This window comes from Lolium rigidum, chromosome 7 (genome assembly GCF_022539505.1).
Source record: "Lolium rigidum isolate FL_2022 chromosome 7, APGP_CSIRO_Lrig_0.1, whole genome shotgun sequence".
NCBI lineage: Eukaryota > Viridiplantae > Streptophyta > Magnoliopsida > Poales > Poaceae > Lolium > Lolium rigidum.
The window spans coordinates 105990524-106134702 of NC_061514.1; the positions used below are offsets into that span (position 1 = coordinate 105990524).

At 44.9% G+C, this 144179-nt stretch overlaps 4 protein-coding genes and 1 long non-coding RNA gene across 6 annotated transcripts; 2 read left to right on the forward strand and 3 right to left on the reverse strand.

The window, feature by feature from the left end:
- Nucleotides 1-58655: 58655 nt before the first annotated feature.
- On the reverse strand, nucleotides 58656-61857 carry LOC124679276. The gene is made up of 7 exons (XR_006994899.1): nucleotides 61198-61857; nucleotides 60977-61020; nucleotides 60833-60894; nucleotides 60490-60724; nucleotides 59367-59449; nucleotides 58987-59106; nucleotides 58656-58691 (listed from the first exon to the last, which is right to left on the reverse strand). It is a non-coding gene; the product is annotated as an uncharacterized LOC124679276 (long non-coding RNA).
- Nucleotides 61858-65521: 3664 nt separating this feature from the next.
- Nucleotides 65522-68097, reverse strand: LOC124674753 (uncharacterized protein ycf20-like). Its single transcript, XM_047210806.1, has 2 exons — nucleotides 68033-68097; nucleotides 65522-66185 (listed from the first exon to the last, which is right to left on the reverse strand). The coding sequence occupies exon 2, from the start codon at nucleotides 66165-66167 to the stop codon at nucleotides 65700-65702; it is 468 nt and encodes a 155-aa protein (XP_047066762.1). The 5' UTR covers nucleotides 66168-66185; nucleotides 68033-68097; the 3' UTR covers nucleotides 65522-65699.
- A 436-nt stretch (nucleotides 68098-68533) lies between these two features.
- LOC124676654 (pentatricopeptide repeat-containing protein At1g06710, mitochondrial-like) lies at nucleotides 68534-73881 on the forward strand. 2 transcript variants are annotated; one of them, XM_047212695.1, is made up of 5 exons: nucleotides 68534-71392; nucleotides 71799-72095; nucleotides 72300-72458; nucleotides 73300-73387; nucleotides 73732-73881. In XM_047212695.1, exons 1-2 carry the CDS (start codon nucleotides 68534-68536, stop codon nucleotides 71838-71840), a joined length of 2901 nt encoding a protein of 966 aa, XP_047068651.1. In that variant the 3' UTR covers nucleotides 71841-72095; nucleotides 72300-72458; nucleotides 73300-73387; nucleotides 73732-73881. The 2 variants fall into 2 exon arrangements, with proteins under 2 accessions (XP_047068651.1, XP_047068650.1); XM_047212694.1 differs by lacking the exons at nucleotides 73300-73387; nucleotides 73732-73881 and having other exon boundaries at nucleotides 72300-72694.
- Nucleotides 73882-81376: 7495 nt separating this feature from the next.
- LOC124674604 (protein FLOWERING LOCUS T-like) lies at nucleotides 81377-83801 on the forward strand. The gene is made up of 5 exons (XM_047210645.1): nucleotides 81377-81681; nucleotides 81727-81927; nucleotides 82861-82922; nucleotides 83035-83075; nucleotides 83345-83801. Exons 2-5 carry the CDS (start codon nucleotides 81739-81741, stop codon nucleotides 83572-83574), a joined length of 522 nt encoding a protein of 173 aa, XP_047066601.1. The 5' UTR covers nucleotides 81377-81681; nucleotides 81727-81738; the 3' UTR covers nucleotides 83575-83801.
- Nucleotides 83802-112789: 28988 nt separating this feature from the next.
- LOC124678917 (sister chromatid cohesion 1 protein 2-like) lies at nucleotides 112790-118477 on the reverse strand. Its single transcript, XM_047214772.1, has 15 exons — nucleotides 118351-118477; nucleotides 116582-116966; nucleotides 116457-116497; nucleotides 116333-116379; nucleotides 115764-115822; nucleotides 115556-115684; nucleotides 115326-115460; nucleotides 115028-115233; nucleotides 114756-114942; nucleotides 114335-114471; nucleotides 113933-114249; nucleotides 113813-113843; nucleotides 113685-113709; nucleotides 113466-113601; nucleotides 112790-113039 (listed from the first exon to the last, which is right to left on the reverse strand). The coding sequence occupies exons 1-15, from the start codon at nucleotides 118475-118477 to the stop codon at nucleotides 112932-112934; spliced, it is 2070 nt and encodes a 689-aa protein (XP_047070728.1). The 3' UTR covers nucleotides 112790-112931.
- Between the last annotated feature and the right edge of the window lie 25702 nt (nucleotides 118478-144179).

Below are 144179 nucleotides of genomic sequence, written 5' to 3' on the forward strand. Positions count from 1 at the left end.
GTCGTGCGTGCCGGCGAAGCCAAGCGGCGACTGCCTCACGCTCCTGCTCCCGCCGGCTTCATGGTCATGCGTGCCTCCTCCATGCACATTGCCTCTTCCTCCACCTCCGTTTCCTCCTCCGGCTCATCCAGCACCCTCTATTTCTCCCTCTGGTAGATCGAAGCCGGCCATGGTGGTGTTGCTACAAGGAGAGGAGGGATCCGCGAACTATATAGGTGCAACATGCAGAGGACGGCCATGGTGTTTAGCTAGAGGAGGAAGGAGGCGATCCGTGGACAACAAAACTGCCCAATGCATGCGCTATTTTCCTGGCGATGGATTGGCGAGTAACCGTCCTCGTGGATTGCCTTCCTTTCAACCGTGCGATGCAAAGGAAGGAGGAAAAGGAGATCAGCTAGCCTATTTAAGTGGAGAGATTAGTGTTGCAATTAATAGAATCCAAACCGACCCCAACGTTAGCTCCTTGTTTCCAACGCATCGTCTTGGTATTACCGATTCTGCTCTCCGGACCTCTAATCCCGAACAGAGGGAGTACTTGACAGAATACTGGAGTACTTAAATATTGCAGGTCAAACTGCTATGTCTAAATGAATGGCGGCATGGCTTATAGAAGGGATGTCACACGATGAGAGAGCTGACGAAAACCCGATCAATTTATAAGAGCATCTCCACCGTGCCCCCCAAGTAGGCACCGGCAGGAGCGCCGGCACTGCCATATGGGGGCCACCGGCAATGCATCTTCTATTTAGGGATGTTGTTCCACATCGACGCTCCCGATACGGCGGCCCCAAAAAAAATTCTTTTCTTTTTACAATATTTTGAAACAACATATCAATCACATAAATTATTCATACTATATTTTTATTATTCATAAAATCACACAAATAGAAATTAATTATCCGTACAATATTTTAATTATTCGTACAATCACACAAATAGAAATTAAATAATCCGTACAATAATTCAAATTAAATCATGCATTGTTGGTGGCTGCTCTCCTCGCCCATAAATGCGCAGCCAGATCCGCCTGAAGTTGAGCATGCACACCTGCATCTCAGATTTCCTAATGCATGTGAAGAAAAGCGCCAAGTTCTTGGAGTAAATGCTCTACCTCAGCAAGAGGCCTTGATAATCAAATGGTTGATCATCATTCACTGGTTCGTCGCTCTCGCTCTCAATGATCATGTTGTGCATGATCACACATACGTTCATCACCTCCCACATCTGAGACTCACATCAAGTGAGAGCAGGGTACCTGACAATGGCAAAACGCCGCTGAAGCACCCCAAAAGCACGCTCAACATCCTTGCGAGCTGCTTCCTGGCATACTGCAAAATAAGTGTCTATCTCCGAAGCTAGAGACTGGATTGTCTTCACAATCTAGCATACGTTGGGTAGATACCATCAGCTAGATAGTACCCCTTGTTGTATGCGTGACCGTTTACCTTAAAGTTCACAGCAGGAGCTTATCCCTCAGCTAGCCTGGAAAACATTGGAGAGCGTTGTGGCACGTTGATATGATTGTTTGTTCTACCATGCCCAAAAAAAGCATGCCAAATCCAGAGGTCATGGTCTGCCACCGCCTCGAGAATAACACTGCACTCACCAGCATGCCCCTTGTAGATCCCTTGCCAAGAAAAAGGGCAATTCTTCCAGCCCCAGTGCATGCAGTCAATGCTTTCGAGCATCCCATGAAACCCTCGTGCTGCATTTTGTTCCAGGATCCGAGTTGTATCATCTGCCCTTGGTGCTCTCAAATAGTCTTTACCAAACACTGCTATGACAGCTTGGCAAAACCTGTAGAGAGTCTGTGAACATGTCGACTCCGCCATCCGCAGATAGTTATTGGCTGTATCTAGAGGAACTCTGTATGCAAGACAGCGCATTGCAGCAGAGGTAAGCCCCACAAACATGTACAATCTTGCTTGATCATGAAATAGTCATCGTACTTCCTAACGCCATAGACAATCTTCATGAACAGATCCTTGTTCATCCTAAACCGGCGCCGAAATTCCTTCTGCGAATTAGTCGCGTCGTCGGCGAAGTAGTCAGCCTCAAGAGGCACTGCGTTGGCTTGACGATGCCGGTTGATGTTCCTCCTCTTGCCTGGCTTTGATGCGCCGCGTCGAGGCACGCCGAACAAAGGCTGGCAAACGCGGAGCAAGCTCGTCAGAATCAGTTGTTGTTGTTGCCGCCGGACAGCCTCAGCATTCTGCTCCTCCGTGAACAGCTGCACCATCATCTCGTCGTCGTTGTCCATCGCGGAAATCCGACGAACACATTGCGGGCCTGGCGGTTGTGCGGCGGTTCCTGGACAGGCTGCGGTGTCTATTGCAAGCGTGGCACGACGACGACGGTGGCGATGGCGATCCAGAGGTGTGGGAGTCGGCTCGGGCATGGGTGGGAGATGGGGAAAGCGGTGCATCTGGCTGCCTGGCGGAGCCCACTCGTGAAAACTGACGTCCGTGAGGCGCCGGCGCGCCGGATTCACGCCCTTTGCGAAGGGACCGCCACGTGGTTGCCGACGCTTCTATTGGGCTCGAAAAGTAGCCGGCGCTTTTTGGGGCGCGCCGGTGTGAGGCTATTTTGGCCGCCGGCCCCCAAAATGCTATCGGGGCCGCTATGGGGCGCCCCGGTGGAGATTCTCTAAGGCCTTTCACAATGGGTGTTTCTTAGCGCAATATCCTATGCATTTTGCTTATGTGGCATATACTGAATGAGGAAAGAGAGTGGTGTTAAGATACACTGCTTGCATGCAACCATAGGTAACAAGTGTTAGTAGCCCAATTACATGCATGATGAGCCTAAAATCATTAATTTTAGATACAACACTAAAACTAGTCATAGCAGGGAGTAACATTAACATACGCATGTTACTACTCTATGTTAGTATCTCCATATATAGTGGTTAGTAGCATAGATGTAGTAACATAAAATGCTATATTTATTAGGTTGTAGATTGAGCTTGCGTTGAAACGTGTGATGTGATGGTAACATAGCTAGTTATCACTATCCTCTCTTTCCTCAATTAATAACATGCCATGTCAGCAAAATGCTTAGTTGGCATTGATGTTGTTGATGTTACTACCTATGTTACTTTCCACTATGAGTAGTCTAATTGCAAGTAACTTCACTAGTAACTAAGTGTCCAACTCAACATATTTCTTATGTGGCAATGAGTTAATGAGGAGAGAAAATAATTGGGTACTAACATATAGCTAGTTACTATAACATCACACATCCCAAGATACAATGAGTGTACAAACTAATTAATTCATATATCTATGAGTACTACTTTGACGTTACTAACTACTATAAAGGTGGTAACATAGATTAACAACATGTGCATGTTACTACTCTGTGTTACTCCCTACTATGACTAGAGACAATACACTGGAGTACTCTTAAGTTTTAATTGCTTCTATGAAAACGTGCCAAGAACCTCCCCACTATGACTAGAGACAATACATTGGAGTACTCTTAAGTTTTAATTGCTTGTGAAAACGTGCCAAGAACCTCTCAATTGTGAATGGCCTGACACAGTATAATGTTATCTCGACATGACACTGGCCTCTGTCTCGATCACATACCTGTCTACCTGGGTACATTAGGCAGATGAGAATACCTGAGCTGACGTCACGGCGTGGATCATCACACCCTCAGGGCTTGTTCGGCTGGGGTGTTTTGGTGAGTATTGTCTCGCGTGTATCGGGTGAAAATACTACACTACGCAGAGGTTGGCAGTGTTTAGACGTGTATTTGGTGGAAATAACTGACGTTTTGGTTCACCGCCAGCGATTCGACACTTCCCAGCAAACAGCTCAGCACGTGCGTACCCTTGAGAGCTGGCAGTCTGACACAGACCAGCTAGCTATGCATGCATGCTCTCCTTGTGCAGACCGCCGGCGGTAGCAAAATGAAGTACGCCACGGCGCGTGAGCAAGAGACAAAACGCGAGTACCCCCTCGCGTCTCTAATTCCCTCCGGCCCGACGAGTTTTTAGGGGATTACCATGCTAATTCCGTTTCATCCCGGCCTGCCGAACAGTGTTTGGAGAATTTCTAGGTGTATTATTGGATTGGCCCGGTGAAATACACTCCAAACCCAGCGGAAACGCGAGTACCGAACAAGGCCTCAGGGGAGAATTCTTACCGGAACACTGTGTGCACGAAAACTAGTGTGTTGCCGTGGAGGCCGAGCTAGTATCCCACGGTCCTAATTTACAAGCCTTGTACGTGTTTCTAGATTGTCAATGTGTTAAATATAATATTAGTTATACAATAGAAAAATTATATCGTTAGAAGCACTACATTTGAACTTTCTAATGATATATGTCTTATATCTTATATTACTAAGGTTAAATTTAGGATCTAGAGATACGCGCAAGCTCTGTGAATCGGGACGGAGGGAGTAACATGTTTTGTTTTCATTTGCACTTTTTTCATTGGCTTATTGTTGTTTTCTCTAATTCCATGTGTTGCATCGATCCCATGATAGTAGAAGCTAGTTTTTTTCTTATGTAACTGTCGTTTCCTATTCGACGGTGCTCTAGAGGAGGGATCCTCATGGAGGAGAGAAGAAGTAGGCGCCATAGGGCGGAGAGTCCTCGGGACGGTGGTACGCGATTTACCCAACTTCGGAACACCTGCACGATGGCAATGCCTACTGCTGCTTGTCTGGAATTATCTGGGCGCTTTCGCGTTGTTACAATGAGTTGTGGTTGTGCCTCTAGGGCTCCCGGGATCCGGCTTATAAAGGCGCACGGATCTAGGGTTTACATGGAGAGTCCTAGCCGGAATACAAGTTGCCTAACTACGGAACAATGTCTTGCCGTGTACGTCAAGGATCCGCCTTCCATCTGTGTCGTGCAGGATCCGGATACTTCATGGGCCTTCACGGATCCGGCCTCCTTCGTAGGTCGGTTGGGATCCGGCTTCCTGCTCCTGGGCTGGACTTCATCCTTCAGGATCTACAGCAACTGGGCCGCCCGATGGGCCACATGCCACATCACCAACTATGGGCCACCCGGGCTCGCCGGATCTAGGCACTGCCGTTGATATACCCATAAAGTATACCCACAACAGTAGCCCCCGAAGTTCCCCGAGATTCATCATTCTTCCGTCTTCATTCAGCTCGGATCCGAAGAGAATCTTGAAGAGCTTCCAAAACTTCCTTGTTTCCGACGTCATCTTCTCGGAAATCTCTTGATCTTCAGCAACGGCAACGTAGCAGATTTTCCACTTTTCCCGCGCACAACTTCTTTTTTTCCCGCGCTAAATTTTCGGAGATGCGAATCTTTAGCCGGAAATTTCGGGAGTGCACAGTTAAGTTACCTCCACGTCGTTTCACCGCTTTTAACCTAAGACACGTGTCATGCATTCAACGGCGCGACCGTTCAGTTTCCGCCGTCGGATCCGAAACACGAATCTCCGCGCGAGGTCTATAAATACCCCCACGCGCGGTAACTTCCCATTCTTTCACCGTCTCACCCTCTTCTTCTTCCTCCTCGCGCCGCGCCGCCCACCAGATCTCGACTCCGGCGAGCTCTCCCGCAGAAAGCTTCGCTCGCCGCCGTTCCAAGCCTCCTTTCGCACCAAGATCGTCACGGTTGAACGGGAAATCTTCCCCGCCGCCGATTCGTGGTCAAGTGGTGGAGTTCGCTTCAAGTCCGGCGACCTTCACTTCACCGGAGCTCCGTAGGACCACCGCGTCATTAACGGTACGTGCGCCGGCCTTGTAGAAGAAAGACTTAGTGTAGATCCTATTACTCAATTTAGTTTCGCATGGGTGCAGCCGGAAGCATGTCGCATGGTTCACCAAACTGTACTGGTAGTTCTCCGAATAGCCCGGAACCCAGCACATTAGAACCAATCTGCCCGGAACCCATTGCATACTTGCCACCATATGTTTCCGACATCAGGCTAGCTCAACCATTCTCTGCCTCTTCCAGCACTACACTAGGCCGGATCCCTACTCCCAAAGAAATTCAAGAAGAACTCGAGGGACAAGCCAGGATGGCGGCCAAGGTACAGGAGGCGGAAGCGAACAAGGCTTCCAAGGCAAAGATCCGGGAGGGCGAAAAGGGTCAGTGGTGGCCTTGTGAAATCAAGGACTCGGAGTTGAGAGATCTCCAAAGTGAAGGCATGATTTCTCCGCAATGGAGTTTCATGTACGAATCCGACGTCCCCAAACCAGACGCGGACGAAAGAGTCCTGACAAAGGCCTGGGTTGAGCGCGGATTATCGCTCCCCTGCTCGGAGTTTTTCCTCTCTATCCTCAGCACTTATGGGCTTCAACCCCATAATATCTACCCGAACTCCTACCTCCTCCTCTCGAACTTTGTCACACTCTGTGAAGAACATCTCGGAATCCGCCCGGATGTCAAATTTTGGCAGTTTTTCTTCCAGGTGAAGAAAGAGACCAAGGATAAGCATATGGTGAACTGCAGCAGCATGACCTTCATGCTCCGTCCTAGCCGCATGTATCCGCCGCACGACTCCCACGAATCCGTCCGGTACAGGAATGCCGGATGGTTCTATGTGAAGAACGTCGCTGTTCCGGGTGTCCATGAAGGGCTGCCCAAATTCGTCAACAAGCCTCCAGAAGAACTCGCCAGCTGGAGTTTCGTCCCCACACTCGCTCAGACTCCGATACTGGAGAAGGCTGCGTGGAGAATCTCTTGGTTAGTCCACGACGGGCTAACCGGAACTCAGCTCACTCTTAGCTGGTTCTCTCGGCGGATCCAGCCTCTGCGGTATAGCGCACGCTTAATCTGCGCATACTCTGGGGCGGATGACCCTCTCCGAGTGACGCGCCACGATCTCCCTGCTGATTCTCTCAAGAGGAGAATCAAAACACTTGTGAAGATAGGCCGGGGCCAACCGGTCCCGGAACTGATAAAAGACATCAACACGAATGACCAATGTCCTCCGGTAAGCACTTGTAACTTTGCTATTCTTCAACTTCTCATATTTTTTGAAGTGTTCTAAGGTATTAACTTGTCAAGGTATTAACTTGTCAAGGTATTAACTTGTCAATGCCTACAGATTGTAGACTAGGGTTTCGTTAGATGTAGAGGGCAAGTAGATCTCGAAGGTTTCAGCCGAAAAGTACTCGACGATGTAAAAACTAAGGTTTGAGAGATAATGATTCGATCCTTTCTTCGTCCCTCGACTCTCCCTTATATAGGAGGTGGAGCCGAGGGATTCGTGATACACAAGTTACATAGTCCGGGTAGGTTTCTAACTCCTCCCGCAAGATTACAAATAATGCTTCCTATTACAACTCTAGTTTTCCTTAACAATGTCTTGGGCTTCCGGATCTTCTTATTCTTCGGGTAGTGGGCCTTCAATAAACCCCGGGTACCATCGTTGGCAGGCCCATTGGGGATGCCTATGTCAGTAGCCCCCGAGATTTTGCTTGAATCGTAGAGTCAGGGAAAATCTCCACTGTTTATTTTTACTTGACAGTTGAAAAACCTCTCTATATTTCTTCTCATATGTTTCTATATTGCGCAGGGATAATGGTAGTTGGGGCTAGTTCATCTGACGGATCAGGTACTAGTTAACTGCTCTAGTGGCAATCCGCAAAAACCTACTTCAAAATCACGTCCCTGGACATGATCTCGGGATACTGGTGTAAACTTCGACGAGTGCCGCTTAAGGTCTTACCATTGCAGTCGAGTCCCCAGTTATATTTATCGGGTACCTAACGCGTCCGTTAGGATTTTTCTTCGTATCTGTTGATACGGATAAAAATAGCATACCGACGTCAGAGACGGCGCCACGCCGCACAGAACGGATCTGGGGTCTTACCTTCGCAAATTTTTGCGGCATTCAGAAATTAATCGCAACTTTGGTGTTCTGAGAATATATTGTCGAGTGCTTATTCGGCTGTTGGAATGGCACATTTTATTGAGTCAAAGATGACTTATATTTTTTTCCGATGGGAGTATATGCAGAGTTATTTATAACTCGAAATATACTTTCTGACCCTTCTATCTTTCTTCTTTGCACAATTTCATCGGGCACGCGAACAGCGTTCCCGATGGGAGTAGCCCCCGAGGCTACAGCCAAGGACTTGTGCTTGGTTGTAGGCTCCATGCCGCTATATTTTCTTTCTCTCTCGAAGTTTTACAATTTCTCGGGTGCGCGAACAGCGCTCCCGATGGGAGTAGCCCCCGAGGCTATGAACAAATATTTGTATTTGATCATAGGCTCATGCCATTACTATTTTGACTTTCTTGATCTTTTCATTTTTTCAAAGTAGCCCCCGAGCATTTGATCAAAAACTTGTATTTGATCAAAAGCTCTCCGATATTTTTTCATGTCGCCTTTTTATGCCGCTGTTGAGTCGAATTATTCTCTCTGACAAGGTGACGTTATTGCTGACGATAACCACGATTGCGGATCCGAAAATGGCGAGAAGTTTTCTCCCACTGCCTTGCGGGCCCAAATTATCTATTATCTTGACACGTCGTGTAGGTGGGGGACACACGTTCTCCACTTTTCCTGGCGCACGTACCGTAACTTCTCCAGTGTCAAAATACTTTTTTACCCTTGTGTCCACGTGGTTATCATCTGTCAAACATTTTTTCCATCCAACGGTCCGCCGCTTCGTCGCACCTCTATATAAGATCTCCTTCTTCCTCCTCGAGCACTTCCGCTCGCGCCGCTCTCCTGCTCTTCTTCACAAAACCTTCTCTTGCGCCCCACAGCTTCCTACGCCCATCCTCTTCAAGCTGCATTCCTGCGCCATTGTTGATGCCACCGCGTCGGTTGATCAAGCGCGGCACGCCTGAGTCATCAATGGCTACCGCAGATCTGGGAAGCGCGGAATGGGAAAGGTCCAAGATTTCCTCTCAGGACATCAATCTGTTGAAGAAGCTGGGAATTAGCAAGAAGCCCAAAGCGCTTTGCTTCCCTAGTGAAGAAAGCTACCCAACCCCTCCAATGGGGTACCGGGTGAGTTTTGTAGACCATCTCATCCGCGGTCTTTCCGCCCCCATTCATCCTTTCCTCCGTGGATTGCTTTTTGTTTACGGTCTTCAACTTCACCACCTCACGCCGAACTCTATCCTCCATATTTCCATTTTCATCACCCTCTGTGAAGCCTTCCTTGGCGTCTCGCCCTATTGGGCGCTATGGAAGCGCATTTTCTTTTGTCGCCGCAATGGCTCTCCCAATGTCGCCTATAATATAGGCGGCGTTGTTATTTCTGTTCGCCCCACAGTCGATTACTTCGACGTCAAACTCCCTGACTCAGTTCAAGGGTGGCGCAAGAAGTGGTTGTATATTCAGGAGGAGAACCATGGATGTGCTGAAGACAACATCCCTCCGTTCGATGGTGCCGAGAAAATCCTTCGTCGCCGTTCTTGGGATGCGAGAGGCTACCGAAGAAGAAAAAGCTTCGACGAGAGGCCTTGATGACTCGCATCCATGAGTTGCAAAATACTCGCGGCGAAGAATTGTCGGGTATCCAAATCACGGCGTATTTTCTTAGAATCGAGTGCGGCCTCTTCGGGCTCGCAAAAATCCTCTCCGGAAGTATGCTGGCGACGAGGACGCAGATCGGTTGTCGGTGGATTTGGAGGTCAAGGATTTAGAAAAACTTGTCCGAAAAATCTCCTCTCTCAGCAAAAAAGATTCTGTCCCTTCTTCTTGTCGTGTAAAACCATACAGCGCCACCAATGCGCTTCCTAAGGTAAACTTTGTCGATTGATTTGTTATTGTCTTGCTATCTTTTTGTAACTCCTTTGTTGACATCTTCCCTTGTTTTTATATAGAATCATCCAAATCTTGTCTCACTTCCTCCCCTTCCTGAGGGTGGAGAAGTCGAGGAAAGGGCCGTTGTCACCGACGACAACCAAGATGCCCCCTCTTTTGCGAATGAACCCGCAGATTCTCGAAAATCTGCGGGATCTATTGAAAAGGAGGCTGCCTCTGAAGGCACTGCATCGGCACAATCTCCTCCTCCTGCTGTTTCTCCAAAGAACAAAAGGAAAAGGAATGATGTCGAAGATTCCGGTACCTCCAAACCCGAAGAAGCTGTTCCTTCACCTCAGAAGGCAGCTTATGATCCATACCTTGAGAGCCTCATCAGTTCGTAAGTTCCCTCTCTTTCTTTTTTTTTTAATTTATTTTTGTACTCGAAGATTTTTGTCTATCTTGCTTTTTATGCTACCAACATTTTTTCGTAGTGATGATGAGGAAGAAGTACCAGCTGCTGATGTGACTGCTCGAACGAGTACGTCACATACTCTAGTTGTTTCGGAGCCACCATTTGAAGGAGAGGAATCTTCGCCTCCTCAACAAAACGTCGGCGCTTCTACTCCTCCTTCAAGCCCCCTTGTCCCTTCACCAAAAAGGGCAAGGACTGAAACAATCCCGGAGCCTACTCTCCAATTGAATAGCTCCTCTAACCCTCTTTTGGATGATGTAAGTCCTTAAATTTTTTTTATCACTGTCTATGTTTCCTCTGTTTACTTCTGTGTGCCGTTATATTTTTCTCATACCGACATTTTTCCTTTGTCCTTCTTTAACAGCCTATGATCAAAGAGCTTATTCGTATCGGTGCCCAATTCATTGGGTACCGTGAATATGCCAATAAGACTGAAGGTAATGCCTTACTGCTTCTTTTTTGCCGCTGCTCTCTTACTCCTTTGTTGTCGATGTTTTTGACTAGATTTATCTTTCTTGGCAGAAAAACTGGCGGCGGTCAACGAGCGTGCCAATACACTTGCTCAAAAATTAGAGCGAAGTGAAGAGGCTCGTAAGAAGGCCGAATCAGATGCTGTTCAAGCTAGAGCAGAGGCTGACAAGGCCAAGACTGATGCTGCTGGTGTCGAAGATCTTAGGAAAAGACTTCACGATGCCGAGACTTCGCTCAGTGAACATATAGCTGCACAATCTGCTCGCGAGGAGGCGGTCCTTAAACGCATAAGGACGCAAAATCGTCGCTTTGTCAGTAAGTATCTGAACCACTTCATATCCATTGGACTTTCCTTCTTTTGCTCGTTTTTTGATCATTAATTTTTTACCTTGACAGATAGAACATCTCAAGAATTTGAACTTGAAGACCCCGATAATGATCCTCTTCTTGACGCCGTTTCGTTCCTCGAGTTTCATGGGACAGAAGCACGCGAGGGCATTGATCAAGCTAAAACAGGGTTGTCGCGACTCTTCCCCTACTTCTTCCCCAAGAAAGAGGAACCCGCAACTTTCCTTGCTCTGGCTAAGTGCTTTAATCCGCCAGAAGATCTTGGGCTGAAGATGCGTCAGGAAAATATGAAGGTCGCTGTTGAAAACACTGTTGCCTTGGTTGCTGATAGCCAGCAAACTATCGACTGGGCGAAAGTAGGCGACACGGAGCAGATAGAACAACAAAAATGGCGATCGTTGATCAAGGCAGCAAAGCCCAACACGAAGAAAATCCTGTCCTATCTCGGGATCAAGCCATCTTCGACTCCTAGCTCATCAAAGCCGGAGGTCTAGTTGAATGCCCCTTTGCTTTTTTCCTTTTTTAGCTTATTTCCTTCTTTTGGCACTGTTGCCATGGTGTTCTTGGCGATGACTGCTTTAGTAGGTCTCTAGAGGTCCTTCTTTTGTAATAGACATGTATATATTATGGGAATGAACGGAAATCTATCTTTGCTCAATGATTGATGTCAAAATATCTCTCTTTTTCCAGTTAATTTTTGACAACTATACGTCAACTCCTAGTCCTTCCGAGGTTTTTCCTTCGCCTCCTTCGAAGAAAACCCCTGGCGCTGTTAATTTTGTCGACAATTCTGCAAGTAAGACTTCGGCAGAAGATTTGAAAGAACTTCAACAACAACTCCAGTCCATGAAGAAGCAATCACTTATGCTTATGGAACAGTCTCGGAAATCCTCCGAGAAGGAAAAAGTAACACTCCAACAAGCTCAAGATGCTGTAATCGAGAAGGATGCCGCCATTGCTGAAGCTGCTGCAGCTACGTCTCGAGAGAATTTCATGCTTCAACTGCTAACAGATGCTAGCCTGGATATGGCAGGTGTGCTTCGGTAGCTTTGTCCCACTTTATCTTTCTTTTTTCCTTGTCTTCTTGTTGCTCGCTAATTTTGTCAAAATAGGTCCCTTTTTGAATGCTGCTACGGAAGATGAACGTGTTGAAGCTCGTTCCAATGCTCTTCTGAGGCTTGCACGTGATCATGGTTCAAATTTTTGGGGCACGCCTGAACGGACTCGTCAAATCGTTAGATTTCAAGATCGTGCGCTGCAGGTCCGCGATTTTCTCGACTTTTGTACGAGGACCTTGTCTTTAGTTTACGGGACCATGTTTCCACGTAATAAGATGCCAGAGACGCTTCCCGCTCTGATGGAACAGTTTCGAGATGCTCCTCGAATCCATGGATTTGTGCGAGCCCAATTAGCTGCTGGCGCAAGGTTTGCCATGATCATGATAAAAATCTGTTACCCGAAATTAGATATGAGTCAAATTGTTCCGAAGTGTTTGGCGAAGATGGCGAGGAGGAAAAGGAGCTTCGGCAAATATGATGACGTTGTGACTCCTGTTGCCGAAGATATGATGGATGAACTTCTTCGACTAGACGCTGAATTCTTCGTGAAAGGCAGTTATGCGGAACATAGCACTCGCGCTATAAATAATGAACGGCTGACGATAGATAATATATTGGTAGCTCTTGAAGTTGTGTTGCTCCAAGGATTGTATCTTGTGTGCAGGAAACATAATCTATTTTGTAAAGTTACTATATTTCTGTTTTTTGATGCCAAGCCCCCGGGCATTGTGATGGCGATATTTTTCTCTTTTTGCGATGCGAGGTTGTTCCAAGGCAAGATAAATTATATTTGTACACTATTTTTGCGGGTGCGAACCCTGATCTTTTTCTGTTGATTGCTATTTTGCGACGTATTTTTATTTGGCGAGGTACTTTATACCAAAGCGAGATATATATATTGTATCTTACGGGTAAGAGCCCCGAGCACTGTCGAAAAGATATATAATTCCACTATCTTTATTATATTGCAGCACCGCGAGCCCGCCTCATTAAAAACCTTTCCCGGCCCCACTCGGTGCCCCGAAAAAGGAAAAGAGTGCGTCTGAAAACTCGCGGGCGTTTCAGTACATTGTATGTTTATAGAGGAGACTATATTTTGGCATCTAGGCGTAGAAACGCCTGAGCTGTGCCACGTTCCAAGGATTTGGCTCAGCAATCCCTGTCTTCTTGTCCTTGAGTCTGTATGCTCCTCCTTCGATTACCTCTGTGATGATGTAAGGTCCAAGCCATGGTGACTCGAGTTTTTCATGACTTTTTTGATTTAGTCGCAAAACCAAATCGCCAACTTGGAAGGACCTCGGTCGCATTCGTCGACTATGGTAGTTTTTCAGGTCCTGTTGATATTTGGCAACTCGTGACAGGACTTCAGCTCGAGCTTCATCAAGTGCATCGACATCATCTTCTAAAGCTTTTCTCGAAGTTTCTTCATCGTATTCTGTAACTCTTGGAGCATCATGTTCTATTTCTATCGGCAATACGCTCGACTCCATGGACCAGGAAAAACGGCGTCTCCTGCGTCGCCGTGTTTGGTGTTGTTCGAATACTCCACAGCACACTTGGCAACTCCTCTGGCCAAGTATGTCGAGCTTTTTCCAATGGTCCCAACAAGCGCTTCTTGATACCATTGCAGATAATGCCATTGGCTTTCTCGACTTGACCATTGGTCTGTGGATGTGCGACAGACGCAAAACTCAGTTTGATGCCTACTTCTGCACAATATGCTTTGAACTCCTTGGAGGTAAAGTTACTGCCGTTGTCTGTGACGATGCTGTGAGGTACTCCAAATCGAAAGACGATGCTTTTCACAAACTTGATTGCCGACGCGCCGTCCGGTGAATTTATCGGCTTTGCTTCTATCCATTTAGTAAATTTGTCGACAGCAACGAGCATATACTCATATCCACCTGGCGAAGCTTTGTGTAGTTTTCCCACCATATCGAGACCCCATTGAGCAAAGGGCCAAGATAATGGGATTGGCATCAATTCTGCTGCCGGAGAATGAGGTTTGGCTGCGAATCTTTGACACGCGTCGCAAGTTCGCACTATTTCCTTCGCGTCCTCAATTGCTGTTAACCAATAAAATCCCGCTCACGAAGACTTTGGCCGCGATAGCGCGGCTGCTTGCGTGGTGCCCGCATATTCCTTCGTGTACATCTTTCAGGATGATCCGTCCTTCTTCGGGTGTGACACATCTCTGTAGCACGCCCGAGATACTTCGCTTATACAACTCCCCTTTTACCACAGTAAAAGCTTTAGATCGCCTAATTATTCGCCTTGCTTCAACTGGATCGTCGGGTATTGTTTTCCTTAGGATGTATGATATGTATGCCTGCATCCATGGAATTTGCACCATCATGACTAGCTCATGTTCCTCTTCTTCTTCTTCCAGTGATTTTTTGGTGACGTCCGAAGGTTTCTCTTCCTTCTCCTTCTTCTTTGTTTTCATTGGCTTTGTTGATCTCTCGCTTATTTCTTCCCAAAATACGCCTGGAGGGATCGCGAGATATTGTGACCCGATGTTTGCAAGGACATCGGCTTCATCATTACTCAATCTGCTGATGTGTTTTACCTCGCATCCATCAAACAGTTTTTCTAGCTCATTATACATCTCCTTGTATGCTATCATGCTCTCATTGACTGCTTCACATTGGTTCATAACTTGCTGTGCTACCAACTGTGAGTCGCCGAAAATTTTCAGTCGGGTTGCACCGCAAGCCTTTGCCATCTTCATCCCATGTATGAGAGCTTCATATTCTGCTTCATTGTTAGATGCGTTTGGGAACGTCATCCGCAAGACATACTTCAACTTGTCGCCTTCAGGTGATACCAATATCACGCCTGCTCCAGCGCCTTCTAACCTTTTAGACCCGTCAAAGTTCATAGTCCAGGTTCTCGATAAGTCTGGAGGCCCCGTGTTTTGTAGCTCCATCCATTCTGCGATGAAATCCGGTAAGACCTGCGATTTTATTGCCTTTCTTTTTTCATACGTGATGTCCCGAGGGGAAAGTTCTATTCCCCAAAGGGAGACACGACCCGTAGCTTCTGGATTATTCAATATATTTGACAGAGGAGCTTCATTGACCACTATTATCGGGTGTGCCGAAAAATAGTGTCGCAATTTTCTTGCTGTCGTAAATACTCCATATGCCAGTTTCTGGTACTGAGGGTACCGCTGTTTTGAAGGTGACAGTACTTCACTGATGAAATATATTGGCCTCTGAACTCCATGGAGCTTTCCTTCTTCCTCTCTCTCGACTACCAAAACCGTGCTGACCACTTGGGGTGTGGCTGCAATGTATAGTAGGAGAGGTTCTTTCTCTTTAGGCGCTACCAAAATTGGTGGTGTCGAAATTGTGCGCTTGAGGTTCTCGAAGGCCCTATCTGCTTCCTCGTTCCATTGAAATTTCTCCCCTTGTTTGATCAATGCGTAGAACGGCAGCGCCTTTTCTCCTAGCCTGGCGACGAATCTGCTCAAAGCTGCGACTCGCCCCGTCAGCTGTTGTATTTCTTTCAACTTTGTTGGCTTCCTCATAGTTACGATGGCCTGTATTTTTCGGGATTAGCTTCGATCCCTCTTGCTGATACTAAGAACCCAAGAAGTTCTCCCGCAGGAACGCCAAAGGAGCACTTTGTCGGGTTCAACTTGAGGCAAAACTTGTCAAGGTTGTCGAAGGTTTCCTTCAAATCTTCGATCAGTGTGGACCCTTTCTTTGATGTTATCACGACATCGTCGATGTAGACTTGTACATTTTTCCCAATCTGTGTTGCAAGGCACTTCTGCATCATCCGCTGATATGTTGCTCCCGCGTTTTTCAAACCAAAGGGCATTGTTTTGTAACAAAACACGCCGTAAGGTGTTATGAACGCTGTTTTGGCCTCATCATCTTCTTTTAGTCTGATCTGGTTATAACCAGAGTAGGCATCCAAGAAGGAAAGACGTTCACATCCTGCCGTGGAGTCGATGATTTGATCGATCCTTGGGAGGGGAAAGTGATCCTTAGGACAATGTTTATTGAGACACGTAAAGTCGACGCACATGCGAAGGACTTTCGTGTGTTTCTTCGGCACCATCATCTGGGTTAGCTACCCATGTGGCTTCGTAGATATCTCTTTGATAAAACCAGCATCCTTAAGTCGATCTATTTCCGATAGCATAGCTTTGCGGTTTGGTTCCGAAAAACGCCGCAAGGGTTGTTTGATTGGTCTCGCGAGAGGATCCAAGTTGAGGTGGTGCTCGGCAAGTTCCCTCGGGTACTCCTGGCATGTCAGCTGGACACCATGCGAAGATTTTCCAGTGCTCACGGAGGAACTTGACGAGCGCGCTTTCCTATGCGAGGTCCATATTTGTTGCAATGGACGTCGTTTTCTTTGGGTCCGTCGGGTGGATTTGCACTTCTTTTGAGTCCTTCGCTGTGTTAAAGGTTGGTTCCACGAGCGGCCTCCCGTGTCCGGCAAAACATCATAATCAGTTTGCCTTGGCGCCATATATTCTGCTTGCATCCCGAAGGTTTCCGACGGTTGATGAAAATCTCTCGTCGCATTTGTCGCCTAACGCAAAGCTTCCTTTGACCGTGATTGGTCCTTTGGGTCCGGGCAACCTCCACAATAAATACGTATAATGAGGTACCGCCATAAACCTAGCATACGCTGGTCGTCCCAACAAAGCATGATATTGCGACGGGAAATCCACAACTTCAAACTCCAATTTCTCTATCCTGTAATTTTCTCGGGTCCCAAACTGAACGTCGAGATTAATCTTGCCCAGCGGATAACTTGGTTTCTCTGGCGTGATCCCGTGAAAACGTGTGTCAGTTGGTGCTAGATTTGCTAGGGATATGTTCATCTTCCTTAGTGTATCTGCGTACATAAGGTTTAGGCTGCTGCCGCCATCTATGAAAACTCTCGACACGTCGAAGCCAGCAATTACTGCGGGTAAAATAAGTGCGGATTGCCCAGGTCGAGGAACCTGCTGCGGGTGGTCCGCAATTGTGAAGCCGATATCCTGTCCCGACCAATTTAGGTAGTCGACTGTTGGTGGAGGCATCTTTTCTGCCATGAATACTTGCCGCGAAATTACTTCTGCGCCTCGTTAGATGGCCCGGCTTTCGAATCATCAAGGCTGCGCCATTAGAATTAGGATCAACATACGGAGGTGGTTGTGGTGCCGCCGCTATTCTTAGCTGGTGCCGATTCTCGTCTGTAATCGCGGGAGGAGGTGGGAGATGTATCTCGCTCCTTGGTCCCTGGTGATTTCTATTCATTGCTTGGGTATTTGCAATTCCTGCGGCTCGCAACATTGCCTGAAAGTTGCGGCGGTCTTTTTGGAGATGTCCTGACTGTCTCTTTCCGTTGCTATCGAGAAAAAATGCATCTGACACGGTCCGTTCATCATCTCCTCGGGGGACACATAGGGTCTTTGAAACCTTGGTCCACTATTTTGCCTGTGACCGCGAGAATCACCTCTATTGTCGCCTTGTTGTTCATTACTTCTTTGGTAGTCATCTCGACTATTTCCTCCAGGATTTCCTCGAAGGCCAGCCGATATGTGGCCGGGAGCGTCGTTGTTGTAGAACTGGCGGGAAAATCGCCTTCTATTTTGAAAATTTCGACCGCGGTCCTCTTCTGGCGACCTGTGTCGCTTGTTATATATTGCGTCTTCTCCATCTGCCCACTTGTTGGCTATCTCCATCAGTGCTGATATTGTCTTGGGGTTGGTTCTCCCTAAGTCTTCGACGAAATCTCCCCGTCGGATTCCTGCCACGAATGCGTCTATTGCTCTCTCGTCAGATATATCTTCTGCCGAGTTTTTAATAATGTTCCACCTATGTATATATTTTCTCATCGACTCGTCGTGTTTCTGTCGGCACGCCCTCAACTCTTCCAATGATGCAGGTTTCTTGCAGGTGGATCGGAAGTTTCTCACGAAAATATCTTCAAAACTATCCCAGCTGTCGATGGAACCTGGGGGAAGTTTCTTTATCCAAGATCTCGCGGCACCACTCAGGTGGACTTGGATACTTTGCATGGCTGTTGCTCTGGTTCCTCCTACCAGCTTCACCATCTCGAGATAATCAACGAGCCAATCCTCGGGATCCTGCAAACCGTCGAATTTTTTAAATTCTCGGGTAACTTAAACCCTTTTGGTACTCGAGTTTTTCGGACTCGTCTCGTAAAGCACGGAAGCCCGCACAGATCTTCATCGGCAACTTCGGTGAATGCCGATGTTCTCTTCTTTCTTGCCGCGCTCTGTCTACCCTTGTTTGAGCCGCCGTATCTCTTGCCCCACTTGTTCTTGGTGGATCTTGCACTGCAGCAGTAGGTCGTGGACTATTTTGCCTTGTAGTTCCTTCGGGAGGTGTAGTTGTGAATGCTGTTCCCATGACTCCAACTCCAGCCATTGCCATATTGAACAATGCTTCTCTCGGGTCTCCGGGGGGTGGTCTGGACGCGAGGATGTAAGTTTGCGTTGCCATGTATCCTGCTTACGGCGTTTTCGGGATGATATTTCCCCTTGTATCAATCGACATGAAAGACATGTCGAGATTTTGAATTATGTTGCCTTTCTGCGCTTCGGTATATTTTGCAGCCGAGATATTGCCCTCCTCCGAGCTTCTCTGTGACTATCTCCCGAAGTTCCTGATTGTCGACTGAGCTCTGCTCGACGCCTGCTTGACGCGGATGCTGCCTCTTTTCTTCTATTCAAGGATGATGTTTCTTTTTCCAACTCCCTACTCACACGAGCAAGTCTATATTGATAGGCTTGTAATTCCTCAGCAGTAGCGGTGGTGGTCATTGGTTCTGAACCATCCATGGCTCTTGCAGCCCTATCCCACGCTGCTTGCGGGAGTTGGACTCTTTCGCGAGGTGAGGTCTCGACATATTTGGTGCCTAAGCTTCTTCTGAGATCAGCGGGATCGACGTATGGGTTTCCCAAATCATCGAAAGCCTCTGACGTCTCTGGTTCTGCTCGGCTTGCCTCTTCAATTGCATACACTTGATGATATTTTGAGTATTGATTTTTGCCGGGATTGGTGACACCATCGTAAAGATTGGTGAAGACCTTTCTGATGGCAGCAGATTTGTCGATGAAGCTGTCGACGCTGTCGAAGTCGCTGCTTATAAAGGAGTCCGCAGTCGACCCGAAGGATGTGTCGCTGAAGATCTTGACGAACTTTTCGCTTGCCTTGGTATCGATGAAACGTGGCGACGAAAACTCTTCATTACTTGTCGAAAAGTCAGAATCGATCGCTGAAAATTTCGCCGAGATCGGAACTTTGAGACGATAAGATCCTTCCTTGTTGACGCTGAATCGGAATTCTCCGAACTTCATAACGATGGGCTCCTCCAGATACGCACATGCATCCAAACGGGAGGGCGGGTGAGGAATAAAATCGATTAGATCAGTTTTTTCCTGTTTACCTCGATCCATCGCATTGCTTACTACCGACGAAGTCGAGGATTCTGGACGTGCCATCGAGATCAGCTCCTTGCAACCTCTAGATCCCACAGACGGCGCCAATTGACAAGGTATTAACTTGTCAATGCCTACAGATTGTAGACTAGGGTTTCGTTAGATGTAGAGGGCAAGTAGATCTCGAAGGTTTCAGCCGAAAAGTACTCGACGATGTAAAAACTAAGGTTTGAGAGATAATGATTCGATCCTTTCTTCGTCCCTCGACTCCCCCTTATATAGGAGGTGGAGCCGAGGGATTCGTGATACACAAGTTACATAGTCCGGGTAGGTTTCTAACTCCTCCCGCAAGATTACAAATAATGCTTCCTATTACAACTCTAATTTTCCTTAACAATGTCTTGGGCTTCCGGATCTTCTTATTCTTCGGGTAGTGGGCCTTCAATAAACCCCGGGTACCATCGTTGGCAGGCCCATTGGGGATGCCTATGTCATCCCCGTCAGCGGCGAAGCGGCGGAGGAGGATCCGGAGGACGACGAGGAGGAAGAGGAGCAAGCGCCTCGAAAGGCCGCCCCTCGCCCTACCAAGCGTTCCCGCGCCAAAGCTTCCGGCTCCGAAGCCGGAGCTAGCGGCGAGGCCTCCGCCAAGAACCCCAGAATCACGAAGCCATCTCCGCTGAACTCCAAGAAAGCGGAGCGTGAGCGTATCAAACTGCTGGCGACAACAGGGAAACGATCGCGCCCCAACATTCCTGGCGCCACGTAAGTTTCCGAGCACAGCGCGTCTTTTGTTTTTGGTAAAACTTGTTACTTATCTATTTCCCTTGCCTGTTTGTAGGAATCCGAGTACCACCACCGCGCGGACCAACGTCCAAGAGCCCATCACCAAGTACATGAAGAAGTCTCCAGCTGTTGGTCCCGCAACACCAGCTCCGCCAAGTGCCTCCCATGCCACTCCCCAGCCATCTCCTCCTCAATCTGAGTGATCTCCCCCTCGTGCTACCGAAACTCCACCGGAAATAATTCCGGTTAGCAGCGGGAAGGTGGGCGGAGAAAGCTCCGGAGGCAAAGGTCCTGCTCCTGACGAGGCTGAAGTTCAAGGCCGAGAGGAGGCGGAAGTCAACTCCTCGGGGAAAGCAGAAGTTGCGGCGAGTGATATCTTCGTTTTTCCAAAGAACTTTGGAGATCCGGCTGATCTTACCTCCACCCCCAAGGCCTACGCGACCAAATTCTTTAACAAGCTCACCGAGGTGGAGAAGTGGGATCTCGAACAAGATCTGCTCAACGCCATGATGAGCAATGCCTGGGGAAAGCCTGATGCCGTGTCTTCAGAAATTCAGGACTTTAAGAAAGGAGTTGGCCAGTTCCTCGACAAGCTCCTCTGCAAGCAGAAGGTACTCCCCAGTAGCCCCCAAGTATATAGGCGGAAACTAGTCAATAGTTAGCACCTAAATACTTAGAAGAAATCTCGAACTGAAGAGAATTTTTTGTAAAAAATGTCGTAGTAGCCCCCAAGCATTATGGCGGAAATGTTTCCGGCAACAATGCTTCAGAAAGACTTACTTGTAGAATATCCGTAATTTACTCCTGCTCTGTTTGTACTTTCAGGAATAGCAGGCTCTACATTACGAGCTTCACAAGAACATTGCCCTGCAGCGCCGCGTTATCTTAAGCTAGGTGGAGAAAATTCAGCTATTCAGGCAGGCGAACGTGGATCTAAAGAAGCAACTGTCAGACGCCCAAGGTTGGTTTCCAACTTAGTTTCGAATAATTTATGATCTGGATTCCAAACTGATTTTGATTTATCTTTGATAGGTGCATCCTCTTCCCTTGCCGCCGCTTCCTCCGAGATTGAGACTCTGCGCTCCTCCCAGAAAGATCTAGAGGTGAAGCTCGCAGAGGCGGAGAAAAAGCTGGCGGAAAAGAGCTCAGAACTCATCCGAAAAGAGGGTGAGTTCGAGTTAAAAAGAAAAACTGATAAAGAAACCATCCAGAGGCAGCAGAAAGAGCTTGGCGGACTCCGGAGTTACATGGAGACTGCGGAGAAGCACTGGGACTTGCTCAACTCAGACGTCATGGGTATGTCTCCGAAATTCCTATAGTAATGTATGTGCTAATCTCAATCTGTTATGCTTATCGGAAATTGTCTTCCTCAGAGCCTCTTGGATATAATGAGAAACGTCGGAACCAGTTCCCTCGGGATGATCTGCTTCAGCTTGCCGGCAATGACTGCAAGGATCTCATCTCCGCCTCCCGGAAGATTTGCCATAACTTATCCATCAAAAAGAGCCGAACTTGCGAGGTTCGAAAGCTTATTCAGAGAATGCACATTCTTCCGGAGCTGGTGGTAGATCTGCAGGCGTCGTCAGCTCGAGGTGCTGCCGCCATGTCCTTCGCTATGTGCCTAGCACATAACCCGGATCTTGATATCGACAGGGTGACTTCCGGTGTTCCTCCGAACGCGGATGTTAACGCGCTACTTGACGCAGTCGGTGGCTACGACACCCGTATCGCCCGGAGAATCTGTCACGATGAATTTTACGACAAGGTGGTTCTTCCTGCCGACGAACCTCTTGAAGCAGAGCTCCATAAGAAACGCGAGGTGGAAGCCCGACCTGCTCAATCCGGAAGCCAGTACACCTGGACAAGCTCCAAGGACAAAGATGGCGCAGCATCTCCGGCTGAAGATGATGAAGAGAGTGATGATGATGTTTCCTCTCCAGCCAAAGGTGAAGAAGAAGATGATCCAAAAGTTGATGACAAGGGCGAGGCTTCTCCGGCTAAGGAGAAGTGAAAAAATTATTCCTGCGGGAAGAAAAACAATGCATCATTTTGGCCCCATCGAGGGTTTGTAATATAACTTTAAATTCTTAAGTAGCTAGGAATGAAACACTTATGCATGGGCGGAAAAAACTTATCCTGCTATCCGTTAAAGTTATTTGCATGTTTCGTTTGTTGAAAGCAAGTGATGGTTTTCATGTTTTCCGGCTTGCTCACTTGACCTTCTACGAGCCACAAGACCTTTAGCCGGAAACACTTGCCAATGGTGACGAAGCCCAATGGCAATCCGTCAATAACCGCGGAAACAAGCCCCCAGCCGAGGTGCCGGAAATCGCTACCAGGAATCCGTGAGTTCGCAACAGAAAATATTTCCACTAGAAAACTTAAGCTTACGTCCTAAAGGACAATTTTTTTAAAATTACAACTTTCATACACGCCTAGGCGGAAATATCCAGCTCTGCGGTTTTAGTCGGAAAACATACACGATCTAAAAATGAACAAGTAAAGGAGGTAAAAGACTCAAAGAGTGAACCATATGCTTTATTTCATTGATCATGTATAACTATTACAGAGTATGTAATTCAAAAAATTTGCTAAGTGTGGAAAGGACGTAGCTGTGCAATGTTCCAGGGTCATTCTGTTTCGTCGTATATGTCATCCGGATCCTCTCGCTTGCGTTTCCGGTACCAATTAGCAGGTCTATCCTTTAGCTCCCGGAAATCGACAAGGTAGTACGATCCGTTATGAAGCACTTTGCTAACGACAAAGGGTCCTTCCCATGGAGATTGCAACTTATGATCTTTCACCTGGCGAAGGCGGAGGACCAAGTCTCCGGCATGAATGAGCGATTCCGAACTCGACGGTTGTGATAGCGTCGGAGTTTCTGCTGGTAGATGGTGGAACGTTGGTGATGGCGTGTACAACACACGTCCGTTGGGAACCCCAAGAGGAAGGTGTGATGCAGACAGTAGCAAGTTTTCCCTCAGAAAGAAACCAAGGTTTATCGAACCAGGAGGAGCCAAGAAGCACGTTGAAGGTTGATGGCGGCGGGATGTAGTGCGGCGCAACACCAGGGATTCCGGCGCCAACGTGGAACCCGCACAACACAACCAAAGTACTTTGCCCCAACAAAACAGTGAGGTTGTCAATCTCACCGGCTTGCTGTAACAAAGGATTAGATGTATAGTGTGGATGATGATTGTTTGCGTAAAACAAGTAAAGCAAGTATTGCAAGAGATTGTATTCGATGTAAAAGAATGGACCGGGGTCCACAGCTCACTAGAGGTGTCTCTCCCATAAGATAAATAGCATGTTGGGTGAACAAATTACAGTCGGGCAATTGACAAATAGAGAGGGCATGACAATGCACATACATGATACGATGAGTATTGTGAGATTTAATTGGGCATTACGACAAAGTACATAGACCGCTATCCAAGCATGCATCTATGCCTAAAAAGTCCACCTTCAGTGTTATCATCCGAACCCCTTCCGGTATTAAGTTGCAAACAACGTACAATTGCATTAAGTATGGTGCGTAATGTAATCAATAACTACATCCTCGGACATAGCATCAATGTTTTATCCCTAGTGGCAACAACACATCCACAACCTTAGAACTTTCCGTCACTCGTCCCGGATTTAATGGAGGCATGAACCCACTATCGAGCATAAATACTCCCTCTTGGAGTTAAGAATAAAAACTTGGCCAGAGCATCTACTAATAACGGAGAGCATGCAAGATCATAAACAACACATAGGTAATAGATTGATAATCAACATAACATAGTATTCTCTATCCATCGGATCCCGACAAACACAACATATAGAATTACAGATAGATGATCTTGATCATGTTAGGCAGCTCACAAGATCCGACAATGAAGCACATGAGGAGAAGACGACCATCTAGCTACCGCTATGGACCCATAGTCCAGGGGTGAACTACTCACTCATCACTCCGGAGGCGACCATGGCGGTGAAGAGTCCTCCGGGAGATGTTTCCCCTCTCCGGCAGGTGCCGGAGGCGATCTCCGTAATCCCCCGAGATGGGATTGGCGGCGGCGGCGTCTCGCAAGGTTTTCCGTATCGTGGCTCTCGGTATCGGGGGTTTCGCGACGAAGGCTTTAAGTAGGCGGAAGGGCAACGCGGGGGCCACACGAGGGCCCCACACACCAGGGCCGCGCGGCCAAGACCCGGGCCGCGCCGCCCGTTGTGGCAGCGCCTCGTGGCCCCACTTCCTTTCCCCTCGGTCTTCCGGAAGCTTCGTGCAAAAATAGGACCCCGGGCGTTGATTTCGTCCAATTCCGAGAATATTTCCTTTGTAGGATTTCCGAAACCAAAAACAGCAGAAAACAAGAATCGGCTCTTCGGCATCTCGTTAATAGGTTAGTGCCGGAAAATGCATAAATACGACATATAATGTGTATAAAACATGTAGATATCATCAATAATGTGGCATGGAAATTATCGATATGTCGGAGACGTATCAGCATCCCCAAGCTTAGTTCCTGCTCGTCCCGAGCAGGTAAACGATAACAAATATAATTTCCGGAGTGACATGCCATCATAACCTTGATCATACTATTGTAAGCATATGTAATGAATGCAGTGATCAAAACAATGGTAATGACATGAGTAAACAAATGAATCATAAAGCAAAGACTTTTCATGAATAGTACTTCAAGACAAGCATCAATAAGTCTTGCATAAGAGTTAACTCATAAAGCAATAAATCAAAGTAAAGGTATTGAAGCAACACAAAGGAAGATTAAGTTTCAGCGGTTGCTTTCAACTTGTAACATGTATATCTCATGGATAATTGTCAATATAGAGTAATATAACAAGTGCAATATGCAAGTATGTAGGAATCAATGCACAGTTCACACAAGTGTTTGCTTCTTGAGGTGGAGAGAAATAGGTGAACTGACTCAACATAAAAGTAAAAGAAAGGTCCTTCAAATAGGAAAGCATCGATTGCTATATTTTTGCTAGAGCTTTTATTTTGAAAACATGAAACAATTTTGTCAACGGTAGTAATAAAGCATATGTATCATGTAAATTATATCTTACAAGTTGCAAGACTCATGCATAGTGTACTAATAGTGCCCGCACCTTGTCCTAATTAGCTTGGGTTAACACTGATCATCATTGCATAACATATGTTTCAACCAAGTGTCACAAAGGGGTACCAATATTCCGCCTGTACAAGGGTCTAAGGAGAAAGTTCGCATTGGATTTCTCGCTTTTGATCATTCTTCAACTTAGACACCCATACCGGGACAACATAGACAACAGATAATGGACTCCTCTTTTAATGCTTAAGCATTCAACAACAGTTAATATTCTCATAAGAGATTGAGGTTTTATGTCCAAACTGAAACTTCCACCATGATTCATGGCTTTAGTTAGCGGCCCAATGTTCTTCTCTAACGAGTATGCATACTCAAACCATTTGATTGTGAAAACCGCCCTTACTTCGTACAAGACGAACATGCATAGCAACTCACATGATATTCAACAAAGAGTAGTTGATGGCGTCCCCAGCAACATGGTTATCGCACAACAAGCAACTTAATAAGAGATAAAGTGCATAAGTACATATTCAATACCACAATAGTTTTTAAGGCTATTTTGTCCCATGAGCTATATATTGCAAAGGCGAATGATGGAAATTTAAAGGTAGCACTCAAGCAATTTACTTTGGAATGGCGGAGAAATACCATGTAGTAGGTAGGTGTGGTGGACACAAATGGCATAGTGGTTGGCTCAAGGATTTTGGATGCATGAGAAGTATTCCCTCTCGATACAAGGTTTAGGCTAGCAAGGTTGTTTGAAACAAACACAAGGATGAACCGGTGCAGCAAAACTTACATAAAAGACATATTGTAAACATTATAAGACTCTACACCGTCTTCCTTGTTGTTCAAAACTCAATACTAGAAATTATCTAGACTTTAGAGAGACCAAATATGCAAACCAAATTTAGCAAGCTCTAGGTGTTTCTTCATTAATGGGTGCAAAGTATATGATGCAAGAGCTTAAACATGAGCACAACAATTGCCAAGTATCAAATTATTCAAGACATTTTAGAATTACTACATGTAGCATTTCCCGATTCCAACCATATAACAATTTAACGAAGAAGATTCAACCTTTGCCATGAATACTATGAGTAAAGCCTAAGGACATATTTGTCCATATGCAACAGCGGAGCGTGTCTCTCTCCCACACAATGAATGCTAGGATCCATTTTATTCAAACAAAAACAAAAACAAAAACAAACAGACGCTCCAAGCAAAGCACATAAGATGTGACTCGAATAAAAATATAGTTTCAGGGGATGAACCCGATAATGTTGTCGATGAAGAAGGGGATGCCTTGGGCATCCCCAAGCTTAGACGCTTGAGTCTTCTTAAAATATGCAGGGGTGAACCACCGGGGCATCCCCAAGCTTAGAGCTTTCACTCTCCTTGATCATATTGCATCATTTCCCTCTCTTGATCCTTGAAAACTTCCTCCACACCAAACTCAAAACAACTCATTAGAGGGTTAGTGCACAATAAAAATTTACATGTTCAGAGGTGACATGATCATTCTTAAGACTTCTGGACATTGCACAAAGCTACTGGACATTAATGGATCAAAGAAATTCATCCATCATAGCAAAAGAGGCAATGCGAAATAAAAGGCAGAATCTGTCAAAACAGAACAGTTCGTAAAGACGAATTTTATAGTGGCACCAGACTTGCTCAAATGAAAATGCCCAAATTGAATGAAAGTTGCGTACATATCTGAGGATCACTCACGTAAATTGGCATAATTTTCTGAGTTACCTACAGAGAATTAGACCCAGATTCGTGACAGCAAAGAAATCTGTTTCTGCGCAGTAATCCAAATCTAGTATGAACCTTACTATCAACGACTTTACTTGGCACAACAATGCACAAAACTAAGATAAGGAGAGGTTGCTACTGTAGTAAACAACTTCCAAGACTCAAATATAAAATAAAGGTACTGTAGTAAAAACATGGGTTGTCTCCCATAAGCGCTTTTCTTAACGCCTTTCGCCTAGGCGCGAAAGTGTAAATCAAGTGTTATCAAGAGATGAAGCATCGACATCATAATTTGTTCTAATAATAGAATCAAAAGGTAACTTCATTCTCTTTCTAGGGAAGTGTTCCATACCTTTCTTGAGAGGAAATTGATATTTAATATTACCTTCCTTCATATCAATGATCGCTCCAACAGTTCGAAGAAAAGGTCTTCCCAATATAATGGGACAAGATGCATTGCATTCAATATCCAAGACAACAAAATCAACGGGGACAACGTTATTGTTAACCATAATACGAACATTATCAACTCTCCCCAAAGGTTTCTTTTTAGCATTATCAGCGAGATTAACATCCAAATAACAATTTTTCAATGGTGGCAAGTCAAGCATATCATAGACTTTCTTAGGCATAACGGAAATACTTGCACCAAGATCACATAGAGCATTACAATCAAAGTCATTGACCTTCATCTTAATGATGGGCTCCCAACCATCTTCTAACTTTCTAGGAATAGAGGTTTCAAGTTTTAGTTTCTCTTCTCTAGCTTTTATGAGAGCATTTGTAATATGTTTTGTAAAGGCCAAATTTATAGCACTAGCATTGGGACTCTTGCAAGTTTTTGTAAGAACTTTATAACTTCAGAGATGTGGCAATCATCAAAATCCAAACCATTATAATCTACAGCAATGGGATCATCATCCCCAATGTTGGAAAAAATTTCAGCAGTTTTATCACGAGCAGTTTCAAGCAGTTTTAGCAGCTTCCGGCAGCTTTGCGAGGCTTTGCATTAGAAGTGGAAACATTGCCAATACCAATTATTTTACCATTATTAGTAGGAGGTGCAGCAACATGTGGAGCATTAGCATTGCTAGTGGTGGTAATAGTCCAAACTTTAGCTACATTATTCTCTTTAGCTAGTTTTTCATTTTCTTCTCTTTCCCACCTAGCATGCAATTCGGCCATCAATCTTATATTCTCATTAATTCTAACTTGGATGGTATTTGCTGTAGTAACAATTTTATTTTCAATATCCTCAGGTTTAGCGGCCATTTTATTAATTAAAGAAGATTGTGACGCAGACATGTATGAGATTCGGTTTTCAGCATTTGCAAGTTTAGTTTGCAACCCGTAAATCTCCATATTCAGATTTTCAAGTTGATTTCCTATATTCTTCAACAAGGTAGATTGTTCATTCATAGTTTTAGTAAACAATTTATTTTGCTCATATTGTGATTGCATAAAGCTCTTGGTGGATCTTTCAATTTCTAACATCTTTTCCTCATTAGGTGAAACATATCTACCATAAGAGTTACCATTAGCAGGATATGGCCTATAGTTATTACTAGAATTGTTCTGATAAGCATTGTTGTTGAAATTATTATTTTTAATGAAGTTTACATCAACATGTTCTTCTTGGGCAACCAATGAAGCTAATGGAACATTATTAGGATCAACATTAGTCCTATCATTCACAAGCATAGACATAATAGCATCAATCTTATCACTCAAGGAAGAGGTTTCTTTGACGAAATTTACCTTCTTACCTTGTGGAGCTCTTTCCGTGTGCCATTCGGAGTAATTGATCATCATATTATCAAGGAGCTTTGTTGCTTCACCAAGAGTGATGGACATAAAGGTACCTCCAGCAGACTGAATCCAATAGGTTCCGCGAAGAGAAATTCAGTCCCGCATAAAAGGTTTGGATGATCATCCAAGTAGTCGACTCCATGGGTTGGGCAATTTTTAACCAAAGATTTCATTCTTTCCCATGCTTGTGCAACATGCTCATTATCCAATTGTTTAAAATTCATTATGCTACTCCTCAAAGATATAATTTTAGCAGGGGGATAATATATACCAATAAAAGCATCCTTGCATTTAGTCCATGAATCAATACTATTCTTAGGCGAGAGATAGCAACCAATCTTTAGCTCTTGCTCTTAATGAGAAAGGAAACAATTTTAATTTTATAATGTCACCATCTACATCTTTATACTTTTGCATTTCACACAATTCAACAAAATTATTGAGATGGGCAGCAGCATCATCGTAACTAACACTGGAAAATTGCTCTCGCATGACAAGATTCAATAAAGCAGGTTTAATTTCAAAGAATTCTGCCGTAGTAGCAGGTGGAGCAATAGGTGTGCATAAGAAATCATTATTATTTGTGGTTGTGAAGTCACACAACTTAGTATTTTCAGGGGTAGCCATTTTAGCAGTAGTAAATAAAGCAAACTAAATAAAGTAAATGCAAGTAACTAAATTTTTTTGTGTTTTCGATATAGAGTGCAAGATAGTAAAGAAAGTAAAACTAGCAACTAATTTTTGTGTGTTTTGTTTAAGTGCAGCAAACAAAATAGTAAATAAAGTAAAGCAAGACAAAAACAAAGTAAAGAGATTGGATTGTGGAGACTCCCCTTGCAGCGTGTCTTGATCTCCCCGGCAACGGCGCCAGAAAAAATGCTGCTGGCGTGCAGTTGACGTGGGAGATAGAAATCTTTATCTTTTCTTCAGGTCCCCGGCAACGGCGCCAGAAAAAATGCTTGATGGCGTGTACAGCACACGTCCGTTGGGAACCCCAAGAGGAAGGTGTGATGCAGACAGTAGCAAGTTTTCCCTCAGAAAGAAACCAAGGTTTATCGAACCAGGAGGAGCCAAGAAGCACGTTGAAGGTTGATGGCGGCGGGATGTAGTGCGGCGCAACACCGGGGATTCCGGCGCCAACGTGGAACCCGCACAACACAACCAAAGTACTTTGCCCCAACGAAACAGAGTGAGGTTGTCAATCTCACCGGCTTGCTGTAACAAAGGATTAGATGTATAGTGTGGATGATGATTGTTTGCAGAAAACAGTAAAGCAAGTATTGCGATAGATTGTATTCGATGTAAAAGAATGGACCGGGGTCCACAGCTCACTAGAGGTGTCTCTCCCATAAGATAAATAGCATGTTGGGTGAACAAATTACAGTCGGGCAATTGACAAATAGAGAGGGCATGACAATGCACATACATGATACGATGAGTATTGTGAGATTTAATTGGGCATTACGACAAATTACATAGACCGCTATCCAAGCATGCATCTATGCCTAAAAAGTCCACCTTCGAGTTATCATCCGAACCCCTTCCGGTATTAAGTTGCAAACAACGGACAATTGCATTAAGTATGGTGCGTAATGTAATCAATAACTACATCCTCGGACATAGCATCAATGTTTTATCCCTAGTGGCAACAAGACATCCACAACCTTAGAACTTTCCGTCACTCGTCCCGCATTTAATGGAGGCATGAACCCACTATCGAGCATAAATACTCCCTCTTGGAGTTAAGAGTAAAAACTTGGCCGAGCCTCTACTAATAACGGAGAGCATGCAAGATCATAAACAACACATAGGTAATAGATTGATAATCAACATAACATAGTATTCTCTATCCATCGGATCCCGACAAACACAACATATAGAATTACGGATAGATGATCTTGATCATGTTAGGCAGCTCACAAGATCCGACAATGAAGCACATGAGGAGAAGACGACCATCTAGCTACTGCTATGGACCCATAGTCCAGGGGTGAACTACTCACTCATCACTCCGGAGGCGACCATGGCGGTGAAGAGTCCTCCGGGAGATGATTCCCCTCTCCGGCAGGGTGCCGGAGGTGATCTCCGGAATCCCCCGAGATGGGATTGGCGGCGGCGGCGTCTCGCAAGGTTTTCCGTATCGTGGCTCTCGCATGCGGGGGTTTCGCGACGAAGGCTTTAAGTAGGCGGAAGGGCAACGCGGGGGCCACACGAGGGCCCCACACACCAGGGCCGCGCGGCCAAGACCCGAGCCGCGCCGCCCTGTTGTGGCGGCGCCTCGTGGCCCCACTTCCTTTCCCCTCGGTCTTCCGGAAGCTTCGTGCAAAAATAGGACCCCGGGCGTTGATTTCGTCCAATTCCGAGAATATTTCCTTTGTAGGATTTCTGAAACCAAAAACAGCAGAAAACAGAATCGGCTCTTCGACATCTCGTTAATAGGTTAGTGCCGGAAAATGCATAAATACGACATATAATGTGTATAAAACATGTAGATATCATCAATAATGTGGCATGGAACATAAGAAATTATCGATACGTCGGAGACGTATCAGTTGGTCAGCTAGATTCCGAGCTTCTTCGATCAGGTCCACAAATAGCTGTTTGGCCTCGTCAGCAGTTTCTTCATTGTAGATGGAGACTCGCGGTGAATCATGGATGATGTCGGAGGGGAGTACGGCTTTGGATCCGTATACCAAGAAGAACGGAGTAAATCCGATTGACCTGTTAGGGGTAATTCGTAAACTCCACAGAACAGAGTCTAACTCATCCGCCCAAGCTCCAGCTGCGCGTCGCAGTGGTTCTTCAAGGCGTGGTTTTATCCCGGATAGTATCAGGCCGTTGGCTCTCTCGACCTGACCGTTGGATTGTGGATGAGCCATAGATGCGAGGTCAAGACGGATCCCTACGTCATTGCAGTAATCCTTTAATTCTCCTTGTGCGAAGTTCGTGCCATTGTCTATGATTATGCTGTGTGGGATGCCGAATCTCGTCACGAGGCTGCAAACAAATTTTAGTGTCGTAGCACCATCGGCTTTTCTCACTGGCTTTGCCTCGATCCATTTGCTGAACTTGTCATCAGCGACCAGGAGGTACTCAAAACCGCCAGGAGATGATTTCTTTAACTTTCCAACCATATCGAGCCCCCAGACCGCGAACGGCCAGGTGATAGGGATGGTCTTCAGCTCTTGGGCTGGAGCATTTGGTTGAGTAGCGTAGTACTGACAACCTCGACAAGTTTTTACCAGTTTATCAGCGTCTTCTTTAGCTGTGAGCCAGTAAAATCCAAGCCGAAAAGCTTTTGCAACGAGGGACCTGGGGGCGGCATGATGCCCGCAATCCCCTGCATGGATCTCCCTGAGGATTTCAATGCCATCTTGATTGGAGACGCATTTGAGATATACCCCAGTTGCGCTTCATTTGTAGAGTTGTCCATCGACTATTGTGTAGGATCTTGCTCGTCTTATGATCTGTCGTGCGAGGACCTCGTCCTCCGGCAACTTTCGATCAATGAGGTAATCCAGGAACGACTGTGTCCAGGCCGGAATGATAACCATCACTTCTCTAGCCGGGGATACTGCCATGTCCGGATTTTCCGGGTTAGCGCCCTTTAACGAGGGTATCCGTAAGTGCTTCAGGAAAATGCCAGGCGGAATTGGTTTCCTGCCGGATCCGAGCTTGGATAGCATGTCTGCCGCTGTGTTATCGTCTCGCCTGACGTACTTGACTTCGTATCCGAGGAAGCATTTGGCGATCTCGTCAACTTCGTCTCTGTAAGCCGCCATAACGGAGTTCCTGGCGTTCCAGGTTCCGGCTACTTGTTGTGCCACCAGGTCGGAATCTCCACAGCATATGATGTGCTTGATCCCAATTTCCTTAGCAATGCGCATACCGTGTAGTAGAGCCTCGTATTCCGCCATGTTATTTGTAGCTTCGAAGTGAATCTGCAGAACGTACTGTATTTCTTCTCCGGTAGGGGACTTCAGGGTGACTCCGGATCCTGAGCCATGATGCTGCTTGGATCCATCGAAGTGCATGACCCATGTTTCTGGTTCCGGCTCTAGATTTGCATCCAGAGCTTCTGTCCAATCTGCGACGAAATCTGCCAAGATCTGGGATTTGATCGCAGTCCTAGCTTTGTAATTGATGTCGAAGGCGGATAATTCAATGCCCCATTTTGATGTGCGTCCTGTTGCATCAGCGTTGTTAAGAATCGTTGACAGCGGAGCTTTGCTCACGATTGTTACTGGATGCTCTTGGAAGTAGTGCCTCAGCTTCCTGCAACCTAGGAACACGCCGTAGGCTAGCTTCTGAAAGTGAGGATATCTTTGTTTGGATTCCGTCAGTACCTCGCTAATGTAATAGACTGGCCTTTGGACTCCATACTCGTGACCTTCTTCCTTTCGTTCCACCACGATGACGAGACTGATGACTCTGTTGGTAGCTGATGGCGCGTGAAGCACACGTCCGTTGGGAACCCCAAGAGGAAGGTGTGATGCGTACAGCAGCAAGTTTCCCTCAGTAAGAAACCAAGGTTATCGAACCAGTAGGAGAAGAAGGCCACGTGAAGGTTGTTGGTGAAGGAGTGTAGTGCGGCGCAACACCAGGGATTCCGGCGCCAACGTGGAACCTGCACAACACAATCACAATACTTTGCCCCAACATAACAGTGAGGTTGTCAATCTCACCGGCTTGCTGAAAACAAAGGATTAAACGTATGGTGTGGAGAATGATTTTTGTTTGCGATGAACAACAAAGAACAGAGATTGTAGTAGATTGTATTTCAGATGCAAAAGAATGGACCGGGGTCCACAGTTCACTAGTGGTGTCTCTCCAATAAGATAAATAGCATGTTGGGTGAAAAATTACAGTTGGGCAATTGACAAATAGAGATGCACATACATATATCATGATGACTACTATGAGATTTAATTAGGGCATTACGACAAATAACATAGACCGCTATCCAGCATGCATCTATGCCTAAAAAGTCCACCTTCGGGTTAGCATCCGCACCCCTTCCAGTATTAAGTTGCAAACAAAAGACAATTGCATTAAGTACTGCACGTAATGTAATCAACACAAATATCCTTAGACAAAGCATCGATGTTTTATCCCTAGTGGCAACAGCACATCCACAACCTTAGAACTTTCTGTCACTGTCCCAGATTCAATGGAGGCATGAACCCACTATCGAGCATAAATACTCTCTCTTGGAGTTACAAGTATCAACTTGGCCAGAGCCTCTACTAGCAACGGAGAGCATGCAAGAACATAAACAACACATATATGATAGATTGATAATCAACTTGACATAGTATTCAATATTCATCGGATCCCAACAAACGCAACATGTAGCATTACAAATAGACGATCTTGATCATGATAGGCAGCTCACAAGATCTAAACATGATAGCACAAGAGGAGAAGACAACCATCTAGCTACTGCTATGGACCCATAGTCCAAGGATGAACTACTCACGCATCAGTCCGGAGGCGGGCATGGTGATGTAGAGCCCTCCGGTGATGATTCCCATCTCCGGCAGGGTGCCGGAGGCGATCTCCTGAATCCCCCGAGATGGGATTGGCGGCGGCGGCGTCTCTGGAACTTTTCTCGTATCGTGGCTCTCTGTGATAGGGTTTTCGCGACGGAGAGAATATATAGGCGAAGGGGCAGAGTCGGGAGGCGCCCGAGGGGCCCACCCCATAGGGCAGCGCACCCAAGGGTGGGGCCGCGCCCCCCTAGGGTGTGGCTGCCTTGTCGCCCCTCTTCGTCTCCTCTTCGGACTTCTGGAAGGCTCCGTGCAAAATAAGACCGTGGGCTTTTGTTTCGTCCAATTCCGAGAATATTTCCTGTGTAGGATTTCTGAAACCAAAAAACAGCAGAAAACGGGAACTGGCGCTTCGGCATCTTGTTAATAGGTTAGTGCCGGAAAATGCATAAAAATGATATAAAGTGTATATAAAACATGTGAGTATTGTCATAAAACTAGCATGGAACATAAGAAATTATAGATACGTTTAAGACGTATCAAGCATCCCCAAGCTTAGTTCCTACTCGCCCTCGAGTAGGTAAACGATAACAAGGATAATTTCTGAAGTGACATGCTACTATCATAATCCCTATCAATACTACTGTAAAGCATATAAAGTGAATGAAGTGATTCAAAGCAATAGTAAAGATAATGACTAAACAACTGAATCATATAGCAAAGACTTTTGATGAATAGTACTTTCAAGACAAGCATCAATAAGTCTTGCATAAGAGTTAACTCATCAAGCAATAGATTCTTAATAGAAGGTTTTGAAGCAACACAAAGGATGATTAAATTTCAGCAATTGCTTTCAACTTGTAACATGTATATCTCATGGATAATTGTCAACATAAAGCAATATAACAAGTGCAATAAGTAAACATGTAAGAATCAATGTACACAATTGATACAAGTGTTTGCTTCTAAGATAGAAAGAAGTAGGTAAACTGACTCAACATAAACTAAAAGAAAGGCCCTTCGCAGAGGGAAGCATGGATTACTCATGTGCTAGAGCTTTTTATTTTGAAAACATGGAAACAATTTTGTCAACGGTAGTAATAATTCATATGTGTTATGCATAAAACCTCTTATAAGTTGCAAGCCTCATGCATCGAATACCAATAGTGCTCGCACCTTGTCCTAATTAGCTCGGATTTCCATGGATTATCATTGCATTACATATGTTTCAACCAAGTGTCACAAAGGGGTACCTCTATGCCGCCTGTACAAAGGTCCAAGGAGATAGATCGCATTTGATTTCTCAGTTTTGATAGATCTCAACTTGAGGACATCCATACCGGGACAACATAGAAAACGAGATAATGGACTCCTCTTTAATGCTTAAGCATTCAACAACAGATAATATTCTCATAAGAGATTGAGGATTAATGTCCAACTGAAACTTCCACCATGATACATGGCTTTGGTTGGCGGCCCAATGTTCTTCTCTAACAATATGCATACTCAAACCATTTAATCATGATAAATCACCCTTACTTCAGACAAGACGAACATGCATAGCAACTCACATGATATTCAACAAAGGTGTAAAAAGTTGATGGCGTCCCCAGAAACATGGTTACCGCTCAACAAGCAACTTATAAGAAATAAGATACATAAGCAACATATTCAATACCACAATAGTTTTTAAGCTATTTTCCCATGAGCTATGTATTCTAAAGACAAGGAATGAAATTTTAAAGGTAGCACACAAGCAATTTACTTTGGAATGGCAGAAAAATACCACATCGAGGTAGTTATGGTGGACACAACTGGCATGAGTTTTGGCTCAAGGTTTTTGGATGCACGAGAAGCATTTCCTCTCAGTACAAGGCTTTGGCTAGCAAGGTTGTTTGAAGCAAACACAAGTATGAACCGGTACAACAAAACTTACATAAGAACATATTGCAAGCATTATAAGACTCTACACTCGTCACCTTGTTGCTCAAACACTTTTACCGGAAAATATCTAGACCATAGAGAGATCAATCATGCAATCCAAATTTCAACAAGCTCTACAAGTAGTTCTCCACTAATAGGTTTAAACTACATGATGCAAGAGCTTAAACATGATCTATGAGAGCTCAAAACAATTGCCAAGTATCAAATTATTCAAGACCATATACCATTTACGACATGAAGCATTTTCTGTTTCCAACCAAATAGCAATCAACGAAGCGGTTTTCAACTCCGCCATGAACATTAAAGATAGAGCTAAGAACACCAGTGTTCATATGAAAAGGCGGAGCGTGTCTTTCTCCAATACAAGGAATGCTAGGATCCGATTTTATTCAAATAAAAACAAAAACAAAAACAAACAGACGCTCCAAGTAAAGAACATAAGATGTGACGGAATAAAAATATAGTTTCACTAGAGGTGACCTGATAAGTTGTCGATGAAGAAGGGGATGCCTTGGGCATCCCCAAGCTTAGATGCTTGAGTCTTCTTGAAATATGCAGGGATGAACCACGGGGGCATCCCCAAGCTTAGACTTTTCAATCTTCTTGATCATAGTATATCATCCTCCTCTCTTGACCCTTGAAAACTTCCTCCACACCAAACTCAAAACAAACTCATTAGAGGGTTAGTGCATAATCAAAAATTCATATGTTCAGAGGGGACACAATCATTCTTAACACTTCTGTACATTACCCAAAGCTACTGAAAGTTAATGGAACAAATAAATCCACTCAATACAGTTAAAGAGACAATGTGAAATAAAAGGCAGAATCTGTCAAAACAGAACAGTACGTAAAGACGAATTTTTTAGAAGCACTTAACAGGCTCAGATGAAAAAGCTCAAATTGAATGAAAGTTGCGTACATATCTTAGGATCGCGCATGAAATTTTTCAGCATTTTACGAGTTTCCTACAGAGAGATCTACTCAAATTCGTGACAGGTAAAAATCTGTTTCTGCGCAGGAATCCAAATCTAGTATCAACTTTACTATCAAAGACTTTACTTGGCACAACAATATGATAAGGAGAGGTTGCTACAATAGTAACAACTTCCAAGACACAACAAAACAGTAGTAAAATAAAAACAGCATGGGTTATCTCCCAAGAAGTGCTTTCTTTATAGCCATTAAGATGGGCTCAGTAATTTTAATGATGCTCTCGCAAGAAATAAGAGTTGAAGCAAAAGAGAGCATCAAAAGCAAATAAGAAACACTTTTAAGTCTAACCCACTTCCTATGAAAAGGAATCTTGTAAGGGAACAAGTACTGAAAGCACAAAGCAACAAGCATAGAAAGGCAACACAAGCGCAACTTCAAGATTCTCAACATAAAGAGGGGAAACTTAATATTATTAAGATGCATATAACCATGTTTCCCTCTCTCAAAATAACTTTCAGTAGCATCATTGGTGAAATCCACAATATAAATATCACATGAAACCTTCTTATCATGAGCTACATGCATAAAATTATTACTCTCCACATAAGCATAGTCATTATTATTAATTGTAGTGGGAGCAAATTCAATAAAATACCTATATTATTATTCTCATCACCATAATCATCATATATAGGAGGTAAAGTATCATCAAAGTAAATTTTCTCCTCCATGCTTGGGGGACTAAAAATATCATGCTCATCAAAACCAGCTTCCCCAAGCTTAGAATTTTTCATAGCATTAGCAACAATGGTGTTTGATGTCTACGCACGCTTCTATTCATGTAGACAGTGTTGGGCCTCCAAGAGCAGAGGTTTGTACAACAACAACAAGTTTCCCTTAAGTGAATCACCCAAGGTTTATCGAACTCAGGGAGGTAGAGGTCAAGGATATCCCTCTCAAGCAACCCTGCAATTAAGATACAAGAAGTCTCTTGTGTCCCCAACACACCTAATACACTTGTCAGATGTATAGGTGCACTAGTTCGGCGAAGAGATATTAAAACGCGGGTGGTATAGATGGTGGTAAACGGTAATTGCGATCCGAAGTAAATATTGCAGGAAGTAAAGATGCAGTAAAACAGTAAATAAGCGATGTTTGCAGTATTTGGAAACAAGGCCTGGGGATCCTACTTTCACTAGTGGCCACTCTCAACATTGCAATCATAATTGAATATAAATATAAGCACTTCATCATAGTACTCTCCTGTTGGATAAAGAACTCAAATTCATTGGGCAAGTGTGCAAAAGCACACCTCAAAGGCATATTCCCAAGTACTAATAAACACCCCACACTGTCACCGTGAGCATTCATAGGAGGTACTAACACACCACAATTCATAAGGGAGTTACACACGGCGCACACACTCGTCACCATTACACCGAGGTCACGAGTAACTCCAAAGTTCACATAATAAAACACTTGAATAGCATATGACATCTAGATTGCAAAGCCTACGATCACATAGATGAACAAATAAGTGCTACTCTCAAACACTCTCTTGTTGGATAACAAACACCATTCATTGTGTAGGGCTACAAGAGCTCCCTCAAGCCGGAGTAAACAAGCTCCACAACATCCGGAGTTCATATTTAAAGTAACCTCTAGAGTGCATAATAGACAAGAGTAACATCTACATATTCATAAAGATCACACCATGGGAGAGAGAGATGAACCACATAGCTACCGGTAGAGCCCTCGTCCTCGGGGAGAACTACTCCCTCCTCATCATGGGAGACGAGCAACGGCGATGAAGTTGGCGGTGGTGTCGATGGAGATGACTCCGGGGGCAATTCCCCGTCCCGGCGGCGTGCCGGAACAGAGACTTCTGTCCCCCGAAACGGAGTTTCGCGATGGCGGCGGCGCCCTTGGAGTCTTTCTGGAGTCTGATAGATTGATGTAGGGTTTTCGCGTCACGAGGAATATATAGGCGAAAGGGCGGCGGCGGAGGGGTCCCGAGGGGCCCACACCCTAGGGGGGCGCGCCCCCCCTCTTGGCCGCACCGCCAGGTGGTGTGGGGCCCCCTGGCCCTTATCCGTCTCTCCTTCGGTGTTCTGGGTCCGTCTCGGTAAAATAGGAGGTTCGGCTTTTGTTTCGTCCAATTCTGAGAATATTGCCCGAACAGCTTTTCTGGAACCAAAAACAGCAGAAAACAGGAACTGGCACTTCGGCATCTTGTTAATAGTTAGTCCCGATGCATAAAAACATTATAAAGTGTGAGCAAAACATGTAGGTATTGTCATAAAACTAGCATGGAATATCAGAAATTATAGATACGTTGGAGACGTATTAGTGTTCAAAGCATTCATACTAATAACATTGCCATTAGCATGCATATAAAGTTCCATAGGTTTTTTAATTTTCTCTTCAAACACCTCATGTCCTAATTCAATATAAAGTTCATAAAGATCTCTAATTTTTTTGTTGTTTTCCATTAAGCCTAACTAGTGAAGTCACTCAACTTAGTGTTCTCAGGAGTACTCATTTTAACAATAATAAAAATAAACTAAGTAAAACCGAATTAAATAAAGTAAAACAAGTAACTATTTTTTTTGTGTTTTTGATATAAAGAAAGCAAACAAAACAGAAAATAAAATAAAGTAAAGCAAGTAACTAATTTTTTGTGTGTTTTTGATATAAGAAGCAAACAAGACAGAAAAATAAAATAAAATAAAGCAAGACAATAAACAAAGTAAAGAGATTGGATGTGAGAGACTCCCCTTGCAGCGTGTCTTGATCTCTCCGGCAACGGCGCCAGAAAAATGCTTGATGGCGCGTGAAGAACACGTCCGTTGGGAACCCCAAGAGGAAGGTGTGATGCGTACAGCAGCAAGTTTCCCTCAGTAAGAAACCAAGGTTATCGAACCAGTAGGAGATGAAGGCCACGTGAAGGTTGTTGGTGAAGGAGTGTAGTGCGGCGCAACACCAGAGATTCCGGCGCCAACGTGGAACCTGCACAACACAATCACAATACTTTGCCCCAACTTAACAGTGAGGTTGTCAATCTCACCGGCTTGCTGAAAACAAAGGATTAAACGTATGGTGTGGAGAATGATGTTTGTTTGCGATGAACAACAAAGAACAGAGATTGCAGTAGATTGTATTTCAGATGTAAAAGAATGGACCGGGGTCCACAGTTCACTAGTGTTGTCTCTCCAATAAGATAAATATCATGTTGGGTGAACAAATTACAGTTGGACAATTGACAAATAGAGATGCACATACATATATCATGATGACTACTATGAGATTTAATTAGGGCATTACGACAAATAACATAGACCGCTATCCAGCATGCATCTATGCCTAAAATGTCCACCTTCGAGTTAGCATCCGCACCCCTTCCAGTATTAAGTTGCAAACAACATACAATTGCATTAAGTACTGCGCGTAATGTAATCAACACAAATATCCTTAGACAAAGCATCGATGTTTTATCCCTAGTGGCAACAACACATCCACAACCTTAGAACTTTCTGTCACTGTCCCAGATTCAATGGAGGCATGAACCCACTATCGAGCATAAATACTCCCTCTTGGAGTTACAAGTATCAACTTGGCCAGAGCCTCTACTAGCAACGGAGAGCATGCAAGAACATAAACAACACATACATGATAGATTGATTATCAACTACTAACAACGGAGAGCATGCAAGAACATAAACAACACATACATGATAGATTGATTATCAACTTGACATAGTATTCAATATTCATCGGATCCCAACAAACGCAACATGTAGCATTACAAATAGACGATCTTGATCATAATAGGCAGCTCACAAGATCTAAACATGATAGCACAAGAGGAGAAGACAACCATCTAGCTACTGCTATGGACCCATAGTCCAAGGATGAACTACTCACGCATCAGTCCGGAGGCGGGCATGGCGATGTAGAGCCCTCCGGTGATGATTCCCCCCTCCGGCAGGGTGCCGGAGGCGATCTCCTGAATCCCCCGAGATGGGATTGGCGGCGGCGGCGTCTCTGGAACTTTTCTCGTATCGTGGCTCTCGGTGATAGGGTTTTCGCGACGGAGAGAATATATAGGCGAAGGGGCAGAGTCGGGAGGCGCCCGAGGGGCCCACCCCATAGGGCGGCGCGCCCAAGGGTGGGGCCGCGCCCCCCTAGGGTGTGGCTGCCTCGTCGCCCCTCTTCGTCTCCTCTTCGGACTTCTGGAAGGCTCCGCGCAAAATAAGACCGTGGGCTTTTGTTTCGTCCAATTCTGAGAATATTTACTGTGTAGGATTTCTGAAACCAAAAACAGCAGAAAACGAGAAGCTGGCGCTTCGGCATCTTGTTAATAGGTTAGTGCCGGAAAATGCATAAAAATGATATAAAGTGTATATAAAACATGTGAGTATTGTCATAAAACTAGCATGGAACATAAGAAATTATAGATACGTTTGAGACGTATCAGTAGCTGCCAGGTAAAGGAGCATGGGCTCTGACTCTTCTGGAGCTGCTAGGATAGGTGGGGAGGTGAGTATTTCCTTCAACCCTTGAAGTGTTGCGTATGCTGCGTCGTCCCAAACAAATTTGTCTGTTTTCTTCAGCAGCTTGTACAAAGGTAGCGCCTTCTCGCCAAGACGGCTAACAAACCTACTGATTGCTGCAACACAACCAGTTAGTCGTTGCACATCTTTGAGACAAGTTGGCCTTTTGATGCACAGGATTGCCTTGATTTTCTCCGGGTTAACTTCAATGCCCCTGTGAGAGACGATGAAGCCAAGGAGTTTTCCGGATGGAACGCCAAAGACGCACTTCAGCGGATTCAACATCATCTTGTACCGTCGGAGATTCTCGAAGGTTTCTGTGAGGTCGCTGATCAAGTCGGATCCTTTCCGGGTCATGACCGCGATGTCGTCGACGTAAGCGTGTACGTTCCGGCCAATTTGGTCCTTCAGGCACTCATACGTCCCAAACATATCTATAATTTCTTATGTTCCATGCTACTTTTATGATGATACTCACATGTTTTATACACATTATATGTCACTATTATGCATTTTCCGGCACTAACCTATTGACGAGATGCCGAAGAGCCGATTGTCTGTTTTACGCTGTTTTTGGTTTCAGAAATCCTAGTAAGGAAATATTCTCGGAATTGGACGAAATCAACGCCCAGGGTCCTATTTTTCCACGAAGCTTCCAGAAGTCCGAAGAGGAAATGAAGTGGGGCCACGAGGCGACGCCACACTAGGGCGGCGCGGCCCAGGACCTGGCCGCGCCGGCCTGTTGTGTGGGCCCCTCGTGACGCCCCTTGACTTGCCCTTCCGCCTACATATAGTCTTCGTCGCGAAACCCCCAGTACCGAGAGCCACGATACGGAAAACCTTCCAGAGACGCAGCCGCCGCCAATCCCATCTCGGGGGATTCAGGAGATCGCCTCCGGCACCCTGCCGGAGAGGGGAATCATCTCCCGGAGGTCTCTTCATCGCCATGATCGCCTCCGGATCGATGTGTGAGTAGTCCACCCCTCGGACTATGGGTCCATAGCAGTAGCTAGATGGTTGTCTTCTCCTCATTGTGCTATCATGTTAGATCTTGTGAGCTGCCTATCATGATCAAGATCATCTATTTGTAATGCTACATGTTGTGTTTGTTGGGATCCGATGAATATTGAATACTATGTCAAGTTGATTATCAATCTATCATATATGTTATTTATGTTCTTGCATGCTCTCCGTTGCTAGTAGAGGCTCGGCCAAGTTGATACTTGTGACTCCAAGAGGGAGTATTTATGCTCGATAGTGGGTTCATGCCTCCATTAAATCTGGGACGATTGACGTAAAGTTCTAAGGTTGTGGATGTGCTGTTGCTACTAGGGATAAAACATCGATGCTTTGTCTAAGGATATTTGTGTTGATTACATTACGCACCATACTTAGTGCAATTGTCACGTTGCTTGCAACTTAATGCTTGGAAGGGTTTGGATGATAACCTCGAAAGTGGACTTTTTAGGCATAGATGCGAAGTCGGATAGCGGTCTATGTACTTTGTCGTAATGCCCCGATTAAATCTCATAGTACTCATCATGATATATGTATGTGCATTGTTATGCCTTCTTTATTTGTCAATTGCCCAACCGTAATTTGTTCACCCAACATCTGTTTATCTTATGGGAGAGACACCACTAGTGAACTGTGGACCCCGGTCCTATTCTTTACATCCGAAATACAATCTATCGCAATTGTTCTTTACTCGTTCTTCGCAAACAAACATCATCATCCACACTATACATCTAATCCTTTATTTACGAGCAAGTCGGTGAGATTGACAACCTCAACCGTTACGTTGGGGCAAAGTACTCGTGATTGTGTTGTGCAGGTTCCACGTTGGCGCCGGAATCCCTGGTGTTGCGCCGCACTACACTCCGCCACCAACAACCTTCAACGTGCTTCTTGGCTCCTACTGGTTCGATAACCTTGGTTTCTTACTAAGGGAAAACTTAATGCTGTGCACATCACACCTTCCTCTTGGGGTTCCCAACGGACGTGTGTCTCACGCGCATCAGGCACCGCTGCATCGTACGTTGGTAGGTGGCACCTACATTTTTCAAACCAAAGGGCATGGTGACATAGCAGTAAGTGCCGAACGGAGTGATGAACGAGGTCGCCTTTTGGTCGGACTTCTTCATCCGGATCTGGTGATACCTGGAATATGCGTCAAGAAAACACAGAAGTTCCGCCCCTGCCGTCGAATCAATGACTTGGTCAATGCGCGGCAAGGGGAACGGATCCTTCGGACAATGTTTATTCAAGCCGGAGTAATCGATGCACATTCTTAGTATTTCAGAATTCTTTTTGGGTACAAGGACGGGGTTTGTGGCCCAATCAGTATGGATAACTTCTACTACAAAACCTGCCTCTAGTAACTTTGCTAGTTCCATTCCTATGGCGCGGCGCTTCTTATCTCCAAAGCGTCGCATAGCTTGCTTCACCGGTTTAGCTCCCGGATTTATGTTGAGGTAGTGCTCGGCGAGTTCCCTAGGTACTCCGGACATGTCAGAAGGTTGCCATGCGAAGATATCCATGTTAGCGCGGAGGAACTCGACGAGCGCGTCTTCCTATTTAGGGTCCATGTTGGCTCCGACCGAGACCTGCTTAGTGGAATCTCCTTCCTTGAAGTCGATTTTCTTGGTCTCTATCGCGGCCTTGAACGAGGTTTTCTGTTTGGAGATCTGCTTCTTCGTGGTGTGCATCTCTTGCGGATCCACCGCAGCTCTGTAGCCTTGCAGCTCCTCTCCAGATATCACAGACTCTACGAAGGCTGCTTCGCCTAACTCGCACTCGTGAGCCTTCTTGTAGTCTCCGGATACGGTAATCATACCTTTGGGACCCAGAATTTTGAGCTTGTTGTAGATGTAGCACGCTCTCGCGTGAAACTTGTGGTAGGTGGGCCTGCCGAAGATGACATGATAGGAGCTCTTGAAGGGCACGACCTCAAACGTGATCATCTCTTCGCGAAAATTATTGGTATCACCGAAGGCCACGGGAAGTCCGATGCTGCCAAGGGAATTTGCCTTTTTACCCGGAACCACACCATGGAATTCAGTGGTGCTGTGTTTGAGCTGCTCCTTGGTAAGGTTCATCCGCTCTAGAGTCTCTAGGTACATGATGTTCAAGCTGGCTCCGCCGTCCATGAGGCACTTGGAGAAGTCATAGCCGTCGATGCGGGGACTTACAACCAAGGCATAGCACTCTTTCGGAATGACAGTAGGATGATCCTGCCTATCAAACGTACACGGAGTTTCCGACCACCTGACATACTGCGGCACAGCAGGGACTCTGGCGTTCAGGATCCGGAGAGCTGATTTGCTTGCACGGACTGTTGGGGTTCCAAGGAAGGTGTGGTACACGCCCGCACTCTTTTTGATGAAGGGGTTGGGTTTAGCTGCGGATCCTTCCTTGGGATCCGGCGAAGCATCATCCTCATCCATTGCCTCGGAACTGTCTTCCTCCTTGTCCTTGTTCTTGCCCTTGCCTCCTTTGCCGCGTGGGCGGTGCTTCCGGGCTCGCTTGTATCCTTCTTCCGGGTCAGATTTGAGGTCATTGACCCACTTGCAGTTGCGGTTGGTGTGAGTGGACTTCCCTGTAGCCGGATCCAGATGGGCCAGGCAAGGCATGTCTCTGTACTCTTCGTAAGTTTGGGGAGCGCGGGTTCCGGTAGCGGTGACCTCATCACCACGTTGCTGGCCCCTGCCTTCTCCGCCTCCACGGCCGCGGCCTCTTTCGCCTCCTTGACCTCCGCGTTGGAAAGCCATGGCGATCAGGTCGGATCCGCCACTTCTTTGGTCGTCGGGGGGATTTTCTGCTTGGTGCCGCTGCTGTTACCGTTATCACGGTTCTTCTTTTGCTGATGTAGGGGAATTGCTCTAGCTGCGAGATCTCCGCCTGCGTCGTCATCGGCGGCAGTATGATCGCTGGCGATGGTGATCATGTCATCCAAAGTCAATTTGTTTGCATTGACCAAGCAAGTGAGCTTGTGCCGCAGCAGTCCTCCTCTCTGCAATCCACCTATAAAGGCGTGCATAGCTGTGCGATTGTCAACATTCTCACACTCGTTCCTGGTCTACAACCATCGGGTGAGGAAGCTCCTTGATGTTTCACCCTTTTTCTGGATACATGCCTGCAGGTCGCTTGTCGTGGCAGGTCTCTTGTAGGTGCCCCTGAAGTGTTTCTCGAAGGCGTTCTTCAGGTCGAACTAGCAAAAGATGGAGTTCTTCTCGAGGTCACTGAGCCAGATCCGGGCTGGACCTACAAGGTACAGCTGGAGCATGCGGCAGGCGATGTTAGGGGTTCCTCCGGCGAAGGTTGCTGCATTATAGTAATCCTCGATCCAGGTATCCAGCCTTTCGGTGCCATCATAATGCTTCAGGTTTCCGGGTAGCTTGAGGTTCATCCTTGGCTTTGGTTCCTCTCGAATCATCCTGCCAAAGCACTTTGGGCCGATGTAGTCAGTTTTGTACTCGTTGAGGCGTTCCCGGGCATCGCGTGGGCCCCCGCCAGGGGTTCTTGAGCGAGAGCGAGATCTCCGGCCTCCGCCTCCACCTCCACCCCCTCCACTTGGTGGTGGCGAGGGAGACCTGCGAGGGGGCCTATAAGACTTCTTGCTTCCGCCCTCGGATTCCCGGCGTTCTTCCCGCGGCTCGCTCCGGCTTCGGTGGCTACCTTCACCTTGATGATAGTCGCCTCCGTCGTTCCGGCTTCGGCAGGGCTCCGGCCCGCGTTCTTCGTTCTGACTCCTCCTGGGCTCAGGTTCACGATCATTGTTCCGGCTCGTTCTGGGCTCAGGCTCACGATCGTTGTTCTGGCTTCGGCCGGGTTCCGGATGAGGATATTGATTCCACCAGCCCCATGAGGCCTAGTGTTTCCGATTGGACTACAACGGCGAGGGGGTGGAGGACGCGGGTACCCGTTAGGCGGAGGTGACGGGTTCCGGTACTTGTCCCTACCAGCGTACATCGCATCCTTTCCCTTCTTCGGATTTGACGGAGGCGTCTTTGACGGTATGGGGATCGGATTTGGGTGTTCTCTGGTTTTCCTTCTGGGCTCCGTTGATCCGGTGCGCGATTCGTCATCGTGATTACGATTGTCGTGGGCGTCCTTCTGCGCGGTAGACATACAATGATCCGGGTTGGATTCCAGCCTGCGCGAAGTATCTGCCATGCTCTGCTGCTTCATTGCTGAGGCAACGAGCGTACGGACGTAGTCGATATCAATCTCTTCGTCCTTCTTTTTCAAGATCTCCGCAGCCTTTTTCATGTTATCCTTTGGAGTTGCGAATGGCTGTTGCTCGGTGGGAGTTGCAAAGGTGATCTTGCGGGGAGGTATAGCTTCTCGCCTGATTTTATCGGCCTCCTGTTGAAGCTCGGTGACCTTGTCCTCCCAGTGCTTCTGGAGCTGCTTGACTTTTTCCAGTGATTCTTCAACCTCGCGTTCTCGCTTGAGAAAATTATCCACAAAATGCGCGGCTTCTTTCCTCTCATCCAGCATTGCTGCTGCGGTGGTGGCGAAATTTTTGGCTGTTTCCAGCATCTCCTGCCTCTTGGCTTCTAGAGCTTCCGGATCTGCTGCGTCATCAGGTGTTATAGGCTTGTTGAGGATTTTCGAGTGTGCGATTGCATCCATGCCTGCCTGCTCGACCAGTTCTTCTGGGGACAGGACTTCCTTACGCGGTCTTTCCCGCGATAGCGGAGATCCTGCGTTGGACGGCTGTGGGTCGGACTGAGAATTCGCATCTTCCTCTTCCTGGTGATCCAGCGCTGCTAAGGTTGCGAGAACCTGCTTAGGAGGAGCAGATTCCGCCTCAGCTGCCTCTTCATCCTCCAACTCCTTAGTGAGGCGGTTGTATTCTTCCGTGTCCATGTTGGAGGCGTCGTCGGAGATCAGGCTGAGGTTGCCCAGGATTGACTCCTCTGCTTCTCCGGCATCCTCTGGCTGTTCCGGGGCGTCGCTGTCTCCGACAACTTCTTGTTGCTCCGGAGCGTCGCCGGCTCCGGCTGCCTCGTCCTGCATGGGTCCAACTTCTTCCTAAGGAAGAGCGGTTCCAGCGGTATGCGCGAGGAAGTGCACGAAGTGGCACCTTTGCTTCTCTAACACCTGGGAGACCCAGGCGGATCTGCGTTGGTCTTCCACCTTTATTTCCTGCTCGGGGGCGGATTGGGTGGGCTTTGATTTTTCCAGATCTAAGGCGGAATCTTCCTCAGGAAGTTCCTGCGTCTCAGATCGGATCTTCGCGACTGCGTCCTGCTCAACGGTGGTCGCGTCAGCGTTACTTACCAGTGCGTTCCCATCGGAATCGACGGTCTCGCCGATGAAGAGGTGTATCCCGCCGATCGGGATGATGGAGATCTTGACGGGGTTTGTCTTAGCCGGAATCCAGCACTCATCCTCAGGGACGATCGGAAAATTCCCGGCGTACTTGACGCGCCCCATGGCGATGGTATCGCCGATGCCTCCGAAGGTAGAACCCTCCCGGTTCCGGCCTCCAGATGCCGCTGGCCCCATGGTGGGCGCCAACTGTCGTTGCCTATTCGACGGTGCTCCAGAGGAGGGATCCTCATGGAGGAGAGAAGAAGTAGGGGCCATAGGGCGGAGAGTCCTCGGGACGGTGGTACGTGATTTACCCAGCTTCGGAACACCTGCACGATGGCAAAGCCTACTGCTACCTGTCTGGAATTATCTGGGCGCTTTCGCGTTGTTACAATAAGTTGTGGTTGTGCCTCTAGGGCTCCCGGGATCCGGCTTATAAAGGCACACGGATCTAGGGTTTACATGGAGAGTCCTAGCCAGAATACAAGTTGCCTAACTACGGTACAATGTCTTGCCGTGTACGTCAAGGATCCGCCTTCCATCTGTGTCGTGCAGGATCCGGATACTTCATGGCCTTTCACGGATCCGGCCTCCTTCGTAGGTCGGTTGGGATCCGGCTTCATGCTCCTGGGCTGGACTTCATCCTTCAGGATCTACAACAACTGGGCCGCCCGATGGGCCACATGCCACATCACCAACTATGGGCCACCCGGGCTCGCCGGATCTAGGCACTGTCGTTGATATACCCATAAAGTATACCCACAACAGTAACCATATATTATATTACACAATGAGAATACATATATGGTCACCACACAAGACAAATATACAAGTCCAACACTTTACACAAGGAAACTCACAAGATGTAAAATTACAATTCCACCCTTCCTGCACCATCTAGACGCTCGAGCGGCGCCCACCAGTCTTGTGCCGCGGAGCTTGAGTTTGAGTTTGTTGTTTTCCGGTTTACCTTGGATATGTTTGTGTTGTGGCTTCAAGGGACCTTTTTATTTCTCTTTCAGACTTGATCTCGTTCGATGTATGGTTGTGGTTACTTTATTTATAAAGAAGGGTGAGGAAAACATGTGCCTTGCCAAAATGTCGCCCATCGTCGTCCACCCCCACCATGGTACGGCCGGAAAAAGAGGCGAACATGCGGCACACCTAGATATACGAGAGAAAATATGCTTTTCGAGCCCATGAACCGGGTCGTCATAAGAGATTAGCCCTAGACATCGCCGCACGCTGCAGTCTAAGAAGAGGAAAACCGGCACATGTCCTCGTCCTCCCGCCCAATTGCAAGACGCGCACAATGCCCCCTCCCACACACACACCCGAGAGCGCCGAACGACTACCAGAAGATACGAATCCCACCGTATCTAGAGAACGGCGAGACGACCATGCCACGTATCTCCCAGCGCCACCGAATGGGCGACGTCGATATGGAGGAGAACCAAAGGCAAATTATTTCCATGCGACGTAGTCTCCTCCACATAAGCAACACCCCAAGAAAGCATTTGGCCAAATCTAACTAATGGACAGTGCCAACACTCAGGGGTCCCCGCCCGCTGCTGTCACCGGGGCGACCGATGGAGGAGGCAGGGACCAACGGTTGGTCGATGTGTACGGCACCACACCATGGCGTGCATGATCGTGCCGTGCAGTGGCATATCCGTTGTGTTGTGCATTGTGCGTGCAATGGCTTCTTGTGGACCAAGCGATGATGGGTGACTGGTGGGTGCCAATGTATAAGGCACCACATCCTCATACGTTCCAATCGAGCTCGCATACACCTCCACCATGTCCACGGGCGATTATTCGCCGTCGTATTTGGAGATGTGAAGGGGAATGTGTACTTGTGCAAGGAATCTGCAAAAGCCCCATGGGTGGCCAATCTTTTCTGATTCATGCTCGCGTGTATTATGGGTACACACTCGGTGACACTAGTAGAAAACATGTCTTTTGTCCAGCACCCTTGAGAGCTATGTCCGCGAATCTTTTTGATATTTTGTTTCAGTACCATGCTTGATTATTAGTTTGATTGAACTATTTTTTTGTAAAGTGTTTGAAGCAGGAACCCGGGAATAACTTATGTGGATACTACGTATGTGAGTTCATTCGCGAAATGACCTGTCACAGGGACCTGGACGAGGCTATACAAGCCATTCCTGTACGTGAACAATATTTCACAATTAATCTTATTTTATTACCATGAATTGTATTAAGTTCCATTCATATATATTGATCTCCTTTTTTAATTTAGATGGAACGCATGCGGGACTCTCTCCTAACGGAGGATCGCATACGAGCAATTCAAGAGAAACTTGCGGGATTCTTTTTTAGCGAGGTCATAGCTCGAACTGGAGAATACCATCGGGAGTTCTTATTTGATCGACGTTAGGCATATATGAGATAGATATAGTAAAGAGGTTCGACTTTATATTGTAAACATGCATTACGTGTACTGTATTTCATGACGATGTCTATATGTTTATGACGATGTTTGTGGTTTCTTGAATGATGTATGCATTGCAGAATTGAATGAATAACATAAAACCCCGAAACTCTGCTGCGGCAGAGAAACGGCCAGTTTCTCTGCCACGCTGATCCACCCTAAACCTCTGCCGCGGCAGAGAAACGACCATTTTCTCTGCCGTGGCAGAGACCCTCTAATCCCGGTTCGTCTCACGAACCGAGACCAAAGGTCCTCCACCATGAGCCCCCTGGGCGTGGGTTGAGTCTTTAGTCCCGACTGTTTAGACCCGGTTGAAAAACCGGCACTGAAGGCCCTTATGGATCGGGACTGAAGGCTGTTTTCTACTAGTGTGGTTCTATTTACATTTTAGCACACATAGCAAATGAATCCTGCAATAACGCAAAAGACGAACCTTCTGATTTCTGAATACCGACTTTTTCATACATACACAATACTGTAGTTTAGACAGATTTATTGATAGAAGTTGGACAAAGAATGTTATAATATAGCAAACAGAGCTTGGCTCTGGTGGTTAGGTCCCTTGTGGTGGAACCAGCCCACCCAGGTTCAAGTCCTAGACTTGACATGGGTGTTTGCATTTACCTGGATTTATTCCAGGATTTAACCGGCGCTATGCTTTCGGTGGTAGGTGACGTGCTCCGTCAACAGCGAGGCGCCAGTGGTGACTTTGTCAACCTCAAGATATGCCGGCTCAGTCCCTCGGAGGTGCTCATAGGGGTAGGGTGTGCGTGCGTGCGTTCATAGGGGTGTTTGTACGTGCGTGTTTGTGAGCGTCTGCGTTGTACTGTGTTCTCAAAAAAAAAAAGAATGTTATAATATTAGGCAATTTTTGAATGAGTTTAATTTCCGATAATAACAACACGTATGCACTAGCAGATTTAATCATATACATAAAAACTAAGCACATCTGACATATCTGAATATGCCAATATGGAATATGTAGTAGTGCAAGGAAAGAGAAGTGACTCGTATATATCGTGGGAAGGTCGATCCTCATCGTAGCTTTGTTGTTGAGGTTGACCATGGTCGCCAAATCTGAAGAGGTCAGAGAGGAAGAAATAACCCAATGATTAAGAACTCGGGCATAGTCGAGGTCGTCGAATTCGAAGAGGCTAACGAGGAAGAAATAAGCCGGCCATGAAGAACTCGGACATAGTCGATGCCACCGGATCCAAAGAGGCCAGTGAGGAAGAACTAAGCAGGCGATGATAAACTCGGACATAGTCGAGGTCGTCGAATCCGAAGAGATCGGTGAGGAAGAAGTAAGCTGGCGCTAAAAACTCGTACATAGTCTAGGTCGCCGAATCCGAAGAGGTCAGTGAGGAAGAAGTAAGCCGGCGATATAAACTCGAACATTGTCTTGGTCGCTGAATCCAAAGTTTTCAGTGAGGAAGAAGTAAGCCAATCAAACCATCACGCGAGACACGCGTTGAACGTGCATTGAACGTGCACACGAATGCTGGCACGTACCAGCCTGGGAGTTGAATTCTAATGTATTGTGGATGTGAGTGTTCTCTTAACCATATATCCATAAACTGATCGAAGTTAACACAAACATCTCCCTGTTGAGGGGAACGCCATATTCCACCGAAAAAAATATTTCTTATTTATGAGACATCAAACCTATGGTTTAAATTACAGTGTATTGTGGGTGTCACTATTCTTCTAACCATATATCCAGAGGTTGGTTCTTAAGCACCTTCCCGAGCAAGCCAAAAATCTTTCCTTTGTAAAAGATAATATAGAAAAAAAAAACTGCTTACGAACAAAGCAAAACAAAGTCTCCTGCTTCTGCTTTGACGGCGACTCGTCAAGGTCCGGTGCTGCCACTACAGTCTACCACCTCGTCCTTTTGTACCAATCACCGTACGAATCGAAATCTACCAACTCCAGTCCAAACTAATCCTGTGTCGACCGAGCGAGCATATTTGGGTTTGTCCCTTCACTCCCGGCTCCCATACGCGAACGCGATAGATACGTCGGTCTCGCTGAGGACGAGCGATGACACGAGACCGTTGTGCAATGTCAGTGATATCAGCCGCACCGTCCAATAAGGACATCTCCAGCGTCGCGCCGTAAATCAGTGTCCGTGGCAACGGTGGACGCGAGAAAAACTTTTTTTGTCCGTGTGTCCGTTTGCGATTGGGGATGCCTCTAGCGGCCTAATGCATTTCCGCGTCAGCATGAATTATGAAGTTTGAAAACAACAAAATAAAGAGTTTCAACGAAGTTATAGTTATTACATCCAAATTTTAAAAAGTCTACATGAAAATAAGATGGTATCCCTCTAGGCATGGTCTTCATGGCCAACCAATGCCCACTGATGCTCAATCAGATCCATCTGCAGTCGTTTGCACACGTTCTCGTCAGTGACTTCTACATTCATATGCAGATAGTTCTCTCAAGATAAATCGCCAGGGAGTGGCGCAACCAGCTCACCTTGGAATTCCCAGTGGTTCTCATTGTGGCCATCAGGACGCTCGTTCTCAACGATCATGTTGTGCATGATCACGCAGCATGTCATCACCTCATGCATGGTCTTCAACGGCCATGTTCTTGCCGGGTGACGAACAATTGCCCACCGAGCTTGGAGCATACCAAATCCGCGCTCCACATCTTTCCTGCAAGCCTCTTGCATCTTGGCAAACTTCCTCGTCTTCTCGGAGTTTGGATTACAGACAATCTTCACCAGTGTGGCCCAGTCAGGGTAGATGCCATCAACAAGATAATATGGCTTGTCATATTCATTTCCATTGACCTCATAGCTCACCCGGGGAGCTTTGCCTTGCATGAGCCTGTTAAAAACCGGTGATCGATGCAACACATTAATGTCATTGTTGAAACCGGCCATGCCAAAGAATGAATGCCAAATCCATAGAGTTTGAGATATGACAACTTCAAGAATAACAGTCCGTCCCTCCGCATGCCCGTTGTACTGGCCTACGCCATCCAAATGGACAGTTTTTCCACTCCCAGTGCATGCAATCTATGCTGCCAATCATTTCTGGAAATCCTCTAGACTCGTTGATAGACAAGAGCCGCCTTGTATCCTCAACAGTTGGCTCCCTACAGTAATGTTGTCCGAATATGGCAATCACGGCTCGACAAAACCTGTACATGGCCTCAAGGCAGGTGCTCTCACCCATTCGAAGATACTCATCGAATATATCAACAGTCATTCCATATAAGAGCATGCGAATACAGTTGGCTCGTTGATAGACAAGAGCCGCCTTGTATCCTCAACAGTTGGCTCCCTACAGTAATGTTGTCCGAATATGGCAATCACGGCTCGACAAAACCTGTACATGGCCTCAAGGCAGGTGCTCTCACCCATTCGAAGATACTCATCGAATATATCAACAGTCATTCCATATAAGAGCATGCGAATAGCCGCGGAGCATTTTTGGTAGGAGGTGAAGCCTGGCGCACATGTTGCATCGGGCCTGCATTGGAAGCAGGGGTCGTAGTGTCTGACGCCCCGGAGAATGACCATAAACAACTCCCTTGACATCCTGTATCGCCACCGGAACATTTTTTCCTTGAACACCGGATCGGTGAGGTGGAAGTAGTCCTTGTGGAGCCGGAGCTGCCCTTCCATTCTATTGCGCGACAGGTTTTTTGAGCGGCCCTTGATAGAGCCCCGGTGCATCGGTACCTCATTTGAAGCGAACTCGTGGATCATGGAGGCCGTAGAGTTGCCAATGTCTTCGTCGACTGATCGGACTCCTCGTCGGAAGAGGAGTCAACGACCTCCGCACGGAACTTCTCCAGCATCTGCCACATGTCGATCTGCGTGGGTACGAACTGCGAATCAATGGCCGCGCACAATAGCGCCGAAAACAGGAGAAGAAACCTACCGGCGCAATTGACCGAACAGGTCGTGTGCGACGCGGAAGGGCGCCGCAACCGGCAACGTTTGGCCTCAAAACAGCCGGCAGGTACGCGCCGGAGCCAATCCCGAGTACGATCATGCTCTCCCGCACGGCGAGAACCGAGCCGGACGGCGAGTACTGCGGCGCTACGGCGGGACGGCGGCGGGTGGAGTTTGGGTGGTGGCGTCGCACTAGGGCAGCAAAGAAGGGAAAAAGAAGCAAATCGAAGCGGTCGATTTCGCTGTCCCTGACTTGCGGGACCGGGTAGGAAAAGGAGGATGCTCGCCGCGACCGCAGAGCGCAGCGGAGACGTAAACCTGGCGCATACTAGGGCCAAGTTTGAGTCGCCGCGGACGGCCCGATCACTTTGCGTCGACCCGCTGGAGGAGGACCCATACGCATTTTCGGTCACGGCGGACGCAACGATCGCTCAGCGTCCGTTTGCGTCTTCCCATTGGAGATGCCCTAAGACGGGTGACGCTGTGACACGAGTGTGCAGGCGACAAACTAAGCTTAATAATTTGTTTACCCCCAAAGCAAAAGCTGAGCGGCGCCGGCGGTGTGCTCCAGGCGCGCGGCGCCTTTTGTACCGCGCCGGATAGGTCGTTCCCTTTGGCTCTACCTAGCCGCTCGGTCAGGTCGACCGCCGTCTTGATTTGCGAGCTCTTTGGTGAACCGTTGCTCTCTAGCTGGTACGTAGATTAGGACGAACACCGTGGGTAGCTACTGCACCCTGCATGTTATGCTACCGGCGGAAAGTGATGCTAGAATGCGTATTGTAAGTTGTAGAGGGAGTACGTGTAATTGTGTAAATGTGTTCGGAATTTGAATTTGTTCAGCTGAACGAACAGCCACACACGGTAACGTCAATTTTGTTGCCGATGACCGTCCAAAACCCTCACCGTCATTATGCTCACCGTACGTGTATATGTCGATGGCCACATGCTGTGTGCCGATGGAGCAGTTGTCGATATGGCTATATGGCGAGGGGCGGCTCCGTCGACATATTGCTCTTGTGCCCCTTCCCGGCTATTTCTCAAATGCTTCATTTTTTGGCATGCCAATCACATGCACACACCACACCCCGCCCCGCCCACTACAAGTAGTAGGAAACGCCCCGTTGCATTTTCTCTCGGCATGCTTAAACCGTTCAGCAACCGAAAGACGGCTAAGACTAATGAAGCACCAGCACTTAACCTGGCGCCGTCAAAGTAATATTACCACGTAGACGTAGTAGTGCTACTAGTACGATACGAACCTTCCCCTCCGCAGCCTCATCTTGCGAAGCAAGTTGTTCCCGCTGTTGCAGTTGCTTGGTGACCAAGGCCATGCATCATGCATGAGGATTCATCTCGGGAGTCAAACTATACTCCTAGATCTCGCCAAGCGTACGTACGTACGATTAGCTTCGTTCCAGCATTATGTGGAAAATATTCGACAGGAGTACTACTAGGAGAACAGGTTAAACTATGCGTAACTAAATAGAGGCACAGCGCTTCTAGAAGGAATGACAGACGATCAGAGAGCTGACCAAAAATCCATCAATTGTAATCTAATGTTATCTCGACATGAAATCTCCGAGCAGTCCAGCGCAGCAGATGATGCCTGACGACAGACCTGCGCGTGCGTATGGCAAATGAAAAAATAGTAATAAACTCGAGCTGGCGACGTCACGGCGTGCATCATCTCCCTCGGTTGAGAATTCTGACAGGAACATTGTATGCGTAGCAACCTGGTAAATGGAGGCTGAGCTAGCTGGTTTCGTTTTCATTTGCATGTCTTTCATGGGGGACTTGGTGCACATTGACAATACTGCTCCGTCCAATTTTAGCTTTTTAAAAATTTCAAAGCCTCACTCATTTATGTTTTCAAAAATTGCGGCATTAAATATGTAGATAGATATGTTCATGAGAAGTGTATGAAAAAAGTTCCGGAAAAAATACTTTAAAATTTTGGAAAATACGAAAAACCAAATTTCTGATAAAAGGATATACTACAGTAATACTATTTTACTTCCATTTGCTGTCAGAAATTTGTCTTTTTTATATTGTTTAAAATACAGAGTATTTATAACGGGACTTCTTTGCATACATCCCACCTGTATATGTCTATCTATATATTTAATGCCATAATTTTGTGAGACTTAGAAACGTGAGATTTTAATTTTTAAAAAATCTAAAAGTGAGGAGAGCATTGGTGCCCATATGTCAAAGACACTTTCCAATTTTTGATTCATTTATATTGTTGTTTACTGAACTGCTCTTTTTTGTAGTTGGATTAATTATTAGTGGATGTTCCGTTGGATGACATCATTAACAACTTTTTTATGCTTTTTTTAACTGAGAATGGAGACAAACTGAAGTATTGCCTTGCCAGGCACTAAAATACTATGGTATTGATATACCACCTCTGTTTCAAGAAATAATGTGCCCTCGTTTTACGTATTTTTTGTTTCACTAAGAATTACTTTAAATAGATAAAGATTGTGTGTATGAAATTAGTATCATTAAAAAGTGTTTTTCAATATGAATCCAACAATACTAATAACATAAAATATAATCAAGATTTTATTGCTCAATTTTTATGGTCAAAATTCACCTTGAAAAACGCGTAGGCCTTATTCTTTAAAACGGAGGTAGTACTTCAGTTCTTAAAAACTTTATTGCCAAACTAGGGCTAACCTTTTTTTTATCACTTCTGTATTGGTGGAAATGGAGTGGCCTTCCATTGCTTTTCTCCCTTCTGATATCGGCTCTGGGTCTCGGGGGACACTGTCATTTTACTTGTCAAACTCAGATCATGGAGTTGAGTTCGTAATTGCGGTGACACGCATAGAATGCATCAAGGACCTGAATTAACCGCTCACCTCACCTCACACATGATTTGAGCAGGCTGCTCCGGCAAGAATAACCGTTGGGATCTAGAGTTAGGAGGTGCTCATAGAGGTAGAGTATGCGTGCGTATATAGGGGTGAGTGTGTCCACGTATGTGTTAGCGTTTTTAAATGTACTGTCTTTTGCAACAAAAAAAAGTCTAGAGGTGCAACAAACCTTGTCAGCCACATATGGATCATTTGATGTGATGTGACTCTGACTGGCTGACGCCGATCCAGTTAATTTGTTGGCAGGCAGAGAGGCGCAAGCTCAAATCAACGTCACAACGATGCACACCGATTAACCAAATCTTGTCCCCCAGAAAAGAGCGGGAAATCCGGGCGTGTCATTTCCACCGGGATCGTCTCATTTCAACTCGACAGAATCATTTCGGACGTGTTCCTTCTTTCACGCATTTTTTTGTGGCAAAGCTTTCCTTCACACTCGGAAAAGAATAGCACTCGTTCAGTTACCTTACCTGACAGTGGACGGGAGCTGGATCAAATGGATCGTGGAACTGTGGTGGGCTTTGGGCGCGCGCGCGAGCGAGGTTACTGTTGTGCGTGGGCTGGCGGCCCGGTCACCTGTGTGACAGACATGATGACGATAGGGCGGCACTCAAGGCTTTCTTCAGAGAATGTGTGCTTTTTTTTTCACCAGGATATCATAGGTTGTCTACTAATCTGGCACCCCGCATCCGCATCACTGCATCAGTATAACAGACTAGATTTAGATGTGCGCCTTGGCGCACGACCCCGTGGATTTCACATCTTGTATAACAACAGTAAAAATCAGGTGGAAAAATGATAATATATGTAAATTTGATACCCAGTTGAAAGTCATTATCTTGTGAAGTAAAAAATATAAGAAAACGTGGAGTGCAAAAGAACAGACACATGAATAAGGCATGGCGTTCCAGAACGAAGTACAGATGAGGACCACCATAGTGTGCATCCAGGCCAATTAGCTAACAACGTGAAGATAAAATAGAAAGTAAGCAATAGACACAGCAGAACAAAAACACAATAGAAGATAGAGGAAACGAACTGACACTTGAGTATCACAACGAAATCCCTAGACAACGACAACTCAATTTATCATAGGTCGATGGCAACACACCGCTGAGCGTCGACCTAAAAAAGAGAACCAGAATGATTAGAACAACAAAAAGGGGAGGGGGATGAAACATATAAGGAAACAGAAAAAAAAACTAAGTAATACCTCACTTACCAGAAGCAAGGTGCTGATCCATCAATTTCCGCGTCCGACGATATTTGGTAGCCTTTTCGGCAGGAACAAAAGGAGTAGAGATCTCTGCAAAGCAAACAGTGCAAGCACATATGAGATAACCATTAAAAAGATATAAAAATAGATAGGAGGACACGGTCCTCTGAAATGGACTGAAGCTGTAATCCTAGTTTGCCATTGATTTTTCTAAGGATTCGATATAATAGTTTCCGGTGTAATTTATTTGTGTGAAATAATCATACTTTATTAGTTGTGGCTGGAAGAATTGTATCTTAGGTGTTAATTGATCTGGCAATCTGCTATGTATCAAAAGCTGGCAGCCAAATGGTATTATAGTGGTGATGGGACAGCTCCTCTCAACCTTCAGCCTGCAGGCATCAGCAGCAATTTGACTCAGCCACTACATAGTCCAATTTGTAGAAGCGCCTGTTCATTTGTAAGGGAGCAAGCATCACATGTACTGATAGCTCCATGGTTGGACCTGTGATTGGGGATTAATTCAGCCACGGTAGCCTCTCAACTATATATTATACTACAAAATTTAAAATAAAATGAAAGGTTGTTTGAAGCTTCAGTAAGAAATATGTCACGTGATCACAGTGGCACATAATTTCAGTCTACTACTCACATGGAAAAGACTAAACAAACTTGATTGCACATGTAAGGATAGATCATGTGATGCCTAATTTAGATGGTAACTATCTCTTGGACATAACCATGGAAGGACCATCAACTGATTACCTTTTCGATAATAGCAGATGTGCATGCCATACCTCAGAAGCTTGAATCGTAGAAATTCTGCAGCTGCAAATTGAATCCTACACCTAAGGAGAACATCAGGTAGCATATTTCAGTTTCTTTACTACCTGATTACATCATAGTTATCTTTCCATGCTTAAAATTTAATAAAGATGGTGCACTATTTAATTATATAAAATCTGGTAGGATCTCTCCTTAAAAAATAAGAATGTTTCCTTGGCATCATCAAATACTCGTAGCGCTAAAAAAGAATTGTTTCATATTAAGTTTCTCAAAAATGCAGAGATATCCATGCAAAATCTTCTGTATGACCTGATAAATGGTTGCCGTACCAAGCTTATTTTTATACGATGTTAGGGGTTGTTGGTGATACAAAAAAAATATCAAAAACAGTGAACTTCTCAAAAGCACGGTTCTCTTGTCAAAGCTATAAAAAAACTATTTTTCAAGAATGCACTTCAAAAACGATATACAACACGCCACATGAAGAATGTGAAGCTTCCTTTTCACAATAAGGGAATGGGTACAGTATTAAGGGAATATACAAGGACATCATAAAAAAGATGCCCCCGCCACAAAAAAAGATGGTCTCGTTTTCAGACTATACTTGAACCAGCTTAGAGATATAAGTACCCAGCATAGAGTTGTATAACGTTCCCAGGTGGCACAACATTAGTGGAATATGTAGAAGTAAAAAAATGTGTATTGGCAATAATGTAGGCTTAATAAATGGCACACCTTGGCCCAAGGTCCTTGAATTTGACTGAAAAGACCAGATAGAAAAAACAACTGGAAATCATTCGCCAGAAGCTACAAAATGTAGATGGATGATATCTGAAAAGGGAAACATGTATTCTTGTACTGCATGAAAGATATTTATTTTTCCCAGAGATATCTATCTGGGGTACATTGAAGTTCAAATGAAAGTGAACCTGTAGGTTTCTGGTAACATGTAATTAGACATTGCATAGCTAATGGGATTGCCTTAAAGAAGTAGTCAAGATGAAAGTAATTCCATCTATTCGAAGGAGTTGGTTGGAGTAAATGTTTTAATTGAATGAAGCAGTAGTGCACTACAACTAAAGGGATAGCTACTTCACCATACCTTAGGAAATTCTATATCGGTGTTGCTATGATTGTTGTCTCTGCCGGTAGCATCACCAACATAGAAATATCTGAAAAAGCATGGCAAGTCTCATAGGAGGAGCCTGTACTATAATCAAATCAAGGGCGAAAAGGTGAGGTATGAGTTCTTCCACCAACATGCTGAACTGACCTAAACCTTTAAGAGGCACGGTGAAATAACCTCAGCCTTCCACGTGTGTAGATCTCCAAGCTAGCTGTGAACAGAGTAAAAGATTTCTACTTATATTCATCAATTCAAAAGGAAAACTTATACAATAGGAAGCTCATGGAGGGCTGATATGTTCTCTAGAAAAAAGTATTACCGTATGCCTAGTCCAGAAAGAAAAATATAGCACGCTTGTAGCTTAATGTGTTTCTACATGCCCTACATTGAAGAAGAATTAGCAATCCATCTTAATTGGCAGAAAGGGTTTCACTTCTGATGATCCGCAACCGTTGGCCCTTACCACACCGCTCCGCATACTTCCTGATTTATGTCTTCTCGTGGGCACTGCAAGGAAACAAAATTAGAGTGCAAAGTTTGAAATAATCACGGCCCGTAGCCCAAATAGCCCCAGGCAATTTCAACAAAACGAAATGTTGCTGACCCCATATGCAAAGCAATGACAGAAAGAGAGGATAATAAATATAAAAGGAGAAGCAAAGAAATTTAAAGAAGCTCGCCTACGTCATTACGATCTGCACTGCTATGTGCCATCCTCCATTGGCTAGTAGAGAATAAGCGGAGGAGGCCAGCAAGTTGCAGAACTGAGGCACGCTCCATGCAAATTAGCATCTGCATCAACCAGAAGGTCTCACACTCATATAGTGAAGGGAAAAAATACTATCGGGAACTACCAGGTAGGAAAAATCAAATATACACACTGATTCAGCTTCCAATCTATCACATCTCAAACGTTCATTTGGAGCTAAATTCAGAGAAAAACTAATATACAGAGTAATTTAATGCAAGACATAATCACAAAACAGCTGGATTAGCTACCGTGCAAAGTGCGCTAATCTCAGATAATACTGCATATACTTTCAGAGGATAAAAACATAGCACATGAAGCTGCAGCATAACCTTCTTGGCACAAAAAAACCCCGACTCTGGTACCTCTTCAATTGCTGACAGTTACATTTGCTTGTATAGACAAATTCTCAACCACCTCAAAAGACAATGGGTGTTAGGAGCTAAATTCAGAGAAAAACTAATATAGAGTAATTCAATGCAAGACAGAATCATAAAACAGCTGGATTAGCTACCAATTTAGATATTATATGATATACATTCAGAAAACCAATCCTGTCTTATCTCTACACTGAAGTAGTGCAATGTGCGCTCACCTCTGATAATACTGCATATACTGCGATATATGATGAATTATTATGTTATGAAAAAGGCTTATTTAGTTTTATAAAAGGCTTATTTTTGTGGAGCGGAGGTAGTATCTCTGCGATATATGATGAATTATTATGTTATGAAAAAGAGCAGAATTAAGGCTATTTCCTTATATGGTTATATCCCAACACAGGAAATCAATCTAAGATTTGGGATGTAACACCCAGAAAGATATAAGTACCTTTTGCACATAGAAATTACAATGCCAAGTAACGTTATGGTGCATGGTAATCATGTACTATGAAAACCTAGACCCAATGAGAAAATAGACAGTACTCTATTCCCTCATACCAAAGTGCTTACACAAAGTAGAAGAATACATTAACCTGGGAGCATGCTTTTGTACATAATGCTCAAAAGCTATTCTTAACGTGAAAATAGGATATCATAGTTCACTACTCTCAAAAGTGAAACATGGCAGGACCGGGTGCACTGAAAAAGAGAGATGCAGATTTCAGATTTTGAACAACAGATAAATTTATTATTTTGGATACCAGAAAAAAACTGCAGAATAATAAAAACAAAGTAATATATGATGATGATTTTTCTCTTTTCATAACCTATTAATTCATCAATCGCATACAAATACTAACTAATTGAGCAAGTGTTCTTAGACCAGCAAAGGATAATTTTGCATCCTTTGATTACTTCATTAAGTATGGAGCAGAAACCATGTATGGACGTATCTATAGCCTTCAGTTACCAATATACTGTACTTTCAACAGATGTGCAAAATAAAAAAAGCCCCAAAAAGAAGAAAACAAATCATGTTTGCATGTGCACTTTTAAATAAATATTCAGTGACGTAGTATCTAAATAGCTGCAGTTTCATGGAAATACAAAAAATACAGAATAATTTTAAAAAGCAGGCAAATCATATGAAAAACCAATCATAAGAAAGATCGCATCTGCTCCTAGCTGAATTATATCAGATCACTTCACTATTGCCTAAAAAAAGCTTCCAGAATTACTTCCTAACTCCGTGAAATAGGTACAAATGATGCTCAGATTCTTCTTTCACATGTTGGTCATGGTAAATGTAATGCATACGGATGGTTAATAAAATTACTCGTGTATTCATGTGGGCTTCTGTGAAAATAAAAAAAGACATATAGAGAAAATGTATGATCAGATGAAATAGATAGCATTCGGTGTCATGGGATGCAGAAACAATGAGAAGTAGAACAAAGAACAAAGCAGCTAGCTGAGCGACCTCCTCCTTGAGAGATATTCATGACGATGGCAAGGGGCGTGTGCTTCCCCTGGCAATGGCGATGATGCGAGAAACTATATTGTCTATGTTTTCAAAAAGAAATGCATTTGTTCAAAGAACCTATTTGAATGTAGTCAAACATAAACATAAGAGTCAACCAGACAACCTACATATAAATAAGGCAGAAACAAGGGAAAAAAGAATCTCATGGGAGAATATACATGAACTCGCATCTAAATATTATGGTCACACTAATGCAGGCTGATCCCTTTGCCTACTGAAGGTAGCATCGATCATGATGTTCAATCTTCAATGCTGAAAACAACAAAGCATGGGAGATATAGCTGGAAGAGTAGTTTTCTGTGAACAAACAAAAAAATCTCCAACTTACACCATGGTTAATTTCAAAAAGGTCCAACCATTACCAGTTTGAACATCAAAATATGGACCCATTCTTCTATTAAACTCAATCATCCTTTAGAATACACCTGCACCAAAAACAGAGGGTGAAATCAAATAGACAACCAAAAAGCAGGAATGCAATATAATTGAAGCAGATATAATTGTGCCTAATAGGACTGATGACATGCATAATTTGGAGGCTCTGTGAATCATGGCACTCAATATCTAATTAAGTTAATACGAACAAAGGCTTACCACAACATACATTTTTTTCCATGGAAATGAGACCAAAATAAGCGATTCAAGCACATAATATCTGCATAACCGCTCCATCTCTAATGCATGAACTGCCAGTGCTGCAGCCATCTTCACAGAGCAGTTTTGCCCTTGGGCATTTACTCAAACACCTTTCGTGCACACCTCCAACATCAAAATAGGTGAGTAAATAAGGAGATGTTGATGGAAGGGGATTTGAAGGCAAGCTAAGAATGGCGATGCACCTGGGGATTGTGCGAGGACGGCGACGAAATCCTCCCCGGCACGCTACTTGGACACCCTGTACAGCGAATCCATGGCAGCCTCTGCCATGTTCGTCATCTTCCTCGCGTGGTCCTCCAGGTCGAGCTTCACCTCCACAGCCATGGCGTCGAGCTCCACCTCCTCAGCCATGGAGCCCTCCCTTCATCTCTCGCTGGCTTCGCTGCTCCATCCAAGAAGGTGACCAGCAAATGGGGTGGTGGAGAAGGGACGGGATCTGATGGGATTTGGGAGAGGGGGCGTGGGGATTAGGTGAGAGGAGCAGCGACGGCACGGAACGCGGCGGAGGACGGTGGATCTGCAGCGGAGCGACGAGGCAGAGGAGATGAAGATGAGAGGACGCGAGGACGAAGTGGAAGAGATGAGGAGAAAGTGAGGACCATGGCCTCTCTGAGGCGACGGCGCGCGTGGGTAGGAGCAGGCGGCCGAGGGGCCTTGCCGACACCGCGCTGTAGCGAGCGCGTACGGCGTCGCCTCCCATCCGCCACGCGCGTACGGCGGTGGAGGAGAAGGACGAAATGAGGATGCGAAATGGCAAAAATGCCCCTGACGGACAAGCAAAACCACAAACTCAGCCACCGCGCGTTACTGTTTGGCTGTACACCCACAGAATCTCACGTACACTCGGTCGCTGACGTTTGGGGCCCGCGGAAAGTAGGCCCACAAATCAGTGGCTGGGCGGGTGTACCACACACGGTGAAAAGGGAGGCTTCGCCTGCTGGTTGTCTCACCCTCTAGTCGTGCTTGACCCAACCAACACTTACCCCATGCGAATGACGAGTGGGCCCGGACAAACATGGGTCCCGAGCGCAGCTGCAGGCGGGTAGACCATGGCCGTTGCATGGCTTGATCAAGGGAGTGCTGCTGTCCAGAATGGATGGCCAAGATCCCCTGTCTAAGAGCTGTTGGCAAGATCCAATGGCTCAGAATCGAGGATCGCTGTGAAGCCCCCTATGGGGGCATCGTTTATACCTTTAGATACGCTGTGCAGAACTTTGGTGGGCCCAGGTCCGAATGATACTTCTTCACAGTTTTGCAACATATCCACGGTTACAAGTTAGAACTTGCACCTTCAGAGTTGCTACCAGAGCAATCTACAGCTCACATAAACTAATGCTAGTATGCAACATTTCAGTACTTTGAAATATCTCTGGCAAATACGGTATGCATCTTGGAACAGTAGACCATAGCTCAAGCAGCAACCCGCTGCATGTAGGTCAAAACAGCATGCCATCCAGTTGGCACTTTTGTACAAGAAATTTGTCTGGATATCAACAGGAAGGTGCAGCCTGCCTGCTGAATGGGCTAATTACAATACCAGCAAAACAAACTCTACTCTAGATTAAATAGCTAGAAATGCTACAGCCTGCCGGCAGAATGGGCTGGAATAATTTCAAAGCAAGCTCTACTTGAGATTAGATAGCCAGAAGTATAGCTTATTTGCTGCATGCTAGAAATCAAATCTGCAGAACACGTTCTATACCAGATATGGGCCAATCTTCACACATTAATACAAGACTAAGGAACAAAGGTATAGATCCTCCTAGCACATCAATTGTTCTTGAGTTCTCTCAGTATCTTTGACCACTTGCTGTGACAGGATAGCACATGAAGCACCAGCAGGAGGTAATACAGCTCAGCTTGCAAGCTTGAAGGCATCGATGAAGAGGCCATATGTGAAACCCATCTTGAAATTGTTGAGGAGCGCGACAGGGAAGGTAACCTTAGGCCGGCTGTAGTAGAACTTGGTCACATACTCGGTCAGGAGGACGCACACAACTGCTGCTATAACATCGTTCACAGCCAAAGCACCAAATGACAGTGAAATTGTCTGCGCGACATAAAAGCCACCCAAGATCGAGATGCCGCCAAAAAGAGCTCTCCTAGACCCGGTTTTGAAATAGTTTCTTGAAAGCTCAGGGATGATCCGGATTATGTCAATAAGTCTTCTGCGGCCATCGTTTCCCTGCAGGGCACGGACCTTGAGAAACTTGTAAGAGGATTTCCGTGTGAAGTTCCTGTAGCTCGGTGAGAGTATCCTTGTCCCCGCATATAACCCGAAGTTGGGAGGACCAATGGCAATAGAACTTGACGCACACGCCATAAGAAACACTGTTACCTCCTGAAGATGAATTTCATTACAAACAAACATGCAATTAGGAATGCTGTTGTTGCTTCGATGACAAAATTTTGCAGGAAACAAATGAATAACTGCTGTGAGGAAGCTTTGTGAAAATGTTACTTTCTCGGAGGAGCAGGACACTTTATCCTGGCTACTAACGGAATCTGGACAATTTTCTACGAAGTCCTTTTATCTTGATTTACAAAGCTTTGGCACTGTCCCACACAAATTCTTGTGGAAAACTAAAATTCCTATGAGGATAAAAACTTTCATATGGTTGGTGCTTAAGAAAAGCATCCTGACAAAAGATGTAGTTACTCATAGGGTGGGTAAATGTGACCTGAAATGTTTATTCCGTGGTAAGAATGAATCTATCAACCATTTGTTGTTCCAATGTCCGTTAGCACGGTACATGTGGAGTGTGGTCAGTTGTAGACTGAGCGTGAGCTGTCAGTTTAGGAATGTTGAGGAATGTTTGTTTGTATGGCTTAAACAATTTTCTGGGAGGAAAAAAATGATGATGCTAGTTGGCGTTGCGGCTGTTATGTGGAGTATTTGGAAAGCCAGAAATCTGGCCTGCTTCCAGCAAACTTGGCCAAGCAACCCATCTGTGGTTCTCTTCCGAGCTTGCTACTGGATTGACTTTTGGAGTAACTTGCAGGTGAAGGAGGGCGTAAGGGCGCAAAGCTACTGGAGCAGGTCGCTGCTGAGGTGTTCAAGGACAGGAGGAGATGGACACCTTGGGTTCCAAGGTTGGAGAACTGAGATATGGTGATAACAACAAAGTTGGAAAGAAAATTAGGGAGAGCTGCTGAAAATTTCCTGGAGAGGTTATCTGGGCAAACAAGATGCTTTGCTGTTTCCTTCAGTGTTTCAACATGTTTTGGAATGTATGGAGAGAGTCCCCTAGGGGGCAGTAGTAGTAGTTTTCACTTCTTCTCTGCCTTTGTTGGATTTTCCTCCTATACCGGCCATTCTAGTTGGCTCAAAAACCTGGTTCCCTGAGATGATGTCTGTGTAAGGTGGAAAACTTTGTAGATGTTGATTTCTTTATTGGAAATCGGGGGAAACCCTTCTTTAAAAAAAAAAAGAATAACTGCAGAAAAGAAGCGAGACCGAGCAGGGTAGGAAGATACCAAGAGAAGGTGAAGGCAAGTAACAGAAGAAACAAAGAACAAGGAATGATAGTGTCACCTACAGGTTATGAAACCGAAGACGCTGATAAAAGAAAAGTACAGAGATCTTAAGCCGTCTCTTACAAGTCTGATATTTCAGACGTACGTTATGCCCTTGAAGACGATACTTGGTACAGCACCGAAAAATTAAGCTATTCCAGCAGCTGAAGATGCTATCGCTAGGAGTTACTAGCTTGATGACAATTGTAGTACAAATAAAAGGGGATCACTTGCAGTGGTTCACACTTCACTGCTGTCAAGCAAAAAATATATTTTTTGGAGATAAACCGCCAAGCATGTTAACATGGATAGTCCTTGGAAAACAGAGGTATGCTACATTGCTACGGTTGGAGTCATGCCACAGTGGCACAATCACTTCAGATGCGACTAATCTCTAGCTGTTCAGCAATGTTGCTCCAGAAACTAAACCTAAAGTACAGTACGCAGACAGAAAGCAATCCGATTTTGGTTCAATAGCATGACATATCGACCAAATCCAGCAATCCACACAATCCCCAATTCGCAGATCTGTCTAGAGGAACTATCACGCACCTGTGTGGCTTCCTAATGAGAGAACAATGAACTTGCAAACACCGAAACCCTTCCTAACACTAGGGTTACCAAATAACAAGGAAAACCATGAAATCTGTCAGGGATGAAGCTCAAACTCACCCGCGCGGCTCCAAATGGCAGCGACGACGCTGCAGGCGAATTGCGTCGAACAGATGGCGCGCGAGCACCAGGTTCTCAGCAAATCGTGCGTCCGAGGACTGGTGGGTTGATGATTCGCTCCCCAGATTGCAATTACGGAGACGTAGCGCTGGATTAGCCCAGGAACGAGAGAGGGCAGGAGGAAATACAGAGGGGGAGACGGCGAGAAGAGCGAGGCTGGACAGAGATCAGATGAGGGAGCTGTGGACTGTGGTGGACTTTCTCCATCAGTGTGACTAGGGCCCCACCGTCAGAGCCCAGAGCTACTAGCTTACAGAGCCATTTTACCGAAATAACCTCCTACACTAGGGTTTATCCCCTACCTCCGCCACCCCCAAAACCTCCATGGCCGGAGCGCCACCAATCCCCACCACCGCCGCCGCCGCCGCCCGCCGACTCTGCCTCCATTTCCACATCCCAACCTCCGTCCCTCCTCACGCCCACCCCTGCTCCCGCTGACCCATGATCACCCGCCGTGCGGCGGCGGTAGCCCTACGCACCTCCCTGCGCCGCGCCTGCTCCTCCCACGCCGCCAACTCCGACGACCCCCTCTTTGGCCTCTTCGACGCCTCCGCGCCGCACCCCGAGCCCCGCCTCCTCCCCAAAGATTTCGCCTTTATCAAGCACCCCGCCCCTGCGCTCCCCGCCGCCGCCCTCCCGCCCCCGGAGGCCGTCCTGATCTCCAAGGCGGTCCGAGCCTACGGCGCCGACTTCGACGGCAAGGCGGAGCGGTTCCTGCGCCGGTACCGCGAGTTCCTGACCGATTCCCTCGTGGTCGCGGTGCTCCGGGCGGTGCGCTCCCCGGACCTCTGCGTCAGGTTCTTCCTCTGGGCGGAGCGGCAGGTCGGGTACAGCCACACCGGCGCCTGCTACGACGCGCTCGCCGAGGTTCTGGGCTTCGAGGACCGTGCCCGGACCGCCGAGAGGCTGCTGAGGGAGATTGGGGAGGATGACCGCGAGGTGCTCGGCAGATTGCTCAATGTGCTGGTGCGGCGGTGCTGCCGCCGCGGCCTGTGGGGCGAGGCGCTGGAGGAGCTCGGGAGGCTCAAGGACTTCGGGCACAGGCCGTCGGCGGTGACCTACAATGCGCTGGTGCAGGTGCTCGCGAGCGCGGGGCAGGTGGAGATGGGGTTCCGGGTGCACAAGGAGATGTCGGCGTCGGGGTTCTGCATGGACAGGTCCACGGTCGGATGCTTTGCCGAGGCGCTGTGCAAGGATGGGCGCTGGACCGATGCGCTTGACATGGTAGAGAGGGAGGATTTCAAGCTCGACACGGTGCTGTGCACCCAGATGATCAGTGGGCTGATGGAGGCCTCCCTCTTCAACGAGGCCATGTCGTTTCTTCATAGGATGAGGTGCAACTCGTGTATACCGAATGCGATAACGTATAGGACGCTGCTCTCGGGATTTCTGAAAAAGAAGGAGCTTGGCTGGTGCAAGAGGATCATCAACATGATGATGGCAGAGGGCTGCAGTCCGAATCCTGCGTTTTTCAATTCACTTGTGCATAGCTATTGCAGTGCCGAGGATTATGCATATGCATATAAGCTGCTTAATAGGATGAAAACTTGTGGTTGTCCTCCTGGTTACGTTGTATACAATATATTTATTGGAAGTATTTGTGGCCGAGAACAATTGCCAAAGCCCGAGTTGTTGGATTTGGCGGAGAAAGTTTACGAGGAGATGCTGGTTGCTGGTTGCGTTCTTAATAAGGTTAACACTGCCAATTTTGTTCGGTGCCTTTGTGGTGTTGGCAAATTTGACAAGGCATTTCAGATCATGAAGGAGATGATGAGGAAAGGTTTTGTTCCTGATGCAAGCACGTACTATAAGGTCATCACTTTTCTGTGCCAGGCTAACAAGGTAGACAAGGCGCTCCTTTTGTTTGAAGAGATGAAGAGGGCAGGTGTTAATCCAGATGTGTACACGTACACAATTTTGATTGATGGTTTTTGTAAGGCTGGTCTCATTGAACAAGCCCGGAGCTGGTTTGATGAAATGACAAGTGCAGGCTGCTCACCAACTGTAGTAACATATACTGCATTGCTTCATGCTTATCTGAAATCTAAGCAGCTCTTGCAGGCTAATGACATTTTCCATAGAATGGTTGATGATGCCTGTTATCCAAATGCTGTTACATACAGTGCACTAATTGATGGCCTCTGTAAGGCGGGCGAGGTCCAAAAGGCTTGTGAAATCTACGCCAAGTTAATAGGAGCTTCTGACAATGTAGAAACTGATTTCTACTTTGAAAACAAGGGCGGAGACACTATTTCTCCAAATGTTATCACATATGGTGCACTCGTAGATGGTTTGTGCAAGGCTCAAAAGGTGGCTGATGCTCATGAGTTGCTAGATTCTATGCTATCAGCTGGCTGTGAGCCCAATCAGATTGTTTATGATGCTCTGATTGATGGTTTTTGCAAAGTTGGAAAAATCGATAATGCTCAGGAGGTATTTCTGAGAATGACTAAGTGTGGTTACTTGCCTAGTGTGCATACGTACACGTCCTTGATTGACCGGATGTTCAAGGATGGAAGACTGGACCTCGCAATGAAAGTTCTGTCTCAAATGCTGAAGGATTCCTGTAGTCCTAACGTTGTTACTTACACAGCTATGGTTGATGGGCTCTGTAAAATAGGTGAAACAGAAAAGGCCCTAAACCTGCTGTCATTGATGGAAAAGAAGGGCTGCAGTCCAAATGTTGTAACTTACACTGCGCTAATAGACGGACTCGGGAAAGCTGGTAAAGTTGATGCAAGTCTCAAGCTTTTTACGCAAATGAAGACAAAAGGGTGTGCTCCCAATTATGTTACATACAGAGTACTGATAAACCATTGTTGTGCTGTTGGTCTTTTGGATGATGCCCATTTGCTGCTCGATGAGATGAAACAGACTCACTGGCCAAAGTATTTGCAAGGATACTGCAGCGCAGTTCAGGGTTTCAGCAAGAAGTTTCTCGCTTCTCTTGGTTTGCTGGAGGAGATGGAATCACATGACACAGCACCGATAGCTCATGTTTATGGCATGATCATTGATAGTTTTTCCAAGGCTGGTAGACTAGAGACAGCCTTGGAGTTGCACAAAGAGATGATGGAAGTCTCATCACCTCTAAATATGACCAGCAAGGGCATGTACACCTCATTAATCCAGGCACTTTGTTTATCATCTCAAGTTGAAGAAGCAATTGCATTACATATTGAAATGACAAGGAGAGGTACTATGCCAGATTTAAGTCTGTTTGTTTGCCTCATAAAGGGACTAATTGAAGTGGATAAGTGGAATGAAGCCCTTCAGTTGTGTTATGGCATATGCCAAGAGGTCAGTCCACTTCTCACTTATACTGTTCAAACACATACCTTTATCATCTTCCTATATTCTGCTATAGATGAACCGTTGTCTGCCCCGTAATATCCGTCACCAATAACTCTCCGTTTAGATATATCTTGGAAAGCGTAGCTTGAATGGCGCATACCTGAGCACAATTATACTGCTAGTTTCTGTTCACCCTCAAATTGTATATTCAAACAGAAGAGCGCATGTAATATGCCGTAAACGGCCTCTACATCTTGTTTCATATTGCATCTCCCACTTTGAAATGGGGACTAGCTTCTTTCCAGTTTCCTGTTGTTAGATACTGAAGTTATTTTCAGGATATCCAATGCTAAGTATCCTGCATTCTTTAGGTAATTTAATTTCTGACTACTAATATTGTGTATTGGACCAGGGTGTGAAGTGGCAGGGCAACAAATCATTTGATGGAGGGTAGAGCTGTGCTGCCTTACTGCCTATAACTCCCAATTCTCCCCTAATGAGTCATCTCTACATCTCATAGCCTGAAACAAAAATGGGCAACTCATGAATGATTGAAGAAAAAGAGTACCGAGGACATGGAGTAGCACTGCAAAGAGATCAGCTTGATTCATCAACTACATGTTGGTATGCATGTTATATGGATGCTGAAGGATATGATGATGGTGCTCGAAAACATTCAGTACATTGCATGCAGTCAAATTGCACTCACGTAAGCAGAACCCTTTTTTTAAGAGTTATTTGTCAGTACTGGCAGCTAATTTAGGTTGTTGCTTAGCTTCTCATATACTGCAATATCAAAATCCGGCCCATTTCCATTCGTTAATTTATTATGGAAAGATCTCATTGTTATTTATATTGCCACTGACCAAAATAATATTTGACACTTCTATCTCTTTTTTTTTGCATAATTTAGGGCTGGCTGGTTCGTTCAGATGAACAAAGGAATATCACTGGTTATCAAGATTAGTCTTTGTATATAAGATGGTGACTGTTACAGAAAAGTCTTGCCAGTGGTGAAGATACTTGAAAGTTTCATAATCCTTTATTCACCAATTCGAGTGATGTACATATGGTAGAATACAAATTGCTTTGATATGATTTACTTTTTAGTACTCTTCGCTCCTTCATATTCTGCTCTACTGGTAGAGTAACAAAGATGTTCTGTGATCAGAACAACATACTCTAATATCCTTCAACCTTTTGTTCCTGATCAATATTTATTGTGTATTGCTCTGATATGGTTTAACTGTAAATATACACGGGCTTCTATCATTGTCGAAATTTTCAATTTTTTGACATAAAAAATCTCTGGCATCTGTTTTTGCTCTGGCATTTTGTAACATTTCCGTCATCATTTATCTCAGCATGTACCATCTCATTTTTTTTTCATGCAACCGGATGTGCTGATAGCCTGATACCTCTGCTCCAACAATCTCCTCTTGTTATTTTACTCTGGGAACTTTGCATACTTTGAACTAGGTTGTTCCAGCCTGTTGAAGGTCTTGCAGCTAGATATGCAGATGTATTCTGAGGAAGCATCATCGTTTTCATGGCTCAAATCATGCGAAGCTACATAGTTTCTGCTGGATTTACAAGTTAAACGTGAAGTACTTCTGTGTTCATTATTTACTCAAGTGATATCTTGTATGTTTATACATACATATGTATATGTGTGTCTCTAGATGCAGCTGAAATGTATGAATGTTAGTGTTCTTCACTTGTCTGGCTTCTATTGAATATTGGATCAAATGAACTTTGTGGTTCATATTTATTTATAGTCCATCTTTGCATCTATGGCCCGTCTTTTGAATATAAGTTTAGAGAAAAACATATGATGTGTTGCTACAGCGCTACTTGGGAAAATAATACCTTGCTTCTGCAAAACTTCTAACATTTATGCTTTAAATTTGCAGGGGAGACTGGGAACATACCAAAAAGTTACATGGCTCTTCGTTGTATTGAGTAGTCAGGGTGCCACTTTTGAGATTGTATAGGGAATCGGTAAATCACATGAATATTTTCTGCATTTCCTATTGTTTCTCTTGGTAGTTGCATCATTTAAGTGTTAAGTCTGCATGTAAGTTCCAGTAAGCATCATATCATTTTCCATGCGAAAAGAGAATCTATGCTCATGTCATGGCACTGAATAGAAATGAAAATTTTAAAAGAAGCAATTATTTGCCATGGAATATGCTGTGTGATGCCCGCAGAGCAGTACTCTAACAAGTTATTTCCGTGGTGGACAATTTTGCGGAAAGTAAAGAGACGAATTGTAGCGAGTGGGTATTACATCACATATTCACATATTTAGATGTTATTATTAACTTATGAAGGTTCTGAAGCAGACCAATGTTCATGACCATTATACTAAGGGTGATCCGTGATTATCTTGGAGTGGGGCGTGATTGTGATGCACTCCATAAACTAAGGTCCCAGATTATCAGGCAGTTCATGCAAAATCGCCAGTACATTGCTCCAGATGAGATGATACATTGGGACACACCATATATGTTTGCTGTTCCTGGGGTAGTGTTGACTATCTGTTCTCTCTGAACTTAGCCTCAGCTCTGAATGACACTGGGATCTCGAAGTGATGGCCACTACTATCAGGCAGTTAGTGAAGAATCATGAACACATTGCTGGGAACTTTGGCAACTGAGTTTATGCTATTATTCCTTTAATCTCGAGCAATAGGCTGGACCGGTCAAAAGTGTAGCGAACAACTAGGGGAATTTTTAGCCCCCATTACACAAGAATGTCGGCATTCTCTGAGCATTGACATGTGACCATGATCTTTGACAGAATGCTGCAATATAGTTGCGCCTTTTAACTGTCACTTTAGTCAGAAAAAAGAAGATTTACTGAAGAAAAATGCTTCAAAGGTAAATACTTTTTCAGAACTAGATCATATCATCTGTGTCTGGAAAAACAAGGTTTTATGCATATATTGCACAGTATGTTATTGCAGCTTGTAGTTGCAGCATCTAATTTAGTAACTTTTGCGTAAGTTTCACCAACCAATTAGTGCATTTTTTTTTACCAATTTGTTTTTTTTTATGCGCGGGGGGGGGAGATTAAAGGAGCAGACCAATTTGGTTGTTTTGCTGATTCAGTCACAAATCCAGATACATCATTTGCTAAATGTACCAGCCACTAAATGATTTGAGCGGAATAAATAACAGTCAACTATGGCCGAATGCATCCAACAACTTGTAAAATTCTGAAAAGTACACTACATAGATCTTAAAGCTCCACTGTTAGAAATATTCTTCTAGAACATCTCCAGAATGTGTGCCTTTGAAAACTAGTGCGCATAATGGATCCATATGCAGATCATAGTGCTGGGAGGTAAGTGGATAACATTCACTCTAGGCTTGTTGCTATTTCATGGATACAAAATGAACAAGACTGTTAAGAATCTCATTTTCGTCAAAGTTCATGCAATCATCTCATAAAGAATTCATGCAACAGTTTCAAAATCAACAACCATACAATGCATTGTCTTGAGGCCATTGAAGGCCTGTTATCTGGAGTGGTCCAGACTGTTAAGAATCTCATTTTCGTCAAAGTTCATGCAATCATCTCATAAAGAATCCCAGGGCAATGCATTGTCTTGGGGCCAGATCTTGAGCGGTGATAACAAATCCTAGGGCAATGTTCAAATGGTGAAGCCTTTGTCCTGTTGTTGCAGGTGGATTTCTGGTGCCACATTTAAAACCTGAGCTCAAGTTTGTGCAACATATCTGGCCAAAGATGATGACAACTAGAAGCTCGTTTGCTCTCTGTTTGTATCTGATTGTTCTGTATTGTCCTTCTTAACTGGTTCTATCATATATGATTTTGTATAAAAAAGAAGAGAGATCGGAGGCATGGGTGGAGAAGCAGAGTGACAGAACGATTAGCTCCTCCAGAACAAGAAGACAGAAGAATTGGCAACGCGACAGCACCCGAGAAGCATTGCCCGCCACCCGCTGCACCCTGAGGATTTGGTTCCAAAGCGGCTAGATCTGAAGTTGAAGCACTGAGATGAGCGAGAACTGATCCAAAGCAGGCAGGTTGACCAATAGCTCAGTCCTGCCACCCAAGTATTTGGGTGCCTGCCTTTTCTAAGCCATGAAAGATCAATAGTTCCACTCAGCTTCGTCGCCCCTCGTCGTCCCGGAGCTGGGCTGAGGTCGTGTCCCAGTCACCGTTGTGTGCAGCGGTGCCGCCAAGTCCCTCTCCTAGGTGTTGCGGGGAGTTCAAGGTCGACGCCAGTTTGGACTCCCTATTTCAGTCACAGGTTGCGTTGATGCGCTTGGAGCTCCTTCAGCTGGTTGACATCCGCATCGAGGAGGTGGTCCGTCCCCTTCGTGAGGAGGTGGCAACGCTTAAGCGGTTGTTGGCACACGATGGTGTTGCTATGGAGCCGACGGATGCGGATGCTTTGGTTCCTCCTGTTTCCGCTGAGCAGAAGTCGTCTGTTGTTGAGGATGAGCATCTCTACGGTTGTTTCTCACCTCGTGGTTGTTTCTCTCCTTGTGTTGGTGCGAGCTCGACGGTCACGGCTCCGACGGATGTTGACGCTGCAGTCTTGTTTGATGGTGTGCTTTCGCCTCCTCCCGTCGAGGAAGTGAGGCCCGGCTCGGATGTGGCTTCTCCACCGTGTCGGGCACTTGCCTCCGAGAAGTGTGGTGATGTTGATGCCTGCAGTCTCTTCCTCGGCTGAGTCCGACAGACAGGTGGCTCATATTGATGATATGGTTGCTAAGTCGGGGTTGTTGCCAATGGTGCCCGGAGCTATCGTTGCCAGAGAGGTTTCCGAGTTTCTCGCCACCTTGACCGTTGCCTTCCATGGATCCGCAGTTGGTTGACGGGTGCCTCCCATTGCCATGGCATGTCTTCTTCGACGCGGTGTTGGAGTGTCGTGTTGAGTGTTTGTTGGGGTCGCATTGTGGTCTATGTGGGTGTGTTGTTTGTGCGGGCTTGGCCTGGTTGTTGTAGGTTTTTGCCCGGTTTTCTTCTAAAAACCGTGCACCATCTTCTTAATTAATGGATGAGGCAAAGCTTTTGCCTCCGTTTCAAAAAAAAAAAAAAAAATCAATAGTTCCACGAGAGTGCACATGGCGCCTCTGTCATCTTCACCGGTGCTGCCTTGCTTTGCCTGTGTTTTTGTGTGTAATATTTGCCACTGCTTCCCTCGCACTGAAATCTTGGTTATGCGCCCACGGTATGTGTGTTCTGCTCCAGTGTCGATGCTTCCCTTGCACTGAAATCTTGGTTATTCGCCCACGGTATATGTGTTTTGCTCCAGTGTCGAAGCAATGGTGCCATTGCCATGGAGATGTCCTTGCGTAGGAGAAAGTCCTCCTGAGCCTACGCAAGGACTCCACTGATCGAACTTACAGGCTTCTCCGTGTCGGCGCTGGGGTGCAAACTCTCCACTTGCATCTCCTCAGCTTCCCTCCAGCGATGAGATCAATTGAGGAAACACGTGAAGGTCATGGTTATGATAGGGAAATATGCAGTGATTTTTTTCATAGAAATAGCAACACCCCATGTCACTTTCAGAATGATTTTGGACGAATTTGCACCAAATTGCAAGTTCGACCAGTTGACCCCAATCAACTTGTTGTATGAGTTTGCACATGTTGGACAATGTGTATGCGGTATGTTATTAGCTCTATTAGAGTTGTCCGATCAAATTGTTTTCTGATTGTGTGTACTGTTACGACGCAGAGATTCTACATAGTGGTGGGCGTCCCTGTCTTATCCAATGGCTATCATTGTTCTAAGATGCGTGCTTGTCAATTTTGCAGTTTCAACCTGTACATTGTGCATGTTCGCGTGACTATAGGAACGAAAATGTACCGTGTACACCTTGAGCCCACGAACCCTCTCGTCCTTATCCTCTCCTCTGGCGCTGCAGCTCACCATTTCCTCGTCTTCTCCCTGAGCTCTACGCCGGCGCCGCCCTGGTCCACGTCGTCCTCGACTCCGGCGCCGCCCCGGTCCCCGTCGTCCTCTACTCCGGCAACCCCGTCCCCGAGCTGGAAGAGAGCAGCGTCCCAGTTGTCGTGTGCTTCCTGGCGCCAGTCCAGACCGATCCACGTCCGCCACCGCCCTGCTCCGTCGCCAACATCGACAAGAACGAGATGGCGCAGCTCGGGAAGCTCGCCGGCTCGTCTCACCGCCGTACCTCTCCGCCGGTGGGGAGCGCTCGTGCGAGCTGCGGTCGGCGACATTCTCGAGCCCGATTTCCTCTTCCACTTCTTTTTTCAATCCGACTTGCTCTCTTTCCAATTCTTGTTATTTTGTGTGATTTATTCCTGGTGATGTTTACGAATTATGACGGGAATCAATTTTCCTGTTCGAGATGTATTCTCTTACATTCTTTCCTATTTAGCCTTTACTTTTTCCTAACACAATCCGGTGATTTGCTATTCCATTGTTTTCTACTATTTAGCCTCCATTTTCCTAATATAATCTGGTACAGATTCTGCATGTGTGCTGTAAAAAAGGTCCAGATCCAATTACCGTTACTGGAAAAAAAATGGTACAGTTACATGTTCAATCTGTATGTTGATTTGTTCTAAACATAATGGAAATGAGCTTTGTTGGTTCAAGATTCTGTATGTATTATTTTTGGTGAACATTCTCCATGTTCAGATTGTTTGAAGAAATCATTCTAGATGGTACATGTTAAATGTTAGTTTTATGGTGCAAAATTTTCGTTGCATGATGGATTTGAAGATTAGATTCCTGCACTCCCGGGTTGCAAATTATTTTTTCTTAAAACCGTACTAATTAAAGTACTAATATTGCCCTACACTATATTATGTCCAAACGTACTGGAAAAAGGGGGTCCAGGTCCAATTAATGGCGTGGAAAATGGCTAACGAAACTATTACGTGCTAATTATATACTAACTGATTTGTTGAATCCGTACTGGTTTGCAAGGTAGTATGGAACCTGTTTGCAGCACAGGGATCTGATAGCAAATAGTCGGTAAATTAAGGTTGTTTTTTTACTGAACAGAAACATATATTGGAGGGGTATTCTGCAATGTGGGCAGCAGCCTGCACAGATCTTGAAGCAAAAATGGACGCCCAGGATAAGCCTGGGACGCCCACATATATGTAGAGAGTGATTTCCGGTACTGTTAGTGGAATAAACGTTAACATTACTAATTACTCCATTTGTCTATGTATATAAGATCACTGAATCTTGTCATGAGCAAGCCTGTTTAAGATTGACCAAGTCCATAGAAAAAGATATCAACATTTGCAGTATCCAACGTATATATTATGGAAATATATTTCATGATAGATTAAGTAATTAATCTTTATTTAGTGTTGTAAACGTTGGTCTTATGTACATGGACGGAGGGACTAGGGAGTAAACTCATCTGTTCTCCTTCGAGAAGTGCATCCATGTAATTATGCTCACGAAATAATAATAAACTACTCATTATAAGAATATAAGCATTTGACTTTGATCCGAAAATGATTCGAGCTCGGCTGGTGACACTGTAGGCCACACCTCAGCTAGAGGACAGTTGCTGTCCACGTACGTACGTTTTCTTTGCCATCAATCGATATCCATGTATCCCAGCAGAGATAACGATTTTCAGTACAAACTAGCGTCGTTTTCTGATCCAACGAGCCAATGGCATGGAGAAGAACAATCCGGACAATGATTTTCGGTACGAACAAGTGTCGTTTTCTGATCCGAACGAGCCAATGGGAGGAGAACAATCTTTTCTGCCGTTTTCGGCAGCTTAGCATTCTGACGATCATGTCCCGGCGATTCTCAGTAGTCCATTTCTAGAATTCCGGCCGGCCGGCCGGCGACGGCGGCGACCCATTATTTCGGCGAGTCCCATCGGCCGCGGGCGAACGCCGAATGGGATGCTGAGCCACGTGAAAGGGGGATGGCGCATTGTTCTCTTCCATCTCCAGTCAAGATTATCATGCCAGGTACAGTTAGGTCCACGGATTATTCTTTACTCAAGCCTGACGTTCGCTTCTTCCACGTAACTCAGCTCTTTGCCTTTCCTGCTCCGTGCCTTTTCCTAAAGAGTTTCATGCATATCTAGTTGTTAGAGAACATAATTAAGGGATTCCATGTACACTCCCTCAGTTCCGTAATTCTTGTCCTGGTTTTACTTCAAATTTAAACTATGACAAGAATCATGAAACGGAGGGAGTAGCGTGTGTAAGTTTTCAACAGATTAGTTACTGTAGGGTCTGATTGAAAAAAAAAAAACTGAGTTCTTCGAAAGAACAACCACTTGTTTTCTATCAATGCATCGATATACAAGCCTTTTATGTTTTGTCAAGTATGAAAATGAACACCCTTGTAGTTAACAGTACTAGTCATCATAATTACCTTACAGTTGTTCGTTTTCCTTTGCTCCAAATGCTATATGAAGGCTGGTTGTGACTTGTGAGCTTCCTCGCCAATTTCTGGAACCTTTACGTCAATGATTATGAGAAATCACAGAGGATTCTTCAGTACAGCTCAAGAGGTCTGCGCTCTGCAAGTGGGAACACGATATCAGAAGACATAAAAGCCAGGGTGCAAATAACAAGAATAAGTTGGGATTCCGTGGACCCTATTTGTCAGGAACAAATGTATATTAGAGCTTATCTATGCTTTCCGTCTTCTCTTTACCTAAAGTGTATCAGCCGTGCAGACATATTCCTGTTATGATAGAAAGATTAGGACACCGTATTTCGCAGATCACAATATCAAAAAGCTAGGACAGTCTGGACGGATATGCCAAAGAGAAAAAAAAAATTGCGTCTTTGTGTCTGCTCGTTCATATGAAGCTACATAACCTTGCTCCTTAGAGATCATATTCTACTAGGAAATCTGGGGGAGATGTACCGAGTACGACCAACTTCGTAGAAAATCTACCAGCAGCACATGTGTGTTATACATTACAATCAATGGCCCTTGAATGAATCTTTGAGTCTGGTGTGCAAACTTGTACCCTTAGACAGGCCCTTAGTCACCCAAGTGACTCAAGGAGCTTCTGGTTTAATGGTATACAGAAGTTAAGTGACACAATGCCCTTATGGGGTGCAGCTAACCTCAAATTCATTGGAATACATAGCACGATACGAGGGATGACGTTAGAAAACTATAGGAACACCGTATGGTAAAAAATTCGGGATAAAAAACAAACGAATTTCTTTTTTTTTTAGGGAAAAGCAAAAGAATTTCTTGGTCTATGGTTCCTAGTTCATCTATTACACAGATAACCAATAAAATCCAGTTGTTTATAACACTAAGTCTAGAACAGACATTGTAACTGTCCAAAGTACATCAATTCTTCGAACAGAAAAATCAATGTGCAAAAAAGTCATTCCAAACTCAACCGTGGTACCTTAGTCACATTACGCTTCTCTGAGCATTTAGTCCCCTGAGCTAGATCTCACTTGCAAGAGTAATGAACAATCATAATGGAGAATATGTCTATTAAAAATTCAATCTGCCACCTCATCATCGAAACTACCACTCTATTTCTTAAAGGATGAACAAGAGCTGATTCTGTATTCTAGATGTTGGGATGCATCAAAATAAGCCATACACCTGTACCACTAATTTGCTTCAAAAGACTCTACCCAATTGCAGCACTATCAAGACAATTATATTGGGAGACGTCAAATGAACAGGTGTCAATAGAAATCCAGTAACCACTTTATATCGTTGTAGTATCATAATATTCCCAACCAATCATAAAAACGTCTTTTTCCATTCATATTAATTTGTTGATCCTGGCTGCAATACCATTAACATAAAATAATTTATAGTACTATCTCTAACTTGTATACCATGGCGAAACATAACGTTGGAAAATACTGAATTGTTGATGCGTACTCATCCCATTTGCCTACTACTATTGTTGAGGAAGAGGGAGAGAAAGTTCCTGTTGAGAATGAAGACCATAAGTTGTCAATCTGAAAGACAAGTCAAAAGGCAATCAACTTTTCATTAGGAATGTATCATGCCTACGGTTCCAGATATAGGGAATAAGTGAGCGTGGCCATCAGATTTTATTCCATCGATGTGGAATTGCATTGGACACTCCTTCCATTTGTGTAGGCTTAGAGAGTAGACAGACTAAATATTTCCAGTGATAGCGACTAATATCATATCATATACCTTAAAGTTAGATTCCAAGACGTCTGGAGCTCGTAACTCCTGATATCATGAATGCCTTCAGCACTTGGATTGTTAGTATATATAGGGCATGCAGCTGCACTCATTAGTTCACCCAAGTTCACATTTCAAACTAAGTTAGCTTGCCCATACCACAACCTATTCTTACTCAGTTCCTGAAGATTGTTAATCACCACTAAACCATGTCAGAGGCACTTGCCATAGGACATGTTGTTGGGGATATTTTGGACCCATTTGTCAAAGCAGCATCACTAAAGGTTATATACAACAGCAAGGTACTAACCAATGGGTCTGAGCTCAAGCCGTCACAAGTAGCAAATGAACCAAGGATTGAAATTGCTGGGCGCGACATGAGGAACCTTTACACTCTGGTAAGTCCATAAGTCTGTCATTACTGCATTGAACAATATTGAGGAGGTATATTTGCGTTGTAGCCAAATAAGCTTGCGCTTGAACTACAGAAGCTCTAACATCAGAAGTCAAACTCGACATTACTATTTGTCTTGTTAAAAGTAGTACGCAACCTCTCTTCCATAGCATGAGATTTTGGAGTACATGCACTTCAGTTGTTCTCAGCACGTATCGAACACTGAAAGCAAAGAATCTCAGTGTCTTGCAATTTGTACAACCTCATCTGTATGGATTGAAAAAGACCTTTGCACTTCTACTTTATTTCATGTGAATCCTATAGAGATACTATTCTACTCATTATTTTAGCGTCTGCACATATACCTGCATCTTTTCATTCGCTGCTGACTGGAAAATAAAATTATGCACGTCACCCATGAAGTACAAGAATATTAGTCATCATGAGTAGATGTGTCAATAAATGATTATAATATGAATCTACACATTTGGCCTGCGTCATGAAGGTACTCTAGTAGAAATGGTACCATTGAAACTGGCAAGTAACAACATTAAAGTTACTTTACTTTATTGTATTTTCAGAGTGTTATTTAACTTTGTCTGAAAAGCCTCAAGTTGATGGAAAACTTATATTTTCTTAATGTTGTTCTAAAAATCTAACGTCTAGCCCACCCACTAGGCCTCCTCCACCTAGCCTACCTAGCCAAAATGTACCGCCTAGGCTCGCCTAATTCGTGATTATGCGCTAGGCTCTGGTTTGCCTCCCGACTAGTACCCAGCACCTCCGTTGGTACTGCTTCATAATACAAGGCAAAAGTACATTTCAGGAAGTGTATATTTGGCTATCTGCAGAAATATCATTGTTTGCTTCCCTGGTAACTATATTCTTAGGATAAGAACATTTTTTTCCCTAAAATAACAACTTAACTTGCTATTAGGTGATGGTGGATCCAGACTCACCAAGTCCAAGCAACCCAACAAAAAGAGAATACCTTCATTGGTAAGACCTGGAACATATCATAACTAGTAGAGGTTACTCAACTTTATTACTTCTATATTTGTACAATGTAATAACTCAAGAGTTAAAATTATTCTTATGGTTGTATACGCAGGCTGGTGACAGACATCCCAGAATCAACAAATGCCAGTTACGGTGGGTTTAAGTTCTCTTTCCTTTCCTAATTTATTTTTTCAATGATTTAAAAAAGTTACTATCTGCCATTACTTAGGGGAGAAAACTGAAGATGACAACTACAGCAAATGCTTAAAGTACAAAATAAATATAAAAAAACACGTAAATAACATACCTGGATAGTAAGCCGCACATTGTCCTGTCTTTCACACCAATTCATGGCAGAAATTTCTTCGAATTTACATACTAGAATGACCTATGTTAACATGTTAGTGTACATTTTGTTGCAGGAAATGAAGTTGTCAGTTATGAAAGCCCAAAACCAACTGCAGGAATACATCGCTTTGCATTTGTACTCTTCCGTCAATCTGTCCAGCAAACTATATATGCACCAGGATGGAGACAAAATTTCAATACAAGAGACTTCTCAGCACTTTATTCTCTTGGACCTCCAGTGGCAGCAGTGTTCTTCAATTGCCAAAGGGAGAATGGATGTGGAGGCAGGCGGTACATCAGATAAATATGGAAACCATTACTGTCCATCCTCTACAGGCAGGAAGTTTACTTAAAATGTGAGAAGATAGAAAAAAAAAGGCCAATGTTGCAATCAGTTAAAAAAAGGGTCCCCATCACAAAGCATAGTAAATGCTGGACTTTTTCAATGTATTAGTTAAAATTTTACTCTGGCGTGTATGCACCAAGTAGGGTGCTTTCAGAATGAATTTACCTTACGGTTATGCAAGTACTCCCTCGGGTCATGTTTAATTGACGCCGGACAGTGCCTAATGCAGTACTTTGATCGATACACTCCGCTCGATTAATCATGACCGGAGGTAGTACTAAACAATGTGCTTTTGAAATGAATTTAACTTACACTCTCACCTTCAACAACACTTTCTCTTCTTCTTAAGTGAGGAATATATAATTACGGCATATCCAACAACTGTCCCCGTCATGTTCAAAAGCAGATACCTTTGATCAGTTAACAAGTTAAGTGCAGGATGCGGAACACAACAACTAATGATATCTCAAATTTCTTATGATATTCCTTCAGAAAGCTTCAGGACTCCTAGGCTTCAAGATAACTTCACAGACCCCAGCAGTCTTTACAAGGCTGATACATTTAACTGTGCATATCTCTTGGTGCAGTTAAGTGCATAGTAGAAACTCTACCAGTCTCAAATCTATCTGATTTTTATAATGCTTGGCAACTTTTTGCCTTGCCTGGTTACTGTACAACTCAGTCTGAGTTTACTCCAGTGCCTTGTAAGGGTCAGAGTCCATTCCTCCATCTGCCATTTAGGATGCTGAGATTCACTGCCAATCATGTTCAACAACCGAAGAGAGGTTGAATATTACAAAGGCACCCAGTAATGGCTGGTACCAACCATGAATCATGTATGGACAACTTTGTACTCCATTTGGCTGTTCAGACTGAATGCCAGAAAAACAATGCATATGCACATGGGCAAGAATCAATGGTATATAAACATGCCGCATACATGCCAAGGTTAGATTGATCACCATTAACCCAAAGCAGTAGACGGAGCCACATAAAGTGTATGCCCCCCTACGACCAACTGACAATTGAATGCATAAGTTCTAATCTCCAATGAAAACCGAGAATCTGCCTGAAGAACTACAACCCATCCAAATGTATTTGCTTCATTAGTGTGGAAAGCACTGCTCTTATCTCATCCATATCTTGATGGTTCTTCTGTCCAACTACGAACTCAGTGGTCTTACCATTCACCTCAATGGCACTGGATCCTGGATCCTTCCGCAAGCCTTTTTCGCTTAACAGCCCTCTCACCATCTTTACATCAGTCCATCTACCATTCACAGCATATACATTTGAGAGGAGTACATAAACCCCACTCCCAGAGGACTCCAACTCATGAACATGCCTAAGAATCTGCTGCGCAAAATCAACTCGGCCATGATCTTGACATGCACTCAGCAGGGCTCCCCATGTGAACACAGCAGGTTTCATAGGCATGACCTTAATTAAACCATATGCTTCCTGGATGAGCCCAGCTCTGCCAAGAAGATCAACCATGCAACCGTAATGCTCTTCCCATGGCGAGAGATTGTATGCATTTTTCATCGACTCAAACAACAGGAGGCCTTGTTGCACCAAACCATTGTGGCAGCATGCACCGAGGACGATTATAAAGGTGACTTCGTTGGGGGGCAAGCCTGAAGCCACCATCCTGTCAAAGCACTTAAGGGCTTCCCTACCATGACCATGCAATGCGAACCCATTGATCAACGCATTCCAAGAGGATACATTCTTGACGGGCATCTTATGGAAGACTGAAAGAGAAGTTTCCAAGCACCCGCACTTTGCGTACATGTCAACCAATGACGTCCCCACATGCACGTCCCACTCGATGCCTTTCCGCTCTATATATTGATGCACCCACCTGCCAGAGTCCAGCGCGCCTAAGCTTGCACAAGCTGAGAGGACAGTAGAGAGAACAACCTTGTCCGGCTTCACCCCTGACGTTTGCATCTCATTGAACAGCTCCAATGCCTCACTTGGAAGCCTGCAGTTCACCAAACCACTTATCATGACCGTCCAAGAAACGATGTCCCTCGCCTGCAGGCCGTCAAACACCCGCCTTGCAAGATCCAACTTCTCGCACTTGACATACATATCTAACACTGCATTTCCAACAATGACTTTCATCTCCCTCTCCCGTTTGAGATACCACCCATGCACGGCCTTCCCAGACCGCGCATCCCCCAGCCTCCCGCATGCGACGAGCGCGCTAGCCAATGTCCCCTCGTTTGGTGCAACATCCATCTCGCCAAATAATCCGAGAGCATCGGCGAACCTCCCGCCCCTGACGAGCGCAGACACAAGTGCGGTCCAGGACACGACGTCCGGTCTCGCAATTTCATCGAACACCTTTCTCGCGTCGCCACACTCCCCGCACGCCCCGTAGAGCGTGACCAGCGCGTTCCGGACTGGCAGGCGCCCCAGGAACCCGCCCTTTTCCGCGACAGCGTGCGCCTGTCGGCCCTCGCGGAGGCCGCCGCCGAGCCGCGCGCACGCCTTGAGCGCGGCGGGGAGCGTGTACCCGTCGGGCCGCCCGGCGTCTCCGCCCGCGGCCAGGACCGCGAAGGCGCGGAAGGCGGCGGAGGAGTCGCCGGAGAGGGTGAGGTGGGAGATGAGAGCGTTGAACGGGTGCGCGCAGCGCGGGCGTGGGCGGAGGAGGAGCAGCGCGCGGATGGCGTCCGCGGGCGCGCGTGTCGCGGAGACGAGGTGCCTGGCGAAATGCGCGAGGACGGCAGCGTCTCCGGCGAGGCCGGAGGTGAGGAGGAGGGCTTGTGCTGGCGAGATCGCGCGCTCCGGGAGAGGGGTCGACGACGCGAGGATGGCGCGGAGGGCGGCCGGCATTGGAGAAGAAAGGAGGTTTCGGAATTTGGGTTTTGTGATCGGGCCCGTACCTCGTTTCAGAATTTGGACTATTTTCTGTAAAAGAAAAACTAAAATGGAAATGTTTTTGTGGTTTAAAATTCCCACGTTTTGGAAATGTGATTCTTTCTAAACAAATATCAGAAATTAAGAAGTTACACCCCTTAGATAGGGGACAAGTGTTATAATTTGCCGACATATTGATGCTTCAAGTGGCCGTGCATTTGCATTTGACATCTTTGGCTTCAACTAGAACTTATCTGTTCTCGGTGTAAACGGATGGATCAGATATTGCAATTTTCGTACAGTTTTTGTGGATTTGGAATGAAGTAGATAGTGATCGGATGCGGATATCAGACTATGGATATGAAGCGAACTCAAATTATATGAAATATGTGATCAAAAAGTGTGTAACAGCAAACTGAGCTTGGCTCTGGTAGTTAGGTTGCTTAAGGTGAAACCAGCCCACCTAGGTTCAATACTGTTCGGGGGCGGAAGAAATTTGGAACGAAGCAACAGCTGTTTACGCAGAGATTATGTTAGTTGCGGGCAGTATAGGGGTAGTGGATTTTGGTCATTGTAGGAGGGAGATGAGTAAAGTTGCTCATGATATTGCTAGGCATAGTTACAATTTAAATTCTGGATGTAATTGGGTCGATGAACCCCCTAGCTTTCTTCACCAACCCCTCCTAGATGATGTAACAATTATGTGATTGTGAGGCGGCAAGTTCTTTACGCACTATTTTCCTTACCAGGGTACCGAAGGAGACTGGAAGGTTTTTAATGAGACGGCTTGCTGACCTAATATATTATTTGTTTACCTAAAAAAAAGCCCACCCAGGTTCAAGTCCTAGACCATGGGTGTTTGCATTTACCTGCATTAATGTTTAGGATTTATCAGCATTTTGCTTTTAATGGTAGGTGACGTGTCCGTTAACAGTGAGGCGCCAATGGTGGAACGTCTACATCGTACTGTGTTCTCAAAAAAAAAGTGTGTAACAAAGCTATAGTCGAAGCTCCACATTTCTTTGTATAGCACATCAGATTGCACGCTGACACAACATCGCAGACACATCTCTTACTTACTTCTTTGCCAATTAAGCCTAACTCAAACAATATGAAGTTATTGGATGCCATTGAACTTAAAAGTAGGTATGAAAACACGACTCTGTAGCAAATTGGACAAGGCAAACCACACACGGTACTTAACCAGGAAGCCATGTTCAATGGACTCATTTCCCCCCTCCTCCTCTCTAAGTCCGCTACAGTATCGTTGAGAGTCACCCGTGGTCGGCCGGGCCGATCCAGGGCCTCTCCGCCGGAGTAGCCGGCCGGAGTTGGTCTCGGAGAGGTGCCGGAGTAGATAGGGCTAGGTATAGGGCTAGGTCTAGGTTTACTCTTGTAGATTTTACCCCTGTGGAGTTTGGCGCTATGCCATCGGGGGTCTGGGGTTGGCGGAGCTCGAGCGCCTCCCGATGGCCGGTGGTGGTGTTGATGCTGGCCGTGGTGCTTCAAGGGATGAAGCCGCAGGCGGACGGCGGAAACACTGCACCGCCCCCTTCAATAAAGCTCATCCACTCCCTGGATCTGGGCGGCGCCGCCCTGCCTCTTCCTCTTCCAAATCACCGCGGTGGTGGGCAGGGTGAGGGAAGGCTGGATGGTGCGGTTGTTGAGGATTCCATGGAGGGACTACCTGGAGCTGCTGATCTTCTCTGCGCGCAACACACGGTGAACAGGTGAAAGTGCATGGAGCCCCCATGTGTGGTTTTGGTAATTAATGACAATCCCTATGGACTAATGTTTGCATTGAGTTATATTTGTAGGAGTTGTCCATAGGCAATTCTTGAACCATATGTTGGCTTCAAGGTTGCAATAAGAAGAAATTGATGAAGGATATCAAGTGTCAAGTATGTCTTGAAGATGAAGATGAAGTGAGCCCTCAAGTTACTTCAAGACATCAACATGATGAATAATGAAGAAATGATGTGCAAGTTCAAGATGAGCCATCTCGAAGAGATCTTTTGCTTGAGTCTTGCCATCCATATGGTGATCATGGATATGTGAAGATGCGCCGAAGAAGAAGCTCTCCCATGGTGGATTATGGGGGAGCAATCCACATGGTGGTCATGTTTATGTGAAGATGCGCCGAAGAAGAAGCTATCCCATGGTGGTTTATGGGGAGCAATCTACAAGACTTCGTCAAGCAAGCACAAGCAAGAAAGGCGTTCCATCTTGTTGAGGTCAAGATCGTCGTCATCAAGCTCAAGTGGAATGCGCAAGTATAAGGTTTGCTCTTGATAGGGTTTCTTTCTCACCGGTCTCATAGTGTAGTTGGAGACCGGTTTATAGTTTAGTTGCCGTACTATCAAGAGGGCTCTCGAGTGAGTAACTCGATCGTATCATTCGGAGAGAGCTCAAACCTTTGCATCCTTGCATCATCTTTCTTGGTTATTATTTGGATCTTATCCATGTGATGATTTAGATCTTGTGCTTATTCTCATGACAAGCTCTAGTTCATCAAGAATGGTTTTTGCACGGGCAACTTGTTGCATTTTCAAGATTGGAGGTTTTACCGGTATGTCTTTTTAGATAGGTCAAACCTTTCATCATTTGTTTCTATCCTCCCTTGTTGGACTATGATGGTTTCCTGCATGATCTTGTAGAGCTTGTTCCTAGCTTTAAAACAAGCCCAAGATCATCAAAATCGGAGTCCGGATGCTAAAGTTATGCCCGTTTCAGTTTGATGTTTCTGCCAGTTTTCGGGGGGCGGATATTCCGGCCCAAGTTTGGGGCGGATAATCCCCCCCCCCCCCCCCGGAAGAATCCGGTTTTTGGACAAATCCGGGCAAATATCCGGCCAAATGTCCGGCCCCCATCCTGAGAGCAGTTTTCTCATGTCCTTAGCCGTTTTTCGGGGCCCGGATATTTTGCAAATATAAATCCGGCCTGAGCTGACCCAAACGGTCATATTTCGATGGGAGGGGGTATTTAAGCCCCCCTTCTTCCTCCTTGGGCAGCTACCTCTTCCCCTTTGTGCTCTCCACCATTGTTGACCTTGAGAGCTTCCCTTTCCTCTACTCCTCCTATGCTTCTTGATTCTTTTTGAGGGAAAAGGAAGAGGAGATCTAGATCTACATTCCTACCAATCAAATCCCTCTCTTTGTGAGGGGAATCCACTAGATCTAGATCTTGGAGAAATTTGGTGTTCCTCCTCTTATTTGTTCTTCCTCTCTTATTCCCCCAATAGCTTTTGTAGCTTTGTTGGAATTTGAGAGAGAAGGACTTGAGCATCTTTGTGGTGTTCTTGCCATTGTATTTGGTGCATCGGTTTGAGTTCTCCACGGTGATTCGTGGAGGTGAAAGCAAGAAAGTTGTTACTCTTGGGTTCTTGGAACCCTAGACGGATTCTAGGCCTTTGTGGCGGTTTGTTGGGAGCCTCCAATTAAGTTGTGGATATGTGCCCCAACCTTTGTGTAAGGCCCGGTTTCCGCCTCGAAGGAAATCCCTTAGTGGAACCGTGACCTAGGCCTTTGTGGCGAGGGTCACCGGAGATTTAGGTGAGGCGCCTTCGTGGCGTTCGGTGTGTGGTGTGAGTACCGCATCTTGGGGTGAGGCCTTTGTGGCGTTGGTGTGCATCGAGCAACCACACCTCAAGGTGAGCCTCTTGTGGCGTTCGGGAGCACTAAGCAACCGCACCTCTCCACCGGAGATTAGCACTCGCAAGAGTGTGAACTCCGGGATAAATCATCGTCTCCCGCGTGCCTCGGTTATCTCTATACCCGAGCTCTTTACTTATGCACTTTACCTTGTGATAGCCATCGTGCTTGAAGTTATATATATCTTGCTATCACATACTTGCTTGTATTGCTTAGCATAAGTTGTTGGTGCACATAGGTGAACTCTTGCTTAGAATAAGTTGTTGGTGCACATAGGTGAACCATAGTATATAGGCTTTGGGCTTGACAAAGTAAACGCTAGTTTTATTCCGCATTTGTTAAGCCCATCTCGTAAAAGTTTTAAATCGCCTATTCACCCCCCCTCTAGGCGACATCCGTGTCCTTTCAATTGGTATCAGAGCCAGGTCTCTCATTCGTAGGCTTCACCGCCTTGAGAGTAAAGATGTCGGCTAGAGGATTTGTGCACGATAACACTCTTATATTAGATGGCACAAATTATGATGTTTGGAAAATTTGCATGCTTAGTCATTTTCGGGACATTGACCCTCATATGGAGAAAATTGTAGATATAGGTTTTTCTCCTCCTATGGATTCACAAAATCTATCGTTAGAGGATGAGAAAAATTTATATCTCAATTCTCAAGCTTCTTATGTTCTTATGAATGCTTTGAGAGATGTAGGTCTCTTTCCATACTTGCCTTTTTGGAGCGCTCATGAGTTATGGACAAAGATTCAAGATAAATATGATGTGTCCAATATTATTAAGGATGATTGTATTGCTTCCACTTCCGGCCGTGATGAGGTCTCATCTTCTTCCACTTCACCCAAGTGTGGTAAGACACAAGGTAATGATATGGTGAGTGGTGATGAAAATTGCAATGTTGATATTGAGCTTACTATTGATGATTCTTCATCTCTATCTCATTGTAATGCTTCATCTACGGACTCAAACACATCTAGCACTAGAAATGTTTTACATGCTTGTGTTGATAGTCTTTGCATATCATGTGTAAGTTGCTTGAATAAATCTAATGATGATATGCTTGCATTGTCTTGTGGCCATGATAAAAATGCTTCTATTTCCTCTAGTTGTTGTGTGTCTAACAATGTAGAGGAAACCAAAGATTCTATTGGTCAAGACAAGATCTTGAAAGGAGCCTCAAGTAACACCTCCTCTTTATCTCACGGTCCTCATATATGCCTTATGGCCAAGGGTTCCACGGTACCTCCTACCATGGAACCTAATATGTCTCGTGGTGATAAGGATGAGGATGAATATGAAGAAGAGGATTGGGTTGTCTCTCTACGCGATAAGGTTAAGAGCGTATTCAAGGTTATTTGCAAAGATAAAATTGCTAGCACTCACTTCTTTGAAATCTTGACTACCGCCATTGAGAGTCAAAAAATTATTTGGATGCATGAGAACACCATTGATAAAAAGGGTGCTCTTAAACGAGAGTATGCCGATGATGTCGCATCATTAAAGAATGAACTTGAAGAAGAACAAACCATCAAGGAAGCTCTTGAGGAGACCTTTGCTCTAGAATTGTCTAGAGAAAAGGAAAACCATGATAGAGCTCTTGAGATGGCAAATGAACTAAAGCTAAAAAATGATAAGCTTGTGTTTGTTAATGCTAAACTCCTTGAGGATTTTGAGCAACTCAAAAAGGGCTCAAGGGTCATTGAGAGTGCGCTCACCAAACTCACCGAGTCGCATGAGCAACTTAAAACTTCTTATCTAAAAGCGCATGCCAACTTGCCTTCTCCTATTGCTATTGATAATGATGCTTGTGCTACTAACTCTAGTTCTTGTGAAGTATCTACCTTGAAGGAGAATGTTGAGCTAAGGGCTCAACTTGATTTGCTAACTAGCAATTATGGGAAATTGGAAGAAAATCATGGAAAGCTTTCTAGCTCCCATGAGGATCTTCTAGCCTCTCATGATAGGCTAAAGTTAGCTCATGAGGCTATCATATCAAAGGAAACACCTTGTGAGCCTCATGTGGATACTAGCACTACTACTCAAAATGCTATATTACCATGTGCTAGTCCTAGTAATTCATCCACTCATAATATTGCTAAATCTTGTGATGAATTATCTTCCTTGCCTTGTTGCTCTAACAATGAAGATTCTACTTCCTCTAGTACTTGTGTTGTTACTAACCATGTAGAGGAAATCAAAGAGCTCAAGGCCCAAGTCACTTCTTTGAAGAATGACTTGGTAAAGAGTCATGAAGGGAAATGCAAACTTGACACGATGTTGAGTATGCAACAATCCCCCAATGACAAGAGTGGACTTGGATTCAAATCCAACAACAAGAACAAGTCCAACAACAACAAGAAGAAGAAGGGCCAAGTACAAGTCAAAGACCCGGCCAAGATTGTTTGCTTCAAGTGCAATATTGAAGGGCACCATGTTAGATCTTGCCCTTTGAAAAAGAAGCAAAAAGGGAAGCGGCCTCAAGCTCAAACTCATATTCAACCTCAAGTTGAAGAAATACCACTTCCCAAGAAGAAACAAGCCAATGCTCCCATTGTGGAGAAACCTAGTGAGAAGAAGGAGAAGAAAAGAACTTGCTACATATGCCGTGAGAAGGGCCACATCTCCTCCTTTTGCACTATTGGTACCTCATCCAACTCTATCACCATTGATGATGTTTATTCTCTTCGTAAGGATGAGGGTGGCAATGTGTTTGCCAAATTTGTTGGTGCTCAAAGTGGTGTCAAGAAAAGAACCATTTGGGTTGCCAAGCCTATTGTGACTAACCTCTTAGGACCCAACTTAGTTGGGAACCAACAATCCAAAACTTGATCAATAGGTGCTTGTTGGAGGACATTGGAGACTTGGCTACATCAAGAAGAATTAAGGGATCTTCATCACTTATACTATCTCAAGCCAAGTCCTTTGGTTATCTTGCTTCTATCATATATTCAATGTTCCTCCTTGCGGTAACATGTTCTCAACTCATTTATATTGAAAGTTACTCGCCCCTTTGCATGTGTTAGTTTTGTTCCTAACATGTGTTTGTATATGTTGTGCTTCCTACTTGCTTTTCTTGAGAAATCAAGTCTATGCATGTTGGGTTGCACACCATGTATTTGTGTTTGTGTTGGAGCCTCTTTGCATCTTGTTGTATCTTATATGGCTCTTATGAGCGATTAATGGACTATCCCATTTTGGGGGAGTGATATTCCTTTGGAAATTTCATGATCCTAACAATGTGTGTACATGAGGAATATCACTTAGAATTGATATTGCAAGATTATCTAGTCTCTATGTGGTATGTCATCTTCATGAGAAATTCAAATTCTAATGTCCATTAATATCTCTAGTTGGATTTTATTTGCCTCTTGTGAAATTAAATTCCTTATCACATTATGGGGGAGTAATAATCTTTGTGTATATTACAAGCCCCGAAAATGTGAACTTTTGAGGTTGTGTTACATAGAATTGATATTGTAAATTATCTCTCATATGTGACATGTTTTCTCAAACAAGTTCCAAGTTGCTTAAATGGCTTCATTACTAATATCTTTGTGGATCTTATTTGTGAAAGTTTTTCTTGGCATGGGTTTTCACAATGTGTCCCTCAATACATTTTTGGAAAACCATATGCTTCAAGTCATACTATTAATTGCTTTGCATGTTGGTATATTATTAATTGCTTTGCACGTTGGTATGAATACTATTAATTGCTTTGAATGTTGGTATGAATACTATTAATTGCTTTGCATGTTGGTATGAATACTATTAATTGCTTTGCATGTTGGTATGACTAATTGAAGCTATCAAGAAACTCCCTTTGCATGATGGTTAACTCTTATCTTTTACCATATGCTTTATTCGTTGTAAATATGATCTTATGTATACTTACAAACTACCACCGGGAAATATTTCCTAATACCTCTTGTCCTAGGACAAGTGGTAATAAATTATGAGGTAGATATTTATTGATCATATATACATTGGCTCTTGTGTTCAAATTGCCCTATTTATTGCCATGAATTTGTTTTTGCTTTGACTCCCATGTGTCTTCCTTTCATCTTATGGATCTAATTTGACTATTCAAACTTTCTTAGCATTTTAGTAGATATTGGTAGCGTGATGATCCTAGTTTTGTGCATTGCGTATTCATATGAAAAATCCTAGATAATGCACTAATCTTGGGGGAGCTCTTATATATTTGATAGAATGCCTAACATCTCTTGATCATTATCAAAATTTTGGTTTTGGGAGATATAATTTTTTTTGGGTACTTTGTGCCATCATAAGAAGTGTCGAGGGTTTGGTTTATTTGTTGGAACCTTGCTCTCTTGGGAGTTGGTTATCTCATTCCTTTGTGCTTAGGCTTAATTAGCTTCTTATAATGAGATAAGTCTTTGGAGTCAATCTTGTGTTGATTTGATTCTTTGATATAATTTGGCCAACCTTTGTCTCTTGATTTATTTGGTGTTTTGTCCAAATTGTATCTTCGTTTGGTTCTTGAAAGTATTGTGCATGCTTATTTAATATATGTATATCTTATGGCATGTGTCACTTTCTTTGATCCAATATATAGGGTAAACTCCATCAAATCCTAATTTGGCTAAGATGTGCATGAAATTCAATTTCATATCTATATGCGCATAGTATTGTGGAGTTTGTCCTATATGTTGTAGTGTGTCTAACTACTTCGGACCCAATTAGTTTGGGGACCTTTTTGTACTTACCTTTGTGTTAGGTACAACGGATATGCATTGGATGCTTGTCTCACTCTTGGGGAGAAGTGGTGACTCAATGGTAACTTGAGGCAAGCTAGGATGGTCAATGAACACATATCTACTACATCCACACCAATGTTATCTCGGTAACAAGTATCTTCTCATGCATACTTTTCTTGTAGCCAACCTTATGGTGTCATCTTGGCATGAATCTCTTTATTTGCAAATATTGTGCTTCTTGCTAAAGTCTTAACGAAACCTCTTTATTGCGAATGTGAGTAATTTGAGATGAGTACATATGTTGGGAAGTATATAAAATCATGCTCATGATTCACCCATCCCATCTATGCCCATCTAGCAATTTTATTGCATATCAATTCCTCAAGGATCTCACTTGTGTAATATAGATGAAAGTGCAAATTTAGTTATTTCTTTTGGTATCCTCGCTTGTGATACTTGTTGCCTTTCTAAATGCATCTCAACTATCTTCTATCCCTTGTTGATATTTGTGATGTATTTTAGATGTTTGTGGTTGAAGTTCACGAATGTACAATAAGACAAAATTGAGCATTTGGCCATGCTATTAAGCAAATATTCTTATTGGTATATTGCATGACTTCATTTTGGGATATCATACTATTTTTCTTGCGTATCTATTTTATGTGTGCATGTTTCTTTGTGGATAAATATCTTTGTGATATTGCCCACTTAGAGAAACTTATACACATAAGAGATGATACATCTCCTTTTGATATCTTATTTATTTATTGCGTGTTGATTGGTCATGCTAAGCAATATAATTCATTGAAGACTATGATGATGATTTTTGCTTATCCTTGTAATAGTCTTATAATATGCTTTATCATGCCTTTCACATATCATCTTGGTTGAGCCTTTTTATAATGGTGCCTCTTACTTGTTGCCCAACTATTTGTTTGTTGCAAGTGTTAAGCTTATTTCACTATCTATGATCTATTCCAAATGCTTGTGTTTTAAATGGTAATGAGGGAGTGAGGATTCCATGTTATGCATATTGTATTCAAATACAACATTTTAATTTATGCATGTACCTTGGGGAGCTTCCTCATTTAATTTAGAGCACTATCTTTTGGTGATCATTAGAGTTTGATTCACTTGGTATATTTTGTTTTTGAATGATATTATGGGAGTGATGATTCCATGTTTGTGCACTTTATACTCCAATGCAAATTGTCTTGTTTTGTGCACAAACCTTGGGGAGCTTCCTCATATTATTTAGAGCAATCTTCTTGATCTTATCATAATATCTTTCTTTCTTTTGGTATCTTCTTTGTGGTTCATTTGGTTGCTTGGTTCATTTGTTGAAGCTTCTTGACTTTGTTATCTTTTTGCAATCTTTGATCCTATCTATGGTGTGACTCCTTCCGAATATTCGTAATTGGATATGTGCATTTGATTCCACTCAAATTATGAGAAATGCACACGCTATGGAGGAACTCTCACTATATTGGCCTTCTAAATTTTTCACCCATTTCGGCAATTGGTGCCAACGGGGGAGAAGTTTGGAGGGTTTAAGGGAATTTGGTTATATCTTTGCTTTGTGCTTAAGCATGTGCCTTTATTGCATTGCATCTTGTTGCTTTGCATAGTTGAATATTTAGAGGAAACTCCACTAGGCTTTGAATGCCAATATATGCAATGAAAGTCAAGATCATTCACACATGCATATATTATGGGGGAGTTTGCTCTATAGATTCAACTTATTTGTTACTTAAATTCCTTATATAAACCCTCTCAAAGAGATTGTCATCAATTACCAAAATGGGGAGATTGAAAGTGCATGGAGCCCCCATGTGTGGTTTTGGTAATTAATGACAATCCCTATGGACTAATGTTTGCATTGAGTTATATTTGTAGGAGTTGTCCATAGGCAATTCTTGAACCATATGTTGGCTTCAAGGTTGCAATAAGAAGAAATTGATGAAGGATATCAAGTGTCAAGTATGTCTTGAAGATGAAGATGAAGTGAGCCCTCAAGTTACTTCAAGACATCAACATGATGAAGAATGAAGAAATGATGTGCAAGTTCAAGATGAGCCATCTCGAAGAGATCCTTTGCTTGAGTCTTGCCATCCATATGGTGATCATGGATATGTGAAGATGCGCCGAAGAAGAAGCTCTCCCATGGTGGATTATGGGGGAGCAATCCACATGGTGGTCATGTTTATGTGAAGATGCGCCGAAGAAGAAGCTCTCCCATGGTGGTTTATGGGGGAGCAATCTACAAGACTTCGTCAAGCAAGCCCAAGCAAGAAATGCGTTCCATCTTGTTGAGGTCAAGATCGTCGTCATCAAGCTCAAGTGGAATGCGCAAGTATAAGGTTTGCTCTTGATAGGGTTTCTTTCTCACCGGTCTCATAGTGTAGTTGGAGACCGGTTTATAGTTTAGTTGCCGTACTATCAAGAGGGCTCTCGAGTGAGTAACTCGATCGTATCATTCGGAGAGAGCTCAAACCTTTGCATCCTTGCATCATCTTTCTTGGTTATTATTTGGATCTTATCCATGTGATGATTTAGAGCTTGTGCTTATTCTTATGACAAGCTCTAGTTCATCAAGAATGGTTTTTGCACGGGCAACTTGTTGCATTTTCAAGATTGGAGGTTTTACCGGTGTTACCCTCCAAAACCCACCGACGGGCAATGGCTGAGCAACACGAAGAGCCGGGAAGCTCCCAGGGCCGCTTAGTGGATCCCTGGCACCTCGCGTCGTCCCGCAAATCTTCTGGCCACGTCCTGGCGGTTGCTAGGGCGTGCCACCTGACCTAGACCCGATCAGGAAGGTGTTAGTGCTTCGATTGTTCCTGCATGGTAGACACGTAAACGTTAAATACGAGCCCTATCGGCTCTCAGGTTTCCCTATGGATCGGCTCAAAGAGCCGATCGCCCCATGTTTCACGTTGGATTTACAATGGCATGGGGATCCTGCTTGATCAGGACAAAGCTAAAACGATCCACGACAGTTTAGGGTTTTCACCGCATAACCGGAACGTCCTACGTGTGATCGGGCCTAGCAGCTACGGAAGACGATGCAAACCATCCCTACGAGAGGCCTAAAAACCAACATAACGTCGATTCCCGAAACATCCCTCGCAGGGACGATGAACAACATCTAGCGCACTGCCGGATCCTCCGACCCCAGCGTAAGGCCTAACTATGCAGATATTAAACTAATCCTTGCGGAGCAAGGAGCAACTATAACGGATCGGATCTACTAAGTGACGAATAAGCAAGATGCTGCCCTTACGTCTGGGTAGACGTAAGGGCAGCTAGGTGTCGAGGGACGGCATTGCCACGCAGATATGCACGTGAAAGCATCAATGCAAGCCCCTAAACACCTAAGGATAAATAGTACCGCTCGCCATCAACAAGGCTTCAAGCACGAGCAAGTACAAGGTTGACGAATAAACGTATATCGCCTAGATCGCTAGATGCGATCTAGGCAGCATGGTGCTTACCCGGGAGAAACCCTCGAAGAAAGGGGTGGCGATGCGCCTGATTTGTGTTGGTTGAACGATGATTGTCCTCTTTTTCCGATAACCCTAGATACATATTTATAGTCCAAGGGACTTTCTAATTGAGGCGTGCACCTAACCGTGCACGGGCCAGACTCTATCTCTTTAATCTAAATACAATACGATCTACTAATTTACAGATACATGGGCAACTTAGCCCGAACTCTCAGCGCAAGGCCGCTTCGAAGATGCTCCACGTGTATGTCCTTCAAGCCCATCTTCACTTACGGCCCATCTCCTGATTTGGCCAAAATCGGGTGGTAACACAAGCCCCCCTGGTTTTGATAATGATAATTGCAAAACCATCTGTCTCCTTCGAAGGGTCATGTCATGGCAGAACCGTCGCAGTTTTCTTCATGATGACGTCTCGCCTTTTCAACTCCTCTGCACGACTTGACGGTTCTGGCACCACGTCCTCGGGAACTGCTTAGGCATTTAAACCATATATTCCCCTTTTTATTTGGCCACATCGAACAGTTCTCCTCCTCCTCCCTCTGCATCAGCACTTCCAAAAACCCTCCTCTGCCGCCATGTCTTCCTCTTCGTCTTCTCCCTCATCGGGTCTTTCCACCCAATCCTCCACCTCCCGTGAGCCGACGCCTGAATGGGACCCACAGGAGGCCCACGCAGCCAACATCCGCCGCGCCATAGCCGACGGGGACGAGTCGACCCACGACTCCTTCGTCTGGTCCGAAGACGACCAGTCCTTAACGGACGGGGAGAGCGACCTTCGCTTCCTTGCCATTGGGCAATCGGAGGAGGAAAGCGACGACGACGGCTTCTCCTGGGACGGTTTCTCCTCCGCCGAGGAGGTGAAGGAAGAGGAAGAGGAGGAGGACAACACCTCCTCCGACGAACCGCCGGCCAAGCGTCTCCGCCCTCGGCCCGGCAACATCAGCGACTTCGACAGCGACTATGGCAACGCTAGCGAAGAAGATGAGGACGATGAAGGCCCCGCCGGTGGTCGTTACAGCAGCGACGACGAGCCGGCCGGGAGCAGCGCCGATAGCGGCGATGGCGATGATGAGGGCAGCAGCGGCCCCTAGATAGGATAGAGCTAGGAGTAGTAGATGATAGGGCAATGTACCCCTAGCAATTCCTTTTGAGAGCCATCAGCTCCTTCTATGTAAGAAATCTGATTATCAATGAAGAAATTTCCCCAATTTGACTTTGCCAATTCCTTGCAAATTAATTTAGCCGATCCTCCCTTGTTTTGATTTTGCCGATTGTCAATTTGGTCAATGCCTCACGAGCCGATGGTAATGCATCAGCCTTCCCAATAAATTGCAAGACAGATCAATCTAATCGCCTCCTCAGATGTTAACTTGCAATCCATGAAATTCAGATCCAAACTTCCAACTCGGACAGGTCTAACGCGCAGCCGTGAGACCCCTAGATCCTTAGGCTTCAAAATCATCCAATCGTGATGTTTGTCCTGACGGCAAAACTCCTAGATTAATGCTCCCAGGAAAGCTCCTTAACCCGTTGTTGACAACCTTGACGTTGAAGCTGACACCTCTGCTCAACAGGTGTTTGCTCACAGCTTCCCTTGCGAGGTTATACTCCTTCGCAGCAACGAACTGGTCTAGAGCCTAACCACTGATGATGGCTCCTTCTTCAACCCTGGTGGTTTTACTCTGCAAGAGCTCGCCACCTTTCCACATGGTTACAATGCAGAGACAGCCGATTTCAATACCATCGGCTCTTCAGAGCGAAGAATCTTCAGGGTCGGCTGCCCCCCGAGCCTTAGTCAAGGCGAGAACAGAAGTGGACCAGCCAAATGGGCCGTCCTCGGCTTCCCAACTGTAGTGCAGCGTCAGCCGATTCTGACCAAATCGGCTTTCAATAGCAGAGAACCTCCACGGTGAGCTGCCCCCCGAGCCATTCCAGCTCTTCATCAAAACTTGGCAGGAAAGCTTACGCCCAAGGAGACAGTGCACTAGGACGGCTCTGGAAGGATCAGCAGCTCCCTTGAACTAAGAAGCCTCACGCGCAGTGGCCCTTGAACTCTTCCTAGCTCCATTCTTGTGTCTTGCTGCTCAGATCGACTCATCACCTCGAGCAGACTAATGCAGTTTCTGGTGACGATATCTGATGAAGTTATCACCTTGGTCAAGCCCTAGGAGGAGATGCCACAGCCAATTGAATGTTCATTGGCTGAATCTGATCTGCATGCCATTCCACTGAGGGACTCCTTCAGTAGAACCTCGCTACGTACCTCGGTGACTGCTCCATTAGGCTCCTGTTTGTTGATCAGGGTCGGGATCCCTTAAACTTGCCCTAACCGATATTGCCAACACATGTCTGCCGCTTCTGCTAGCACTGCTGGACTTGGAGGTTTGCTGACGGAGCCAACAATAATTCCACTGAGGAGAGCCACCGGTGTGTTTGTCCTTCAGCAGAGCCTTGCTACTTGATGACTGCTCCATCCGGCTTCTGCTCGTAGCAGTCGTATCCCTTGAGTCGATGGCCGTGCATCGGCTTTGAATCCTTAAGTCGATGTCTACGCATCGGCTGTGCTCAAAAATTTCTGTATTTTCGATTTTTTGCGGCCGATTTGTTTACGTATCGGCCCCCATACTTGAGCTGCTCTGCTGGACATTTGACATCCATTCCCAGCTCCGTATCCTCGTATCTCATCCATCTATGTGCCCCCCGAGCCGATTCTGTCAAGTAATTGATGGCATCGGCTCTTCAGGCATCTATTGGATCAATGCTGAACACAGACAAAAGGATATTGAGGATAATTTTGGCCGATTGCGGGAATCGGCCTCCCTTTCCGTTGCAATGCTTTGGCGATGGTTTGCAACTTCTCGGACTTCCACTGTAGCTACGTGACGTGTTGGAGATAAAATCCTTTGCTTTTCATTTTTTGAGGGCCGATCGCCGGGATCGGCCTTGCCACGTATGTCCAATGTCTTGGACGTGCTACTCTGTCAGGACCACGGACACCATGTTTGTGTCAGCCGATGCCTCTGCATCGGCATCAGCCGATGCCTGTGCATCGGCTTTCGCCTGCTTTGGGCGCCATACTTTCTTTGGCGGGCGCGCCTTCGTCTCTACTGTTTGCTGAATTTTCACGGCCAGATCGGGCCGTGCTCTTCTCAATGTGTACAGGTACTGTGCCTCGGCTTCTTCCAAGTTTCGCAGCCGTTGCACCCTACGCTTCTGAGAATGGCTGAGTCCATCAGGGCACCACCTTGGTCGGTGATACCTATCTTCTTCTCCATCTGACTCCTCGAAGTCTTCTTCTTGAGAGGACTCAGCTCGTTTGTTATGTGGTGGGAGGGGTCCCAGACGCTCGAACACTGAAACTTCGTTTGTCCTTCTCCTTCGCTGCGTGCATTCTGGGCAGTTCTCGATTGTTGGCAATCGGCTCATTCCTGAGTCCCAGCAATGTTTGAAGAAGGGACAGCTCCAGTGCTTATCCACGCTGTCTTGCTCCCTTGACCTCCCTCCAGCGTGACGCTCGTACCCGTCGTTGTTCCTGTCGTTCTGACGATACCTCCTATTTGCATCAGACCGACGATATCCTCCATCGTCGTCGTCGTAGCAGCGACGTCGGTCGTACTGCTGCTCATATTTGTTGAGGAGATGCACGGATAATGGGCGTTGATACCGTATGCTTCTCACCTCCTCCTCGGTTAGGTACCGTCTATCGTCGTCTTGGGGCCGGTCGCGTGGAACGGCCTCCTCTTTATCTTTGCCACGAGAGTGGCTGCTTTCTGCTTTGTCCACGCCATGGCGGATCACAAACCCTGCCATATTGACATCGAAAGAGAACCCTGGCTCTCTTATGGAGTGGCTTAGGTCCACCATGTTGACGTCCGGAAACGGACGCATGTCTACCTTCATGGCAAACTGTCCGAAAGTTAATCGGCCTGATTCTATCGCCATCTGAATTTGTGCGCGCAATACTTTGCAGTCGTTGGTGGCGTGCGTGAACGTATGATGCCATTTGCAGTATGGCCTTTTGTTCATCTCCTGCGCCGTAGGGATTTTGTGGCCTTCGGGTAGCTTCAACTGTTTCTCTTTCAGTAGCGGATCGAAGATCCGTTCGGTCTTGGTCACGTCAAAGTCCAACCCTCTTGGAGGCCCCGGCGGGTTCACCCATTTGCGGGACACGAGTGCCGGCGTCCGAGTCCACTCGGCTACCGCAACTTCCTGATCTTCCGCAGAATCTTCATCCTCATCAGCATTGACCAGGGTTATCGCGCGTTTGAACTTGTCCTGGTACAGTTCTGGATGGCGCTGTTCATATAAGGTCAGTCTATTAACTAGGTGCGTCAACGAGTTGTACTCAACTTGGAACGTCAGATCCTTGAACGACGCTGCAAGGCCTGCCACGGCCAGCTCGACTGCCTCTTTCTCAGTTAAATGAGCCGAATAGCATCGGTTCTTGACAGTTCTGAAACGTTGGATGTACTCAGAGACCGTCTCTCCTCGCTTCTGCCGAACCTGTGCTAGTTCGGCAATACCAGCTTCAGTAGCTTCTGAATGGTATTGGGTGTGGAATAGTTCCTCCATCTGCTTCCATGATTGCACTGAATTTGGCTGCAACGAGGTGTACCATCCAAAAGCTGGACCGGTGAGGGATTGCGAGAAGCACCTCACCCGTAGCTGATCCGATGCCGAAGCCATGCCCAGCTGGGCCAAGTATCGGCTCACGTGCTCGATGGAGCTTGACCCTTCTGACCCACTGAATTTGTTGAAGTCCGGAAGCCGGTACTTAGGCGGTAGTGGGATCAGGTCGAACTCATTGGGGTACGGCTTGGAATAGCCGATTATCTTCTTCTTCGGCAAGATGCCGAACCGATCTCTCGGGACTGCGCTGATCTGATCTGCGGTGGAGGTGGTGGCAGCTGAGCTTTCCCGGACTGGTGCGGTGGCATATTTGGCTAGCCACGCCTGTTTCTCGGCTTCTCGCTCCTAAACTCCCCGCTGCTGCAGCCGTTCCTCCTGCCGGAACAATTGCTCCTGCTCCGGCAATCCCTCCTGGCGGAGCCTGGATCGCCTGCGTCCAGTTGTTGCAGTCCGGCACAAACGTGCACACGTATCCGTGCGGGATTTCCTTGGGCGGGTCATGTAAGAACTGATAGTCGCCCGGATCACCTCCAACTTTGTGGACAACGTATGCCGGTGAACCTTGTTGCTGTGGAGCTGCCATAGCGTACGGCAATGGTGGCCTGGTGTGGAGTTGCATCTCTCCCCGGTGAGTCCCTAGAACAGGTCCTGAAGGGGAGTACCGACGCTCCATGATCTCTTGCACCACACGGAACGCAACGCGCTCCAAAGTGTTCACCAGGCTCTCAGAGTGCCGATGCAGTGAATGGGCCACCACGTAGTTGATTTCCTGTCGCAGGGCTCTGGTACGTTCATCTGAAGGGAGAGACAGATCTACCCCTTCGAGGACGCCTTGTGGCGTGAATCCTTTGAACCTGATACCGTGCGAACGGGTCTTCTCAAAGGAGCCGATGAGTTCGGCTTCAACGATGGCCTTCAGCTCATCGTACTTCTTCTTATGATCGGGAGGAAGATCCTCGTATGTGATTCGTTCCTCCGCCATCTCGGATGCCGATGTTGACGTGGATGTTGCGGAAGGGTGTCCCACCGGGCGTGCCGTAATGTGTTACCCTCCAAAACCCACCGACGGGCAATGGCTGAGCAACACGAAGAGCCGGGAAGCTCCCGGGGCCGCTTAGTGGATCCTCGGCACCTCGCGTCGTCCCGCAAATCTTCCGGCCACGTCCCGGCGGTTGCTAGGGCGTGCCACCTCGACCTAGACCCGATCGAGAAGGTGTTAGTGCTTCGATTGTTCCTCGCATGGTAGACACGTAAACGTTAAATACGAGCCCTATCGGCTCTCGAGGTTTCCCGTGGATCGGCTCAAAGAGCCGATCGCCCCATGTTTCACGTTGGATTTACAATGGCATGGGGATCCCGCTTGATCGGGACAAAGCTAAAACGATCCACGACGAGTTTAGGGTTTTCACCGCATAACCGGAACGTCCTACGTGTGATCGGGCCTAGCAGCTACGGAAGACGATGCAAACCATCCCTACGAGAGGCCTAAAAACCAACATAACGTCGATTCCCGGAACATCCCTCGCAGGGACGATGAACAACATCTAGCGCACTACCGGATCCTCCGACCCCAGCGTAAGGCCTAACTATGCAGATATTAAACTAATCCTTGCGGAGCAAGGAGCAACTATAACGGATCGGATCTACTAAGTGACGAATAAGCAAGATGCTGCCCTTACGTCTGGGTAGACGTAAGGGCAGCTAGGTGTCGAGGGACGGCATTGCCACGCAGATATGCACGTGAAAGCATCAATGCAAGCCCCTAAACACCTAAGGATAAATAGTACTGCTCGCCATCAACAAGGCTTCAGCACGAGCGAGTACAAGGTTGACGAATAAACGTATATCGCCTAGATCGCTAGATGCGATCTAGGCAGCATGGTGCTTACCCGGGAGAAACCCTCGAAGAAAGGGGTGGCGATGCGCCTGATTTGTGTTGGTTGAACGATGATTGTCCTCTTTTTCCGATAACCCTAGATACATATTTATAGTCCAAGGGACTTTCTAATTGAGGCGTGCACCTAACCGTGCACGGGCCAGACTCTATCTCTTTAATCTAAATACAATACGATCTACTAATTTACAGATACATGGGCAACTTAGCCCGAACTCTCAGCGCAAGGCCGCTTCGAAGATGCTCCACGTGTATGTCCTTCAAGCCCATCTTCACTTACGGCCCATCTCCTGATTTGGCCAAAATCGGGTGGTAACAACCGGTATGTCTTTTTTAGATAGGTCAAACCTTTCATCATTTGTTTCTATCCTCCCTTGTTGGACTATGATGGTTTCCTGCATGATCTTGTAGAGCTTGTTCCTAGCTTTAAAACAAGCCCAAGATCATCAAAATCGGAGTCCGGATGCTAAAGTTATGCCCGTTTCAGTTTGATGTTTCTGCCAGTTTTCAGGGGGGCGGATATTCCGGCCCAAGTTTGGGGCGGATAATCCGCCCCCCCCCCCGGAAAAATCCGGTTTTTGGACAAATCCGGGCAAATATCCGGCCAAATGTCCGGCCCCCATCCTGAGAGCAGTTTTCTCATGTCCTTAGCCGTTTTTCGGGGCCCGGATATTTTGCAAATATCCGGCCCGGAAAATCCGGCCCGAGCTGACCCAAACGGTCATATTTCGATGGGAGGGGGTATTTAAGCCCCCCTTCTTCCTCCTTGGGCAGCTACCTCTTCCCCTTTGTGCTCTCCACCATTGTTGACCTTGAGAGCTTCCCTTTCCCTCTACTCCTCCTATGCTTCTTGATTCTTTTTGAGGGAAAAGGAAGAGGAGATCTAGATCTACATTCCTACCAATCAAATCCCTCTCTTTGTGAGGGGAATCCACTAGATCTAGATCTTGGAGAAATTTGGTGTTCCTCCTCTTATTTGTTCTTCCTCTCTTATTCCCCCAATAGCTTTTGTAGCTTTGTTGGAATTTGAGAGAGAAGGACTTGAGCATCTTTGTGGTGTTCTTGCCATTGCATTTGGTGCATCGGTTTGAGTTCTCCACGGTGATTCGTGGAGGTGAAAGCAAGAAAGTTGTTACTCTTGGGTTCTTGGAACCCTAGACGGATTCTAGGCCTTTGTGGCGGTTTGTTGGGAGCCTCCAATTAAGTTGTGGATGTGTGCCCCAACCTTTGTGTAAGGCCCGGTTTCCGCCTCGAAGGAAATCCCTTAGTGGAACCGTGACCTAGGCCTTTGTGGCGAGGGTCACCGGAGATTTAGGTGAGGCGCCTTCGTGGCGTTCGGTGTGTGGTGTGAGTACCGCATCTTGGGGTGAGGCCTTTGTGGCGTTGGTGTGCATCGAGCAACCACACCTCAAGGTGAGCCTCTTGTGGCGTTCGGGAGCACTAAGCAACCACACCTCTCCACCGGAGATTAGCACTCGCAAGAGTGTGAACTCCGGGATAAATCATCGTCTCCCGCGTGCCTCGGTTATCTCTATACCCGAGCTCTTTACTTATGCACTTTACCTTGTGATAGTCATCGTGCTTGAAGTTATATATATCTTGCTATCACATACTTGTTTGTATTGCTTAGCATAAGTTGTTGGTGCACATAGGTGAACTCTTGCTTAGAATAAGTTGTTGGTGCACATAGGTGAACCATAGTATATAGGCTTTGGGCTTGACAAAGTAAACGCTAGTTTTATTCCGCATTTGTTAAGCCCATCTCGTAAAAGTTTTAAATCGCCTATTCACCCCCCCTCTAGGCGACATCCGTGTCCTTTCAACAGGTTCGTCGCCGTGATCCATGGTCTGTCGGGAGACCCTTCTTCAACCTCCGTTTCGGAGGCCTTCGTGTTCATCTGCTGGAGCTCGCCGCCTGTAGAAGGCCATGTGGTTCGTCCCCGGCCCTCTTCTGGTAGCCAGCAGATGGATCTTCTCGCCGGAGAGGAGCTAGCGAGCATCCTGCTCTTGGAGCTCGGCGGAGACGCCTGGAGCTCGCCGGCGACTGGTGGCAGAGGCACCGGACTTGATCGCGTTTTCTACAATGTTTGTAGGGTGCTATGTGTAAAGTGTGAGTTCCTTACTTCAAATAGTAGGTTTGTTAGTGCAAGAGATGCTAGAGGACCTTGCTGCAATTTGTACCTGCCACGTGTGGATCTATGAAAAATGCTCCTCCGGGTCGTTTGACCCCGCTTTGTGTGCAAAAAAAAAAACCCAGGAAGCCTGCTTGCGGCGGCGCCGAGCTCGCCATTGCCGCCCGGGTTCGTCCGGACGGAACGACCGACAGGCGCGACGTAGCCGAGCGCGTGGCCAGTCCCATGTTTATTTTTATATACAGTATACCACTACTTGTTAGTTGGAATTCCATTTTACTGGCACAGCTTTTTTTTTTGAGAAAAACGCCCCCCACTTTATTTATTCAACTATCTGAAACGGGATACATAAGTTCATCGGTGGATTTCCAAACCAAACAGACCTTCCAACCTCCAGGGACGTAGATAAACGAGCTAAACGATGGGCTTCGCCATTGGAGGCTCGGCCCTCATGGCAGAAAATAGGTTCGTCAAACTGTTTTGCCCAGTCTTGACACTCTCGGGTGATACAGCTGAAAATTCCTCTATCGTGCTCCTGAGAACGCATGCAATTTGCTACTTCCAAGCAATCAGTAGCTACCTTTATTCGCCTCAGGTTTAGATCAGATGCCAGGGCCAGGGCCTCCCTGCACGCCAGGCTTTCCAGAATTGCTGGCACTGAAACTCCTTCAACTGTCACTGAAGAACTCCCCAGGAACTCCCCTGTAGCAGATCTAGCAATAGCTGCAACCGCTCCTTTGTTCTGCGATTTTGCCAAGGCAGCATCAACATTGATCTTACACATATTTGGTGGCGGGGCAATCCACTTTGTTGCTTTAATGACGGAGCTGGCCTGATTAACAGACTTAGCCTCCGTTACTCTTTTTACTTCCTGAGTATAAACCAAATTACTCAGAAAGTTTTTGATGAAACTGAAAGTAGACAATGGGCTCTGATACTCTTCATCGAAAATTGCCTTTCTTCTTGCATACCAGATTGACCACATAGTAACCAAGACTGAGATGAATTCTTCATGATTTACTGAGGCCATCACTTCAAAAATCCACAGCTTGGCATTACCTTCCTCTATCATACTGATATGTTCAACAACCTGTTCATCACACAGGGACCACACACATTTTGCCATATGACACTCTAGCAGAGCATGTCTCCAGGAGTCACTTGATGCTCCACAAAGCCCACAACGTGGGGATGTGACCATATTGCGCTTGTATCTTGTATCTCCTGTCGGCAAAAACTGCCTAGCAAGTCTCCATAGGAAAACCTTCAGTTTCGAAGGTACCTTTATTTTCCAGATAGATGTCCACTATTTCTGCTGTTGTACCGAATTGGAAGCAGTAGCATTACCATCAAGCCAATCTTCCCGCCTTTTCTTTGTTTCAATCAACATACGATAGGCTGAGCGGACAGAAAAAAGCCCCTTCCGATCATAATGCCATGCCCATTCATCTTGTCGATGGATAGTACTTAGAGGTATATTCCTAATGACCTCTACATCCATTTCAGCAAAAAAATCCCGTAACCGTTGCACATTCCAGGAAGCAGATGAAATGTCAACAAAGTAGCTCACCGTAGCAGGTGGGTCCTCCTTCAAGCATGCAACTGGCCTCAACAAGAAATCCCGGGGTAGCCAGTTCATGTTCCAAGGGTCAGTATCCTCCCCGGAACCAATTCTTCTGACTAGTCCCTGTTTGAGAACATCCACCCCATCTAGGATAGAACGCCAAATCTGCGAGTGATGACTTCCCAAAGTTGCACCCAGCAGCTCCCCATTCGGGTAATAGACGGCTTTTAACAAGCGAGAGCTTAGCAAATTCGAATCAAGCATGATTCTCCATGCCTGCTTGGCCAGCATGGCTAGATTAAAAAATTCTATATCACGAAAACCCAAGCCACCCATATACTTTGGGCTGGTCATCACATCCCAAGAAACCCAACATGTTCTTCTTTTACCTTCTTTGCTTACCCACCAGAAGTTTCTGATTAGAGAGTTTAACTGTAGACATAAGCCCCTTGGCAACCGAAAGCATGACATGGAATAGGTTGGAACTGCTTGAGCAATTGACTTGATTAATATCTCCTTCCCTCCAGCCGACAAAAGCTGTTCCATCCATCCCAAAATTCTTTTCCATAGCCTATCTTTCAAAAACTTGAAAGAGCCGTTTCGTGAGCGACCCACATCTGACGGCATTCCAAGATACTTCTCACTCAAAGTCTCATTGTTGACCTCAAGTGTAGATTTAACTTGTTGACGAGCACTATTTGGACACCCCTTACTGAAAAAACAGAGGATTTATCCCTGTTAATTCTTTGTCCCGACGCCTTACAATAAGCATTCAACACATTCTGAACCTCTATTGCTCCACCTTCACTCGCCTTGAAAAGCAGCAGGCTGTCATCCGCAAACAAGAGATGGTTCACTGCCGGAGCAGATGGTGCCACCTTGATACCCTCGAGATTTGATGACTGACTTCTATTTTTTAACAGGCACGAAAGGCCCTCTGCTGCTAACAAAAAGAGATAAGGGGAAATAGGGTCTCCTTGGCGGATCCCTCTGGTAGGTCGAAAACTTTCCAAAGGGGAACCGTTAAAAAGCACAGAGAAGGATAATGACGTGACCATCCTCATCACCATATCAGTCCACCTCTGTCTAAAACCCAACTTGACCATAATTGCTTTCAAATAGCTCCATTCAACTCTATCATATGCTTTCCGCATATCCAACTTAGCACAATAGGGATCCTTCTTTGATTTTCGGCGCTTCATGAAGTGTAAACACTCATACGCAGCTATAATATTATCAGTTATTAGCCGCCCCGGTACAAAAGCAGATTGCTCACAAGATATAATTTCTGGCAAAATCTGCTTCAAGCGATTTGCGAGCACCTTCGAGGCAATTTTTGCTAGTACATTGCATAAACTAATTGGTCTGAACTGCCCCAAATCTGTTGGGCTTGCAATTTTAGGAATCATGACAATGAAAGTACGATTGACCTCCTCTGGATCATTTACTCCTTGTAGAATTCTAATCACTGCCGAAGTTACCTCATCACCGCACAACGACCAATGTCGTTGGAAGAAATGGGCCGGAAAGCCATCCGGCCCAGGGGACTTGGTTGGGAACATTTGAAAAAGCGCATCTTTTACCTCCTGGGCCGTAAACTCTTTCAACAATAACCTGTTCATGTCACTCGAAACTTTAATCAGTACAGTATCAAGAACCACCTCCATATTTTGTACCCCCTCGGATTCATACAAGTTGTTGTAAAAATTCCTCGTCATCTCACCCATCTCAGCCGCATCTTCAGTTATAGAACCATCTGGCTTTTCTAACTGAGAGACCTTGTTCTTTTGCTTGCGGTTGCTAGTGCGCCGGTGAAAGAACTTAGTATTCCGATCGCCCTCAGCCAGCCACTGAATGCGCGACCTCTGCTTCCACATCGTCTCCTCTCTATTCTCAAGTTCAAGAATTCGCTCTACCGTTTTCTTCTCTTCATATGATGGCTCCAGTCTGGTAGGCTCATCTCTCATATGTGATAGCTCATCTTTCAGCCGTTTTAACTCCTTCTTGACACTGCCAAAAGTATTTGCATCCCATTCACCCAAGGCCTTTGTTAGGTTCTCCATTTTTTTGATCAGTTCCCGAACCGAGCATGCTGGTCCCGTCTTCCAAACCTGCTCCACCATATTAACAAATCATGGGTGCTTTTCCCACATTAGCTCATACCGAAAAGGTTTATTTTCCTTACCCCACCTCCTACTCCCAGCAAAGCGAAGAAGGATTGGAGAGTGGTCAGAACATGCAGCAGTTAGGTGTTGAACAGATGCATTGGGGAACCTTGCACACCAATCTGGAGTGGCCAAAGCTCGGTCCAGCCGCACCCTACAAAAACTCCCACCTGCAACCCTTTTTTCAAAAGTCCATGGCCGTCCTTCAAAACCTAGATCACAAAGACCATTCACATCGACCATGTCTCTGAAGCCTAGCATCTGTGACATGCTTCTCTCAGTAACTCCCCAGTGCTCCTCTGGGTGGAGAACTTCATTAAAATCACCAATTAAGAGCCATGGTAGATCAGACGAGGCTCTAATATACTTCAACATCTCCCAAGTTTTGTGACGTTCACCCACTTGCGCATCGCCATACACCACCGTGAGCCTCCATGGGCCTTGCCCCCCTCTTTTACAATAACATCAATATGGTATTGCGAAAAAGGTAAAATTTCCATCGAAATGTTCTTCTTCCAATACAAGCCCAGACCACCACTCCGTCCTGCACTACTAACAGCAAAACCTTTATCAAAACCTAACGTTGGTGCTAATCGTTCCACCCGTGACTTATGAATCTGCGTCTCAACAACACACATCACCGATGGGGCAAACCTTCTCGCCAAAGCTCGAAGTTCATTTACTGTCGTGTCGTTGCCAATGCTGGTACACCAAACGCTCATTTCCCTGAATATTCAGTGAGGCAAAACGTTTCAGTGGGGCATTGATCTTCAGGGTAACACAAACACGAACGAAATTGCCTGAGGTGTTCATCACTATTTTCCTCACTGTTCCGATCTTAGCTGCCATCTGATCTACTAAAAATTCTTTGTGATAAAGATCCGGGATCTTATGAATCTGCAGCCAAATGTCGATACTGTCAAACACCACTTTCTCTGGATCAGAGATACCATCATACTCCTTCACCATCACTCCATACCCTCTAAAAAGCCACGGCCCCATTTCAGTTATTCTCTTCCAATCGCCTAAGCACCTCGCTTGCACCACAAACAGATTATCCGATACAGCCCGAAAAGTAACTTCCTGAGCCGTATTCCAGGCATAACGCATATGCGTGTAAAAAGCCGAGTTACTGAAATCTTCCTTCCTTGTAATTACCTTGGCCACCGCCAGCCATTTCGTACTTGCTTTCAGCTCCTGTAGATCCTTCTCTTGCAGTACCACATCATCAAATTCCTCATCCTTAAGGTCCAGATGTTCTAGCAGCTCCTCCAACGAATGGTTCTTAGTCACCTCTCCTGCCGATCTGCTCGACGAACTTGCCATCCCCTAGGTTTCGAAACCGAAGCACTCCGGGCCGATCTCACCACAAGAACCCTAGTCACACCCTCGTCGAAAACTGCCAAGGCTGGGTAGACGGGCAAAGCCGTCCCCTTGATCAGCCCGAGCATGTTGCGAGGGGGGAGGGAGGGAAGGCCAGCCGGAGGACAAGAAGACTAGTACCGGAGATCGCGATCGCCAGCGTAGTCGCAAAAAACCCTAAGGTATTCTTCTCTGTCTCTGTATGATAATCCGAAAAAACTTTTACTGGCACAGCTAAATCGCTGGCTACCGGAGTACCAATCCGCAGATGCATTTTAGCAAGACATGGGCCCCATCTTCATTCAGCCCCCACCTTCTCCGGCAACTTCCGTCTCAGCCTGGTTATCATCAAGTCAACAGGATATGATTTAATGCATATTACGGCAGCATTCAGCTCGACCAAGAAGCTGTAGGAGAAGGAACGGGCATCAAAATCAAGCGGGGGTTTTCCCTGCTACTGCCAACGTACACATGAGACACAGAAACAGAATTGCAACATAATGGAAAACTACTGATTGGCAGATGCCATCAACATTCAGGAAGCAACCGGCTTTGTTAACATTCAGCAACCAGCACGAAACTGCAGTCTACACCTGTAGTTAGCTTGACCCAAGCGAGATCATAAAGCTTTTAAACCCTAACCCCCGCACGTGGCCAATCCGCCACATGCGAGACATATATACACAGCTGGCCTACCACCAGTATATCCCTTCCTGATGATGCTACAGGATATAGCATAGCTGAAACCAAAGAACTTGAAACCTTATCCTAAACTACTCTAAACGAATGGACATCTTGAGTTGAACTGGCAGTACTGTTCACGCTACTCCGGGCTCTGGAACACCGCTTCGAGTTGTGGAGTTGCCGCGATTATGATGTTCTCGTAAGGGTTCTCTTGATTCACCTCTATCAACCCACGGCTCTTGAGGATCTGCACAAGAAATGTAGCTTGTTAATTTTTCATCAGTAAAAGTGCATTATAGAAAGAACATAGGACATTAGAATTCACACTAATATAGATGTATCTAGACATATGTTAGTTCTACGGTACATCCATACTAGTGGTAAGTAATATGAATCAGAGGAAGTAATGAAAACTGTAAATTTGCAAGACACAGGTTACTGTGAGTAAGAACAAGAATGGAACAAATGTGTTGTTTGCATATATGCATAAGATAAGCTGATCAAGATTGGAAATTTCCCAGCGAAATATGTTAAAAGACATTGAGTGATCATTAAGCATGATTAAGATAAATCGACCAAGATGGTAGTAATGCCTGCCATCTATTCAGTAAAATTCTTCAAGAGGACTCACGAAAAACTACCAACTAGTATGAAACAAGTTACATCAGCTTACCAGAGTTTCATAGAAGAATCTTGCTGTGGTTTTCCTCTTGCTGCCTTCAAGTGCTTGACCGAGCGTGATTGGGATAGTCTCTTGCTGCTGGCACTTCTGGTCCTCGAATAACTGGTGGAGGCACCTTGCTACAGCCCTGAAATAGTGAATTTGGAAAGCGTTACAGACTGATAACAGCTGGAATAAAAGGAAGGGAAGCAACAGTAACGTTGTTTTCACCTAGTTCTTGTTGAAAGCGGGAAATCTGCAAAAGTAACAGCGGTATAAGACGATGACAAAGCACAAACATCTACTATACAGCAGAAGCAAAAACTGGTATTGGGAAATCAACAAATGCAACACATTACCTTCATCTCTGGTTTCATCCATAGGAATATCCTGCAAGAAGAAATCATTCTGAAATAAAGCAAGTGCATTATAAAATCATAAAATACGATCTTTTACAGTGAGTTCAGATGCATCCTTACCTCATCTACTATGTTACCTATATCAGCCATCAATGGTTCATTGCGCAATGCAGCATGATTTTTTGATCGATACTCTTCTGGCAGCGCTGATTCGGCTCCATCAACTTGTGCATGATTTCCATAGGGTGTATCACCATTACATTCATAGCCATCATGAATTTGCTCACTTTCAGTGTAGCACCCAACAGGAGTCTTTGGGAGCTCATCCTTTTCAGCAGGTTCATATGAAAGGCACTTCTTTGCTTTAATGGATTCCGTGCATGGATTTTCAGGTGCATCCTCTGTAGTAGAGTGCCTAAGGTGCACAGAAGTCGAATCTGTGAAAATAAGTTGGTCAGTTGAGCTAGCGATGAAGGTTTTCGTCAATAATTAACCCTGGTACCAAATGAATGATTGACTTACATTGAATCAACGGATCCATGAAAGTATCCTGCAGAGAACCAATTTTTGCCACCTTCCAAGCATCAAGATAAGTGTGAGGTGCCTTCCTTCTTTTGCACACAAGATCCTTTGCATCTGCTATTATTTCTTTCACCACACTGTAGCAAGTGGGGAATATTTCCAAAACAGTATCAGTCAATACTACAATTTGAATGGACCATGTCATACAATACAAACTTCTTAAGCTTATAAAGAAGTTCAAACTGGATGCTAAGATTCATACAAGCACAAGAATAGGCAATGCAGCAGATAAAGAACTATCATACAATACAAACTTCTTAAGCTTATACAGAAGTTCAAACTGGATGCTAAGATGCATACAAGCACAAGAATAGGCAATGCAGCAGATAAAGAACTTCCACAAGGTAGATATTGTACTTACACATTAGGTAGGACAATAGTCTCATCAAACAATACCAGTGCGGCTCTTCTCTTAACCGGCCGCCTGTCTTTCCTATCTATTGGGTTACAGATATAATCCTTACTGTATAATCCCCTTCTTCTTTTTCTCAAAACTTGGCGCTTCTCATTCTTAGCTGGTGTTGCAACCATAAATTTTTCTAGCAACCCTGGATAGAAGTGAATGGAACGAATGTCACAAAGATTAGCAAGATAAATATCATAAGTAGAATAGGAACTTCTCAAACAATGTACCTGAGGCTCCCTCTCGCATGGGTTCTGGAGTGGAAGGCTCTAGCGAATCTTGTGACCCAATGTCAGGAATTTCTACAGATGCTGCTGTGTTAGATTTTGCGAGCAATAACCCATTTTCTGGTTCTTCAGGTACATGACGATTTTCATCAAGATCTGCCCGCTCTGCATTCTCCACAACATTCAGAGATCTTTGGACTTCTTGACTTCTGCATCAATGCATGCTCAATAATGTCAAAAATCTCTAGATAAATATCAGAAAAAAAGTTTGCTGTAACAAAAAGGAAGTGCCTATACTCACTCTGGCAACGGGATAGAACAAGCAGAATCATCATTCTCTTTGCCATTAACTTCTCTTCTAGGTTTCTTCACCTTTCTGCTCTCTGGAAGGCCACTTCCTTCAGCCATCGTGTTCACCACCTCAGTTGGAAGAACACTGTTTCAAGTCTCATGTTAGCAAACAGAAAATGGAAAAGGTCTGCTCTTATGCTGACATGCCTCAGGAGAGGAAGTGGCGCTCGATATACTTACTCCTTCACTGGTGTAAAGCAAGCAGGATCAGTATTCTGATTGTCACTTTCAGGTTCATCCCCTTTGTTACTCGAGTATAGAAGATCGGACATTTCATCAATGACACCGATCACTTCAGTTGGGAGAGCGCTGCATCAAGAGTTCAGGTAAGAAATCCACTGGAAGTACTTTTTTTAACACCACTAGGTAACATAGCTTACACACTTACATGCATGCTGGCATAAAGCAAGCAGAATCCATATCAGCATGTGGCATCCTCTGATAAGACTGTTTCATGGGATAGATTTAAGCTTTAGTTTCTCAAAGAAATAAGGGATGAAAAACAAGAGGCAACAATATTGCGAAGGCAATGGAATAAATGTATCTTATAAGTGCACTCATGAGAGAAATTAGTTATGAACCACACAGATAAAAGGAGAATAATAACACTTCAATCAATAAGAAAATTCTAGAAACAACTGCCAGAGGACCGTGGAAACCAGGGCAGGTAACATGTGGGACCTACTATAAGAAGATCAGTCAGCAGAAGGAATATGGTGCTTATCTCTCCTAGAACCATCACATTTAAGGATCAACATTAGCTGCTAGCCTGAATGACAACTTCCATGCCAATTTTAGGGAGTGCAGTACTTGCCAAGTGTGACTTACCTAGACTACAGAATATATATTTGGTAAGCTCCCCAATTTCTTCGTTTCAGATGTCATGAGAAGCATTTCACTGTATATGCATACATATGTTGATTGAATGGGTAGATGGTAGGGAAAGGAGCTGCATACCTCATACATACAGGAGGTACGATGTTGTTCATCTTCCAGCAAAGTATCTACACACAAAAAATAAAGATCATAAATGTAATGATTTCTTATCAATGACAGTGACATCAATTCCAGCATTTGCTACCTTCACGTGGCAACTGATGATGATCGTCATCTTCATCCTCTCTACAAAGGAATTTAGGACCGACTGAGAAACCACACTTCAATCAAACAACAAAAAAGTGAAACTAGTTTAGGAGCAAGCGTTACCGATTTTCAGGGATCTGCAAATCAAAAGAGTCGAGCTCAAATCTCTTTGGTATTGTGAAGATTGGTGGAAGATCAAGTGGTTCATGCCCTTCAGGGATTTGAACTAATGTTTGTGACATAACTCCATTTTCTGCCCTTGAAGTTCTTCCAGAACGAGCAGGTTTTTTTGCTATCGCAGGGTCTTCTTCATCTATCACTAATCTTCTTGCACAAGCACCTTTCTTCGCTCGCTTGGGAACTCTTTTCTTTCCTTCTGCACTTGCTTCAAGGAGTTGATCGCACTCACCGTAGAGGTATTCCACCTTCTTGGAGTAAATCCTAACAACACCAAGCAGAAGGAGCCCTAGAATTCTGTATGTGGTTTCAACATCAGGCAAAATCTTGTCTGCAAATGATAGGAAACGTGGTTACAATAATGCTATTAGAAAATAATACTTCAAGAAGGGCAACGCCTACCACTAATAGAGAACAGCAATTTTTCTATCAACTTCAGTTGCAATTTGAACAATATTCAAACAATTTCACATGATAATGTTAATAAAACCATATGTAGAAGCCCAACTCGGGTTAACGCTTGGATAACATTAATAAAACCATATGTGGAAGCCCTTTGCCCCTACCAAGAACCCTAAACCCCAAACCATCCACAAGACCCAATCCCCGTAGTCAGGTCCAAGTTTCTTATCCTATCATTCAACAATCTTGTGAATTTAATAAACCTGCATTTTTTAGGTTTTCCCTGAAGGAGGAAATATGTAACAAAGATTGTGAAGAGAGTGATGCCCATAATCCACACAAACATAACAAAAAAAAAGATGGCCACATGCCCACGTCATTACTTGCTAAAATCGAGATGAAAAATGAAATCATCACCATGGTACAGTAGAAGGGGAACTGAAGACACAAGAGAAAAGAATGTTATTTTTTTCAGGTGAAGAAGAACTAGAAATTCCCCTCCCATGTTTCACTGTGAACATATAACCCTCTTCCTCCCCCAATCTAGTGTTCCAGTCCACTCACCCAACGAATCAGAGATACCCCATTCTCCAAAAAAACCCAGACCATCCACAAGTAAACCCCTCAGTTGGCCAAAGCCCACATAGTCAGGTCCAAGCTTTTTAATCCACAACCTACCATTCTCAAATCTTCTAATAATTAGAAACCTGTGATTTTTTTCCTTTCCCCAGAAGGAAATCTGTAACAAAGATTGGGAACAGTGATGCAAATAATCCACACATTTTTTTTTAAAAAAAAAAGCAAAATATGGGCACATCAATGCTTACTGAAATCGAGATCAAACTAAAATCACCACTTAACCAATCCACGATACAGCAGAAAGGGATCAGAAGCCACAAGAGAAAAGAAAAGAAAAAGGAGGGTTCTCTCATTATTTTTTTCGGGTGATGAAGAACTAGAGATTCCCCTCCCACGTTTCACTGTAACATATAAACCCCCGCATAAACCCTTTACCTCCGCCAATCTACTGTTCCATACAACTCACCACGAAAATTAGAACACCCCGCTTCTCCCTCGGCCCTCACCCAAAACCAAGAACCTGTCGAAGTAAAAAAAAAAAAAAGCAAGAAACCCACAAAAAGTGGAGCTTTTTCCCAACTCGGCAACTCGCCCCACAAATTGGAGAGATTCAAACCCCGCTTAGGCCCCTAACCAGAACCAAGAACCCCTCGAACCCCCAGAAGAAAAACAGAGAGCTTTTCCCGCATTGCAGGGGACGAATTGCCGGAGGCGGTGGGTGTGGCGAGGCTTACCGACGGAGGCGACGACGTTGGTGCGAAGGACCTGGTCCCTGGTGAGCGCCGCCACGCCGCAGACGCCCGCCACCCACACCGTCCCGAGCGGACCCTTCTTGGACAGCATCTTCTTGGAGTAGAACATCCCGCCGGAACCGCCGCACCACGCCCAATGTAAGGCTCGAGACCGCGGACGGTGAAGGCGAGCGAGCAACCCGTGCGCGAGCCGGGCTCGGTGTCTTCTAGGCTATTGGGAGTTGGAGTCTGAATCGGAAGGGAAGAGATTGCAAAGAAGGAAGGAGGTGCCGGGCGGCTTCGAGGGGAAGGAGTCGAGTGGAGTCGGGAGAAGAAGAAGAAGACCTGACGGGGAACGGCTCGGCGGGGTGGAAAAGACGGTAATACCCCTCCCTGCGTCCGAGACGTTGGGAGGTTTTGGTTTTCGTCTTGGGAAGTTGCCGTTTATGCGTGCGGTTTTTATGCTTGTTTTGAATTTGCGTTTATCGCTTGCTGTTTTATCGGGATATGGAACGGCAAGGTTTTAATGGGGATGCATGTATTTTTTGAATATCAGATTGGAAACGGTAAAAAAAGGCTGGCGCAAGCAAGGGCGCAAGTAGAGATAGTATTCTAGCCGTTGTCAATGGCACTTTCCTTATGTGCGGTTTTGCAAACACAAAAATAAATGGGAACACGTCTCATTTTTATCTGACTAGTATAAATGCCCGTGCGTTGCCACGGGTTTCTAAATTGTATTTCTCATTGCACATATAAATTTTTCGACTCACTATGAAAATTCAAAATAAATTAGGAATATCATAATGTAATACATCATGATAATATTGAACACAAGAATAAGATAGCATTGTTGTGAATCTGCATGGTTCCAAGTTCTAGGTTTTCTTGTTACTCATCCGCGATAAGTCCCACACCTGTGTTATGGACCGTCATAACTGCCAACTAAACAACATCTGCTTTTTAATGTATTACATAAAACATGGGTGATGTAAACATAGTTATAACTGATGGAATACTTCTTTTGGAAAATAGCTTTTTTCAAAGATTCAAAGCTTTATTTGTTCTTCAATCCACCATTGTTGAGTCGAGTTGAAGTGATTAATTCGAGAATACCAATTCACTTGCAGGACGTGGTTTTCTTGACTGGCCATGAAAACTTACGAGTGTATATGTGGACTGTCGCACAATGCATCTGATGCCATATTTAACAAATAAGCATTGAGATTGTGCTAATCATTGGGTATATTTTACTCAAACATGATTTACAAATTAATATCAGACGTGAAGATAAAATAAGTACGCTACAATTAAAATCCTTGTCTAGTTCACATAACTATTTTGAAATTTTTATAAAGTCTAAAACTTATAAAAGTATGATTGCAAACAAACCAACTTCCTCAAATATGTTGCTTTGGTGTTGACAGTGGTTAGGAACGAGTGTAGCTGAAAATATGTGCAAGGTCAGGACCATGTTATTTTGACATTGTGATCATCAAATGAATGAAAAGACTACCGGTTAATAGAAAGCATGCAAAACGGCGATCGACTGACATCAGTGTGGCCTTCGAACCTATTGTAAATATTTAACAATATTTCAACTTTATAATATAGTGGCTCATTTTTGCCGGTCTTTAACTTTCTTCTGAGTATATTTAAACATAATGCATGTGCAACCCACATCTCTCAAATAAATATAACACATGTAATTTGAATTCTATTTATTTCAACATGGTTGATTTCATGTTTGTTTTTGGTCCACTTAATATGTATCACTGCCTAATGGTCTAACAATGCTCAATGCAATGTACGATTCACATCCATGACAGCGACTAAAATCGATGAGGCGTGAAAATATTTTACAATTAGCTTCTAGACAAATACGATTTAATTCTAGTTTTTGCTAATTAAGAATAATAATACAAGTCATCGCCATTCAGGATGGTTCCGAAAGGCTGCCCATATGTGAAGTAGTGCGTGAAAGGTTGACCTGTCATTTGTTTATAGAATTTTATAGTGTTTTCAACCAAGTCTTCATCAGCTTGGCCACTACTGTACTGATTGTTGTAACCACACCACATGCTGTTGAATCCTCGAATTTTGACGTTCATATTATGCCATTTTCTCCTTGCATTGCTTTGCTTTCCTCATCCTATCATTGGGAGTGGTTGCATTTACTCTTCCGCGATTTGATCCCACAAAATTTGAGCAGTCACCAAGTTTCTATTGTCATGTTTCATGGAATTATTTAACCAAACTTTTGCCTAAATAGAAAAAAAACTTGATCATTTAGACGCACTGTACTATTGCATGATTCATATATATCATTACCAAATAACAATCAATAATTTCGAAGGTTGTTGTAAGGAAGATCTTACCAGCCATTGATGTTCGTCTTCTGTCCACGTCATGCACATGTTTCCATTGCCCAGATCCATCTTTGTGTGTGTGTGTGCAAGTGCAAGGTCTACCAAAATCGTGATATTTGTGTTTGCGCTAAAGAAAGTTCGGTGTAGACAGAAATGAGATGGTGCATGGATATTTATATTAATATGGGAGATCTAGTGGGTGCATGCAACTTCTATAATTAGGTTCTTTTTGGCCTGCAGATAAGTTAGTGCAAAAAAAAATCTATGTACGACCTGATTGCATGCAAATGCTTTGACTTGGCTTATATATAATGCTTCGGATTGGTTTCTGCAAAGCACAACTTAATGCTTCTGTTTTTTTACTATGCTCACATGGTTAGCCATTAGGAAATTCTATCAATAGAATCTAACACAGTTCTTTTTGGATGAGCAGAAAACATACCCACTCTACATAAAACAGTGCAATCCGTTGCCAAAGTTAGTGCGATAGAAAGAGGGGTACTGAATACTGGTTTGTTTTAAACCAAAAGACAACAAAATGGACCAAAAAATCTGATTTGAACACAAACTTGACAGCCAAAACTAAAATACCGAATCATTGTGATACCTCACCCTGATAATATCCCCAAACCCACCTGCATGAATAAAAACCAACAACTAAAAATGTGCATATTATATTCTTGAGAAGTTGAAAACAAAGAGTTCTATTTTGCTCTAGGTTCTGGAAGGTGATGTAAACGGAACGGCCTTTCTACTACTATAAATTGGTAATACCTACATGAATAAAAACCAACAACTAAAAATGGAGCACTTGCATCCCAGGTTGTGCTTATCTCCTATGAAGACACGGGGAAGGACGGCGTTAATAAATCAAATTTTGGGTGAAACTTTTGCAGATAACTGTGCTAGATAATTTCGGGCCACAATCTCTAATCTCTTCAGTCCTACTTCTGCAAATGCTTACATAAATTCGAGTTGGAGTCTCGCGGATGTACGATAGTATGTGAACGCCTAAATATATGCACAAGTATATCCAATGAAGAAGGCATTAATAAGCCTATCGCCCCACCTATTATGGGGCGCCGGCAGTATTTGCCATCGGCGCGCGTCAATATTGGTGCACCGACAGTATTCCCTGCAGCTATAGCCCTTTTCCTAATAGTGTACATGTGCGCAACCATAGAAAAATGTAGTGGAAAATGCAAACGGCGTGTGTTTAGATTTTGTCCATCTTACCATGCATGCCGGTCATCTTCCTCCATCAAGCTCCAGTGGTTAATTTTTTCTTGGATGAACATCTTCTCCAACATGACGATTTATTGTACAACCATGGATGTACCACTACTACACAATTGATAAATTGATTAAAACTAAATATTAGAATGACTCAGTCATCATAAGAGCTTAGCAGTACCTCCAAAGTACATGTAGACAACATCCTTCGGTGCTTGCTTGAGATGTATCACAATGAAGTGTTGGCATAACCTTTCTCAAGCCAGGCTTTCCTTTCTTCACGGTGGCCATAACCAGGTGCCCAAGGCAGGCTGCCGCTGATAACCCCAGCAACATCCGAATCTCGCAATATCCACACCACACGGTTCAGGAAAGAACACCAGCAAGAACATATTTAGTAAAAAAAAATCAAATCATCTTCAACAAGAACATATTCAGTGCTCATATTTAGTAGAAGCAGATCAATAATTCTTTCACCTCCGACCGTAGAGAGCAGTGTATTAGTAGATTAATCCAAGATGACAGATTAGTTATATTACCTCAAAAAAATTACAAGAAAAATATTAGCGAACTCATGAACAAAGCATCAGGCCTGTACACGCAAATTTTGTCAAGAAACAAGCTTGCAAACACATAAGCATCATGAAAAAAAGTCTGATCTTGGGATAGAATAAAGAATGGATTTCGAACAAATTTTGGACCTTGTACAGTAATCCCCATCCGCATCTATTTAGATCATTAACTATCCATCCCTACTTTGTTTAGATCATGAACATGCAAATAAGACTAATCCACGTGACAAAAAAAAAACCATTAGTTTTGATGGCAGCAACAGCCTCTCGCCTCCAGGGACGATCTTTGCTCCTTCATCCGGGACTTGAATCGTACCTCTCTTTTTGAAAAAATCTGGTAATTTGAGGAATAGATGGCTTGATGCTTCCTCCAGGATGCTCAGGGAATCTACAGAAGCCGAAGGAGCACGGATGACTTCAGGAGCTAAGATGCCTTCTGATTTCTTGTAGCAGCAGAGTAAACCAGGAAGCTCCAAGCATGATCAAAAATCGAGGGCAATAAAACTGACATAAAAAAAAATTTGAAAAGAGAAGACTGACAGAAATTTAAAGTAGGACAACCAACACAATCCGGATAGCAGAAACGTTAGCAGAAAAAGATGTATATGGTGCATTGTTTGGGATCTATATAATAGATCCATCTACAACAAAAACGCAATTTTTTTTTGCAAACATGTGTAAACAGAGTTAATCAAGCATCCCTTTCAGGACCAAAGTATGGATTTCACATCTCGCCACCGGCACCCACCAAGTCGCCGACGCGATGAGAGCGGTGAGAGCGGGTAGCGGCTGCCGACGAAGTCTAGAGCAAATATTCATTCCATTACCATGGCGATGGACAAATCTGTGTCCACCAAGCCGGCAGGGCGGCGCTAAATGTGCCAGCGGCGAAGGCGGGATTCCTCCGCCTTGACGCATCCACCGTCTCCTCCCTCTCTGCGGTGACCCAGCATACCACTGCATGTTGTAGTATACAAGTCGTTGATATGATCTTCATGAAGGGACTTCTTCACAAATATCACATCCCTCAGAGTGGTACAACAGAAACATTGCAGGTCATAACACTCGATAATATATTACAATCATGGTCTTAACAAGTTGGTATTCTCACAGGTCCGATGAGAACACCCTACAACATTAGGTACTATTACAAACCAACATAGATAAGAAAAGAGCTCAGCAACTTATTTAAGTATGCCACTACGCTGCTCGGCTCTATACTACTAAGGTATATCACTACTCCTCCACCTCCATGTCATCGGGTCCGTAGACTATCCCATAGTCTACTCCTTCAACTCCTCCGGTAAGATCGGGTTCCTCGTAGACCAGCTCGTAGCTTCCTTCTGGTGCTCCATCGGTAATGGCCTCCACTTCCGTATCACAGTCTAGCAAGGGTGTCGAAAGAAAGTGAGTACAGGGGTACTCAGCAAGTTCAAAAGAGTAAAAGGTGTTTGATGCACTAGCTACGACCCTCGATCAGAAAATCTTAGGTCAATGCATGTTTCGAAATCATTTCTTCAAAAGGTTTATTTTATTCTGAAAACTATGCCCGTCAGTCTTCACGGGTTGACTAGAACTTCACGGAGTTCCTTTCCTGCCGCGTTCGCAGTTCCCTTCCCGGAACAGGGAGTGACAGCCACAATTTAATACACTCTGCAGAGGTGCGTTACTTTTCCCATAAGAGATCTCACCCTTTTTGCCAACCGCAGGGACTTGCCCCCGTTCACACTTCCTTGGTGTGAGGCCAGGTATAAAGATCCAAGCCCACACCGCCTTCTCCGCGACCCCGCAAACCCACCCTTTTGTCCATCCGTACACCCCCGGTAGACATCTCCCGATCATACGGCTTTACCCACGGTGTACGTCGGACAATCCTTCATAGACGGTAGAGCCTCTCATCCAAACGTCCGGATGGGGATTTTAAAGGCTATCCCAACCTACGGCAGGTGCCTCCGAGCACCCCGCCGGGCTCTATCAAGTCCGTTGGCGTGCGGGAGGGAAAAGATACAGCTGGCTCCCCAGAGCCATTATAGATCTTATGGTCAACGCGATATGTACGGCGCTAGAATCACTGGACGGCATTGGTACTTAGTCCTAGATGAATAGTACCCTTGCAATGGAACCTCCACCAATCAACACTTACCATGGTTCCATTGCCAGCCACATAGTCATATTCATAATTGGAAAAGTAACATTTCATTTTCAATGCAGGAATGATAAGTCATATAGCTTTGCATTAAATTAATAGAAAATACTCAAATTGACATGAGCAAGGGTGAACTTGCCTGTGGACTGCGAGATAGTGCAGTTCAATGCGTTGGATGGAACCTGGACCTCGGGTTCTGTAAAGAAGCATCATTGTCCGGTAAGGACAATGTTATAAAATCCAAATGATGCATGCATGGATGTATTATTTTATGTTGAATTCCTTTACCCCAATGAGTTATTACAATTTAGGGTTGAGTTAAGCTTTATGCCTTTGGCGATAATTTGCAATTGCTTTAATGTGTATACCACTTTAATTCTCGGAAAGTAAAATGATTCAAAGTAAATCTACTTTATCTTGGTGATTCATTATTCATTCTAAAATAATTTGAAATAATAGAGTTGTCTCTATATTTTTGGAATAAAGAAGAATAGAGTATTTTTCTTTGAAAAATACCTTTTTCAAAATAGAAATGACTTGGAATAATAGAATTTCATTTTGAAATGTTTGAAAATAAGTATTTGAACTTATTTGAGAGTTTCCTTGATTTTTAAATACAAGGAAATAATAGTTTGAAATTCCAAGTAATTATTTTAAATTCTTTAAATCCATAATTTTGAATTTGTTTCTTAAATTTTATTTCATATTTTATTCTGGTTAAGATTTATTTTTCATTCACTAATCCAATTTTTAATGGATTTTTAGAGTTGTATTTTATTTACTAAAAATTGGTGAAATTATGGCCTTTTTCTAAATTGTGAAAAGACTAAAATACCCCCTGGACCCATATTGGGCCCAGCCCAATAACCTAGACCCATGGGACAGCCCACTAAGGCGTGCCCCATAGCGGCTCGGTGGAGCCGAACGGCCCACCGCTCTCACTCACTCGGCCCTCTCTCACTTTTCGTTCCTAACCCTAGCTTCTCTCTCGCGACGCCACGGCGATGGCGTCGCCGCCGTGGCCGCCGCCTCGCTCCGGCCATCGCCGTGCTCCTCCGCCGTAGCTACCTACCAAACCTGAACCGCCGCGTGCAGATCTATCGATCTGTCCACCTAGTTTTCCCCTTCTCTTCTTCTCCTGGCGAATCGCCTCCGATCTGGATCTCGTGGAGAATCGCCTTGACGAACTCCGGCGAGATCTCGTCCTCGCCGACGATGGGTACGCGCCTGGAGTTGACCTGGCGCGGGTGCTGCTTGCAGTACTCGTGCCGTCGCCTCAGGTGCTTGCTACGGTGGTGTTGGTTCGTGTCTGGGTTCGCCGGCGTAACGTCGGCGCCTACCCTGGAATTGCAGCTGTTAGGGCCGCGCGAGCACTGCCTCGCCATGCCCTAGCCTCTGCTTCCAGGCGCAAGTAAGTGTTGCATCTCTTCCTTCTCTTCTGTGCGCCTCCCCTTGTTACTGTTCTTCTTCCTCCTCATGCTCTGCTGCTCTCTGGTGATCCTGTGATCACACAGAGCCATGCTATTCCTATGCAATTTGTCTGTGCTTTGATTAATTGCAAGTTCAAGGTCCAATTACCATTTACTGGTACTGGCACATGCTGCTTTACTTGCTATTCATGTTGTTCTTGCTTCTCTGCTGCTCCTAGCATGCTCTACACTTGCCATGCTCTACTGTGCTTGCTCAAGAGCTAACTATGCCATGCTATGCTTGGTTATGACTTGCTTATGCTTACTGGTCTATCATGCTTGCTTGTCTAGGTGTACTTGTGTTGCATCTGTGACACTTGTGTGTGTGCCAGAGGTGCCTGTGATATGCTTCAGTGCTACCCCTGCAAGCCAATGATCCATTGGATCATTCTTTGCTTGTTGGCTAACCTCTCTGTGTAACTTGGCTTGCTATAATTGATCCATTTGATCAATTGATTGTCAGTGATGGCTTACTGGCTAATACTGTGGCTAAATGATTCAATTATCTGGTGATGCTGATGCTCAAGCATCACTGTGTTGTTGCTTACTTGTGTTGTTTCTTATCTTAGCTACCTAGACTTGCTCTAGTGGCTATAGATTAACTGTGTTGCTCAACAGTGTGCTACTGTCGATACTTAGCATGGATCTGTGATAAATTCATGTTTGTATTAATTAGATTATGATGAACTGCTTATGCAGTGATGATTTAATTGCTTGCTTGTGTCTCGAATTTGCTTGTTCATGATTCTTTTACAAGCACTTAGAGTCTGAATCCATTTCCGGATAGTGATGCTTTGTATTTGGCTTTCTCTTAATTGGTGCTAAGTGTGATGTGACCTCGGTAGCCTTGCTACCGATTGGTTGCTCACATGGTTGGTTGGATCTTGTTGGCTACTCATCTTTGCTTGTATATTTGGGGATCATAGTAACTATGAATGCCAATATGCTTGCATGTGAAGAAATCTAGGGTTTCGATGGTTGTATGCTTAGGATTTATTGTGTAGTCTTAGCTGCTAATCCTTGCCATCTACTGGTGCTATCTATGCATCAAATCTGGCTAGTGTGTGCATCTGTGCATATGTGCTAGTTTCTGTGTATAAGATCTGTACCTAGATGCTTTCTATTTTAGTGGCTTTTGGCTGGCAGTAATCCTTGGTGAAAACCAGGTGATGATCTACCCATATGAGCATCTGCTCATCCCATGCTTATTTCATGCATATGATGGATTAGATCCATGGGATCTTTTCCAGGAACTAGGTATACCTTGTTCCAGCTCCTAGAAAGAAATGTTTTGTTGATGCAGACTTGGGTTTGTGTCATGGCCCTTCACCTCCAGGTCTTGGATGATCTTCTCAGGTCACCATGATTTCTGGTGGTTGAGTGGGTGTGTATGTGTTGGTTCTGTTCTTGCTCAAGAACTGGATGAACTGAGCTTGTTCTTGCTTCACCCTTACCTGGTGAATCTTTATCTGGTCGACTGGTTATGATTTCTAGGGTTTGTGCCCCTTTTATATGAACCCTCGCTTCTATCCTTGCATTGACACACAAGCCTGGCTTGCTTTGGTGACTAAGCCGATGCATGGCCTTGTCTGCTATCGCTCAGACACACTTGAGCTGTGTGCTCTCATATGCTGAAACTTGAGCCCCTGGTGTGTGCTCGGGTTTGGTCTGCTCGTTGCCCTTATCTTGTGCTTGTCCATGGTTTTGGACCAGCACAAGTGTGCATGACACTTGGTTCTGTCCAAACTGAATTATTTGACTAACACTAACATTCCGGCTAGTGTTGGTGTTTTACTTTGCAGGTTTTTGAAGATGGACATGGCCATGAAGAAATACTTCAAGTCATATAGTCTAGATTTTAGTTTAGGAATAATATTGTAATCTTCATTTTTATTTCTGTTTATTATTCATCAATTCTTGTATCAAGAATTTTGTAAAGACAATGTAATTTGTGTTGTGATATCAATAAAGCCCAAGTTTTTGTTTATGAGCTTTTGATTTATGTAATATTTATTTTCTGGAATAAACATTGTATTTATGATTCACTTTGAAATTCAAAGTTGTTTGAATTCATAAGTTGTGTTTAAATTATGCATTCCTTTTATATTGTTCAATGCTTATTGTTAAATGTATTAACACTTGTCAAATGAAATCAATTCCCCAAATCAACAAGATACAAAAGAGATCATGTCGAAATTTCCCTAACTCACATTGCCTAAACCTAAGTGCAAAATGAGAGAGAACCTCGATCCCTCTTAGGTTTAGTTGCAATAAGGCGCGAAAATTTCCCCCGTTTTGCGATGAAATGCACATCCCATTTCTAAATCTACCCTTCGTTGTTCCTATGTTCCGGGATATTACAGCCTCTCCCCTTAACGAAACTTCGTCCCGAAGTTAAGATTGGTACCTGAATAACTCGGGGTAGGACTTCCTGAGCTCTTCTTCGGTCTCCCAGGTTGCTTCTCGTTCAGGATGATGTTGCCATTGAACTTTGCAGTATTTGATTGCTCTGTTTCTTAACTTCTTCCACTGTACTTCTAAGATCTTTTCCGGTCTTTCCACATAAGTTAGATCAGATTGCAATTCTATTTCTTCATGTGTAATGGGATCATCAGGTGCCTTCAAACATTTTCTGAGTTGTGATACATGAAATACATTGTGAACTTGACTTAATTGTGCTGGTAATTCCAACTCAAAAGTTGTTCCTCGATTCTGACTGAGTATCTTAAATGGTCCTATATATCGAGGACTTAGTTTTCCTTTTACTCCGAACCTTTTGAGTCCTTTCATTGGGCTAACTTTCAGATATACCATGTCTCCTACTTTCGGTTCCCAAACTCGCCTCTTCTGGTCGGCATAACTCTTCTGTCGACTTTGGGCTATCTTGAGTCTGTCTCTGATAACCTCGATGACTCCTTGTCTCTCCTTGATGTAGTCGGGTGTAAATTCCTTATTCTCACCTGTCTCAAACCAACAGATTGGTGATCTACACTTCCTTCCGTACAATGCTTCGTATGGTGCCATCTGGATACTACTCTGATAACTATTGTTATATGAGAATTCCGCCAATGGTAGATGGTCCTCCCATGAGCCTCCAAAGTTTAGAGCACAAGCTCTAAGCATGTCTTCAAGTATCCGATTGGTTCTTTCGGTTTGTCCTCCGGTTTGTGGATGATAAGCTGTATCGAAATCCAACTTGGATCCCAAAGCTTCTTGGAGTTGTTTCCAAAATGTCGATGTGAAGATCGAACCTCGATCTGAGACTATCTTCTTTGGTACTCCATGCTTACTAACTATTTCTTTAACATATATGTTTACCAGCTTCTCAGAGTCATCTTTCTGGTTTACTGGTATGAAGTGAGCACTCTTGGTAAGTCTATCCACGATTACCCAGATCATATCCTTCTTTTTACTGGTCATCGGTAAACCCGTAACAAAATCCATTCCGATTTCATCCCATTTCCATTCTGGTATCTCTAGAGGTTTGAGTAATCCAGCAGGACTCTGATGTTCTGCTTTCACTCGCTGACATGTATGGCATTCAGAGACATATTGAGCTATCTCTCTTTTCATGTTGTTCCACCAGAACATTTCCTTCAAATCCATATACATCTTAGTACTTCCTGGATGTATTGAGTAAGGGGTTTCATGTGCTTCCTTCAATATGATTGACTTCACTTCTGGATCATCCGGTACACATATCCTCTTCTGAAAGTATAGAGAACCAAACTCTCCGAGATTGAATTCTGACGGTTTACCCTCTCCAATCCTTTTGATTTCTTCTTGGATGAATAAGTCGTCTACTTGTTTCCGAATGATTTCATATTTTAAGTCTGAGTACATTTCATCCATAATCCTCAGGGTTGCTATACTCCCCACTGTATCACCTTGGATAAACAGAATCTGAGCTTCTTCTAGTTCTTTCCGAAGTTCCTTCGGAATCTCCCATTCCGTAGGTTGATTCTCAGTACTCTTCCTGCTTAAAGCATCTGCTACTACATTAGCCTTGCCTGGTGTATAGTTGATTGTCAATTCATAGTCCTTAATCAACTCTAACCATCTCTTTTGTCTCATGTTTAATTCCTTCTGAGTGAAGAAATACTTCAAACTTTTGTGATCCGTATACAACTCACATTTGGATCCATAAAGAAATTGCCTCCAACTCTTCAAAGCATACACAATCGCCGCCAACTCTAAGTCATGTATTGGGTAGTTATGTTCATGTGGCTTAAGTTGTCTTGATCCGTAGGCTATCACCTTACGATCTTGCATTAGAACACATCCAAGTCCATTCTTGGAAGCATCACAATACACCGTGTAATCCTTTCCGGGTTCCGGAACTGCTAACACTGGTGCCGTGGTTAACTTCTCTTTGAGTGTTTGGAAACTGGTTTCACACTCATCAGTCCACACAAATGGGGTATTCTTCTTGAGTAACTTGGTCATTGGTCCTGCAATCTTCGAAAATCCTTCAATGAATCTCCGATAATAACCCGCCATACCAAGGAATCCTCTCGATCTCCTTAGCATTCTTAGGTGACTTCCATTCTAATACCGATCGAACCTTGCTTGGATTCACTGCTATTCCCTCTTTGGTTATGACATGTCCAAGAAATTCAACACTATCTAACCAAAACTTGCACTTGCTGAACTTTGCATATAGCTGATGTTCTCTTAAAATCTGCAGAACTATCTTCAAATGCTTGGCATGTTCTTCTTTATCTTTGGAATAGATTAGAATATCATCTATGAACACGATCACAAACTTGTCCAAGTACTTCATGAATATCTTGTTCATCAAATTCATGAAAATAGCTGGTGCATTTGTTAGTCCAAATGGTACAACCAAGTATTCATGGTGTCCATACCTTGACACAAACGCTGTTTTTGGCACATCTTCCTTCTTGATCTTGATTTGGTGATATCCTGACCTTAAATCTATCTTCGAGAAGACTCCATCTCCTTGAACTTGATCAAAAAGATCTTGTATTCGGGTAAAGGGTACTTGTTCTTGATGGTTACATTGTTAAGATTCCTGTAATCTCCACACATTCTCCTTCCTCCATCTCTTTTATCCACAAAGATAACTGGTGTACCCCATGGTGACACACTTTCTTGGATAAATCCCTTCTGTTCCAGTTCATCTATCTGAGCCTTCAGTTCCACTAACTCCTTTGGCCCCATCTTATATGGTGGTTGAGCTATTGGTGTTGTGCCTGGAATCAGATCTATGGTAAACTCGATCTCTCTATCGGGTGGCATTCCCGGTAGTTCCTTGGGAAATACATCTTGAAACTCATTCACTACAGGGATATCTTCAATCTTCACCTCCTTCAGACTATTCAGCTCCAATCCTATCTCCAACTGAGTGTACTTGTCTCCTTGAAACACTATCTGACCTCCTATGGAGTTTCGGAGTGATACTGTCTTGTCTCCACAGTTGATTACTGCGCCATTCTCCGTTAACCAGTCCATTCCTAGGATGACTGATATGTCCTTCATGGGGATGATGAATAGGTCCGCGAAATATACACAGTCACAAATGGTTATGACCTGTGCTTCTTTCACGTGGGTTACTAAGATCGTTCCCCCCGCAGATAAGACAGTTATAGGTGTTTCTAACTTAGAACATCTAAGCCCGAATTGTTCCACAAATTCCCGTGCAAGAAATGATGTAGTTGCTCCAGTATCAAATAATACTCTGCCAGGATGGGTAAGGATGCTGAGCGTACCTAAGACTGCTTGGTCCGATTCCCCTGCTTGCTCCAAAGTTGTGCAATTCAGCTTCCCATATGGCTTTCCCCTCTTGTTGTTGTTGTTGTAGTTCCGGTTGCTGTTGTTGTTGTTGTTGTTGTTATTGTTATTACCTCCGCCTCGTCCTCCGGAGCTTTGTCCACTCCATGACGCCTTGTTTGGACACTCTGGCTTGATGTGTCCCTCTTTCCCACAACCATAGCATATGATCCTGGGCTTCTGACAATCCTTCTGAACATGTCCCCTCTGGCCACAATTATGACAGAGTATCTGGTTCCTTGGATTCTGATTCTGACCTCCCCGGTTATACTGATTACCAGTAGGTCGGAATCGTGGTTTGAAACTCCGATCCGGAGTCGGTTTACTGACTCGGGTACTTCCTTGGCTCGATACGAGCCCTCTTCCTCCTATCCTCCCGGACCCGCCTCGTAGTCATCCTCGAAAGTGATTGCCGAATCAATCGGTTCCTGGAATTCCGCGGTCCGTGCCAACCTCAGTTGCATCTTCATGTATGGATTCATGCCTTTCATGAATCGTTTCTTTCTTTTCTCCTCAGTGTCCACTTCCTCAGGTGCATATCTTGACAGCCTATTAAAATCTCGGACATACTGCATGATAGGTGCAGTATTCTGATGCAGACTCGTCAAACTCTCTCTTCTTCAGCTCCACCACGCTCTCCGGAACATGGGCATCCCGGAACTTCTTCTTGAATTCCTCCCGGGTGAACACCTTTTCTCGGAGGGTGTACTTGCCACAAGATTCTCCCACCATGATGCTGCTGGACTCGACAACGGATAAGTGGCATACCGAATCTTTTCTTCATCATTGCATCCAACGGTCCTCAACTTTCTTTCGGTGTCCATGAGCCGGTCTTCGGCATCCATTGGTTCCGGGGCTGATGCAAAAGGTAGTGGTCTTGCATTCGGAAGTCCGATAAGGTTACTCCCTTGCCTTCATTACCCCTATCATTGATGACGTGGGTAAAGAAATCTTGCATGTTCTTGTTTTGACTCTCCTGGTACCTCCTCCTATCTTCTTCCATTGCCCTCATGTACTGTTGGAAATCTGGATGCATCATTGGGTGTGGTGGTGGTGGTGCATCCTCTGCTCTAGCTGCTGCATCTGCCTCCTCTTTTTCTCTCGCCTCTCGCGCTCTCCGAGCATCTTCGGTTTCAACTAACGCCATTTCCCCCTAGTCCTGTAACAAAGAGCGATTACTCATAATTACACCATGCAAATGCTTTCTGAGCTCAACTCATTGCCCAGAACTAGTCACACAATGAAATCAAGAAGCAAATCCAAAGCAAACATTTATTATGTATATACACCGTATATTACATAACTTACACACATATATTACATGTGGTACTTATATAACCACTTATTTGGCTTCAAGCCCAAGCCAACGGAATTTAAAATACGTTCTAGTACAATACCACCTATACTACTTTATTCTTCCTTGGAGCTCTACTCCTCATCGTCTTCGTTCGCCTCCGCATACATTCCCGGGGTCCATCCGGTACAGCCGACTCGTCTTCCGAACACCGTCCGGAACAAAGGTCCTTCCGAGAGGTATGTAATCTGAATCGGACGAAGTGCCGAGACAGAGATCAGTCATGCCAAAGTAACTGGACAATGACTCGTATGTATCCCCAGTAGGATACATACCTCCTTCATTGGTCATCCATGAAGGGTTTCGATTCACCTGCCCCCTCATCTTCTTCTTCTTCTTCTTCTTCTTCACTCCGGAGCTTTCACCTTCCTCGTACTGTGATGGTTTTGAGAACCCCATCTCCAAGTCTAAAGAAATGGAATCAGTAGCTTTCTCTTCCTTCCCACAGTGTCGGTTAATATACTGGTTAACCCCGCCACTTTCATCTCCAGTGTCACATGGAATAGGTTCTTCCTCATCTCCAAAAGGTTCCCCGAAACGCCAACCGGTTGAGTTTTCGATTGGTGACTCGGAGCAGTTTAGGTTCCATGAATTATCTCCCCCATATCCGGAATCATATGATGCTGACACATGTGGATAATGTGGGACAAAGTTGGGTGTAAGTGGATCTCTCTGGGTTGCCTGGCCACTCCAATCTACAGGGTTGTTTAGGCTAAAGAAGGGTCTTGTATATTGGGGTTGTGCCCTCAGATCATGCATCCGAGCTTGAACTTTATCAGGGTCCGTGAACTCAGCTAGCATGTGGTCAATCTCACCCACCATCTTCACGTGTAGAAGGTACATCGTAGTCAGTAAAGACTTACAGCTGTCCATGTGCTGCGCTGCAACTTCAGGATGTTTGTTTGCCATCAGCAGATGATTCAGAGCGGGATCCTCATCTTCCTCGGCATGAGGTATATGAGAATACTCCGAACATAGCAGTTCTACTGACTTGTCTCTGCCTTATTTCAAGGATTGCCTTGAATATGGCCATGTGAAAGGCCGTGGTAAGGGTTTTGGCTTCTCCGTATGGCATTATACGGCTCATCTCCGATTGCATAGGTAGTTGAACTGAAACTCTGTACTTGGCTACTATCTCTCCATCATAATAGATGTACTTGAGAACAGGTATCCGAGTTTCACAATGAAGTTCCTTCAGCATCCCACGCGGGAGATCCGTAAGTGGTCCCTCATAATCACCGAGCCAGCCCTCAACCTGCCTCAAAGTCCTCTTGGGAAACGTGTACGCCATTATGGCTGTATACAAAAGCAGAAAATTAGTAGTGATAGTGTATAATAATAGCTATAATAAAGAATTATCGCACTAAAATATATGGTTTTGTTATTCTCATGTGAATAATCACCATATTTCTAGAGAATCCTTTACTATTTCTACTAGACTCCTACAGGTTTCTTCCCTATACTAGGTTTTTCCAACCTAAGGTCGCAACATTTGCTTCCGATACCAGCTGCGGTGACCCGAAGCATACCACCGCATGTTGTAGTATACAAGTCGTTGATATGATCTTCATGAAGGGACTTCTTCACAAATATCACATCCCTCGCAGTGGTACAACGAAACATTGCGAGGTCATAACACTCGATAATATATTACAATCATGGTCTTAACAAGTTGGTATTCTCACAGGTCCGATGAGAACACCCTACAACATTAGGTACTATTACAAACCAACATAGATAAGAAAAGAGCTCGAGCAACTTATTTAAGTATGCCACTACGCTGCTCGGCTCTATACTACTAAGGTATATCACTACTCCTCCACCTCCATGTCATCGGGTCCGTAGACTATCCCATAGTCTACTCCTTCAACTCCTCCGGTAAGATCGGGTTCCTCGTAGACCAGCTCGTAGCTTCCTTCCGGTGCTCCATCGGTAATGGCCTCCACTTCCGTATCACAGCTCTAGCAAGGGTGTCGAAAGAAAGTGAGTACAGGGGTACTCGAGCAAGTTCAAAAGAGTAAAAGGTGTTTGATGCACTAGCTACGACCCTCGATCGGAAAATCTTAGGTCAATGCATGTTTCGAAATCATTTCTTCAAAAGGTTTATTTTATTCTCGAAAACTATGCCCGTCGGTCTTCACAGGTTGACTAGAACTTCACGGAGTTCCTTTCCTCGCCGCGTTCGCAGTTCCCTTCCGGAACAGGGAGTGACAGCCACAATTTAATACACTCTGCAGAGGTGCGTTACTTTTCCCATAAGAGATCTCACCCTTTTTGCCAACCGCAGGGACTTGCCCCCGTTCACACTTCCTTGGTGTGAGGCCGGTATAAAGATCCAAGCCCACACCGCCTTCTCCGCGACCACCGCAAACCCACCCTTTTGTCCATCCGTACACCCCCGGTGACATCTCCCGATCATACGGCTTTACCCACGGTGTACGTCGGACAATCCTTCATAGACGGTAGAGCCTCTCATCCAAACGTCCGGATGGGGATTTTAAAGGCTATCCCAACCTACGGCAGTGCCTCCAGCACCCCGCCAGGCTCTATCAAGTCCGTTGGCGTGCAGGAGGGAAAAGATACAGCTGGCTTCCCCAGAGCCATTATAGATCTTATGGTCAACGCGATATGTACGGCGCTAGAATCACTGGACGGCATTGGTACTTAGTCCTAGATGAATAGTACCCTTGCAATGGAACCTCCACCAATCAACACTTACCATGGTTCCATTGCCGACCACATAGTCATATTCATAATTGGAAAAGTAACATTTCATTTTCAATGCAGGAATGATAAGTCATATAGCTTTGCATTAAATTAATAGAAAATACTCAAATTGACATGAGCAAGGGTGAACTTGCCTGTGGACTGCGAGATAGTGCAGTTCAATGCGTTGGATGGAACCTGGACCTCGGGTTCTATAAAGAAGCATCATTGTCCGGTAAGGACAATGTTATAAAATCCAAATGATGCATGCATGGATGTATTATTTTATGTTGAATTCCTTTACCCCAATGAGTTATTACAATTTAGGGTTGAGTTAAGCTTTATGCCTTTGGCAGTAATTTGCAATTGCTTTAATGTGTATACCACTTTAATTCTCAGAAAGTAAAATGATTCAAAGTAAATCTACTTTATCTTGGTGATTCATTATTCATTCTAAAATAATTTGAAATAATAGAGTTGTCTCTATATTTTTGGAATAAAGAAGAATAGAGTATTTTTCTTTGAAAAATACCTTTTTCAAAATAGAAATGACTTGGAATAATAGAATTTCATTTTGAAATGTTTGAAAATAAGTATTTAAACTTATTTGAGAGTTTCCTTGATTTTTAAATACAAGGAAATAATAGTTTGAAATTCCAAGTAATTATTTTAAATTCTTTAAATCCATAATTTTGAATTTGTTTCTTAAATTTTATTTCATATTTTATTCTGGTTAAGATTTATTTTTCATTCACTAATCCAATTTTTATTGGATTTTTAGAGTTGTATTTTATTTACTAAAAATTGGTGAAATTATGGCCTTTTTCTAAATTGTGAAAAGACTAAAATACCCCCGGACCCATATTGGGCCCAGCCCAATAACCTAGACCCATGGGACAGCCCACTAAGGCGTGCCCCATAGCGGCTCGAGTGGAGCCGAACGGCCCACCGCTCTCACTCACTCGGCCCTCTCTCACTTTTCGTTCCTAAACCTAGCTTCTCTCTCGCGACGCCCGGCGATGGCGTCGCCGCCGTGGCCGCCGCCTCGCTCCGGCCATCGCCGTGCTCCTCCGCCGTAGCTACCTACCAAACCTGAACCGCCGCGTGCAGATCTATCGATCTGTCCGCCTAGTTTTCCCCTTCTCTTCTTCTCCTGGTGAATCGCCTCCGATCTGGATCTCGTGGAGAATCGCCTCGACGAACTCCGGCGAGATCTCGTCCTCGCCGACGATGGGTACGCGCCTGGAGTTGACCTGGCGCGGGTGCTGCTTGCAGTACTCGTGCCGTCGCCTCAGGTGCTTGCTACGGTGGTGCTGGTTCGTGTCTGGGTTCGCCGGCGTAACGTCGGCGCCTACCCTGGAATTGCAGCTGTTAGGGCCGCGCGAGCACTGCCTCGCCATGCCCTAGCCTCTGCTTCCAGGCGCAAGTAAGTGTTGCATCTCTTCCTTCTCTTCTGTGCGCCTCCCCTTGTTACTGTTCTTCCTCCTCCTCATGCTCTGCTGCTCTCTGGTGATCCTGTGATCACACAGAGCCATGCTATTCCTATGCAATTTGTCTGTGCTTTGATTAATTGCAAGTTCAAGGTCCAATTACCATTTACTGGTACTGGCACATGCTGCTTTACTTGCTATTCATGTTGTTCTTGCTTCTCTGCTGCTCCTAGCATGCTCTACACTTGCCATGCTCTACTGTGCTTGCTCAAGAGCTAACTATGCCATGCTATGCTTGGTTATGACTTGCTTATGCTTACTGGTCTATCATGCTTGCTTGTCTAGGTGCACTTGTGTTGCATCTGTGACACTTGTGTGTGTGCCAGAGGTGCCTGTGATATGCTTCAGTGCTACCCCTGCAAGCCAATGATCCATTGGATCATTCTTTGCTTGTTGGCTAACCTCTCTGTGTAACTTGGCTTGCTATAATTGATCCATTTGATCAATTGATTGTCAGTGATGGCTTACTGGCTAATACTGTGGCTAAATGATTCAATTATCTGGTGATGCTGATGCTCAAGCATCACTGTGTTGTTGCTTACTTGTGCTGTTTCTTATCTTAGCTACCTAGACTTGCTCTAGTGGCTATAGATTAACTGTGTTGCTCAACAGTGTGCTACTGTCAGTACTTAGCATGGATCTGTGATAAATTCATGCTTGTATTAATTAGATTATGATGAACTGCTTATGCAGTGATGATTTAATTACTTGTTTGTGTCTGAATTTGCTGTTCATGATTCTTTTACAAGCACTTAGAGTCTGAATCCATTTCTGGATAGTGATGCTTTGTATTTGGCTTTCTCTTAATTGGTGCTAAGTGTGATGTGACCTCAGTAGCCTTGCTACTGACTGGTTGCTCACATGGTTGGTTGGATCTTGTTGGCTACTCATCTTTGCTTGTATATTTGGGGATCATAGTAACTATGAATGCCAATATGCTTGCTCGTGAAGAAATCTAGGGTTTCGATGGTTGTATGCTTAGGATTTATTGTGTAGTCTTAGCTGCTAATCCTTGCCATCTATCTGGTGCTATCTATGCATCAAATCCGGCTAGTGTGTGCATCCGTGCATATGTGCTAGTTTCGTGTATAAGATCTGTACCTAGATGCTTTCTATTTTAGTGGCTTTTGGTCGGCAGTAATCCTTGGTGAAAACCGGTGATGATCTACCCATATGAGCATCTCGCTCATCCCATGCTTATTTCATGCATATGATGGATTAGATCCATGGGATCTTTTCCAGGAACTAGGTATACCTTGTTCCAGCTCCTAGAAAGAAATGTTTTGTTGATGCGGACTTGGGTTTGTGTCACAGCCCTTCACCTCCAGGTCTTGGATGATCTTCTCAGGTCACCATGATTTCTGGTGGTTGAGTGGGTGTGTATGTGTTGGTTCTGTTCTTGCTCAAGAACTGGATGAACTGAGCTTGTTCTTGCTTCACCCTTACCTGGTGAATCTTTATCTGGTCGACTGGTTATGATTTCTAGGGTTTGTGCCCCTTTTATATGAACCCTGCTTCTATCCTTGCATTGACACACAAGCCTGGCTTGCTTTGGTGACTAAGCTGATGCATGGCCTTGTCAGTATCGCCTAAGCACACTTGAGCTGTGTGCTCTCATATGCTGAAACTTGAGCCCCTGGTGTGTGCTCAGGTTTGGTCTGCTGCTGCCCTTATCTTGTGCTGTCCATGGTTTTGGACCAGCACAAGTGTGCATGACACTTGGTTCTGTCCAAACTGAATTATTTGACTAACACTAACATTCTGGCTAGTGTTGGTGTTTTACTTTGCAGGTTTTTGAAGATGGACATGGCCATGAAGAAATACTTCAAGTCATATAGTCTAGATTTTAGTTTAGGAATAATATTGTAATCTTCATTTTTATTTCTGTTTATTATTCATCAATTCTTGTATCAAGAATTTTGTAAAGACAATGTAATTTGTGTTGTGATATCAATAAAGCCCAAGTTTTTGTTTATGAGCTTTTGTTTTATGTAATATTTATTTTCTGGAATAAACATTGTATTTATGATTCACTTTGAAATTCAAAGTTGTTTGAATTCATAAGTTGTGTTTAAATTATGCATTCCTTTTATATTGTTCAATGCTTATTGTTAAATGTATTAACACTTGTCAAATGAAATCAATTCCCCAAATCAACAAGATACAAAAGAGATCATGTCGAGATTTCCCTAACTCACATTGCCTAAACCTAAGTGCAAAATGAGAGAGAACCTCGATCCCTCTTAGGTTTAGTTGCAATAAGGCGCGAAAATTTCCCCCGTTTTGCGATGAAATGCACATCCCATTTCTAAATCTACCCTTCGTTGTTCCTATGTTCTGGGTTATTACAGAAGTTGACACTGATGGCGTCAAACGTGAAGTTGACAACCCTGCCTATGATACATGGATAGCCCGTGATCAGCAAGTTCTTCGCTATCTCCTCAGCTGTCTGTCACCTGACATGCTCTCCCATGTCCTCGGGCTTGAGACCTCCGCCGAGGTATGGAAAACAATCAACTCCCTCACCACGTCTCAGTCGAAAGCTAGGGCCCAACATCTCCGCTCTGCCCTCAACGACACCAAGAAGGGAAACATATCTGCTGAAAAATACTTTGCCAAGATGAAGGTTCTTGCATCGGAGCTGGCTGCTGTGGGCAAGCCGCTTGATGATGACGAGTTGATCTGGTACATGCTCCATGGACTTGGTGAAGACTACAACAACCTGAAGACAGCTATTCGTGCAAATCCATCAACCACGTTGACAGACCTCTACAGTCAACTTCAGTCCTTTGATCAGATGCACAAGCTTGGTGATTCAATGGCAGAAGAATTTGTCTCTTCTGCAAATTTGGCTCGCCGCAACTCTGACCGCCAGCCATCTTACAGTCCTCGCCAGGATGATTATCGCTGTGATGACAATCGTGACCGCCACGATGATCAGCGCCCTCGCTATGATGACAGGCGTCCTCGTTACGATGACCGGCCCAAGCGTCGGGATGACGGTCCAAGAGATGCACCTCACGATGATGGGCGCCGCCGTGACAGAGTTCCAACTCCCTTTGTTGATGTGGACTGTCAGATCTGCAAAAAGCATGGTCATCCCGCCGAGGTGTGTTGGTGGAGATTTCAGCGTGACAAGCGCAATGGTGGTGGTCGCCGAGATGATCAAGACAACAAGGGTGCAAATTTAGCATCCTATGGTGTGGACACCAACTGGTATTCTGATACTGGCGCCACAAACCACATCACAAGTGAACTGAGCAAACTGTCTACTCAGGAGAAATACACAGGACGTGATCATGTGCACACAGCTGATGGCAACGGTATGGAAATAAGTCATATTGGTCATTCTTTGTTGCGTACTCCCCATAGTTCCTTTCATCTTAAAGACATCCTTCATGTTCCTAGTGCATCTAAAAACCTTATGTCTGTTCATAGATTCACACTTGATAACCATGTATTCATTGAGTTTCATCCTTTTTTCTTTTTGATTAAGGATCTGGCCACCGGGAGCACTCTCTTTAAAGGTCCATGCCGTGATGGTCTATACCCACTAGTACCACTGTCAACTGGATCCTCCAAGCAAGCCTTCATTACAATAAAGCCAAGTTCATCTACATGGCATCGCCGCCTAGGACATCCATCCTCCTTCGTGGTGCAGCAAGTTCTTAGAAAGCATAGAATTTCCTTTTCTCCTGAAATAAACCCATACATATGTGACTCTTGTCAACTAGCTAAGAGTCATCAATTACCATATCCTGTCTCTACTAGTGTTTCCACTGTTCCATTGGAACAAGTGTTCTCTGATGTATGGGGCCCAGCACCAGTATCTGTTGGAAAACATTCATATTATGTAAGCTTTATTGATGATTTTAGCAAATTCACTTGGATTTATTTGCTTAAAAAGAAGTCTGATGTCTATCAAGTCTTTCTTAATTTCCAACGGTTAGTTGAGCGCAAGTTTGATAGAAAAATTATTACTATGCAAACTGACTGGGGTGGTGAGTATGAGAAGCTCCATGGTTTCTTTCAAAAAATTGGCATTACTCATCATGTTTCATGTCCACATGCTCATCAACAAAATGGCTCCGCTGAACGCAAACACCGTCACATAGTTGAAGTCGGTCTTGCCTTACTTGCAAATGCATCTATGCCTCTTTAATTCTGGGATGAAGCCTTCCTTACAGCAACTTTTCTCATCAATCTTCTTCCCAGCAAAGTGATAAATCATGACACCCCAGTTGAGCGTCTTCTCAAAACCACTCCCAACTATGAATCCCTTCGTGTTTTTGGCTGTGCTTGTTGGCCTAACCTACGCCCTTACAACAAAAGAAAACTTGCTTTCCGATCCACTAGATGTGTTTTCATTGGCTATAGCTCTCGTCACAAGGGTGTTAAATGTCTTGATCCCTCCACTGGACGTGTCTATATTTCTAGAGACGTTGTGTTTGATGAGAATCTGTTTCCTTTTGCATCGCTCAATCCAAATGCTGGTTCTCGTCTTCGCCAAGAAATCCTGCTTCTACCCACACATTCATCTCTCACATCCACCCATGGGGAGACACACATTGATGACTATATGCCTTTACCGTTTGTTCCTGTTGTTACTAATGATACTGCTGTAGATGTTGCTCCTGCAGATGCTCCTGACGACCAGCAGTTGACAGAAACAAATGTGAGTCAAAATCATGAAGAATTCAGCTCAAACGGTGATTTTTCTCGTGCTGCACAAACCGACGAATTCGGCGGCAGATCCCAGGAGGATTCTCCCGCCCAGACACCGCAGACCTCTGCTCGTGCGGCCTCGGATCGTGTATCTGCTGACACCGCAGGCACGACAGGCGAGGCATCAGGCGATCGCCCTCGTGGTCGGCGCGCGCGGTCCTTGTCGCCGCAGTGTTCTCCGCGGCTGTCAACGCGCCACGTCGCCTCCCCTGCACGGTCCCCCTCTCCGACACGTGCTGGCCCCACGGAAGCTGCTGGTGACAGTCCTACTGCGTCAGCGCCTGCCAGTCCTGACGCGACAAGTGGCAGCCTCTCTACTGCTGACCCTGCTCCTACTGCTGATTTGTCTGGATCTGCTGTCTCCTCAGGATCTTCTGTGCACACCCAAACTGTGGTAACTTCTGCTGCAACCAGTAATCCCCCTTCGACAGCATCTTTGCGTCCTCGCACACGACTTCAGCAGGGCATTCGTCAGCCAAAACAGTACACTGATGGTACTATCAGATATGGGATGTTTGCATCAACGGGGGAACCACAGACACTCAATGAGGCACTAAAAGATGTTAGATGGTGTGAGGCTATGTATGAGGAATATAATGCACTTCTGCATAACAAAACTTGGCACTTAGTTCCTTCAAGTCCAAATAAAAACATTATTGACTGCAAGTGGGTCTATCGTATTAAGAAGCATGCAGATGGAACAGTTGACAGATACAAGGCTCGCCTTGTTGCTAAAGGATTCAAACAACGTTATGGCATTGATTATGAAGATACCTTCAGTCCTGTTGTCAAGGCAGCTACCATTAGACTTGTTCTGGCAGTTGCTGTTTCCAGAGGCTGGAGTCTAAGGCAGCTAGATGTCAAGAACGCGTTCTTACATGGTGTTCTGGAAGAGGATGTTTATATGAGACAGCCTCCGGGGTTTGAGGATTCTAAAAATCCACATTACATTTGCAAACTTGACAAAGCTCTCTATGGCCTGAAACAAGCTCCTCGTGCATGGTACTCAAGGTTAAGTGCAAAACTACAGTCCCTTGGTTTTTATCCTTCTAAAGCAGATACTTCATTGTTTCTATACAATAGAAGGGGCATCATTGTTTATGTTCTTATCTATGTTGATGACATTATAGTCACCAGTTCATCTCCAAAGGCAATTACTGCGCTTCTTCAAGACCTCAACAGTGACTTTGCTTTGAAGGATTTGGGTGACTTACATTTCTTCTTGGGTATTGAAGTTAAAAAGGTTAATGACGGACTGCTTCTTACACAAGAGAAATATGCTACTGAGCTTCTTGCAAAGGTCGGCATGACACAGTGTACCACTTGTCCTACACCAATGTCTTCTACCGAAAAGTTGTCCTTAACAGATGGTAATCCTCTTGGCTCTGCCGATGTCACCACCTACAGAAGTATAGTTGGTGCCCTACAGTATCTTACACTGACTAGACCTGATTTGTCTTACTCAGTCAATAAGGTTTGTCAATATTTGCATGCTCCTACAACAACACATTGGACAGCTGTGAAAAGAATTTTAAGATATGTTCAAGGAACTTTGAAACTAGGTCTTACATTTCAGAAGTCTGCCTCTAGTTTGCTTAGTGCTTTTTCAGATGCAGATTGGGCAGGTTGTATTGATGATAGAAGGTCAACAGGAGGTTTTGCTGTCTTCTTTGGACCAAATTTAATATCTTGGAGTGCTCGAAAGCAGGCCACAGTTTCTAGATCAAGCACTGAAGCTGAGTATAAGGCGTTAGCAAATGCTACAACTGAATTAATATGGGTTGAAGCTCTTCTTAGAGAACTTGGTGTAGCTCTCAGGGCAAGACCTTGCTTATGGTGTGATAACATAGGTGCCACCTTCTTGTCTGCAAATCCAGTGTTTCATGCTAGAACCAAACACATAGAGATTGATTTTCATTTTGTGAGAGAGAGAGTTGCTGACAGATTGCTAGATATCAAGTTCATCTCCAGTAAAGAT

What these genes read in the sequence shown, in the direction of transcription:
- LOC124674753 (XM_047210806.1), bottom strand. Translation starts at nt 66,167, where the DNA reads ATGGCGTGTGCGTCAAGTTCTATTGCCATTGGTCCTCCCAACTTCGGG.
- LOC124676654 (XM_047212695.1), top strand. Translation starts at nt 68,534, where the DNA reads ATGATCACCCGCCGTGCGGCGGCGGTAGCCCTACGCACCTCCCTGCGC. An exon ending in GTTATGGCATATGCCAAGAG is followed by an intron (nt 71,393 to 71,798) that starts GTCAGTCCACTT and finishes GTATTGGACCAG; the next exon opens with GGTGTGAAGTGGCAGGGCAA.
- LOC124674604 (XM_047210645.1), top strand. Translation starts at nt 81,739, where the DNA reads ATGTCAGAGGCACTTGCCATAGGACATGTTGTTGGGGATATTTTGGAC. An exon ending in TGAGGAACCTTTACACTCTG is followed by an intron (nt 81,928 to 82,860) that starts GTAAGTCCATAA and finishes ACTTGCTATTAG; the next exon opens with GTGATGGTGGATCCAGACTC. An exon ending in ATCAACAAATGCCAGTTACG is followed by an intron (nt 83,076 to 83,344) that starts GTGGGTTTAAGT and finishes ATTTTGTTGCAG; the next exon opens with GAAATGAAGTTGTCAGTTAT.
- LOC124678917 (XM_047214772.1), bottom strand. Translation starts at nt 118,477, where the DNA reads ATGTTCTACTCCAAGAAGATGCTGTCCAAGAAGGGTCCGCTCGGGACG. An exon ending in CAACGTCGTCGCCTCCGTCG is followed by an intron (nt 116,967 to 118,350) that starts GTAAGCCTCGCC and finishes TATCATTTGCAG; the next exon opens with ACAAGATTTTGCCTGATGTT. An exon ending in ACTATTGTCCTACCTAATGT is followed by an intron (nt 114,472 to 114,755) that starts GTAAGTACAATA and finishes CACTTGCTACAG; the next exon opens with TGTGGTGAAAGAAATAATAG.